At 40.5% G+C, this 121896-nt stretch overlaps 2 protein-coding genes across 2 annotated transcripts; both read right to left on the reverse strand.

The window, feature by feature from the left end:
* Positions 1-14541: 14541 nt before the first annotated feature.
* LOC126336060 (uncharacterized) lies at positions 14542-15069 on the reverse strand. Its single transcript, XM_049999539.1, has one exon. The coding sequence runs from the start codon at positions 15067-15069 to the stop codon at positions 14542-14544; it is 528 nt and encodes a 175-aa protein (XP_049855496.1).
* Positions 15070-18251: 3182 nt separating this feature from the next.
* LOC126335365 (oxidized low-density lipoprotein receptor 1-like) lies at positions 18252-118067 on the reverse strand. Its single transcript, XM_049998569.1, has 5 exons — positions 118004-118067; positions 70056-70140; positions 41033-41305; positions 24157-24345; positions 18252-21354 (listed from the first exon to the last, which is right to left on the reverse strand). The coding sequence occupies exons 2-5, from the start codon at positions 70123-70125 to the stop codon at positions 21050-21052; spliced, it is 837 nt and encodes a 278-aa protein (XP_049854526.1). The 5' UTR covers positions 70126-70140; positions 118004-118067; the 3' UTR covers positions 18252-21049.
* Between the last annotated feature and the right edge of the window lie 3829 nt (positions 118068-121896).

The following is a 121896-nucleotide window of genomic DNA, read 5'->3' on the forward strand; positions in this document are numbered from 1 at the left end:
GCAGCATCTGATTCTAGAGTAAGCAGATTCAAATGGATGTACATTGCAGCATGTAATCTTACCCTCCCTCTTTAAATAAGCTATAAGAGGAGTAATATTTACAAATAACTTTTTTTACTTACCTTCTTTTCTTGTATCGGCTCCAGTTTGTCACACCTAGGGGTTGATTCTTGATACTAAAATTTTTGACTTTGTTGGTTCCAGATGACATGATAAAACTGAAGAACTACCTGACTTTATCTCAATTTTTATTTTTTCTCATTCTTCTATATCACATCATCTTCACAGTCTTCACTTTTAAATTGAAAATTACATTGTTATTGCCAAAATTAAAAACATGTCTGATTCCATCAGGTGCATGCCCACTACTACTTCATTCTGCATTACTCACAATATTCCCAAGAGCTTAAAACTTTCTTGACAAAAGAAGAATCTTCACCAAGTTATATCATTATTTTATAAATGAATCCAGAAATAAATTTAATAAATATCATCATATTGTGCACTTAATAATACGAATTTTAAGTGTGTGTAATTTCAAATATTTCTTGTTTGGTTTTGTTGTGGTCTTCAGTCCTGAGACAGGTTTGATGCAACTCTCCATGCTACTCTATCCTGTGCAAGCTTCTTCATCTCCCAGTAGTTACTGCAACCTACATCTTTCTGATTCTGCTTAATGTATTCATCTCTTGGTTTCCCTCTACGATTTTTACCCTCCACGCTGCCCTCTAATACTAAATTGGTGATCCCTTGATGCCTCAGAACATGTCCTACCAACCGATCCCTTCTTCTGGTCAAGTTGTGCCACAAACTCCTCTTCTCCCCAATTCTATTCAATACTTCCTCATTAGTTATGTGATCTACCCATCTAATCTTAAGCATTCTTCTGTACCACCACATTTCGAAAGCTTCTATTCTCTTCTTGTCCAAACTCTTTATCCTCCATGTTTCTCTTCTGTACATGGCTACACTCCATACAAATACTTTCAGAAATGACTTTTTGACACTTAAATCTATACTCGATGTTAACAAATTTCTCTTCTTCAGAAACGCTTTCCTTGCCATTGCCAGTCTACATTTTATATCCTCTCTACTTCGACCATCATCAGTTATTTTACTTCCTAAATAGCAAAACTCCTTTACTACTTTAAGTGTCTCATTTCCTAATCTAATTCCCTCAGCATTACCCGATTTAATTGGACTACATTCCATTATCCTCGTTTTGCTTTTGTTGATGTTCATCTTATATCCTCCTTTCAAGACACTGTCCATTCCATTCAACTGCTCTTCCAAGTCCTTTGCCGTCTCTGACAGAATTACAATGTCATCGGCGAACCTCAAAGTTTTTACTTCGTCTCCATGAATTTTAATACCTACTCGAAATTTTTCTTTTGTTTCCTTTACTGCTTGCTCAATATACAGATTGAATAACATCGGGGAGAGGCTACAACCCTGTCTCACTCCCTTCCCAACCACTGCTTCCCTTTCATGCCCCTCAACTCTTATTACTGCCATCTGGTTTCTGTACAAATTTTAAATAGCCTTTCGCTCTCTGTATTTTATCCCTGCCACCTTCAGAATTTGAAAGAGAGTATTCCAGTTAACATTGTCAAAAGCTTTCTCTAAGTCTACAAATGCTAGAAATGTAGGTTTGCCCTTTCTTAATCTTTCATCTAAGATAAGTCGTAAGGTTAGTATTGGCTCACGTGTTCCAACATTTCTATGGAATCCAAATTGATCTTCCCCAAGGTCCACTTCTACCAGTTTTTCCATTCTTCTGTAAAGAATTCACATTAGTATTTTGCAGCTGTGACTTATTAAACTGATAGTTCTTTGGGATTGGAATTATTATATTCTTCTTGAAGTCTGAGGGTATTTCGTCTGTCTCATACATCTTGCTCACCAGATGGTAGAGTTTTGTCATGACTGGCTCTCCCAAGGCCATCAGTAGTTCTAATGGAATGTTGTCTACTCCCGGGGCCTTATTTCAACTCAGGTCTTTCAGTGCTCTGTCAAACTCTTCATGCAGTATCTTATCTCCCAATTTTGTCTTCATCTACATCCTCTTCCATTTCCATAATATTGTCCTCAAGTACAACGCCCTTGTAGAAACCCTCTATATACTCCTTCCACCTTTCTACCTTCCCTTCTTTGCTGAGAACTAGGTTTCCATCTGAGCTCTTGATATTCGTACAAGTGGTTCTCTTCTCTCCAAAAGTCTCTTTTATTTTCCTGTAGGCAGTATCTATCTTACCCCTAGTGAGATAAGCCTCTACATCCTTACATTTGTCCTCTAGCCATCCCTGCTTAGCCATTTTGCACTTCCTGTCGATCTAATTTTTGAGACGTTTGTATTCGTTTTTGCCTGCTTCATTTACTGCATTTTCTCCTTTCATGAATTAAATTCAATATTTCTTCTGTCACCCAAGGAATTCTATTAGCCTTCATCTTTTTACCTACTTTATCCTCTGCTGCCTTCACTACTTCATCCCTCAGAGCTACCCATTCTTCTTCTACTGTATTTTTTTCCCCTACTCCTGTCAACTGTTCCCTTATGCTCTCCCTGAAACTCTCTACAACCTCTGGTTTAGTCAGTTTATCCAGGTCCCATCTCCTTAAATTAGCACCTTTTTGTAGTTTCTTTAGTTTTAATCTACAGCTCATAACCAATAGATTGTGGTCAGAGTCCACGTCATATTTCTTAGCAAAAAAAAAGTAATTCTAACTGTTCATATAGAGCTAGTACATATCGACTGTAACAGCAAAAACAAATTAATTTCTTTTTACACCTTTTAGCCTTAAATATATCACATCATGTACAAAATCATATGACATTCTTTTAGAAAACAGCTGAGATAATATTAATGTGTATAAAAGGTAGAAAGTATTTTTGGTAATGATAACTTCTGTTGAAGAAAGGTAATTTAGGAGTGTGTCCCTTTACAAGTAATTAGACAGATATGAACTGACATACACAGGTCATACTCAGACACAGGCAGCATCAAACCAGTCACAGGACTGAGGCCCACAAAATGAGATATTATCAATATCTTGAGGGTTTTTAACTGTCCATGCCAATCTTATGAGCTACTTCCAGAAAGTGGTAATTGGCTACCTGAGAGCTGTCATTTATTATTTGGCTGTTTTCTTTAAGATGTCCTCATATTCCTTAACTGATTTCCCAGTTTCTCTTTAACTGTTGCCCATATAGATTCAATTTTACTATCTAAATTATTAATTTCAGGCATTGTATAGAGATTTTTAATACATGCTCATACAAGATAATGCACAGCACACTAGCTTGGGAGACATGAAAGTGAGCCTGATCTGCATCAAATCCGTGCGGTGGATTAATGAATGTGGATAGCACACTGGCCAACCTGAGTGTGCTTTTTAGAGTTTCCCATGCTTGTTTAGGCAAATGCTAGGCTTGTCACTACTTTCTGCATCAGAAAATATGATATACAATCACTTAAAATATGATCACATATGCATCAGACTTTATACAATTCACACACAGGTGGTGCTCATGTTTTCCCTTCTTTAAGTAACTGGTGGCTGCAGTAACAGCAAGGGTACATGGTGCAAACTTACATAAACAAATACAAATGCTGAAACTTGAGTAAAGTGGAGCTGACAACTATATGAGGTAAATAGTAATTGAAAGAAGAAGAATACATGGTTTTTAACCGTGTTCCTCGAAATGACAGAATACTTCTTTTAATATGAAATCAGCCCTATTCCTTTTTCTTCCACATGACATTTTGGTTCATTTTCTAATTCCAGGTTTTTTGTCTTATTAGTTTCATACTATATTGTTTCCTTGGGAAAGTAACTATTAAATATTGATATAAATCCATCTATAGATACAACAGTAATGGACATTTAATTGGTATGTGTGTTTTGGTCCATACTTAGAGTGCAGGTCTTGTAAGAGTATTGCAAGAGTATCATCCTCAGAAGATACAGTGCCAGAGTCACCAAATTTCTTATCTTACATGTAGTTTGTGTAATGTTTTCTTTGTCACAGTTTTAACGGTGTTACCTACCACACATATGTGTTGCTCAAAGATATGGTCTAATTTATACATGCCAGTTATGTTCACAGTCAGTCACACCTGAGGCTGTAAGGACCTCACATAATCACTGTTATGTCTCACTAACAAAGATTTTCCATGTACATTTGGGTTAAAAGGCTGGCATTCATCTTCTATGCCCTGCAATTGTACCAGTACAACTACATGTCCCCAGCAGTAGTATGCAACCTGTGATTTAGCCTCTATTGGGAAGGATCTTGGAAAATATCATATAATACTGTAATAGTAAGTGGTGTAGATATTAATTACACAAAGGATGACATCTAGCACATCATGAAATAGTTCACAAGTGAACAGCTGGATGTTCAGATCCAATGGGCACAATATGTTGGCAAATGACCACATTGTCATCATCAGGTGTGCTGACAAAAAGCATGCCTAGGGGCTAGCACTGGGCTTCTATCTTCTCCCCTACCTCCACTCCCTCCTACTTGCCATACTGTACGAGGTCCGTGACCAGGTATGGGTGTGTGCATCCAGCATGTCCTCCCCCTCCCCCTCCACCAAGTCATACTGTCCAAGTTTTGAATCCAGAGATGCTTATTGATGTCATCTCTGCTGTTGCTCTGCTTGTCCTTGAAGTCAGCTCAATATATTCTTCCTCTTCATAATCAACTCACTGCAGTTTCACAGGCTTTGCTAAGTATGTAGTCACTATCACAATTGATCAGCAGCTCCCTTACTTGAATCACAATAGATTCTTAGTTACATTATACTAGAAGTTATATGTCTCTGTCAGAACATTAATATGGCCATAATCCTTTCCATGTAATTCTGGTAATCTATGTTCCTCAGTAGTGATACTTGACAATATGTACCATTTGGCCTATATGAGTCATGCCATACTGGCAGAGATCCTGGATTTCTATAGTCCTTTACACTATCAAGCACAGCCAGTGTTTTAACTGTTGGGCAGAAGAGAGTTTTCGCTTTACATTTGTGAAGAATTTGTCTAATTTTCACAGACAATGTACCACAAAATGGAATAAATGCAATGGCCATATCCTCCTGAAGTTTCCGCCAGTTGTGGAGTCAGTGTAGGATGCCATTCTGTGTAACAGTTTCTCAGGAACACTGTCCTCGTATGTTTCAGTTATTGATTGAGACTCTCATTGTTGGAGGAAGTGTGAGCCCTATGTACCATGTTTTGAGCACACCACTCTGCTGCACCACATGATGGCAGCTATCCACATATAAGTATAGGACAGTGTCTGTCTTCTTATGGTATATGCTGTGGCCCCAATGTGCTATCCTCTCTTTCTTTTACCAGGAAATCCAGAAAGAGGAGGATCCATCCCATTCAATGTCCATGGTATAATTGATTTTCTGGTGTATAGAACTGAGAAATCTGAGGAAATCATTCAGCTTGTCTCTTCGATGTGGCCCTATGACAACGGTGCTGTTGACACACCAGAAGAGACAGGTTGTTTCCCACTGAGCTGATTCAAGGGCTTCCTCCTCGAAGAGTTCCCTATATATATTCGCACAATTTGTGAAAATGGGCTTCTCATGGTTACTCCTTCCATCTTCTCACTGTCACCACCATTGAAAAGAAAGTATGTCAACGTCAAGATATGCCTAATAAGGTTTATCATCTTGATGTCAAATTTATGGCCAGTAAAGTCCAAAGATACTTACAAAGGCACTCTGGTGAAAACAAGACAATGTAAAAGCTCACATGTCCCGGCGGAGGTTCGAGTCCTCCCTCGGGCATGGGTGTGTGTGTTTGTCTTCACGATAATTTAGATTAAGTAGTGTGTAAGCTTAGGGACTGATGACCTTATCAGTTAAGTCCCATAAGATTTCACACACATTTGAATGTTTTCAAAGCTCACAATGAAAATTTTTTTAAGCAGTCAACAAAGGTTGCAGACCTATGAATATGTGGACATTTTCTGGCATAAGGGCTAAGCATATCCTTCAGGTATCTGGTAAGTGACTAAGTCAGGGCACCATGTTGCTAACAATAGGGCATACAGTCACTCCATCATTGTGAAAATTTGGAAGGCCATAGTCTCTGTGGAACAAGTGCTCTCTCTCATAGCTTCTTAACAACTTCATCTGTCAAGCCAGAGTCTTTGAAAAGCACCATGGCCTTCCTCTCATCTATCTTGATAAGATTTGAATCAATCTTGCAATATGCACTGTCTTATGGCAGACCTCACATCTTCTCGATTTAATCCTGGTGACACAGGATCACAGCTGTGTTGCTTTTGTCATCTTGTAAAACCACAATATCTGGCTCTTCTCTTAGTGACTGTATGGCAGCCATCTCCCTGCTGGAGATGTCTGGTTTCGTAAGACTAGCTTGCATCAGTGCACAACAGGTTTTGCAGTATGCTTCTTCAGCTGCTTCAGTTAATAGTTGTATAGCTGCCTATTCCACTGTGCTGATGACATCAGTGGTAGGTGTGGATTTAGGAGTTGGTGTGAATTCTAGTCCTATCTAAAGAACTGAAGCCACATCCTCATCTGGTTTTTGGTCATGAGATTGATGATGATCTTGCAGGGAACATCAGAAAATATCTCTCTCATATACAATCAAATTTCAATGGTTGACATGAATTGGCCTTGGTTTGTGCAGAGAATGCTGTGACCCAAGTCAATCTATTCCCATGTCTAGAAACTGAACTGGTTGGCTAGATGTAGATGTAATTTCAGTAGTTCTTTCTTGGTTGAATCCAGGCACAAGTGAGTAAAGTGTACTCTCTCTTGTACCACGTCTAGGCTGACAAGTTTCTCAACTCTTATGGCTGCCATCAGGTCTATGTGATGCATTACCTTGGCAAATTTCGGCACCACACATCCTTTAGAGTTTCTCATACAGAATAAAATGACACTCAGCAAATGGCTCCTCTGATGGTGCAGCTTGTCAACTCATTTCATACTGTGATACATATCCTCTTTGTAGAGGTATGTGATGTAATTCTTCAGCTTCTCAAAGCATAATTCATGACTAAATAGTTCATGGGTGAATGGTTGGATGTTAGTCTCCAACAGACACAGTATTTCAACAAATGACCCCATGGCCATCAGCTGCTCTGATGAACTGAATGCTTAGGATCTGGCAGGGGGCCTATACCACCTCCCTCCTCCCTCCTACATGGTGTTCTGTGTGAGGTACATGTCCAGACATGGGCATGTGTCCAGATATATGTCTAGCACCAGCTCCTAGGCACTCAGTTCGCCAGCACACATGATGAAAGCAATGTGGTCATTTGTTGAAACACCATGTCTATTGGATACTGACATCTGGCTGTTCATGGATGAACTATTTCATCATGCATTATGGTGGGAGAAGCTGAAGAATAATATTAAGCACGGAGAATGCTCCTCAGTGTGAAGATCATCACTTCGAGTCGTATGATAAGTGCTGGATGCCACACTCTGTGAAACATGTTAATGGCGAGCTCAGTAGATCACTCACAAGAGAAGGACATTCACATGTGATATGCATCAGATACTCCAAGAATGGCACTGAATACTTCTGGTAAGAGACTGCCTGCACATCTAGCTGCTAGATGCATCTGGTCCAACAGAAATTGTATACATCCTACTTCAGGATTTTCCGATGTGTTCTCTAGGTAAATTCATATGAGAGACAGGGCTGCAGGATAAATTAGCTGAAACAGTTACTTTCACACTAAAACACTGCAACTTGAACAAAACCAAAACTATTATAGTAAATGTATTTAGTTTCTTCCATCACAACATCAGAATCCTTGTTAACAAAGAGAATGAACTTCTCATATCCATAGATGAAAACGAAAGGATAGATGAAGTTTCAGTAGACTTTTTTGTGCATTGCACATCACATGGAAATGACAGAAATTGAACAGCTTCATCCTGATGGATCCAAGGTAATCAACTGTGAAGTAGTAAGATAAAATGGGATGTGGTTATATATGCTCAAAAAGGAGTTAAGTTCCATGACCTTCAGATTAAAGAATGCTGTGTTGCAAAGCTTTTGGAATTCTGTGCCACAATGATGGATCAGGAAACACACAAGCTTGTAGTACTGACAGTTCATAGGCCACCATCACCTTCACAAGACAGAAACAGGTTATGTAAATTTAACTGTAGAGTCATCATTTATGAAGACTTCAGTATTGCTTTTCTGTCACATAGCACTTAGTGAGAACATCTAGAGTGGTTGAGGCCCAGTCTTTGATTATTTTCAAGAATGAAATTCCCTATGAAGAAGATTCATAAATATTGACAGTTTGTTTTTTGACCTAAAAATCTCCAGTGATTTAGCTTTAAAAACAGTAGTCAGTGGATTATCTGAGCTTGATGGTCAAATGTCAACAATAAAATGTACTAGTCAGTTAGGTGGTTAGCATAGAAGAACATTACCACAATGTGGAATCATAATCATGACTCAGTCATAGTAATTAAATGAAATTGGAGAGAAATTTATAACGCAAATATTGATGATGGAAAGTTTAATTCTTCCTTAAACAATTACTTACAGCACTTTGAATCTTGCTACCCCAAAAAATAATAATGGCAAAATTGAAAAGAAAGATGAATAAGCAATGACTACTTCCTGGGATTAAAGTATCTTGTGCTAAGGGGAGAGAGCTGTCTGAAACAGAGAGCAAGGTATAGTCAAGATCTGAAACTCAATTGCCACCAGTATTACAAAACCCTCCAGTCCTTAATCAAAAAAGCAGAATCATGTACACTCCCAGCATAAGACAAAAACTATTTGAAACAGTATTAAATAAGAAAAAAAATGAGACCCAAATGAAACAGAGCCCCTAGAAAAAAAGTACCATCAGGAATAGTGACACTTGCAAATCATTAGCTACCAAATTCAATGATTACTTCCTCACAGTGGCAACAAACACTGCATCCAATAACAAACAACAAAATGCATATGCATTAGGTGTTCTTGTACAGACACAGCATGAACCACCCACCTTTTCTAAAATACAGTGCCTAAGGAGGTTACTAAATTCAACAGGACTATAAAAAGTAATAATTCTTCTGGCTGTGACAATGTTTCCAGTAGAATATTAAAACCTTATGCTCACTTGGTAGGATTCCCTTAAGCTAACTTTGTGACTAACCCAGAACTTGAGGCACCCTTCCTGACAGACTTAAACATAAAACTGGTGATAAGAAAACTATCCCTTTATTTACAGATGTATTTCAATCTTTTCTGTACTTGAGAAAGTGACTTATGATAGAATACTGACTCATTTAATTGATCAGAACTTGTTAACTGTCTCTCAGTTTGGTTTTCATGAAAGATTCCCCACTTATCAACGTGAGACATCAGAACTCAGATGCTAGCAGAACTTAACACGAAAATTATACTTACATTCTTCTTACATGGATGGGGTCTAACCTTCATAATAGAAAGCAGAGAGTCTCTTTAACAGAATGTGTCGCAGGAATAAAATTAACCTCAGAATGGAGGCACATAACATGTAGAGTGCCACAAGGATTGGTACTGGGCCTATTCTTGTTTCTGTACCACATGAATGCTCTTCCACTGACTCTGAAACACAGCTCAAAAACTGTAATGTTTGTTAATGACACTAGCTTAATAATCAAGGGTCCAGAATCAGTCTTGGCAGACATAGCTCAGATGACTGCTGAACATGTGTAAAAATGATTCACAGTTTATAGTAACGAAGACATGTTAAACTGCAGACAGGCACAATTAAAAGACACTTACATAGAGCTTTTGGCCACAGCCTTCATCATCAAAAGAGGAACACACACCATTCATATGCACAAGCAAGCACACCTCATGGACACATGGCTGCCACCTCCAGAATTTCTGGCCCAAGATGCTGCAGGTGGCTGTCATGTGTGCATGAGGTGTGCTTGTTCATGTGTGTGAATGGTATGTATTTTCCTTTTGCTGATGAAGGCTGTGGCTGAGAGCTCTATGTAAGCGTCTTTTAATTATGCCTGTCTTCAACTTAAGGTGTCTCCTTTCCCACCTGGAGTTTCCACAGCTAATAGTTTTAGTCTTACTCTCACCAAGATGCATATTACACAATTCCAAGATGGAAATAATAACCTGTTAACATCAGAATAAGAGACTAATATCCATACACTAAATGAAACACATTTCCTAAAATTCCTTAGGATGCAGTTGGACAATGAGTCAAAATGGAAACTAATCAAGAAGTTCAGTTTGCTGTGTTTTGGCAAATTTTGTATATTTTCACACTCTGTTGTCTTATGGAATAAAGTTCTGGAATAGTGCACCTAAAATAAGGAAAGTGTTTATTCAGCAAAGCAAACAGTAAGAAGTAAAATAGATAACCATATATCTTGCAAAAGCCTTTGTAAGATTATTGGAATTCTTACACTCATTCCCTGACAGATTTACTCTTTAATGGTTTTTATTGCTAATAATAAGTGACAGCTGAACTGTGGTTTACACAGTCACAATACAAGATGCAAAAATAATTTTCATGTAGACTTCACTTCCTTGTCTATGGTTCATAGTGAAATTATGTGCTTTGATGGGAAGATATTGAAGAAACTCCCATCCAACATAAAGCAAGAAATTAAGAATCTTTGGCAATTCAAAAAAAATATCAAAACATATATCATCAGCCATTCTTTCTACAAATAATTGAGTATCTAGATTCAAATCTGAAAAATCTGTAGGAGTAATTTCACTACATAAAGGAAAACACTTGCGTTGATTTTATACTGTGAATAATGATTTTTATTGTACCGCACAAACACAATACATACATCGTTAACGTGGAAAACGAACACTGGCTGTTTCGTCCAAAGAACCTCACTCGCAAAGAGAATGTTTCAGTGTCCTGTCGACTATCGACTTGTCACTCCCACACAGCCTTCCCCCCCCCCCTACCCCAACCCCCTACCCCCCTCCCCGGAAGTGCGGAGCACCCAGTATGGTGGGGTACTTAAACTTCACCTCTTGGCCTGCCCGAGAGCGAATAGTGCAGGTGTGGGTGCTGCTTGATGATTCCGCTGCTGTCTGGCTCTGCGGAAGGTGTGGGTTCATTGAGAGTTGTGTCTGAAGTTGTCCGTGAGTTTGCAGTCGGTGTTGTCATTGTCCAAGCGGGTTTTACCCGCTCAATGGAAACCTTGGTCGACTTTCCCTGGAGGAGGATATCCATTGTGTGTGTGCCCCGTCCTAGCACTTGGTATGGTCCAGTGTATGCTGGCTGTAATGAATGACATACCAGGTCTGTGTGGAGCATGATGTGGGAACAAGTATCGAGGGACTTGTGTATGAACACTGGGTGCGTGCCATGCTGAGATGTCGAGGCTGCACGTACCATCTCTGCCTGCTTCCTCATTTGTTGCAACAGGTGGGGTAGTTGTGTCTCATCTGGGAGAGGAACTGGTGCAATGAATTCTGGTGGAACGCAGAGTGGTTCCCCATATACCAACTCTGCAGAGGAACTACTGATGTCTGTTTTTAATGTGGTCCATAACCCCAGCAAAACCAATGGCAACGCTTGTGTCCATGAGTCCTCATGCCACATCAGGGCAGCCTTTAAGATCCGGTGCCACCTTTCCACCAAACTGTTGCTGGCCGGGTGGTAGCTAGTTGTCTGGTATCGTTGGAAGCTGCAGAGTTTCAACAGTTGTTGGAACAGTGTCGACTCAAATTGGCGCCCTTGGTCAGATGTAATGAAAAATGGGCAACCAAAACAGGCTACCCAAGTTTCCAAGAATGCCCATCCAGGAGTCTCTGCAGAAATGTCCCTCATCGGTGTAGCCTCTGCCCACCGTGTGCAACGATCCACTGCCATAAACAAGTACCTGTAACCTTCTGAAGGGGGAGGGGTCCAACCAAGTCAATGTGTACATGCCCAAAACGTGCTGTTGGGGTTGTGAATTGTCCTACTGGAGTGTGAACATGGCATCTCACTTTGGTACGTTGACACTGATAGCAGCTGCGTGCCCACTCCCCTGTATCTTTTTTGATTGAAGGTCACACAAAACAGTCTGTAACTAACTTCACTGAGGCATTGGTTCCTGGGTGTGCCAGGTTGTTAATGCCATCGAATACCTTTCGTCAGAACTGGGGGGTGATGTGTGGGTGTGGTCTAACTGTGTAGATGTTGCACCATTCCTTAACTGGACTGCAGGGCGTGTCCACAAGTTGTAAACATAGGCCAGTGGACGGATCCACCAACAAGGACTGCAGCTGTGCATCTGAAGCTTGCGTCCTTGCCAATTCAGAATAATCCAACATTGGACTTATCTCATTAATGAGCGAGAAATAGTCTGCCACAGTGTTGTCGGCACCATGGGTGTGATGCACGTAGGTCAAAAACTGGCATATAAACTCGGTATGGCAGGCCTGGAGGGGGGAACTTGAATTGCTGATTTTGTAGAAAGCTGCCATGAGAGGTTTTTTGGTTAGTGTATATGGTGAATTGCCTGCCCTCAACCAAAGGCCAGAAGTGCCAGACACTTTCATACATTGCGAGGAGTTCCCTCTCGTATGCATTCCAATGAGTTTGACTCATTTTGTGGGAAAAAACTTAGTGGCTGCCAATGACCCTTCACTCTCTGGTGCAGTGTTGCACCTATTGCAACTTGGCTTGCGTCCACTACTAGGGCTAGCTTTTCTCCTGGTGCAGGATGTGCAAGCCCCACTGCGTTGTGAAGGCTGTTTTGCAGTACCTTGAAAGCAGAGTCCCTCTCGGGTGTCCATGGGAATGGGTACTTGCCAATTTTGTTGTGTACGGCCAAGGCATTGTTCAGTGGCGTCTGGATTGCTGCTGTCCTGGGGAGGTGGCGATGATAGAAATTTATCATTCCTTGGAATTGTCAGAGATCATGGTAGTTTTGAGGCTGTGGTATGGTACGCAACAACTCCAGCTTCTCTAGCAGTGGGAAAATGCCCTTGGCTTACACTTTATAACCTAGGAAGGTCACCACGGGTTTCCCAAACATGCACTTGTCCTTGTTAAGTGTTATTCCATGAGCACTAAGCCTGCTTTGCACTTCGTTTACTTGTTTCTGATGGTCATAAACATTCCCCAAAAACGCCATAATATAGTCTAAATAGGCGAAATAATATGGTAGCTCTCTTAGTCTGCTGTCTAGAAACCATTGCCATGTTGGGGCAGCATTTTTCAGCCCAAGTAACATCACCAAAAATTCAAACAGCCCAAATGGGGTTGTCACTGCAGTCTTTGATATGTCTTGCTCTCCCATTGGTATCTGATTATAAGCCTTGCGGCAATCTAAGACACTGAATATGGTGAATGGGTGGAATCCTGCATATGTGGCACAGGATATCTGTCCAGAACAATTCAGGCATTCAAAGCTCGATAAAGCTCGATAATCACCACACGGGCACCATGACCCATTCTTTTTACATGTGAGGTGCAGAGGAGAGGACCACGGACTGTTGGATGGCTTTATAGTTCCTTCTTGTAGCATCTCGTTGAAAATGGTCTTGGTTTCCCACAAGTGATCAGGTGCAAGCCTGCAAACGCATGAGGAGACTGGTGGACCTGGAGTTGTACGGATGTGGTGCACCATCTCATGCTTTGCCCTGTTCTTTTCTCGTTCCATGTTGTGGCTTGGGTGCTGGCTTTACAGTTGAAACAGCAGGAGCCTTTTGTTGTGCTGTCAACTGTTTTGATGTCATTTGAGCCATCTGCAGGTCAGATTCCTTCATCGTTATAGTGTCCTCCCAGGTGGGTGCGCTGAGGTTATCTACCCTTGGGCATGCATGAGAGGTCAGATGTCCTTCTATTCCCGGGATAACCCATCCATTGGCAGAATGGACTGAGTTGTGACTTGCATAAATCCAAGGACAATGCATGTTTTGCCAGGAAATCAGCACCTAGTATAGGTTGGTCGATTTCGGCCATAACGAAGGTCCAGTTGCATTTTTCAGGTAGCCCAATGTCCACTGCCATTGTTTGGATGACTGAATCATTGACTGAATCATTGACTGCTTTCAAAGTGGTCTCTTCAGCACGTTTGTCTGAAGGGAAGAAATTTACAGGCAGAGTGCTGACATCTGAGCCGGTGTCAACCAAAAACATCCATCCTGTAGATCAATCAGGAACGACAAGTCATTGTGAAGTTGCGTACCTTACAGCTGTGGAAGAAGTCGATCCGCATAACGTAGGCTCGTGCTGAAATGGAGGTGTTCTTCTCCGATGCGTCTGTGAGTTTAGGCACAGTTGCTTCTTGTCATGGTCGGCTGCACCTAAAGCAGGCCATGGGATGCATTTGGGTGCGAGCATGGCGCCTTACACTTTGTAGCTTGCACGCCGAAACACTGGTGGAACCAGCAATAACCGGTGCCGTTGTTTGCGTGACGCGGCTGGCGCGTCAGCTGGCGACGACGTGTGTGTGTGTCAGCCACCGCAACATTGCATGGCCCTAGCCACTGCAGCTGGGCAGTCAGCTGATTGATGGCAGCATGGAGAGATCGGAGATCTTCGGTCACATCCGGCACTCATCGTGTGATTGTAGCAGCACAAGCTGGAGGCGCCACCTCAATCGGCTCCGGCCGTGCTCGGCTGGTGTCGTTGGTCAAGGTGGTTGTGGCGTTGGCCACTGTGGAGCGCGAGTTGAACATGGAGTGTGGTATATCAGCCACTTGCAGCAACTCATTTAATGGCCGGCCCTCGTAAGCAATTAAGGTTAAGCACAACTGCGGAGGTAACTGCTGTTGCCAGATGTGCACAAGTAATGTGTCTGAGAACACAGAAGGGTCCACCATAGCACATAAATGGCAGTAAAAGTATGAAGGTGACCTGTCACCATTTTTCTCGTGGCACAGGAGCTGTGTTATCTGCTGGTGCACAGGTTTTGTGTAACGCGAAATTAACACTGTCTTGAGGGTAGCATAGGCTTGTTGTGGTGGGTGTTGCATAATTATATCCGATATCACTGATGACGCACATTGGTCCAGGTTGCATATCACTAGCGTTAACTGTTCAAAATCATCGACTATTTGTTGCTGTGCGAAAATGTTCTCCATAATAGTGAAACAAATTTCAGGACGTTCGGGAATGACACGGGTGGTCCACGATAACCAGTGCACGGAAAGTGTGAAACTCATGGGAGTGGCACTGATGTGGGTGATGAAAACATGAGCACATTTGGTCTGATATCGGAGTGTCCTGCGGGCTGATTGTGGGAGGCAATGTCCTGTGGCGCCGGCACGGGATCCACTGGCACACACAGAGCAGTTGGAAACATAATGTCATGGACGAAGTTGGTATGAGATGTAAGAATCCATGGCACTGTGAACTGAGGGGTTTGCTGCATCATGTTGAGCTCCTTCTTGATATTCTGGATGACACCGTCGATGTTGAGGAACAGGTTCTGTGCAGACGACATGTTGACACAAAATGTCGCGGAAATTATTTAAAGAAACTTGTCTACTGTCACACCGCTTAGTTACAGGGTCACCACTTATGTAGGAGTAATTTCACTACATAAAGGAAAACGATTGCATGGATCTTATACTGTGTATAATCACTTTTATTGTACCGCACAAACACAATACATACATCATTAATGTGGGAAACGAACACTGGCTGTTTCCTCCAAAGAAGCTCACTCGCAAAGAGAATGTTTCAGTGTCCTGTCAACTATCGACTTGTCACTCCCACAAATCTCTGTTAGCTGTGAGGCAAGTAGCAGTGTTCATTGTAAAACTACATAATAAAACTCAGTATTTACAGATTAGGATCATATTCTTTTGAAATATAGCATTGCAGTCAAGTTAATATTAAGCTATTAATAACAGATTTAGTTTCTCTATAGTTTAACAGAGAAGGCAGCAGGTTTTTCCAAAGTAGCAGCTTTCTTTCTAATTTACTGAAATAAGCAGTGTAGACAATGTTGATTTTTAATACAGTATACTTATTAAGTTTCTATAGTTTCCTTGTGTTTTGTTCCACATCCCTGGAATTTCTCCTTGTAGATGGGATCAATGGAACACAATGAATGAATGAACAAATCCTGGACACTGTACCACTTGATGCATATGGCAGCCTTTGGTTCCAGCTTGATTGAGTGCTAGCATATTTCAGTGTTGATCTACAAACTACTGCCTTGTGGAAAATTGGATAGGTCAGACAGGGAGTGTTGTGTTATTGGAACATTTGCCTAGTTTCCTGTTCTTATCAGATGGCCTGATATGATATCCACAGCTAGTAATAAAATGGGGGCAAGATTCAGTCCTTACCTCAGGTATCAATACAAGACCATTGACATTTGTCCTGCCCGAGTGGTTTATCATGAGGTATTATGGTTGCCCACAGGGTCAGTGGTGTTTCTGTGTCAGACTTTGAGGTCAGTTTGTTAGTGGTCTTTCATGTGCTACTGTTGACATCCATCCATGCCATTTCCAAGAGTCACGGAAGAGTCTATCAGCCTTTTCCAAGTGAAGCACCACTAGTTCTCTCAATGTGTCTACTTTCCTCTTCTACAAGTTTCTGGTTCATTTGTCCCACAATGCAGCTAGTTTGTGTGGCTTTACTTGGTGGACAGTGCGGTAAATGGCAGTATGATGTAACTGTTGTGGCATTTGAGCAATTACAAGCGACATTAAACCAGTTGTTCTTTCCTTTTCTAAAACTTATCCAGTTTCCTCACTTGGAAATGCATTTATCCCTTATTCAGGAAATGGATTGTGCCAATACCACATGTGATATTCACAACACTTTACACAATTCATAAACTCCACCTTGCATAGGGTGATAAAATGGTGAACCTTGACATGGTACCTGAGTCTGACCAAGTGCAGATTGTGATGGTCCAGAAGCTTGGAACGAACATTTTGGAAATGGAATGAGTTGTCAGGTGTTTGACGGGTGCTGTGGCGAGTGCCTTTAACAAGTGGCAAAACCACATCCAGATGTTGTGGGATTGGGCGGTCACTCCTCATTACACATGTTGGTTGCCATAGGATGAGCAGACTGGTAAAACAGGACGGCAGTGAACTGCGAAAGTAACAACAGAATTTAATTCCGGGCAGAGTACAAGTGTGTATGAACAAACAGAGCACCAAATACTCATAATGATGGGCCTCCACAGCCAGTGATTCATCTTTGTGTCAATCTTAACACCATGGCATTGGCGACTATGACTCAGGTGGGCATGTGAGCATTGGCACTGGACATTGGCACAGTGGAAGTGTGTTGCATGGTCTGATGAATCCCAATACCTTCTTCATCATGCTAATAGGAGGGTGCGAATCCATCATCTTCCAGGAGAATAGATCTTTAACATCTTTACTGCAAGATGGAGACAAGCTGGAGGTGGCTCCATTGTGCTCTGGGGAACATTCAATAGGGCATCCATGGGTCCAGTGGACATCGTGCAAGGCACCATGATGGCCAAGGGGTATCGTACACTAGTTGCAGAACATGTACACCCCTTCATGACAATCACATTTCCAGATGGTAGTGGCGTTTTTCATCAAGATAATGTGGTATGTAACAAGGCCAGGTATGTGATGGAGTGGTTCAAGGAATACAGTGGTGAGTTCCAGTTGTGTGTTGGCCCCCAACTCACCAGATCTGAACCCAATCGAACACATCTGGGATGTGATTGAGTGTGTCGTCAGAGTTCACTGCACCCTCCCTGGAATTTACTTGAGTTAGGGGGCTTGTGTGTGCAGATATGATGTCAACTCCCTCCAGCAACTTACAAAGGCTTCATTGCTACCACACAACAATCCATCACCAAGTGAGGTGGCGCAGCAGTTGGCACACTGGACTTGCATTCGAGAGGACGACAGTTCAATCCCGCATCCAGCCATCCTGATTTAGGTTTTCTGAGATTTTCCTAAATCTCTTCAGGCAAATGCCAGGATGGTTCCTTTGAAAAGGGCACGGCTGACTTCCTTACCCATTCTTCCATAAACCGTTGAGACAGATGACCTCACAGTTTGGTCTCCTCCCCCAAAACAACCCAGCCCAACCCACAATGCATCACTATTGTTCTCTGTGCCAAAGGTGAACATACTGACTATTAGGTAGGTGGTCATAATGTTCTTGTTGATCAGTATAAATGTCACATACAACTCTGATAACCAACCACAGAGGACATTACCAAGAATACTGACTGGAAAGTGGCCATGTCATTCAGTAATGAAGAGGGGCGGGGGGGGGGGGGGGGGGGGGGTGAGGTTATCATCAATCCTCTTGCTTTTAGACAGTGTTAATAGCAGTAATTGTCTTGAATTGTAGTACCAGTAAGGGTACAAAATGATGCCCTGGTGGAATAGGTCGACTCTCATTCACTCTCGCCTCAAGATGACATCATGTCTTGATTACCAAATGTCTGTGTAGAACTGATAAGTCTGTGTAGCAGAATGTCTAAGAAGAATGTAAGTTTTAGTGGGAAAACCTACACTTGCCTCTTCTGGTTCCCTTCTCTACACATCTTCATTTGGACCACTGTATTTTACAGTTTCCAGTATTTATATGTTTGATTTTAAAATTTATATAAATTGTTCGTTGAATGATTGGGCAGGCCAAGGTATTGTTAGTTAAAAATATGAGCTGTTTTTAAACTTTAATTATGTGTTGGTCTGGGACTCATATCAGGAACCTTCACCTTTCACAGACACGTGCTGTACTGAGTGAACTATCAAAGCAGCTCTTCCAGTGGAAGAAGGTGGCTTGTGAGTCATGTTTCGATAGCTCAGTCAGTAGAGCACTTGCCAACAAAAGAGAAAGATCCTCCATTCAGGTCTTGGTCCAGCATACAATTTCCATTTGCCACGTAGTTTCAGACCAGCGCACACTCCACTTCAGAGTGAAAATTCATTTCAGAATGTGAGCTATTGTTTGAAAACCTCACAGGACTTAACAGTAGTATTTCATGCGATAGTTGATAGAGGTTGATGTTATAATTTTGATATCAGAAATAACTTTTTACACAGTTAAAATCAAACTGAAACTCCAGGTAGGAATATCAACAATGTAGGAAAAAATAGATTTCTACTTACTATAAAGAAGACATGTTAAGTTGCAGACAGGTACAATTGAAAGATACTTACATAAAACTTTCGGCTACATCCTTTGCCAGCAAAAGAGAAACGTGCTCATTGATAGATACATTTGTGGCAGAGCTGTCACAGTTGGTAGTCATGTGTGCGTGAGGTGTACTTGCTTATGTGTAGAATGGTGTGTGTTTCTCTTTTCCTGATGAAAACTATGGCCAAAATCTTTAATGAAGTGTCTATTAATTGTGCCTGTCTGCAACTTAACCTGTCATCATCACAGTAAGTAGCAATGTTATCTTTTCCTACATTGTTGATATTTTTACACAGTTAAAATTTCACGTCGCCCTGAACAAAGTTTACAACCTAGCCTCTTTAGATGTGGAGTAACTTCATTTGGCACACAAAGTCCTACTAATTCAGAACTGTCAGCTTTGTATAAATGGAAATGCAAGAGGTCTTGCTCTTCCATAAACAAAATTTCATTCAGAAGCAACAAGCAGTGGATAAAGGAAACCGTTTCAAAGGTATCAAGGACATGGGAGAAGGAGGTTCCACAAAGAAATCAGAGTTGGGAGAGAGGATAAATGCAACAAGGAAACTAAATAATAACAAATACTGGTCAACTAGATCCATCCAGAGACTGTAGGTTAGTATCAAGAAAGAAAGGCCAAGCATATGTTTTTGTACTCTCCACAATTTTAGAACCTTCTTTATAATAGATTGCTCTCTCTCAGTTTTATCTGAAGTCTGGCTTTGAAACAAATTTTTACTGTTAATTACTTTTTGTGTTTATTTTTATTTCACAAATGTACATAGAAACAGTATGTGTTCAGTTTTCATTGCCACTTTACAGTCTGCTGTTTATCAAGTTGGACTAATATAAATCTTATAGTCAAATTTAATGAGCTCATTATCACTTTCTGCCAACTATGTGGTGGATATAAACTGTCTGCTGAACTGACAAATGTGACATGTAACAAATATATTTCATACAGCTGGTACTATATTTAATCATAAAACATGAAGAAAAACAAAATGTTTGCAGCCTTCAGATTTCTCTTCAACTTTCAGTGATGTATTTGCTATTTGCTTCTCTAACATTAAATCTCTTTCAGTCAGTATTCATCACCTTTTATCATTAAATTCTTACAGTGCTTACCGCTGCATGCACCTAGTTTAATTTACTTCCAACAACATATTTTATTCTCTCTGTCTCTGTCGGTCCATTATGACCAGGGGACATCAGCTGGTACATACTTTTCAATTCAATAAACTTTACCAACAGCCGTATACTTTAGGTTACTTTATTTCGAACACAATCAGTTTCAGCAATTCATTTTGCCATTTTCAGGCCCCAGACGCTTTTTTCGAATCAATGAGCTTATCGTATAGTGTAGTGTTGATTAAAAAAAGTGTATGGGGCCTGAAGATGGCAAAATGAATTGCCAAAACTGGTTGCATTCGAAATAAAATAAAATAACCTGAAGTATATGGCTGTTGGTAAAGTTTATTGAGTTGAAAAACAGATTTTATTGGTTACAGAATAAGTTTTAGCTGCAAAATATAATTATATTGTGATGTGATCTATATTATGACTCTTTATACTTGATTTCTCATTTTTAAAATAATATGCATGTAATATAATGAGACAGAACAATAATCTTAAAACATCATTTCACTACACTCATTAAACAAAGAAAACATATATGATACTGGAATTTAAAATTTTCAGATTTGCAGAAAGAATTTATTTCCAGTGGATATGGATCAAGTGAAACCAATATACAGGATGCCATAAAATCCATGCTGAAGGATCTTGAGAAAATATGTTTAATGTGTAAATATTTATGAATAATGTAGTTCAGTATTTCCTATTCACATATTTAATATTAGTAACCCAATCTGTTGTAAGCTCAAATTGCAGCAGTGTTGGACTACTGAGTGAAAAAAATAAATAAAAAAATTACACCAACTTTTCATTACTACAATGAGTCCATCAGCTGTTGTGCCTTATGTCTGAATTTCCATGATGTTTCAATGATTTTGCTATTCTTTCTAAAGCTCTACTAGTAGAATTTTCTTCATGCTCACATATGAAGTGTGATTTTACACCACAGTCCATTCCCCGATAATTGTATGATCTCAAAGGAGGAGTGTATGCCAGCTTAAGGCAGCGACCAGTTCCTTGTATATAGGATGCAGTTGTATTGCTCGATGATGAATTGGGAGACAGAGGACGTGCTGAATTAGCCCATATCCACAGCAATCCGGGATTGAGACCACCTGTCCAGTAATCCTTTCCTGCATGAAAAAAGTCAATCCAATAATATGTGGATTTAATTCATGTTAAAACTGACAAAAATAAATAATAAACTAGCAAAAGAAATGTAATCATAAAGTAGCATAAGGATCTGTTTTACAGCACATTGCACTCCATAACAGCTCTTTTGACATTGTTTGTAGGTTTACAGTGTGCTCCTGATACTTTGTATGTTTCAGTTTGCTATTTTTAAACAGAATATCAAAATAAATAAATGATAAACCACTCAGCAATTGAAATGGAGTACCACAATACCAAATTGAAAAAAGATAAAATAGTATGTTGTACTTTAGTTATTGTAAGAGCTCAGAGTGTTTCAGCTTGGTTAACAAGACAGTTAAGTAAGATTGAGACAGTACAAAGTACCTGACTGTCTACAATAAAGAAACGGAAACTACTGATGCAAGTGTATCTGTGTTCATATTCTGGAACATCACCTACCAAAGATTTAACTGTCTTTCATCATACACTGAAATGAAGATCATCCTTCATACAAACCTTCTCACTTCTGCCGAAGTGATATTCCCTCACTCACCCTATCTTCAAAATCTCCTGATCCATTATTACACCAAGCACACTCCCAAACCCTTGACACATGGATCATAACCCGGCAAAAGGCCCACATGTATGATCTGTCCTATTAACTCACTCAGCACATTCTATTCCAGTCCTATTACAGGAATATCGGACCCTATCAAACATGGGACCATCTATGAAAGCAGACTAAAAACCAACTATTCACTCAAATGAATAACCATTGCCAAACTGTGGGTAAGAATAAAGTTTATTATCCAGTAGCATAACATGCCACAAAGGAAAATGTACTAAAATTCAATAGCTGCTTCATAAAGCATGTCACCTGGGTTCACTTCAATACCAGCTTCCTTCAGTTATATACATTGCAATTTTCCTTACAACATACTCTTCAGTCCCACAATCCCCCTCGTCTCAATATCCCTCACAATCAGTCACTATCCCAAATGCACCTCCTCCTGAAATTTCCTGGCAGATTAAAACTGTACCGGGCCGAACCCCGAACTAGGGACCTCTGACTTTCATGGACAAATGCTCTACCAACTGAGCTATCCAAGTGTGACTCACTACCCATCCTCACAGCTGTTCTGCCAGTATCTCATCTCCTACCTTCCAAACTTCATAGAAGCTCTTCTGTGAAACTTGCACAACTATCACTCCTGGAAGAAAGGATATTGCAGAGACATGGCTTAGCCACAGCCTGGGGGTGTCTCCAGAATGTGATTTTCACTTTCCAGAAAAGAGTGTGCAGATATGAAACTTCCTGGCAGACTAAAACTATGTTGGGAGAGCACTTGTCTGTGAAAGGCAAAAGTTCCGAGTTTGAGTCTCAGTCCGGCACACAGTTTTAATCTGTCAGGAAGTTTCATATCAGCACACACTCTGCTGCAGAGTGAAAATCACATTCTGGAAACATCTCCCAGGCTGTTGCTATGTCATGTCTCCACGATATCCAGGAGTGCTAGTTCTGCAAGTTTCACAGAATAGCTTCTGTGTATTTTCGAAGGTAAGAGACAAGGCATGGCAGAATTGAAGCTGTGAGGATGGGTTGTGAGACATGCTTGGGTAGCTCAGTTGGCAGAGCACTTGTCTGCGAAAGGAAAAGGTCCCGATTTCAAGTCTCGGTCCAACACACAGTTTTAATCCGCCAGGATGTTTTGTACCAGCAACACTCTGCTGCAAAGTGAAAATCTCATGCTGGTACCTCCACCTCTTTCCTCACATATACCATTTCACTACAGTAATCTACACTTGCAATTTTTGCTCATTGGTCTCCTTCTTCCGGTGTCCACTGTTCCTTTGTTTCCTAATTTACTACTGAACTTCATTGTGTACTACACACCAACTACCTGTGTTACAGCAAGATCATCATTCCATTCCAGAATGAATTTTCTCTCTGTAGCAGAGTGTGTACTGGTACGAAATTTCCTGTCAGATTAAATCAGTCTGCTGGATCAGAACACAAACCTAGGGCCTTTGCCTGTCGTGGGCAAGTGCACTACCAACTGAGCTACCCAATCAGCAGGACATGACACATCCTCACAGATTTTCTTGGAAAGTAGGAGCTGAGGTACTGGTAGAAGTAAAGCTGTTATGATGGGTTATGCATTGTGCTTCGGTAGCTCAGCTGGCAGAGCACATCCATGCAAAGGCAACCGTCCCAAGATCAAGTTCTGGTCCAACACACATTTTTAATATGCCAGGAAGTTTCATGATTCCATTCCCTTGGTGACTCTCATTCCTAACTGTCACTATCTCTGTCTCCTTCCCTTCCTAACACCTGACATCATCTCTCACTCCACTTAGGTTGCAGTGTCATCACAGTGTAGCTAGCAAGGACAATCTTGTTCTATATGTGTGCGCAGGTACGTGCACGCCCGCGAGCGCGCGTGTGTGTGTGTGTGTGTGTGTGTGTGTGTGTGTGTGTGTGTGTGTGTGTGTGTGTGTGTGTGTGTGTTTTAGCTGCCCCTGAAGAATGATATTGTCTGAAGGCTCAGCAACAAGTTATTCTTGTTTATGTGTCTGTAAACTGCTCTATGTTTGAACTACACAGTGAGGGGTTACCTTTATTCCTTTTATTATTTGCTATCATCATATACAAACACTCTTTAAATGATTCACTTCCTTAGTACCACAGGCACTTTCCATATTTCTGGGAGGCAAAGGTTCACCAAATAAAATGTAGCATGATCTAACAGATTTTGTTTCTTATAGACATTTATGTTCTACGACAGAAACAGAATACTTACCTTTGTATTCTTTGTGTGCCAGTATAGAAGTGACAATATCTTGATTCTCCTCAATAGTCTCAAATTCTGCTAAATTGGAATCCAATCCTTTGCAAGCTGAATTTGCAGCCTTCCAATTAAGTTGATTATTGCTGAAGTGATAACAGTTGTTTTTAATGCGTGTGAAATTTCTGGGGCAAGGATCTTTACCTGAAAATGTATAACAATTGTATCCGTTAAAAATACTGCATGAGGAAAGTCATGTTGAATTAATTTTTAGAGTTTGACCAGCTATTTTTTTGTTTCAAATAAATCCTCCTTCTTCTGTTTAACTTCTTCCCTCTCTTACTCTTAGCAAACACACTCTTCATTTTTAGGCACCCCTTGGAAAAACTTTATATCTTCATTCCATTCAGTCTGTGATTTTTGTTCATGTATTGTGCCTTCACACTTTTCAGACCTACACCTTCAAAGACCAGGGATATTGTCTTAGGCATCCAGAGTGACTGTCTTGCAAAAAAATTTTATTGTATATTTCAGCTTCAGTCCACACAAATATATAATTTTAAAAAACATGCTATCCAACCAATTAAAATTCTAATTTATTTTGCAAATGTTGTAACTTACATTTCAGTCCCCTTTCCATGTGTGTATTACTTGCATTCCTTGAGATGTTCAGTTCTTATAAAAATGAAAACACTGTGCAACATCACAAAATAAATAAAAATCTGTAAGAGTTTTGTATAAGTGGTTTTTTATTGATCCACAAAAGGTGCAATGATCAGGCAGCATTTAAAGAACTATTGACAGTGGTGACTTGACATAAATAGAATTATATATTTGATAATATGGCAATAAGAAACTCTTTGTATATGGAAATAAGTGGGCAAAGAGAAACATTCACAAGTAGATACCATATCTGAAGCGCAATTTTGAAAGGCCTAAAAATATCTATCTGAAGAGATGCTGAGTCGCAATAGGCACAACAAAGAGACTGTCAAACAAGTAAGCTTTCAGCCAAAAGGTCTTCTCCTGAATTTGACAGCAGATGCACACACACACACAAACACAACTCACACACACATGACCACTGTCTCTGGCAGCCGAGGTCAGACTGTGAGCAGCTGTGCATGGTGGGAGAAGTAATCTGGGTAGTGAGGGTAAGGAGGAGGCTGCAAGGGAGGGGGAGGGGAAGGGTAGCAGGGTAGGGGTGCAGGACAGTAAAGTGCTGCTTATGGGATCATACAGGGATGAGGTGGAGAGAGAGTATGGCAGCTAACTGCAGGCAGAAGGTTAGAAAGAGAGCCGGGAAGAGGGGGAGGGGGGGGGGGGTGAGGGGAACCAGAAAAGGACAGAAGTAAAAAAGACTGTGTATGCATTTATGGAACAGAGGGCTGTGTAGTGCTGGAGTGAGAACAGGGAAAGAGATAGGTGGGTGAAGAACAATGACTAATAAAGGATGAGGCCAGGAGGGTTACAGGAATGTAGGATGTAGTGCAGAGAGAGTTCCCACCTCCACAACTCAGAAAAGCTGATGTCAGCAAGAAGGATCCAGATGGGACAGGCTGTAAAGTAGTCATTAAAATGAATGTAGTGTTGGCCAGCATGCTCAGCAACTGGGTAGTCCAACTGTTTAATGAAGACTGACAGTTTGCTGGTTGTCATGACCATATTCTTCATTTTAATGACTGCTTCAAAGCCTTTGCCACCTGTATCCTTCCTACCAAATTTGACATAGCAGTATCAACGTTTTATGATGCTTCAGTAGACTATTTATCCTCATGGTTACAGGGAATAGCTGGATTTTCTGTATTCTCATGGATGATGCTCACAGAACTACCAGAATGGTCAGTAGTTGAAAATACTTTAATGTAGCTAAATGAAAAGGGCATTCTAGTAAATGACAGCCTCTTGTTTGATGAAATAGTTCATATACAGTCATTTGTAAAACAACAAGAAGAAACAGACAGTGAACAATGGAATCAGTTGATGGCACATGAAAAATGGTGAAGGTTTTTCAGATCTTGCCAGTGTAATGAATAGTTCAGAGAATCACTTAATAGAGCACAGTACTTCTTTTCACTCCCTGCCCACAATGCAAATGTTGAAAGAGTTTTCAGCTTACTATCATCACAGTGGACAGATGAAAGGAATAGATTTACGGTGAGGAGCGTTAAGTGTATTTTGCTGACCTGTTTAAACTTCAGTAAATACAGTTGCACTGACTTCTATTCATACCTGTTAAGCAAACCTGAGTTGCTGAATGAAATTTCATCTTCGAAGAAATATGATTGTAGTGTGGAATCCACAAAACCATAAATTCCTTGTGTTCACTAAGAACTTTTTTGTAGTGATTGTTACTGTATGTATTTCTACATTCTGTGTTATAAATGTTACATTTCTTAATAAGCAAATTTCTGAAAATTTGAAATGTACTCCTTGACAGTCTTTCCATTCTTTGTTTGGTTTTGTACACACACACACACACACACACACACACACACACACACACACACACACACACACACACAAATATCAGTGAAGGCTAAATTTGCAGAGAAGAAGAAATTTTAGCATTAAAAGTGATATTTAAGGAGAAATAAAAATTGTCCCACTTTTTGGCCAAGAAAATGTATGAAGGTCCCACTTTAGTCCAAAGAAAATATGGTCACCCTATGTTCAATCATATCCCAGATGTGTTCAATCAGATTCAAATCTGGTGAGTTGGGGGGCCAACATATCAACTAAAACTTGCTACTGTGTTCCTTGAATCATGCCATCACACTCCTGGCCTTGTGACATGGTGTGTTCATTATCTTGTTGAAAAATGCCACTGCCATCGGAAAACATGATCATCATTAAGGGGGTGTATATGATCAGCAAACAGCGTACAATACTCCTTGGCCATCATCGTGCCTCACACAAGCTCCTCTGTACCCATTGATGCCCACTTGAATGTTTCCCAGAGCATAATGGAGCTGCCATCAGCCTGGCTCTGTCCTACAGTACAGGTGTCAAGGGACTGTTCCTCTGGAAGACAATGTATTCACACTCCCACCAGCATGATGAAGAAGGTATTGGGGTTCATCAGACCATGCAACACTTTGACACTAAGCCAATATCCATTGCCATTGGTCACATGCCCCTTGCAGTCATAGTTGCCGAAGTCGTAGTGTTGACATTGGCACACGCATGGGCCATCGGCTGCAGCGGCCCATTGTTAGGAGTGTTTGATGCACTCTTTGTTCAGGCACACTTGTACTCTACACAGCATTAAAGTCTGATGTTAGTTCCACCCCAGTCCATTGCCTGTCCTGTTTTACCAGTCTCCCCAGGCTATGACTTATAACATCTATAATGAGGGGTGGCCACCCAACCCCAAGATGTTTGGATATGGTTTCACCTCAGTTTCACCAGGTTGAAGACACTCACAACAGCACTCCTTAAGCACCTGACAAGTCACTGAGTTTCCAAAATGCTCATGCCAAGCCTCCGGGCCATCACAATCTGCCCTTGGTCAAACTCAGACACATCATGCACCTTCCCCATTCTGCACACAGACAGCATCCTCACTGACACTACATGCACCATGTGTATGTCTAACTAACAGTCATTCCTCATCAGGTGACTCTGCTATCACCTGTATGGGTTCATATTGATAGTAGGTCAAAATAATGTTCTGGCTACTCAGTGTACACAGTATTTGTTAAAAGTGTTTGCTATTTCTAGAGGATCTACATCATTTTTACCTTCCATCTTTCAGTGTGCAGGAGTCCTCTGTCAGTTTTATTACTTTTCCTCCCTCTTCATTTACAAAGCACTGTATTTCTTGGGTCCTTTTTTTAGAGAGAGAAAGAGAGAGGGAGAGAGAGAGAGAGAGAAAGAGAGGGAGAGAGAGAGATAAACTTCCAGTTTATTTTTTGCATGGAGCACCTCTCTTAGATGTAATGAAATATTTCCTCTGATATGCATCTTTAATCAATGATCATCCAGTATCACATCATGGAGTTTTTCCCATCTTTTATTTGCAATTGCAGTTTGGAACATCATTCATGTAGATCATCTCCAGGAGAAGTAGAACCATGATTAATTCAGCTTTATGTTTAAAAATTTCTGCTAAGATGAAATTACTTGGCTATGCACTGTCCAGACCAAAGAATTTTATAATGACACAGCATTCCAATTTATCCAATTGAACAAATAACATACAACTAATAGAATTCAGTGTGTTAGAAAGCAAATGTTCAACAGAAACCAAAATAATATTTAGTGTGTCAGAAAGAAGGGAAAAAAGATCATTAATGTTCTCAATATATATCAACAAATCACCAAATAGGGGCATCATCACTCTTAAATTATTTGTAATATTGACTATATGGTAGTTTTACCACTCAGTAGTCATGCAAAAAGGCAAAACAATTGAATGTTTGCTGAATGACAGTCTTATGTAAATTTTAATAAATAGAAGATAACACACATAAGAAAGAGGAAGAGCCTAATAGCATCCAATTAAAATCCATTTCATACTTATACTAGCTTTTTACAGGTGGCTTCACCCCCAATGTATACGAGACATAAATTGCACTAATCTCCTCTTCCCTTCTCTGTCCATTGCCTCCTACCTCCACTCTATGTCTATTGACTCTTCTCTCTGTATGTCATCCCTTCCCTGCTTTCTTTGTCCATCACCTCCACCAACTCTCTCTGTCCATCCCCCATGCTTCCTCTCTCTGTCCTCCTCCTCCTCCTCCTCCTCCTCTCCCTCTTCCTCCTCTCTATGTTCATCTCCTCCTCCTCCCCTTTCTCTCTATGTCCATCTCTTTATCTCTCTCTATGTTCATCTCCTCCTACACCTCTTTCTGTCTGTGACCTATGTCACACTGTTTTCATGCCACTCCCACCCCATTGGAAATTAGGTTATTCTTACCACCACTGTATCTCTTTCCTGACAATCATCATCATCATCATCATCATTTAAGAGTGATTATGCCTTTCAGCATTCAGTCTGGAGCCTAGCCCCCTTATAAAATTCCTCCATGTTCCCCTATTCAGTGCTAACATTGGTGCCTCTTCTGATGTTAAACCTATTACTTCAAAATCATTCTTAACCGAATCCAGGTACCTTCTCCTTGGTGTGCCCGGACTCCTCCTACTGCTGAACCCATGAGTAACCTTGCTTCTCCCAGGCGTGTCACATGACCCCACCATCTAAGCCATCTAAGCCTGTCCGCCCTGCCTACTACATCCATAGAGTTCATTCCCAGTTTTTCTTTGATTTCCTCATTGTGGACACCCTCCTGCCATTGCTCCCATCTACTAGTACCTGCAATCATCCCAGCTACTTTCATATCCGTAACCTCAACCTTGTTGATAAGGTAACCTGAATCCACCCAGCTTTTGCTCCCATACAACAAAGTTGGTAGAAAGATTGAACGGTACACAGATAACTTAGTCTTCGTACTTACTTCCTTCTTGCAAAAGAGAGTAGATCGTAGCTGAGTGCTCACTGCATTGGCTTTGCTACACCCTGCTTCCAGTTCTTTCACTATGTTGCCATACTGTGAGAATATGCATCCTAAGTACTTGAAACCGTCCACCTGTTCTAACTTTGTTCCTCCTAATTGGCGCTCAATCTGTTTATATTTCTTTCCCGCTGACATTACTTTCGTTTTGGAGATGCTAATCTTCATACCATAGTCCTTACATTTCTGATCTAGCTCTGAAATATTATTTTGCAAACTTACAATCGAATCTGCCATCACAACTAAGTCATTCGCATATGCAAGACTGCTTATTTTGTGTTCACATATCTTAATCTCACCCAGCCAGTCTATTGTTTTCAACATATGATCCATAAATAATATGAACAATAGTGGAGACAAATTGCAGCCTTGTCTTACCCCTGAAACTACTCTGAACCATGAACTCAATTTACTGTCAACTCTGACTGCTGCCTGACTATCCATGTTTAATTGCTTGCAAAAGTTTGCCTCTTATTCCATTATCTCGTAGAACAGACAATAACTTCCTCCTAGGAACCCGGTCATATGCCTTTTCTAGATCTATAAAGCATAGATACAATTCCCTGTTCCACTCATAACACTTCTTCATTATTTGCCTTAAGCTAAAGATCTGGTTCTGACAACCTCTAAGAGTCCTAAACCCACACTGATTTTCATCCAATTGGTCCTCAACTAATACTCGCACTTTCCTTTCAACAATACCTGAGAAGATTTTACCCACAACGCTGATTAAAGAGATACCTCTGTAGTTGTTACAATCTTTTCTGTTTCCATGTTTAAAGATTGGTGTGATTACTGCTTTTGTACAGTCTGATGGAACCTGTCCTGACTCCCAGGCCATTTCAATTATCCTGTGTAGCCATTTAAGACCTGCTGTTCCACTGTATTTGATGAGTTCTGACTTAATTTAATCCACCCCAGCTGCTTTATTGCACTGCCATCTATTGACCATTATCTCCACTTCATCAAATGTGATCCTATTTCCATCATCATTCCTATCCCATTCTACCTCAAAATCTGAAACATTACTGATTGTATTTTCACCTACATTGAGCAACTCTTCAAAATATTCCCTCCATCTGCCCTAGGCATCCACAGGATTCACCAGCAGTTTTCTTGACCTGTCCAAAATATTGTCATTTCCTTCTTACCTCCCTTTCGAAGACTGCTAATTAAACTCCAAAATGGTTTTCCAGCAGCTTGACCCATATTCTCCAACCTGTTTCCAAAGTCTTCCCAAGATTTCTTCTTGGATGCTGCAATTATCTGTTTGGCTTTGTTTCTTTCTTCAACATAACTTTCTCTGTCTACCTGAGTTCTAGTATGTAGCCACTTTTGATATGCCTTCTTTTTCCTTTTACAGGCTTCCTTGACTGTGTCATTCCACCAAGCTGTTTGCTTCATCCTACTTTTACACACTACTGTTCCAAGACATTCTTTAGCCACTTCTAGTACTGTGTCCCTGTACCTTGTCCATTCCTTTTCCAATGACTGTAATTTACTACATTCAACTAACTGGTACCTTTCTGAGATCGCTCTTATGTACTTGTGCCTAATTTCCTTTTCCTGAAGTTTCTCCACTCTTATACTCCTACATATGGACCTGACCTCCTGCTCTTTCAGTCTCACATTCCCAATTTCACTGCAGATTAAATAATGATCAGTTTCATCAAAGAATCCCCTGAATACACGTGTGTCCCTCACAGCCTTCCTGAATTCTTGATCTGTTATTATATAGTCAATGACAGATCTGGTTCCCCTGCCTTCCAAAGTATATTGATGAATGTTCTTATGTTTAAAAAAGGAGTTTGTGATTACTAAGCCCATACTGGCACAGAAATCAAGGAGTTGTTTCCCGTTCCTGTTGGCCTCCATATCCTCTCCAAATTTACCCATAACCTTTTCATACCCTTCTGTTCGATTTCCAATCCTGGCATTAAAATCCCCCATGAGCAGAACACTGTCCTTGTCCTTTAGTCTAACAACTACATCACTGAGTGCCTCATAAAAACTATCCATCTTATCTTTATCTGTCCCTTCACAATGCGAATATACTGACACAATCCTAATTTTCTTGCTAGACACTGTCAAATCTATCCACATCAGTCATTCATTTACATACCTTATTGCAACTACGCTGGGTTCCATTTATTTCCTGATGTAAAGCCCTACACCCCATTGTGCTATTCCTGCTTTGACTCCTGACAGGTAGACCTTGTATTCTCCCACTTCCTCTTCTTTCTCACCCCTTACCCAAATGTCACTAACAGCTAAAACGTCCAGCCCCATCTTACTTGCAACCTCTGCCAGCTCTACCTTCTTCCCTGAGTAGCCCCCATTGATATTAATAGCTCCCCATCTCACTACCATTTGTTTGCCAAGTTGTATCCTAGCAGTCCCTGGTTTGTCAGTTAGAGGTGGGACTCTGTCACCTCCAAAGGTCAGAGGCATTTTGCTCTGATCGTTGCCAGCATCATATTTAAAGTACCAGGGAAGCAGGTTGCTAGCCTTACTTGCCCCGAGTCCCATTGGGTTTTACCCCTAACGGTTGAGGGTCTAACCAGTGGATTTGGTAGTCTTTGCCGTATGAGCACAAAGGTGACCACGACTCAGAATATGTCCGAGATGCCCAGCCTTCTTCCAAAGTAACTGGTATCCTGACTGTCAGGACCACTTACTTGGCCACTCATATGTTGCCCGTGGTTTATGAACTAGGACATGACTACAGGAACCCACACCATGAACAATAAGTAATACATATACTAGTTTCACTGAAATCAGTCCAGTGGCATGTGAGATGTGGAACATACATACTCACACACATCCATTTTATATGTGTACTAGTTTTTTACTGGGGGCTTAACTCAATATGTATATATCCCTCTCTCTGTCCATCACCTCCTTTCCCCTATCTATGTCCATCTCCTCTTTCCCCCTCTCATTCTGTCCATCTCATCCTGCCCTCCCCTCTGTAGATTTCCTCCTCCCTCTTCTCTCTATCCATCTTCTCCTTCCTCTTCTCTTTGTCTGCCTCCTCCTGTCCCCTTTCTCCATCCATCTCCTTTTTCCCCTCTCTCTAACAGTCTCCACCCCTTTCTCTACCCATCTACTTCTTCTCTCTCTCCCTGTCCATACCACCCTCACATCCTGTCCATCTCATCTGGGCATCCCATCTTCCCACCTCTATCTGTCCATCTCCTCCTCCCTCTCTCTGTCCATCTCCTCCTACTCTATCACTATCTCATGCTAGCCCCTCTCTCTGTCCATCTCCTCATCCCTCCTGTCTCTGTCCACCAACTAGTCCCCTCTTTTACTATCCATCTCCTCCTGCTCTCACCCCCCACCCTGCCCCTCTCTGCTCAGCCTTGCCCGCCCACACATATACCACCTGGAAAGCAGTCTGATACTTTCTGCACCAATCCTTTAGGCCAGCTAGATGTCAGGCATTACCTACTGTTTTCACTCCCATTCCCACCCTAATGGTGGTAGGTGCCTGTTACCAACACAGTACTTCTTTCAAGACAGTAAGAGTTAAGTGAACCAATTTTGGTTGAAATCAATCCAGTGGGTTGGGAGGAGTTGTGTAAAATATATACAGGGTGTTTCAGGTATACGTGCAGATATCTGTTCTGATGACTCACAACAGTGTAGTGAACAACATTATATCATTTTCAGACCTATAATTGTAGCTATTATGAGTGGTATATTTTTAGGTTAGTTAATATCTCTAAGTATGCATAGCACAAGCAAGCCATTAATGTTTTTCCCCCTGGGTAGCAGGTGAGGTATTCAAGTTTGGACAGATGGACACAGAATGGATAGTGTATACTCACCGTTGTAGTCAACTTTGTCATGTAGTTACAACCATGCAGGAAACATCAGACTGTAAATTATGTGATGTCTCTGTAGGGACACCATTAGGTGCAGAGAGGGGGGGGGGGGGGGGGGGGAAGAAAAAAAAAGAAAAAGAAAAAAAGACAGAGTCATGATTGTAAATGTTGTAAAACAGTTTGCAGGATCTGGGGAAAACTGTGGTGCAATTGTAATGGAAACAGTGTGCAATCAGTGAGTGAAACCAACTTTAAAATGTTGTTCCAACATTTGGTGCCCTTATTAAGTTTAAATGGTACCACATGTCAAACAAATTCAAGACATGCTGTCAGGTAATCTTAGTTCGTTTTATAATGTAACTGAACAGATAAGAACTCTGCTCACAAAACAGTGGCAGAACACACACATAAAATAAGCTTATAATTAGGCAAGTTTTCAGAGCCAGTGGCTTCTCCTTCAGGCACAAGGGCTAGAGGGGAAGCAAGAGGGGTGAAGGAAAAGGACTGGAGAGGTCTAGGAAAAGGGGTAGATTTTGGGAAAGTCACCCAGAACCACTGGTCAGGGCAGACTTAACAGACAGGATGAGAAGGAAAGACTGATTATTGGGGACTGTACTGGATGAGATTTAAAAACCTGAGAGTTAAAAGGTGGAAGAGCAGTAGTTACTGTGAAGAAATGCTGGAGCAGAAGAAAGGAATGTAAATTAAGGCCAGATGTGTGGCAAGAACCAAGAACACATTGTAGCAGTAGTTCCTGCCTGTGTAGTTCTGAGAAACCAGTATCTTGGGGAAGAATCCAGATGGCATATGTGGTGAAACAAGCACTAAGGTCATGATGTCAGGTTGCAGGGTATGCTCTGCAACAGGATATTGCATGTTGCCAGTATACACCCACTGTCTATGGCCGTTCATGCTAATAGATAATTTGGTGGTAGTCAAGCTGATGTAAAAGGTCAAACAGTGTTTACATAACAGCTGGTATATGATGTGTTGATCACCCTTTGGTAGTACATGTTTTTCCAGTTACATGGCCGATTTTTTTCATCATTATTTAGTATTCTGCAATTTCTATTGTTGATTCATTCCATCATACTGTCTATCTTTTCCTGTGATCATAGAACATTTAAAGAATGATGCATTCTGTAAATGGGACAAGGAACACCAAGAAATGTTTGAAAAAATAGAAAAGTAAATAAAATATAAAACTGTGTGAGGTGCCAATAGTTCATAGTCTGGACTGAAGTGAAAATGTTCATCTTGCTGTGGATAGCACGATTATGCTCTTGGTTCAGGAGTGTACCAATTGACTGAAGCCAATGGAGTCATTAAACACCATACTAGCACTTTTGTGAGAATGCACTTACTGACTGGGAGAGAAATGCACAAGTATGGAGTTTTGAAAATTTTTGCTTCTACTTCCTAGGAAGACATTTTATCATCATTGCAGATCATAAGGCACTTTCATTCTTGTCAATTGAAAATTAATGTGTAACAGGTTAGTATGGTGGGCATTAGCACTTCAGGAATATGATTTTGAGATTCCGTATAAATCTGGATAGCAAAATACTGTACCAGATGTTCTTTCAAGACTTCTTCATCTTTCATAAGAGTAAACCTTATCCTGCAACCAAAGTTTCTTCTCTTCAGCAGCCCTCTTTCTTCTCCATGTACAAAGAACATCCCATCTCATTCATGTATTTGTGGGAATATTGTTAGATTCAAAGAAAAAACAACAAACACAATGAAGTGGGTGCATATTAAGGGCCAATGATCAAAATATCTTTTGCCATTCTCCTAACTCCCTGTGTACAAAATAGAATTATGATTGTAAATGTTGTACAAAAGTTTGCAGGGACCTGGAAAAATTGCGGTATATTTTAAAGGAAACAGTGTGCAAGACATAAGCACAGCCAATTTTATCAAGTAAATATGGTACCATATATCAGATGATTATATTATATTGATGAAAGGAGAAAATACAAACATGCAGTAAACGAAGCAGGCAAAAAGGAATACAAACGTCTCAAAAATGAGATCGACAGGAAGTGCAAAATGGCTAAGCAGCGTTGCTAGAGGACAAATGTAAGGATGTAGAAGCATGTATCACTAGGGGTAAGATAGATACTGCCTACAGGAAAATTAAAGAGACCTTTGGGGAAAAGAGAGCCACTTGTATGAATATCAAGAGCTCAGATGGAAACCCAGTTGTAAGCAAAGAAGGGAAAGCAGAAAGCTGAAAGGAGTATATAGGGGATCTATACAAGGGCGATGTTCTTGAGGACAATATTATCGAAATGGAAGAGGAGGTAGAAGAAGATGAAATGGGAGATATGATACTGCGTGAAGAGTTTGACAGAGCACTGAAAGACCTGAGTCGAAACAAGTCCTCGGGAGTAGACAAAATTCCATTGGAACTACTGATAGCCTTGGGAGAGCCAGCCCTGACAAAACTCTACCATCTGGTGAGCAAGATATATGACATAGGTAAAATAACCTCAGACTTGAAGGAGAATTTAATAATTCCAATCCCAAAGGAACCAGGTGTGCCAGATGTGAAAATTACTGAACTATCAGTTTAATAAGCCATGACTGCAAAATACTGACATGAATTCTTTACAGATGAATGGAAAAAATGGTAGAAGTCCGCCTCAGGGAAGATCAGTTTGGATTCCACAGAAATGTTGGAACACGTGAGGCAATACTGACCCTACGACTTATCTTAGAGAATAGATTAAGGAAAGGCAAGCCTACATTTCTAGCATTTGTAGACTTAGAGAAAGCTTTTGACAATGTTAACTGGAATACTCTCTTTCATATTCTGAAGGTGGCAGGGGTAAAATACAGGGAGCAAAAGGTTATTTACAATTCGTACAGAAACCAGATGGCAGTTATAAGAGTTGAGGGGCATGAAAGGGAAGCAGTGGTTGGGAAGGGAGTGAGACAGGGCTGTAGCCTATCCCCAATGTTATTCAATCTGTATATTGAGCAATCAGTAAAGGAAACAAAAGAAAAATTCGGAGTGGGTATTAAAGTCCAGGGAGAATAAATAAAAACTTTGAGGTTCGCCGATGACATTGTAATTCTGTCAGAGACAGCGAATGACCTGGAAGAGCAGTTGAATGGAATGGACAGTATTTGGAAAGGAGGATACAAATGAACATCAACAAAAGCAGAACAAGGATAATGGAATGTAGTTGAATTTTATATACTCTCTACTTCGACCATCATCAGTTATTTTGCTCCCCAAATAGCAAAACTCATTTACTACTTTAAGTGTCTCATTTCCTAATCTAATTCCCTCAGCATCACCTGAATTAATTCAACTACATTCCATTATCCTCATTTTGCTTTTGTTGATGTTCATCTTATATCCACCTATCAAGACACTGTCCATTCTGTTCAACTGCTCTTCCAAGTACTCTGACAGAATTACAATGTCATCGGCGAACCTCAAAGTTTTTACTTCGTCTCCATGAATTTTAATACCTACTCCAAATTTTTCTTTTGTTTCCTTTACTGCTTGCTCAATATACAGATTGAATAACATCGGGGAGAGGCTACAACCCTGTCTCACTCCTTTCCCAACCACTGCTTCCCTTTCATGCCCCTCGACTTTTATGACTGCCATCTGGTTTCTGTACAAATTGTAAATAGCCTTTCGCTCCCTGTATTTTACTCCTGCCACCTTCAGAATTTGAAAGAGAGTATTCCAGTCAACATTGTCAAAAGCTATCTCTAAGTCTACAAATGCTAGGAATGTAGGTTTGCCTTTCCGTAATCTATTTTCTAGGATAAGTCGTAGGGTCAGTATTGCCTCAAGTGTTCCAACATTTCTGTGGAATCCAAACTGATCTTCCCCAAGGTCGGCTTCTACCATTTTTTCCATTCGTCTGTAAAGAATGTGTGTTAGTATTTTGCAGCTGTGACTTATTAAACTGATAGTTCGGTGAATTTCACATCTGCCAACACTTGCTTTCTTTGGGATTGGAATTATTATGTTCTTCTTGATGTCTGAGGGTATTTCGCCTGTCTCATACATCTTGCTCACCAGATGGTAGAGTTTTGTCAGGACTGGCTCCCCCAAGGCCGTCAGTAGTTCCAATTGAATGTTGTCTACTCCTGGGGCCTTGTTTCGACTCAGGTCTTTCAGTGCTCTGTCAAACTCTTCATGCAGTATTGTATCTCCCATTTCATCTTCTTCTACATCCTCTTCCATTTCCATAATATTGTCCTCAAATACATCTCCCTTGTATAAACCCTTTATATACTCCTTCCATCTTTCTGCTTTCCCTTCTTTGCTTACAACTGGGTTTCCATCTGAGCTCTTGATATTCATACAAGTGGCTCTCTTTTCCCCAAAGGTCTCTTTAATTTTCCTGTAGGCAGTATCTTTCTTACCCCTCATGAGATAAGTCTCTACATCCTTACATTTGTCCTCTAGCCATCCCTGCTTAGCCATTTTGCACTTCCTGTTGATCTCATTTTTAAGACATTTGTATTCCATTTGGCCTGCTTCATTTACTGCATTTTTATATTTTCTCCTTTCATCAATTAAATTCAATATTTCTTCTGTTACCCAAGGATTTCTAGTAGCCCTCGTCTTTTTACCTACTTGATCCTCTGCTGCCTTCACTATTTCATTCCTCAAAGCTACCCACTCTTCTTCTACTGTATTTCTTTCCCCCATTCCTGTCAGTTGTTCCCTTATGCTCTCCCTGAAAATCTGTACAACCTCTGGTTCTTTCAGTTTATCCAGGTCCCATCTCCTTAAATTCCCACCTTTTTGCAGTTTCTTCAGTTTTAATCTACAGTTCATAACCAATAGATTGTGGTCAGAGTCCACATCTGCTCTGGAAATGTCTTACAATTTAAAGCCTGGTTCCTAAATCTCTGTCTTACTATTATATAATCTGTCTGATACCTTCCAGTATCTCCAGGATTCTTCCACGTATACAACCTTCTTTTATGATTCTTGAACCAAGTGTTAGCTATAATTAAGTTGTGCTCTGTGCAAAATTCTACCAGACTCCTTCCGCTTTCATTTCTCTCCCCCAATCCATATTCACCCACTATGCTTCCTTCTCTACTTTTTCCTACTTTCGAATTCCAGTCACCCATGACTATTAGATTTTCGCCTCTCTTGACTACCTGAATAATTTCTTTTATCTCATCATACATTTCATCAATTTCTTCATCATCTGCAGAGCTAGTTGGCATATAAACTTGTACTATTGTAGTAGGCATGGGCTTCGTGTCTATCTTGGCCACAATAATGCATTGTGTTAATGCAATTTGTACAGCAGTTAACTTCAACTCTGATGGATGATTTGTATTTTGCCTCACTAAGGTAACAGATCTTTCTTGTAAGTGTTATAGTGGTGTCTGTGCCAATAGTTAATATTTCTATATTGTATTTTTTGTATAGTTAGTGTTTACTCAATCTCACACACACCATTATGCCAGTTGATATAATGCTGGCATAATCAATAATTAATTAAGAGTGATTAATTAATAGTCACTGACTAATTACTACACTTTATATTTATTTTAATTTCATATAATGTTTAATCCAAATTTTATTTTTCAAATAAATTTGTATAAAAAGATTTAATTTTGGTGGGTATATGTTAGGGTAAAGTACCACAGTATGTAATGAATGCAGTATAACTGCTGATGCCAACAATGCTGTGAAGTAGGTTCAGCAAACAAAGGGTAGCATGCCAGAGACTTTGGTTAATTATGGGCAAGTTAGGATGCAAAGACTGCTTCACACATTTAAAAAGTTAATATATGGCACACAGTGTTAACAAGATGGATATTTTGAAGTGTTTGTATTCTGGAGAGTTGAATTCTGTTAATCAATAGAGTTCAACATTCATTCAAGTTGACTTTTGTAATTTAATGGTGGAAAAACCTCATTCACAATACACACAAGTACCAAAGAAATTGGAATAGGCATGTGTATTCAAACACAGAGATATGTACACAGGCTGCGTTCAGCAAAGCCTATATAAGACAAGTTTCTGGTGCAGTTGTCAGATGTGTTACTGCTGCTACAATGGCAGGTTATCAAGATTTAAGTGAGTTTGAGTGTGGTGTTATAGTTGGTACGTGAGTAATGAGACACAGCATCTCCGAGGTAGCAACGAAGTGGAGATTTTCCCATACGACCATTTCACGAATGAATATCAGGAATCCTTTAAAACATAAGATCTCTGAGATCGCTGCAGTTGGAAAAAAAATGCAAGAGCGGGACCAATGATGACTGAAGACAATCATCCAACGCGACAGAAGTGCAACCCTTCGGCAAATTTCTGGGGATTTCAATGCTGGGCCATTAACAACTGCCAGTACCCTTGATGACTGCACAACAAAGTTTTATGCCTCACCTAGGCCCATCAACCCAGCATTGGACTGTTGATGACTGTAAATGTGTTGCCTGGTCGGATGAGTCTCATTTCAAATTGTATCAAGTGGATGGACATGTACAGGTATGGAGACAATCTCATTAATCCATGGACCCTGTATGTCAACAGGGGACTGTTCAAGCTGGTGGAGGCTCTGTAATGGTGTGGGGCATGTGCAGTTTTAGTGATATGGAACCCCTGATACATCTAGATATGAGCCTGACAGGTGACACATACATAAGCATCCTGTCTGATCACCTGCATCCATTCATGTCCACTATGCATTCCAATGGAGTTGGAAAATTCCAGCAGAACAATGTGACACCGCACACATCTAGAATTGCTACAGAGTGGCTCCAGGAACACTCTTCTTAGTTTAAACAGTTCCACTGGCCACCAAACTCCACAGATATGAACATTATAGAGCATATTTGGGATGCCTTGCAATGTGCTGTTCAGAAGAGATCTCCACCCCATCATACTCTTATGGATTTATGAACAGCTATGCAGGATTCAAGTTGTCAATTCCCTCCAGCACTATTTGAGATGTTAGTCAAGTCCGTGCCACATCATGTTGCAGCACTTCTGCATGTTCATGGGAACCTTACACAATATTAGACAGGTGTATCAGTTTCTTTGGCTCTTCAGCGTAAGAGTAAATACATTATTTGGAATGAGTGGGTCTTATCTAAGAAGATACAGAGAATATGAACTTCATCAGATAGGACACAATCCTTAGCAAAATTGCAGGGTATACTTTAAAAAGCACAAATAATTTCAAGCTCTAAGAATAGGGATCTTTTTTAATAGCAGAAGAGAATATGAGATAGGAAGAAACAGCAGAAAATGCTGGCTACATTACCTAGGGAAATATTGAAAGAAAGACAAAAATACTGAAAGTGGAAAGGAGAGTCCAAGGTGAAATGCATAGCCAAGGGAAAAGCTCATGTGATTGTGTACAGCAGGTGTTATTAATTTCAGTTAACTTTAATAATAGTGTACAAAACTGTATTTGATGATTCTAGTTTTGAATTACAAAATATTATGAAAGGTCTATCTATACACAACTAATTTTTCACTTAAATTTTTATTTATGAACTGCTAATGAAAAATAATGACTCGTGTTTGGAGGGCTTACCTTGATTTGCATGTTGTCCTGCACTGTCCATAACATAGTAAATAAGTTCCTCTACTCTGCGTATCCTCTTATCCATGAAATCCAAGCGGTATGCCAGCTTTTCTATAGCCCCAAGTAAATAGAGATCTGTTTCTGATACATCCCTTGTTGGTGGTACACGCATAACCCTTTGGCCACGGTGGGTTCCAGTTACAGCAACTAAACTTTTTAATAATGGCGTGATGAGTCCTTGCAGCTCTGGATCCCAATCTTGTAATGAAGCAGTTTCTTCATCTGCATATAAGTGAAATGCATTATTTCTTTTTCATTTGTATGAAAAACTTTATTTTATTTATTTGTCTGTCTATTGAATATGTGTTTCTTAGATCTACAGCAGTGATAGACCAAATCATTTGTGGTCTTCTGGCTAGTGACACATAGAGAGTAGGCATACATGATAAAGTCTGCATGCCAGATTATCCACAACAGGTAAGATACAATCAACAGTTTGAATGTGTTTTTAGATGGTTTCTACACTTTACAGGCAAATGACGGGCTGATTTTCCACCTCCACCTAAGAAACACAACACACAGAAAGTTAAAATACACAGTTCTTTATTTAAAAAAACTTCCTTGCAGACTATACAGACCTGTCTAGGTTTCACAGGACAGTTTTATGTTCTGAGACAAAAATCTAATAGATTGCCAGTGTGGCAGAACTGCCAGAAACTATTAATATCTTTGCATTTATGTACTTCATTTTACTTACTTTGGTTGTTGACTAGTTGGTGTGAGACATTCGTCATGACTGTTACCGTGATTGTCGAAAGCTATTTCTTTGTGTTTTGATTTATCTTGTGCCAATAAAATATTACATAGTGAAAGTAAATGGTGTTTTCTGTGTTATAACACTCGCCATACCAGTAAACATCAGGCAAGAATTTGAAAATTCCCAAGTATTCAAATACAAAGTAAAAGAATACTTCATTAGCCACCCCTGTGATTAATCAGAATATTTAAACTCAGGTGTAAATTTCTCATGATTCAATGTTTGCCTTAAACAGATTTTGACTTTACCAGTACACATGCAGTTGATAGTGGTCTGTGCAAAATGATATAAATGCTTTGTTTCAAGTATTAGATAAAATATTGTGTACAATACAAAAGGAGGAGCAGTGGGATTTTTCAGAGTACCTTTTTTCCATTTGTCTCTGTCACCTCCCTGCTTCCAATTCAGTCTCTCACATGCCTCCTGCTCCTCCTTCTCCCCGTCTCCAAAGCAAACGTTTGTAGTCCTTTCCATTTCATTACTTCTCTTCCCCTTGCCCCTCCTTCCTCAGCACAGCTATTCTGATGCGGCACCTAGCAGCCCACCATTCTGCCACTGCCACATCTCTACACGTTCCTGCAGGCATCACTACACCATCTTCCTCTTTGTACGTGATGCTGGAGCAGATAGGCTGCACGCATTACATCTGTGCTTGAAGATGTGGTGGTGGAAACAGTCGAACACTCTCCAGGGATCTCAACAGGGAGACTTATCACACAAATTCCTGGAATGAGCCACAGTAGTGTTTGGAGAATAATGCATCACAATGCAATGTAGCCATACCACCTCCAATGAGTTGAGTGTTTTAATGAAACAGACTTTGGTTGTAGACTTATATTCTGTCAGTGGATGCAACAACAAACTGTAGGCAACCCTACATTCAACGATGGCATTTTATTTACAGATGAAGCAGAGTTCACTCATGTGCTATGCATGAGTTTCCAATTCAGTGTCATTTCTCATTGCATAAGTGGTTAGGAGTACTAGATGACTTCTTACTGGGCCATACATGTTACCAGACAAACTCAATGTACAGAATTACCTGCAGTTTCTGCAGCATCATCTCGCTGGGTCACTTGAGGATGTTCTCTTTGAGCAACGGCAGAGTATGTGCTGCATGCATGGCACATTTTGCTACTATGGTTAGACAAAACCTAACACATCAATATGGCCAAAGATGGGTGGGGTAAAGAGGACCTGTACCACGGTGTCCAAGATCACCTAATCTGAGCCTCATGGATTTCTGTGTTTGGAGCCACCTTAGAAGTGTAGTGTATGCCACTCTCATTCACACGGTTGGAGAACTTAGGTGGACTTGCCAATGTTTGTCAAGGATTTTGAAATGATCCAGGAGGGTTTGAAAGTACTTGAAACTCATTGTGGCAAAGGGTATAGGCCATCGTTCAGAAACAAGGATAACACTTTGAACATCTCCATTAACTATGAGTACAGTCATGTACCTATTGTCATGTTCCATATACTTCCAGTGAAAATATCAGAAAACTCTTACATATCATTCTAAGCTAAAGCTGTGCATCTAAGAATAAAGACATTACAAGATTCCAGTGAAAATAGACAACTATTTAACACAATGAAAACATACAGCTTAAGCAACATAATATCAAATCCAACATGTACAACTGCAAACTCCTGTACACAATGTATGTGCCTTTCTCAGTACAAAAGTGAAGTTATAGAAATAGCTCTGTCAGACCATGAGGCAACTAAAATATATTTAAACTTGGAACATCTCCATTAACTATGAGTACAGTCATATAACTGTTGTCATGTTCCAGGCACTCTCAGTGAAAATACCAGAGAACTTCTACACATCATTTAAGTAAAAGTTTTGCTCTTATACTACTAGTTGATCTAAGAATAAAGACATTACAAGATTCCACTGACAACAAACTACTACTTAGCACAATGAAAACATATGATTTAAACAATACAGTATCAAATCCAACATGTACAACTGCAAATTTCTGTACACAGATATGTCACATATTCTCAAATCTATGTCCCTTTCTCAGTACAAAAGTGAAGTTACAGAAGTAGCTCTGTCAGACCACTATCCAAGAAAATTATTTTTAAATCACACCACCACAAGATAAAAGGTTAAAAAATAGAAAATGAAGCCTAAATTAGCAAAACCTAGCAACCATCAGGCATAAACATAAGATATAAAGATGGGAAATCCTGGATAATGACTCTTTGCTGTGTCATAAATGACATTTTATAAATATCTTCTGCCTCAATCAAAAAGTCTAGTAAAAATACCGATGCCAAAATCACACATAAGAACAAAAAGTATATAAGAAGAGGTATTTTGATCTCCAGGAACAAGATAAGATTGTATTATATTGAAAGTCAGAAACAACAGCACAGCCACAATGAACCAAAGTTTGTTCTTCTTCCACATACAAGCAAACAGTTGAGAACAGAAAGACAAACACAGTAACAATCCACTTACTAATACAAACAGTTCTTGAAAATAATTGTGAACACAATATGAGGACTGCTGCACTAGTTGGTTCTATCTATTTACAAATGTGAGCAATTCCTATCCACTATCTTTTACACATTACAGCAACAAAAATTCTTCTATGGACTAGAGGGAGTTGTGAAAGAGAAACTTCCTCAGTTTATTTTCAAACTTTACTTTGCTATCTGTCAGACTTTTGTATCACTGAGTAAATGATCAAAAATTTTTGTCGCAGCTTTGTGTACCACTTTCTGTGATAAAGGCAACATTAATGTGGAGTAGTGTAATTAAGTACAACATTGCTCATTTTTAACTGTAGCAGATTGTTAACAACAAACTTCAAGAAAGAATAAATATGCTGTGCAAGATGATCTTGGGTGAGCGCTACATATTGTTCTTACATTTTTGCACAATGAAAATTTTCTTTCTTGAAAATGAGTTACCCCAGGACATTATTCCATAAGACATTATTGAATGAAAACATGCAAAATATGTCAACTTACTGATTTGCTTTTCCCAAATATTTGCAATGATTCTGTATCTACACAGACAACTGTGAGGTTAATAGCAGACAGTAAGTCTCATTGTACCATTATTAGGGTTTCTTCCATTCAAATATGGAGCTTGGGAAGAATCATTGTTCGAATGCCTCTGTGCATGCAGAAATTATTCTAATTTTATCCTCATGACCCCATGTGAGCGATACATGGAGGATTGTAGTATATTCTGAGAGTCATTATTTAAGGCCAGTTCTTGGAACTTTGTTAATAGACTTCCTGGGGACACTTTACATCTACCTTCAAGAGTCTTCCAGTTCAGTTCCTTCAGTATTTCTGTGACACTCTCCCAAGGATCAAACAAATCTGTGACCATTCCTACTGCCATTCTCTGTATACATGCAATATCCCCTGTTAGTCAGTATCACCTATTTTGTAGAGTCCCACATACTTGAGCAATATTCTAGAGCCAGTTCCATGAGTGTTCTGTAAACATGAGTGTTCTGTAGATTGATTGCACTTCTCCACTATTCTACCAGTAAACTGAAGTCTACCACCTGTTTTACTCATGACTGAGTCCATGTGATTAATCCATTTCGTATCTCTCCTACGTGTTACATACAGGTATTTTTGTGAGTTGGGTGATTCCAGCAGTGACTTACTAATATTATAGTTACAGGAAACTATGTTTTTTTTTCCTTTTGTGAAGTGTACACATTAGATTTCTAGGCATTTAAAGCAAGTTACCAATCTTTGCAACTTTGAAATTTTATCAAGATTTGACTGAACCTTTATGGAGCTTCTTTCAGATAATACTTCATTACAGATAACTGCCTCACCTGCAAACAGTCTGAGGTTACTATTAATATTATCTACTGCCTCATCTGCAAAAAGTCTGAGTTTACTATTAATATTATCTGCAAGGCCATTAAATTAAAACATGAACAGCAAAAGTACCAAAACACTTCCTTGGGACCCACTTGGAGTAACTTCTACATCTGACGATGACTCTCCATCCGAGACAATAAGCTGTGTCCTCTCTACCAAAAAGACTTTAAACCAGTCATTAATTTCACTTCACACCTCATATGGTCATACTTTGGCAATAGGCATAGTTGTGGCACTGAGTCAAATGCATTTTGGAAATCAAGAAATACTGCATCTACCTGACTACCTTGATCCAGACTTGAGTGTGAGAAAAGTGTGAGTTGGGTTTCACATGATCAATGTTTTCAAAATCCATGCTGGTTAGTATTGAGGAGGTCATTCTGTTCAAAATTCTAAGGGGAAATGTGGCTGAACTAAATTGTTTTAAGAGTTCCAAAATGTGTTTTTTTCCAACTTAAGTTATCAGCAATATGGACACCTAACAATTTAAAGTTTCCACCCTAGTTATTATTTCCTCACTATGTGTTACACATACCATTGATTTTGTACCCCTAGATGTCCAGAACTAAATTTGTTGTGTCTTTTTAAACTGAAAGTGAAACCATTCAGTGAAAACCAGTCAATGTTGGGACTTTTAAGAACTTCATTTACCATTGTTTCTGTAAGTATGTGAGAATTGATTACAATACTAGTGTCATTTGCAAAAGAACTATTTCTGTTTCTTGTATATTAGACAGAAGACTGTTTACATTTATGAGGAACAACAGTCGACCTAAGATTATGCCTTGGGGAACACCATGCATGATTTCTCGCCAGTCAGACGTATGTCACCGGACAACATTCATTGAATTATAAGTACAACTTACAAAGGGGAGGGCTCAAATAGGTGGTGCAGCAGATGCAGTGTCATGTGCACAAGTCATGTGGCCCACCGCAGCAGCCTCTGTTGGCCGGCTCCAGGAGATGTCATTGGTAGAACATTTGAAGTGCAATATGCTGGTGGCCTGGTGCCATGGCATGTATCCCAGTATTACATGCAGGCTTGAAGCACCTCTCCCTGCCCCCTTGGGGAAAGTACACTCCACTGATGTGGGTGTCGACATGACAATTGTAACAGCCATATCCTCTACAGTTGATACCACAGGCGATAATGGTGACAGTGGATGAGATTCTGGGCTAGAACCAGTGAGCAGGGGTGGAAGTGGCACAGCCATAGACACTTGAAGTGGGCATTCCCCTGCAAAGTACCATAAAAGGGGACCAATGACAAGGGAGCTGCAAGTGTCCAACCTCCAGTCCTTCGGCGTGATGCAACTGCACTGACAGTGACAGTGCTGGCTGCTTGGCCAGGGTGCCAGGGGTGCCAATGTTGAAAGACTTGAAGATGCTAGCCCAGGGGGCAGCGGAATCACCGGTGGCAGTGAAGCATCATGGGAAGATCCGGCAGCAGGTGCCGGGAGGGCTGGATCCCAGAGGAGAGGCAGGATGTGGCGACATCCACAAGGAGGGTAGATACCCCTGCAGCTGGGATGCCCCATAAAGTCAACACAGCTGCTGAGGGAAGAGGCAGATGTACCAGTAACTTGATATGTGAAACCCCCAATGTCCCATATGTAGGAGCCAAATCCTAGGTGACAGCCCATCCACAGTAAGAGAACAACACCATTAAAAACAGAAAGTGGGTGATGGAGGGCAAAAAAGTTATGCAAAGGATCATAAGTCCTGCCCAGCAGCTTTACCTAAAAATACTTGGAATTCTTTGACATGTGTAGGGTGAGAGAGAACTGTGACCATGGCAGTGTGATGAAGTAAAGACTTAACACCATCCTGAGAATCCTCAAACACCAAATACATAATGGATGGCTGACAAAAAGAGTTTCCCTACAGTATGTAAGACCGTGAACAAGGTGCATAAGTTATGTAAATGGTCTCCCATGGATGCACCTGTATCAACAAAGTCATCGAGATAGTTGATGCACCATGCAACAGACATGTTCAATTGCTCCAAAAAGCACTGAAATATTGCCACACCAAATGGGATGTGCTAATACACAACCCAAAGGGCATATTAATCACAAGAATCTCTTCAGAATCCTCATCCAACAGAACCTGTAAAGGGACTTCAGGTAAATTAGTTTTGGTGTAAAACTGGCCTCTGGGTGCTTTAGCCAATAACTCATCCAGAAGGGATGAGCCACTGCAGAGACAAAGCTGACCATTCAGTTTTATAACAGTCAGGAGAGGGCTAGACTAGTCACTCAATGTAATAGGCTATATGATGCCCAATGGCATCAGGATGTCCAATTCTAATATCATTTGATCATGCAAAGCCACTGGAATAAGGCACACATAGGAAAAGCACAGCAGAAATGAGGCAGACTGTATCCAAAATGGAAAAACCAAAAGCACTGAAATCATCCAGACCAAATGAATTCATTGTTCCAGCATCATCCACTACCAAACAAATCAATGAAAAAACCACAGACCTATACATAGTGGGTGCCATAAACTGCACCAAAATTGCAATATGTTGCTGGTTGTAACTCACCAATGTCAAGTAACTGGAGGCAGTACCTGAGATCCCAAATCCCAATAAGTTTGTGACTTCAGTAAAGTAATGGCTGCATCAGTGTCCACTTATAGTCTGAGCACTTTGTCCATCACTCACACAATGATAAACAGTTTGCTATGATTTGTAAGCACTGAGGACACACAATTAAAATCAATGTCCACATCTGCATGAGGGGGCTCGGAACGACGCACAGATGTTATATGTCCTTTATTCCTACAGTTCTTGCACGTCACCCAGCCCTTAGGGCACACGACTCTGTCATGCTGCACAAAACTGTATGGGCAAGATGGGACCATGGAATGCTGCTGTTAATGATGACTAATGACCAGGAATAGGAGCCACTGCTCCGATGTCACACCAAGAGTCAATCGGATCACCAGCAGCAAGTGCTACCTTGAAAGATTAAGAAATATTTAACACCTCTGCCAAAGATGGATTCTTGCACTGTAGTGCACACTGATGCATGAGCTGACCAAATGATGGTGTCAAGGACCTTAGAATCAGCATAGGAATCACGATGAGCATTGGTAACAAACTGAAATTTGCGACTGACGTCACGGAGTTCAGTTGCCCAAGCTCGGCAGGTCTGGTGGGGCTGTTTATGACAACAATAGAATTCTACATGCAGTGCAGTGACATGTGTGATGTATGGTGAGAATTTGACAACAACTTGCACATTTTGCCAAATAATCTGCCACAACAGCTGGTAGATCCAAGAAGAAATCCAAGAAAGCCTTGCACATGTTTGCATCAGTGACATCAACAGCAAGACAGTTTTGCCAAAGCTGCTTCTCATAGGCTTCCCAGTTTTTGGCTGCATCGTCATAAGGGTAAAAGGGCAGCAGGTACTTCAATGTAGTGGAAGCCTACATACCAATGTGGCCAACAAGCTCATGGTGCAACTGTAAGAGCCTGTTGCTGCTCAAGGAAAGATTGGAGCACTGCCTCTATGGACAGAAGGACCTAATGAACAGCCAAACACATTAAGCATGCAGAAGAGAAGACCACACTCATTGCCAGTTGTATCATACTGTATGACAGAAATAAGAGAATGGGCACAATGAACCAAAGTTTATTCTTTTTTTACATACAAGAAAACAACATTTGACAACATAGACACAAACATAGAAACAATGCAAGTATTGATACGACCAGTTGCCAACAATAAGTATGAACACAATATGAGATCAAGTGCCTGCTGCACTGCGCTTATAAAGAGGAGAGCTCTGGTAGACGGTGTGGCGAATGCCATGCCTTGTGCACCAGTCATGTGGCCCATCAAAGTTGGCTACTGATGGCCAGCATTTGCAGATGGCATTGGTGATATGTGTGACAGCCTGGTGCCACAGCATATTTCCAAGTATTACATACAGCATTATAGCAGAAACATTAAACAGAATATATCAAACTAGAAAGGATAAAAACTTTAAAGTGTATTACTGAAAATATATAGATCCATTACGAAAATATATTCCAAAGTATTACAAGCAGCCAAACAACTAGATGAAAAAAATCTGCATAAGTAGTATTGACAATAAAGACAAGGCTTGCTGGTCTATTATAAACACAAATTGTGCACCATCAAACACAGAGGGACATAGCAAAATACAGTTTACGATCATAAAATAAAAACTACAACACAACAGAATAATGTCATCTATCTCTTCAATGACTCTCATTTCATGACTCTTGTCACAGTGGGACAAAAGCTAAGACAAGAAACAAATACAATAACACTTGGAAAACATATATTAGTACCCACAAAAAAAACTGGTATCTTTCCAGTGACAGAGGAACAAATGCTACAGATAATTAAATACCTAAAACAAACAAGATCACATGTAATTGATGGAAATTAATTAATAGAAATAAATACTGTTTACAGGAACTGAGGAAATCTTAAGTCAGTAAATCATTACTGGAAGGAACTGTTCCTAACTGCTTACAGGCAGCATTAACAAAATCACTTCATGTAGTGATTTCATGTAAAGTGAAATGTATACACCCATACATTGTCTACCAGTCACATAAAAAATACTTGAGTGTGCTTGTGAATAGAGACTAATTGTATTTCTGATAAAATATGAATTAATCAAAAACAACTACTTTGGATCCAGAACAAGAAACACACCATGGAGGCAGTCACATATCTCATTGAGAATGTCAGAAGCAACTTAGACTCTAAAAATAAGCGTGTAGGAATAATGACAATATCTTTCAAATTTCTTATTAAGAATAGAATATTGGTTAATGCGCAAAATGGTTTCCGTAAAAATATCTTCAACTTTTTACAACTTGTTTTATTTTCCATAAATAGAAAGGAATTAAATTGTGGATTGTTTTTAGACTTATCAAAGGCCTTTGATGTCATCGACCATAAGTTACTTCATAGGAAGTTATATGCCTGTGGGATACGTGGAGTTGCCCACAAATGGTTTGAATCATATCTGTCAGACAGGTATAAGAAGGTGCAGATAAGAAATGCAGATAGAACATATTCATCAAGATTTGAGAGAGTTTTGTACGGAGTACACCAGGGATGTGTATTAGGGCCATTACTGTTTTTAATATTTATCAATGACCTATCAAGTCAACTATCTGAAGCAGAGGCAGTACTGTTTGTACTGTTTGCTGACGATACAAGTTTGTTTGTTAAAGCAAATACTGAAGCTGACTTACAGGAAAAAGTCACATTAGTAACAGACGAAGCAAACAGATGGTTTAATGAAAACAGACTCATTGTGAATGCCAAAAAGACAACGTGGATCAACTTCAGACATATTACAAATAAAATAAAAACTAACCTTACAGTAGAACTGGGTAAGTGTAAGATTGAACAAGCATCATACACTAAATTCTTGGGAGTATGGTTTGATGAACACTTAAGATGGGAAAAGCATGTAATATCATTGAACAAAAATTAAGTCAAACATGTTATATACTTAGAATGCTTAAAAGCTCATGTAATATTAAAATAGTGTTATGTGTTTATTTCTCATTCATGCACAGTTTATTAAGATATGGCGTACAGTTTTGGGGGAACAACAGTATAACAAAACATTCATTTAGACTACAAAAGAAGGCAGTCAGAATAATAAAAGGTATAGGATATAGAGACTCTTGTAGGCATGCTTTCAAAGAATTAAATATCATGACACTATCATCCTTATACATATATGAAAGCATATGTTTCTCAAAGGAACACGAGGAATTTTCTATATTAAACAGAGAATTTCACAACTACGAAACAAGGAATAGGAATGATTTCCACAGAGAAATTCATAAAACAGCTATGTATCACAAAAGTGTACTATGCCAACCCAAAATCATCTACAGTGCTCTCCCCAAAGAACTAAAAATAATACCAAAACTGCACATATTTAAAAGAGAATTAAAAACCATGTTACTGCGAAATAGTTTTTATAGTATTGAAGAGTTTATGAATCATTGACAATAAAAGCACAGTTAATATTTCCCTGACATAATAAATATGTGTAATTACTCACATTTATATACTTGCTGTTCCTATGAAAGTGTGAAACACTGTTAATGGAAGAATGGAAATAATCTTTGATGTGATAATCACAAGCTTTTTTTTTTGTGCGTTATTATCCTACTTTTATATTTTTATGTTAATGTTCTTATAGTTCTATTGAAATTGTAATGTCTAAGAGACAAGTAAATTAAATTATAAATTTTCATGTACATGTATTTTAAATTGTAATGTTTATTGACAAGTCCTATGTCATTTTGATGATGTACTACAAGGACGATAATAAATTGAATTGAATTGAATACTGTCATTATTCCATCTTAGATTTCCCATTGTGTAGGGGCATTTATGGATCTAACAAAGGTTTTTGACTGTATAGACCACAACACTTTAGTAGAGATATGTATGTGTGTGTGTGTGTGCGAGTGTACACCTGTCCTTTTTTTCCCCCTAAGGGAAGTCTTTCCGCTCCCGGGATTGGAATGACTGCTTGACTCCTTACCCTCTCCCTTAAAACCCACTTCCTTTCATCTTTCCCTCTCCTTCCTGAAGAAGCAACCATCGGTTGTGAAAGCTATTAATTCTGTGTGTGTGTTTGTGTGTTTTGTTCATTGTGCCTGTCTGCCGGCGCTTTCCCGCTTGGTAAGTCTTGGAATCTTTGTTTTTAATATATTTTTCACATGTGGAAGTTTTTTTCTATTTTATATATAGGAGACTGGATCCTATCATACATGACAAACAGAAGCCTATGTACAGCAGTTACACAAGGAGAGCAAAGGAGATGTGAAGTGAAGATTCTACACTTCTCTGTCCCTCAAGGATCTGTTCTTGGTCCATTGCTTTTCATTTTATACATGAATCACATCTCAAACATTAATAGTTACTTATGCAGGTGACACAACTCCATGGTTCATGCACGAAGACACAGAATATGTATAAATTATACCCAACTTACAAGTAAATAATGCTATCCAATTAATTAAATGTATGTAATAACATTACTCAAAAGCATATACACTCCTGGAAATGGAAAAAAGAACACATTGACACCGGTGTGTCAGACCCACCATACTTGCTCCGGACACTGCGTGAGGGCTGTACAAGCAATGATCACACGCACGGCACAACGGACACACCAGGAACCGCGGTGTTGGCCGTCGAATGGCGCTAGCTGTGCAGCATTTGTGCACCGCCGTCGTCAGTGACAGCCAGTTTGCCGTGGCATACGGAGCTCCATCGCAGTCTTTAACACTGGTAGCATGCCACAACAGCGTGGACGTGAACCGTATGTGCAGTTGATGGACTCTGAGCGAGGGCGTATAGTGGGCATGCGGGAGGCCGGGTGGAAGTACCGCCGAATTGCTCAACACGTGGGGCGTGAGGTCTCCACAGTACATCGATGTTGTCGCCAGTGGTCGGCGGAAGGCGCACGTGCCCGTCGATCTGGGACCAGACCGCAGCGACGCACGGATGCACGCCAAGACCGTAGGATCCTACGCAGTGCCGTAGGGGACCGCACCGCCACTTCCCAGCAAATTAGGGACACTGTTGCTCCTGGGGTATCGGCGAGGACTATTCGCAACCGTCTCCATGAAGCTGGGCTACGGTCCCGCACACCGTTAGGCCGTCTTCCGCTCACGCCCCAACATCGTGCAGCCCGCCTCCAGTGGTGTCGCGACAGGCGTGAATGGAGGGATGAATGGAGACGTGTCGTCTTCAGCGATGAGAGTCGCTTCTGCCTTGGTGCCAATGATGGTCGTATGCGTGTTTGGCGCCGTGCAGGTGAGCGCCACAATCAGGACTGCATACGACCGAGGCACACAGGGCCAACACCCGGCATCATGGTGTGGGGAGCGATCTCCTACACTGGCTGTACACCTCTGGTGATCGTCGAGGGGACACTGAATAGTGCACGGTACATCCAAACCGTCATCGAACCCATCGTTCTACCACTCCTAGACCGGCAAGGGAACTTGCTGTTCCAACAGGACAATGCACGTCCACATGTATCCCGTGCCACCCAACGGGCTCTAGAAGGTGTAAGTCAACTACCCTGGCCAGCAAGATCTCCGGATCTGTCCCCCATTGAGCATGTTTGGGACTGGATGAAGCGTTGTCTCACGCGGTCTGCACGTCCAGCACGAACGCTGGTCCAACTGAGGCGCCAGGTGGAAATGGCATGGCAAGCCGTTCCACAGGACTACATCCAGCATCTCTACGATCGTCTCCATGGGAGAATAGCAGCCTGCATTGCTGCAAAAGGTGGATAGACACTGTACTAGTGCCGACATTGTGCATGCTCTGTTGCCTGTGTCTATGTGCCTGTGGTTCTGTCAGTGTGATCATGTGATGTATGTGACCCCAGGAATGTGTCAATAAAGTTTCCCCTTCCTGGGACAATGAATTCACGGTGTTCTTATTTCAATTTCCAGGAGTGTACATTTCACACTGAAAAACCAAGACAATGAAGATATCAATGTTTGCATGGATGAATGCATAGCAGAAATCTCCAAACACACAAAATTCCTTGGAACAATGTAAACTGGAATAAGCACACAGAATGTAGGTTATAAGTTGGGAACTCAACTCAAATATGTACGTTCCGTACAATCATAGCTACCTGAAAAGCACAGTTATTATGAAACAGATATACTGTGTATTAATACATTTGACTTTAACTTGTGGCAAATTTTTGTGGAGAAGTGCCTCAAAAACAATCATTAATAGAATATTCAAATTACAAAAAAGCAATAAGAGTGTTAGCCTATATGAAATGGAGAGAAATATGTAGGTCAGCAAAGTAATTAAGACACTAGCACTACCCCATGTACATCCATACAAACTTCTAAGCTGGACAAAATTCAGATATCTTTCCAATACTCAATATAACATCACACAACACAATGACGACACCCTACTCTGGCATTACTTTCCCTCAACAGAAGCGGTCGATACCAGAACTAATTTTTGAATTTTGGACAGGTCAATATTATCTCAATTGTTTATCTAAAAATTTCATATAATTTTATACACAATAGTTATATTTCAAGCTAAAAGTATGAAATAGAATTGCTTTATTTTCATTGTTACAATCGATATGTACTAGCTCTGAACTTTTTTTTAAAAAAAAAAAGGGAAAATTGCATTTCTTCAAACTGACTTACACAAGGCAAGGGAGGATCTGGACAGGTTACAGAGGGACAAAGGTGATCAGAGATGGAAAGTGGCAAAAGGTAATAGAGAGAACAGGCAAAGGAGAGCATCAGACAGCTTTGTCATAAATCTTGAAAAATATTTGATCTGTTACCTCAGTCAGAATCGGATGAGCCTCATGTAGCTGAAGCTGCAGAAAGGGCACAACAAGCTTTGAAGGACTTGAAAAAGATAGGGAAATTTGCAAAGAGAAAGAAAGTTCTGTTGTTTGGTAGCTCCCAGGGTAGAGGTGTTGGCCAACTACTGCAGGAAAATATAGGTCCAGAGTACCAGGTCACAAACTTTTTGAAGCCTAGTGAAGATCTGGATCAGGTAACAGAGGATGTAGGTTCTTTATGCAAGGATTTCACAAAGGAGTATGCTGTGGTTATAGTGGGTGGTCTGGGAAATAGCTTTGACAGAGACTCTGAATATTCCATAGAGAGTGACCTGGTGAAGATAACATCAGCAACAAAGCATACAAGTGTGGGATTTGTGTCTGTGTTGAGATGCCATTATCAGCCTCATTTGACCTCTTCTGTCGAGAGGATGAACTTGGAGTTGGAGTGGCTGATTAGGACAGATATAGGGTCCCATATTGGTTTCATTCCTGTGGATGCTATCAATAGGTGAAACTACACTAGGCATGGCCTTCACCTCAATAGGAAAGGGAAGGGAAAATTGTCTGGGTTAATTGCAGAAAACTTAAGGGGGGACACTGTCACAAGTGGTAAAATACCAGTGGTCTCAGGTGTCAGAGGGATGCCTTTTTTAGAATAGGGAAGGGGGAAAAAACGAGTTTTAAGAGAGATTGGCAGACACACTCAGTTTAAGAAAACAGATGAACAGGAGTCAGAGTTTAGCATACAGCCTCCATTTAAACAATGTTTAACAGAAAGTAATCAGAAACTGCCAGTTCATCTTCGCCAAAGAAGTTACAATCCTATTAGTAAGCAGTATCAATTATCTTTATTACACCAGAATATTCCGGGACTCAGAAATAAAGTTCATGAACTTCTCATTTGTACTGATGAAATGAATTCATCTAACCAAATTGACATAACCTGCCTCTCTGAACATCAAGTGACCACTGGTTTAGATATGTTAGAAACTTCAGGATTTAAGCTAGCTTCCTATTTCTGCATAGTAGATATGGATGGAAGAGGAGTTGACACATTTATTAAAAACTGCCATAAATTCAAGAACATTTACATTAATCAATTCTGTTTAGAGCAGCATCTAGAAGCATGTGCAACAGAAGTAGAGTTCCATAACAGATCCTATATAATAATAACTATTTACCGAGCACCTGCAGGAAATTATAATCTATTCATAAATCATCTAGAAGCTCTTTTGCATTGTTTAACAAGAAGAAACAAAGAAATTTTGATTGCTGGTGACTTTAATACAGATTTTCTAATGCAATCTTCCAGTAAACATTTACTGCAGTTAGTAATGTTGTTTTTCAATCTAACTCACACTGTAAACTTTCCAACTAGGATCACTAAATCCTCAAGGAAAGCCATTGATAACATTTTTTACACAAATCAAAGGGACAAAATCAAATAATAAAATCTGTAATAAATGGGCTATCAGATCATGACATGCAGCTCCTTGTTTTAGATGTAAATTCTAAGAGAAATATCAAGACAGCTAAATCTGAGAACAGGAGAGCAGTCAATCAACCGAAAATTGAATGTTTTAGAAAATTGCTCAAAGAGATGAAGTGGAAAGATGTTTATAGTGCTCATAACACGAATGAAAACTATAACACATTCATGAACAATGTCAGTACAATGTTTGAAATCTGTTTCCCTCTAAAAGTTACTCAAATTAAACAGTAGTCTATAATAAAACCATGGATTACACAAGGAATAAAGATTTCCTGTAAGACAAAAAGGAAAATGTATCTGTTGACCAAGAATAGCTCCATTGCTGATTATTTAGCTAAATACAAGGAAAACTGTAAAATATTTAAAAAAGTAATTCAGACATCTAAACAAATGTACTATGAGAAGAAGATAGCAATGTCAGGGAACAAAATAAAAACAATATGGGATATAGTAAAAGAGGAGACTGGTAGAACCAGAAATGAACAGGAGCAAATAGCATTAAGGGTAGATGACACATTAGTAACCGATGGGCATAGTGTGGCAAATCTATTTAACAAGTACTTTATATCTGTTACTGATAGAATGGGATTGTCAGGATCAGTAAATAATGTCCTTGAATATCTGAAACTAGCCTTTACAAATAGCTTCAGGTACATGAATATAATGTCCTTGAATATCTGAAACTAGCCTTTACAAATAGCTTCAGGTACATGAATATGTCACTCACTTCGCCAAAGAAATAACTTCCATAATAAAATCATTAAAAACAAAGCATTCTAGTGGTTACGATGAAATATCAAAAAAGTTAATTAAGGCATGTTCTTGTGAGTTTAGTACACTTCTAAGTTACTAGTGTAACCAGTCAATTATAACTGGGACATTTCCTGACTGACTGATATATGCAGATATTAAGCCGCTGTTCAAGAAAGGGGATATAGCATCAAACTACAGACCGATGTCACTTTTGCTAGCATTCTCAAAAAGTTTAGAAAAAGTAATGTAAGGCAGCTTCTCAACAATCTGCCCACAAATAACATATTATTAAAAACACAGTTTGGATTTCGGAAGGGTTCTGATATCGAGAAGGCTATTTACACCTACATTGAAAATGTACTTAATTCATTAAATAGCAAATTGTAAGCAGCAGGTATTTTCTATGATTTGTCAAAGGCATTTGATTGTGTGAATCGCAACATCCTTTTAAATAAATTAGAATTCTATGGTGTCACAGGTAGTGCTGCAAAAAGGTTCAAGTCATACATCGCTAACAGGAAACAAAGGGTGTCAGTGCAAGGGACTAGTGAATTAAGTCATCAGTCATCATCAGAATGGGAAGAAATTACATGTGGTGTCCCACAAGGATCCATCTTAGGGTCATGACTTTTTGTTGTGTACATTAATGATCTCTCATCAGTTACACTACCAGAAGCAGAGTTCGTTTTGTTTGCAGATGAAACAGGTATTGCAATAAATACTATTGACATACTATTTATTAGTTCTATTTATTAGTTCTAGAAAGATCTGTTAATGATATTTTCATGGATATTAATAAATAGTTTAAAGCCAACTCACTGACATTAAACCTCAAATGACGCACTATATGCAATTCAGAACCTGTAAGAGGTTTCCACCCAGCATATGCATAAAGTATGAAGAAGAGCAGATAGAAGAGGTTGACAGTCTTAAATTCCTGGGATTACAACTTGATAATAAATTCAGTTGGGAGGAGCACACCACAGAACTGCAGAAACGCCTTAACAAATCTGTATTTGCAATTCGAGTGTTAGCAGACATAGGCGACATAAAAATGAAAAAGCTTGCATACTTTGCCTACTTTCATTCCATAATGTCACATGGTATAATACTTTGGGGTAATTCGTCAAGTCAAACAAAAGTTTTCAGAGTCCAAAAGCGTGTAATACGTATTATTTGTGGAATAAATTCACGGATGTCCTGTAGAAACCTCTTCAAAGAACTGGGTATACTAACTACTGCCTCTCAGTATATTTACTCCTTAATGAAATTTGTCCTAAATAATATATCTCGTTTTCCAACAAACAGCTCAGTTCATACATACAATACCAGGAACAAAAATGATCCGCACAATGACTTAAAAGCACTTACTTTAGTTCAAAAAGGGGTCCACTAATCAGGAACACTCATCTTCAATAATTTGCCAGCAAACATAAAAAATTTAGTTACAAATAGAGATCAGTTTAAAAGGAGCCTGAAAGACTTACTAGTGGCCAACTCCTTCTACTCCACTGACGAATTTTTTAATAGAAACAAATGATGTATTGTATATATTCATACTATTAGTATTGTTATTTCATCTTTAAAAAAATAAAAAGTAAAAATAAAAAAATTGACATGTTCCACTTCCACAAGGATCTCCTCAGCAAAGACCTATGAAACAAAAAATCTAATCTATTCTAATCAAAATTACGAAATATTTGGCACACTTAAAATTTCTGTTATTAATTACGCAATTTGGTACTGTTTATTATGTTTACTTCCTATCAAAAGTTTTCCACCAGACAATTTACATCCACTGGATTTTCTGTACCACTGTAGAGACAGTTTTGTGTCAGACATGAATGACAATCAAAAAATTAAATTTATTAAAAGACGTCTTGAAGACGAAGCTCTATCATTGGTAAATTTCAATTTAAGTCATTGGGAAACATATAAAACTTCTGAGAAAAATTTTTTAAATAAATTTTGGTCAGAAGCTGAACAGGGGAGAATCAAAAATGAATTTTTGAATGGTTCTAATCATAGGAATAGGGATGGTAATTTGAAGAGTTTTGTAACAACCAATTTAAAAAATTAACACACCTTGACAAACCATTTGATGAAATGCTCTTGATTCATGCACTTAAATGGAGATTATCAAAAAGGTTGCAGTGGAATTTAGTGCACGGACCCGATGATTGTCTTAAACAATTTTTACTTTATCTTGACAGACTGGATAGAGCAGTAGAAAGAAGTATGTACCATAATAATCATAATGATAGAAATCATGTTGGGAGTAATTACAGAAACAGAGATAATGGTAATTTCCATTAGGATCATAGTGTCAATAGAGAGAGAAATTTTGAACACTAGCAGAATTGGAACAACGGGGATAGCCATGGACATTTTAATAGAAGAAACAATTATAGAAGTACCTCAGGAAATGGCTGTTTGCCTTAATAAAGGTCCACAGTTTTGGGGCAAGGAAATACAACATGCACAGGACCCCTAAGTTACACTTGCAATTAGACAACAAAAACAGTGCTAATGATATTGTACATGTATCTGGAATTGAACAGAAGGAATACCAGATTTCTTGTTTATGTGTTAATCAAAAGTTCTGGGATACTATGTTTAAGTATGGTGATGTAGGTGCTAATCACAAACCAGAACGTGAGAGTAGTCAGAATTCTGATGTAGTATGTACTAACGATTTCTCCATCTGGTCAGAAAACAGTGTTCTTGATGTATTTAAGTCATGTGCTCACTATATTGGATCTGAAATAGGTGATATTTTTGATGTAGATGTGAATGAGAGCTGTGAAATAACTGAGGTTGGTAAATCTGAGACTGGTGGTTACTGCAGATGAATATAGGTGAAGTACGTGACTTTGATGGAGATGAGATTTGTGTTGTTAGTGATTTCATTTCATTTCATTTGATGATGTTGATGAGGTACTTTTGGAGGAATATGATGATGATGATGAGTATCATGTACTTGTGGAGTTTAAGAATAATGAAGTTTCAGAGTAATTTTTGATTGATGTTGACAATACAGGTACGGTAAGTGATGCATGTGGTATTATAAGTAAGAGTCATGGAATACCCATCCAGTCTAAAAAGTTTTTCATTAATGTCATGCAGAGTAAGGATCCAAACAGTAAACCAGAGGTATCTGTGATCCTAGAGAATGAAATTGAAAACTTTTTGAAGTTTGTTTGGGACCAGATTGATGATAACATAGATAAATGTGTATTCTGGAATAAGTTAGCTGGGGTTGCTCACAATCTGTATCCCAATTGGTAGAATGAAGTGAAAGAAGATCTGAGCAGGAAGTGTAATTTTGACAGTAATGTGTTTTGTGTTCCTTCTGTAACAAGCAATGTTAGTTGTGCCATGGATCCATCCATTGTGTTCAATCTTTACATGAGAACATGAATAAAAAAAAGTTAGTTAGTTAGTTATATTACTTGTTCCATGGATCATGAACACGATTCTTTCGTAATGATGTGGAACGTGTCAAAGTACACAAGATTCATTTATCCCAAATAATCATTGTTAGTCTTATATACGGTACAATTGTTAATGCTTACTGTATTTCTTTGGCCTATGTCTAAAAATTCATCTATGGAGTAGAAGGAGTTGTCATTCAGGAATTCCCTTAACTTACTTTTGAATGCCGATTGGTTGTCTGTCAGACTTTTGATATTGTTTGGCAATTGACCAGAAATCTTTGTGGCAGTATAATTCACCCCCTTTTGTGCCAATGTCAAATTCAATGAACGGTAGTGAAGGTCACCCTGTCTCCTAGTATTGTAGCTGTGGACTGTGCTATTAATTCTGAAGTGATCTGGGTTACTAACAACAAATTTCATTAGGCTATATATATATTGTGAAGCTACTGGCAATATCCCTAATTCTTTAAATAATTGTCTACAAGATGATCTTGGATGAGCCCCAGACATTATTCTGATAACACGTTTTTGTGCAATAAATACGTTCTTTCTTAGTGATGAATTGCCCCAAGAGATGATTCCGTAAGAAAGCAACGAATGAAAATATGCATGGTAAGCTAACTTACTGATGTGCTTGTCCCCAAAATTTGCAATGACACTAATAGCATAGGTAGCTGAGCTCAATCATTTCAGTAGATTGTCAATGTGTGTCTTCCAGTTTAAATTCTGATCAATACAGACACCCAGAAATTTTGAACAATCTGCTTTAGCTAAAGATTTTCCCCCACACTCTATATTTATTTCCGGTTTTATGCCTTTCCCTGTACTGAACTGTATGTACAGTGTTTTTTCAAAGTTCAATGAAAGTCCATTTGCGGAAAACCACCTAATAACTCTTTGAAAAACATTATTTGCATTTTCCTCAGCTGATTCTTGCTTTTTAGGCTTGATTACAATATTTGTGTCATCTGCAAAGAGAACCAAGTTTGCATCTTCATGAATATAATTAGGCAAGTCATTAACATATATTAAAAACAATAAATCCCCCAAGACAGAACCCTGTGGTACCCCATTCTTGATACATCCCCAGTCTGAATAATCTGCTGCCCTTTGTGTACTATGTGGGTTTACTGTTTCAACCTTCTGCATTCTACCAGTTAAATATGAAGTGAACCATCTGTGTACTGAACCATTCATTCCATAGTACTTCAGCTTATCTAAGAGGATTCCATGATCCACACAATCAAAAGCCTTAGAGAGATCACAGAAAATCCCAATTGGTGATGTTCTACTATCCAGAGTATTTAAAATTTGATCAGTGAAAGCGTGTATAACACTATCTGTTGAAACAGCTTTCTGAAAACCGAACTGACATTTTGTTAAAACGTTATTCCCACTAATGTGTAAAGTTACTCTTGAGTACATTACTTTTTCAAACACTTTTGAGAAGGATGTCAGAAGTGAAATAGGATGATAATTGTTGACGTCTGTCTTGTCACCTTTTTTATACAAGGGTTTAACTATGGCATATTTCAATCTGTCCGGAAATATTCCCTGATTCAATGAGCTATTACATATGTGGCTAAGAACTCGACTTATCAGGTGTGGACAAGATTTTAGTATTCTATTGGAGATACCACCAGTTCCATGTGAGTTTTTATTCTTAAGTGAATTTATTATTTTCTTAATTTCAGACGGTGAGGTGGGTAGGATTTCAATTTCATTTGTTTGCACCGGGAATGCCTCTTTCATATAGAGTTCTGCCCTATCTGGTGAGCAGCTGGTGCCTACATTTTCCACTACATTTATAAAATGATTATTAAAAATATTTTCAACCTGTGATTTTTCATTTATAAGCTTTTCATTGTGCTTAATAGTAATACTGTTGTCCTGTGACCTTGCTTGCCCTGTTTCCCTTTTAACTATATTCCATATTGTTTTAACTTTGTCATCAGAGGTGTTAATCTCAGACTTGATACACATACTTCTGGATTTTTTTATAACTTTCCTTAATATATTACAATATTTCTTATAATGGTTGAGCTTTTCTTCATCTCGACTTATTCTAGTGTCTTGGTATAGTTCCCATTTCCGGCTACAAGAAATTTTAATCCCTTTAGTCAGCCATGGTTTTTTATCAAGTTTATTTGAATTATGATTCACTAATTTCTTAGGAAAACTGTTTTCAAATATACCCACCAGTTTATCATGGAATAAGTTAAATTTAACATTTGCATCAGGTTCCCGATAAACCTCGTCCCAGTCTACCCTTTTCAAGCTTTCCTTAAATTGTTGAATTGTTATATGGTTAATTGGGCATATTATTTTGTTTGTTTTTTTCGCATTACTGTATAGAGCAAAGTCATAAATTGAAAGTAGCTGTGCATCGTGATCAGAAAGCCCGTTCTTAATAGGATAGGTGCTTACTTCTTTTAATTTATCTTGATCTATGAAAATGTTATCTATCAGGGTGCTACTGTCTTGTACAATAATAGTAGGAAAATCAATGACTGATGTCAGATTGTAAGAGCAAAGTAATAGTTCAAGGTCGTTCTTCTTGCTTGAGTGTTTAAGAAAATCTACGTTAAAATCTCCACAAATGATAATGTGTTTTCCCTTTTCTGACAGATAACACAGCAAGAGATCTAGGTTTTTAAGAAACATTTGAAAATTTCCAAGTGGGGACCTATACACAGTCACAATTATGAATTTACCACTGTCCAATTTAAGCTCACAAGCGCATACTTCAATGTGCTGTTCTACACAGAATTTTGCGGTTTCTATGTTTTTAAAACTATGTTCCCCCTTAACATAAATGGCAGCTCCTCCTTTCTCCATATTGTCTCTACAAAATTAAGTTGCTAGTTTATACCCATTAATATTTAGATTTTCCATTTGTGTAGTTATATGATGTTCAGACAGGCACAGTACATCAACTTCTGTTGTATTTTTAATATTCTCAAAACAAATTATTAGTTCGTCTATTTTGTTCCTTAATCCCCTGATATTTTGGTGAAATATATTAACACAATTGTTTCCTCTACCTTTATTCGAACCATTTATTTTTTTACCTTTAAGAGCTGCCTGTCTGGACATCTTGTTCAACCTAAAAAAGGTGCCCCTATGCCCTTTCGGGTCACAGGGGTTTTGCCTTGAGTGCTAGTGGCCCCCTTTAGACGACCTACAATTAAATCAGCTAATCTATCCTTCCCTAGACTATTTACGTGCAGGCCATGTCGAGTGTATCCCCATATCCCAATGCTACCAACAGGCACTGTATAAATGTGTGTTTTTGCACCATCCAGCAGCTGCTCGCTCAACTCTCTGTTAACTCGCCACACAAAAGGGTTAACCGAGGGCTGATCGTAACGCTGCAATACCTCAACAAAACCCACATTCGTACATCCTGTTGCAGCTCCTATTTTATCGAGGTCACTCTTAATATCATAATTCCTATCCTTAGCCAGGCTGTTTCCTGCCCCACCTATTACTATCACCTCATCATTCTTGTCAAAGTCCCTACAGAGTGGTCCTATGTCTTCTATCACCTGGCTAAGCCTAGCACTTGGCTTAAACAAACTCGTGACCTGGTATGATACCAGGAAAGTTGATACAGCTCTGTGAAGAGTGTGGATGTAGCACCTGATGAAAGTGAAAATGATCTTTTCATGAAGTGTCTGACAACAGAGAAGATGATTCATATTTTGTGTCTCCTTATATTAAAATTAAGATTGATCACCTGGAATGTAACTGTTTGATTCATACAGGTAGCCCAATCTGAGCTATATCTGAAAAATTTAGAGACAAGATCAAGTATAGTAAGAATTTTGTGGAACTGTCATTGCATGTGTAAAGATAAGAGGAGCTATTGGTAAGCAAAGCAAGTTTGTAAAATTTCAGGTACTGTTAACTTTTGGTATAAAAGACAAGCCATTTAAATATGGATGCATAATGGTCCCTAGTTTGGGAGAAAATATACTCTACATTTGCAGATTCACACAACTATATAATTGTGTTTTGTTTGTCAGGAATGTCATATGCAAGATGATGTGATTTCTAAAGTTCTGTATTATCTACTGACTGGGTTTAAATCAATGACACACTATATTCGCAGGGTCATACAACTATATAATTATGTTTTGTAATAGATTTCTGCTTTAGAGTTTGATAAATATATCCCATGATAATAAATGAGCACATTTTTGAGTATTGAAATGGGATAATGCCATTAAATATCTAGTAATAAATTTTTATATTTTGTACTGTAAAAATTAGAAATAGTATCTTAGGATCACCTTACTAGTTCATTTTTTATTTAGCCCTGTTTATTGAAGTTTCATTTGTGAAAACTTTTAAATCCAGTCAGACATAAAATATATATACATAGTGCTGGCAGGTCGATAGATACACAAACATACACACAAAATTCAAGCTTTTGCAACCAATGGTTGCTTCTTCAGGAAAGAGGGAAGAAGAGGGAAAGACGAAAGGATGTGGGTTTTAAGGGAGAGGGTAAAAAGTCATTCCAATCCCGGAAGTGGAAAGACTTACCTTAAGGGGAAAAAAGGACAAGTATACACTCGCACATATTCATTTGCACATACACAAACACAAGCAGACATTTGTAAAGCAAAGAGTTTGGGCAGAGATGTCAGTCGAGGCGAAAGTACACAGGCAAAGATGTTGTTGAAAGACAGGTGAGGTATGAGTGGCAGCAACTTGAAATTAGCGGAGGTTGAGGCCTGGCGGATAATGAGAAGAGAGGATATACTGAAGGGCAAGTTCCCATCTCCGGAGTTCTGACAGGTTGGTGTTAGTGGGAAGTATCCAGATAACCCGGACGGTGTAACACTGTGCCAAGATGTGCTGGCCGTGCACCAAGGCATGTTTAGCCACAAGGTGATCCTCATTACCAACAAACACTGTCTGCCTGTGTCCATTCATGCGAATGGACAGTTTGTTGCTGGCCATTCTCACTTAGAAAGCTTCACAGTGTAGGCAGGTCAGTTGGTAAATCACGTGGATGCTTTCATTTGTGGCTCTGCCTGTAATTGTGTACAGCTTCCGGGTTACAGGACTGGAGTAGGTGGTGGTGGGAGGGTGCATGGGACAGGTTTTACACTGGGGGCATTTACAAGGGTAGGAGCCAGAGGGTAGGGAAAGTGGTTTGGGAATTTCATAGGGATGAACTAAGAGGTTACGAAGGTTAGGTGGACGGCGGAAAGACACACTTGGTGGAGTGGGAAGGATTTCATGAAGGATGGATCTCATTTCAGGGAAGGATTTGAGGAAGTCGTATCCCTGCTGGAGAGCCACATTCAGAGTCTGATCCAGTCCCGGAAAGTATCCTGTCACAAGTGGGGCACTTTTGTGGTTCTTCTGTGGGAGGTTCTGGGTTTGAGGGGACGAGGAAGTGGCTCTGGTTATTTGCTGCTGTACCAGGTCGGGAGGGTAGTTGCGGGATGCGAAAGCTGTTTGCAGGTTGTTGGTGTAATGGTTCAGGGATTCCTGACTGGAGCAGATTCGTTTGCGACAAAGACCTAGGCTGTAGGGAAGGGACCGTTTGATGTGGAATGGGTGGCAGCTGTCATAATGGAGGTACTGTAGCTTGTTAGTGGGTTTGATGTGGACGGACGAGTGAAGCTGGCCACTGGACAGATGGAGGTCAACGTCAAGGAAAGTGGCATTGGATTTGGAGTAGGACCAGGTGAATCTGATGGAACCAAAGGAGTTGAGGTTGAAGAGGAAATTCTGGAGTTCTTCTTCACTGTGAGTCCAGATCATGAAGATATCATCAATAAATCTGTACCAAACTTTGGGTTGGCAGGCCTGGGTAACCAAGAAGGCTTCCTCTAAGCGACCCATGAATAGGTTGGCCTACAAGGGGGCCATCCTGGTACCTATATATATATATATATATATATATATATATATATATATATATATATATATATATATATATATAATAGAAAGAAACATATTAATATATGTTAATATGTAATTAATAATATATTAAAAACAAAGATTCCAAGACTTACCAAGCGGGAAAGTGCCAGTAGATAGGCACAATAAATAAAACGCACAAACACACACACAGAATTTCGAGCTTTCGCAACCGGCGGCTGCTTCGTCAGGAAAGAGGGAAGGAAAAGGAAAGATGAAAGGACGTGGGTTTTAAGGGAGAGGGTAGGGAGTCATTCCAATCCCAGGAGCGGAAAGACTTACCTTAGGGGGAAAAAAGGATAGGTATATACTCATGCACACACACACACACACACACACACACACACACACACACACACACACATATCCATCCATACAAACACAGACACCAGTGTATGTATGGATGGATATGTGTGTGTGTGTGTGTGTGTGTGTGTGTGTATGTGTGTGCGCGCGCGAGTATATACCTATCCTTCTTTCCCCCTAAGGTAAGTCTTTCCGCTCCCGGAATTGGAATGACTCCTTACCCTCTCCCTTAAAATCCACGTCCTTTCATCTTTCTTTTTCCTTCCCTCTTTCCTGACGAAGCAGCCGCCGGTTGCGAAAGCTCGAAATTCTGTGTGTGTGTTTGTGCGTTTTATTTATTGTGCCTATCTACCGGCGCTTTCCCGCTTGGTAATTCTTAGAATCTTTGGTTTTAATATATATAATAGAAAGAAACTTCCACATGAGAAAAATATATTAAAAACAAAGATTCCAAGACTTACCAAGCGGAAAAGCACTGGTAGACAGTAACAATAAATAAAACACACAAACACACACACAGAATTTCTAGCTTTCACAACCAACGGTTGCTTCTTCAGGAAAGAGGGAAGGAGAGGGAAAGACGAAAGGATGTGGGTTTTAAGGGAGAGGGTAAGGAGTCATTCCAATCCCAGGAGCAGAAAGACTTACCTTAGGGGGAAAAAAGGACAGGTGTACACTCGCACACACACACATATCCATCCGCTCATACACGGACACAAGCAGACATTTGTAAAGGCAAAGAGTTCGGGCAGAGAAGTCAGTCAAGGCGGAAGTACAGAGGCAAAGAAGTTGTTGAAAGACAGGTGAGGTATGAGCGGTGGCAACTTGAAATTAGCGGAGATTGAGGCCTGGCAGATATCGAGAAGAGAGGATATACTGAAGGGGAACTCGCCCTGCAGTATGTACTTTTTATCAATTGCAAATGATTCTTCTAGGCCTCTATGTATGTAGGTTAGTTTGTATGAACAGTTAGCAAATAGTGTGTAAGTATAGACAGTATAACAAGATGTATACATTTCTGATTTCACACATCGGTTTTAGTCCTCAAGCTACTCCATTATGTCATCATTCAAAGCTATTTATGACTCTGTTTACCTACATTTATCCTGAGTATTGCAATATTGTATCAGACTGGAACTTGAGTTGTGGACAGACTCATACAACTATTGACTTTGATTGAGGCTAGATGCTTCCTACAATTACTCTTGACATATGATTGAACTTATTGATATATTACTGTGAACTTTATTCATTTTGTTGTGAAAAAACATTTTTTGCTGGTGTGTGCCCATGTGGTTTGGATTCATGGGTCGGTCCCCACATTGTGAGCTTAGATGCTAACAATTTTTCATTATTTTCTTTGTTCATGAATCAACATATCCTTAAATACTCTGGTTTATAGGGCTGATTGATTTTGTGTTATATTCCTACTCATGATTGGGTATATTCTTCCGCTTTCTACCCTTCGTTGTGAGTTTTTTGAGTCAGTTCACTCGCTGTACACTTAGGCTCCACATTTTTTCTCTTCTCTTCTGAAGATTTTGAAAGTGTGACTTTATAGATGTAAACTTGCAATTTGTAACTCTAGTAATTTACATTTTCTCTGTATTTATTTCTGTAGTTTAGTGTTGTAAAGTTTCAATTTTGTATCATTTGTCTCGTGACAGAATGTTACACTGATCTGAAAATTGAAATTCCTTGTCTTGATATATGTATAAATTATGACTTATATAGTAGATATTTTTCTTGTGTTTTCTGCAGTATATAATGTGTCAGATACTTCTATACATCTCTAATCTATCTTTTGGCATGATTTTGTACACCATTTGGTACACCTAATAGTACATCACAAAATATTGCAAAGACATTGTCTCCAAATTTTGTGAGGGGGATATTGCAAAGGGACACTCTCTTCTAGCATCACTTTTCCTCAACAGAAGTGGTCGATACCAGAACTAATTTTTGAACTTTGGACAAGTCAGTATTATCTCAACTGTTTATTTCAAACATTTCATGTAATGTTTTAAACAATATGTTATATTTCAAGCTAAAAACTATGAATTCGATTTGCTTTATTTTCACTGTTACAATTGATAAGTACTAGCTCTGTATGTATAGTTTAGAAACATTTAAAATTATGAAACATTTGCCACACTTAAAATTTTTATTAGTAATTATGCAATCTGACACTTTTTAGTACATTTATTTCTGGATTCATTTATACATCAATAGAAATTATTTTGTCAAGAAAATTTGCAAAACCCTTGGAATATCATTATTACCACAGAGTGAGGAAGCTGTAGTGGGAATGCCTCTGATGTGATCAGACTTTTTGTATTTTGGAAGAACAATGTAATTTCAGCTTTGTTAAAGCGAAAATTCAAAAGACAGTGTGATATAGGCCTAGTAAAATGTGAAGCAAATAAACATCGAAAAATAAATATCTGCACAGGGATTTATCAAATTTATTTACATCAATTGAAACATGAGAACCTACTTTCTGAAAATTTCTGCTTCAAGAATCAGACGCACAGACATGAAGATCTGGAACCAGCTGGGAGAAAAGACAATAAGTTGTAAGTTTATTGTAAATCTTACTCCTCTCATATTTTTTTTAAAAGACTTTACCATTGATAACAGTAGTAACAACAAAAAAGGAGGGAGGGTAGATTACAACACCAGGAAATGGAACCTCATCCACAAGCCCATAAACAGTGCCATGAAATACATATCAAAGGCGTCATAAACAGGACCAAAAGTCCTAGAAAAAGTCCCTTCAAATTTGAGAGAGATAATTAATAAACATATTTTCCAAATATCTCTAAAAACTTTCCTGTCAGACTACTGCTACCATAGTATAAACATTATCAATGGAACAGAAACCTTCAACTACCCATTGCCTGTAGTGTTCATGAGTGGGTGAACATTTACAAAACAATTAATCCTGAAGCTCATTAAGGAACAACAGTTTCACTGTATATGTTACACATAGTCAACCACCAAATATATTTGTAATATAATCCATGGGTGACTTACCATTTGATTTTGTACTAGGTATGGCAACCAGTAGTGTAAGCCAGATATGAATTCTTGAAAAGAAGACCATTGTCGTTTTAGATGGCTGAAAGCAAAGAATTAACTATAAAAATAATGTACTTTACTGACTCATAACTTTAATAACATATTTCCAGAAAATATATTTAAACGTCAAAGCAAAAATGATACGCAGCATTATCAACCAGCAAAAAAGTAACAGAACTGATGAAATTAAGTTACCAAATAACAGCTGCTGTAAAAAATCATGAGATACTCAAATCAATGACCACCAGATTCAATGATTATTTGCTCACAGTAGCAGCAACCATGCCATAGCATTTTGGACGAAGTCCACACCCACCAGGTGTGTTACTAGCACTACTGACATGATGGCGCAGGCATTCCTTGTGCTATTGGAGACTGCTTTGGCTTTCTGTTGTGCCCTTGTCATTCTCTTGGCATTATAGGTTCAGTATGCACCTATGAGGTGCACTTTGTGTTGAATGAGGATGCTTTGGCAATTGCATATTCTTTCCATGCGTGCAACAGCAATCTCTGTAATTGTGTTCTGTGTCTGATCCGAGGTTTTGGAGCAGACATAGACATAGTACAGGATTCCAGATGGTGGCCACTGCCCCAAGAGATTGCTGTGGCATGCATGAACAGAATACATAATTCCCACAGCAGCCTGATTCACATGAAGTGCACCTTTTAGGTATGTACCACACCCACAACAACAGGAAAATGACAGAGGCATGACAGAAAGCTGAAGTGGTCACCAGCAGCATAAGGAATGTCTGCAGCATGTTGATAGTGGTAGTAATGCCCCTGGTGGGTGCAGACATAGTAGAGAACACCTTGATGTGGCCGCCACCGGGGAAAACCATGGAAACGGTCATGGATGGAAGACAGAATGCCTAGAGACAAATAGTGCCACCAGAAACAGCCGCAGAGGGCATGGATGGCATAGCGAACACTGGACACCACCCAGGCATAGGTATGGAACACAGTCAGCTTGTCGATCAGTCACAGGAAACACCTGACAAATACGTCAAGTTAATGCATCATAATATTATGTTGAGACAACTGAGACCACAGGCAATACACCTGATTCCACAAGATAACATCGAATCGCTGGGAAAGTCTAAGAAATTACATAGTCTAATCTTGTATCAGTAGTCCCTGTGGGAGTGACATGTAGGAGGCTGCAAACAGCTAAAGTGCATGGAAGAAGGTATTTCCAGTTGTACCCTCTATTAGGGTGTTTGTAATGCCATGTATTAACACTTTTCTCTAATCCATTGATGTATGGAATGCAGCAAGAATGACTCTGTGCGCACTAATTAGCGTTTCAGTGGTCCCTATGAGAGTGATGTGTGGGAGGCTATCTTCAGGAGTCAGCCAGTGTAGGTTTTCCATGGTTTCCATCAGTCAAACAAAGCTGTGAATATAATATATTGAAAGTTTTCATGACCAGTGTTTAATTTTGTTAAAACTTCTGGGCTGAGAGTCTTTAGTTGACAAATACACACATCAAAAAAAGTTTTGCATCACCTCGGTTATGAGAGTTCTGGAAAATGTTTAGAAAATTGGAATAGAGATCAACATAAACATCATATTTCCCTTTTTTTGCTCATGGAAACCACTCATTGCCTGTTGTACCATCATACAACGAGACCTTCAGATGTGGTGGTCCAGATTGCTGTACACACCGGTACCTTGACCTCTTGCATTTATGCATGCCTGTATTCATCATGGCATATTATCCACAAGTTCATCAAGGCACTGTTGGTCCAGATTGTCCCACTCCTCAATGGCAATTCGGCATGGATCCCTAAGAGTGGTTGGGGGGTAACATTATCCATAAACAGCCCTTTTCAATCTATCCCAGGTATGATCTATAGGGTCCATGTCTGGAGAGCATGCTGGCCACTCTAGTCAAACGATATCATTATAATGAAGGAAGTCATTCACAAGATGTGCATGGTGGGGGCATGAATTTTTGTCCATGAAGATGAATGCCTTGCCAATATGCTGGTTACACTATTGGTCAGAGGATGGTATTCAAGTCTAGTACAGCTGTTACAGCGCCTTCCATGGCCAACAGCCCCAAAACAGTAGGGGCCGTCCACCTGCTATATACCATTACAGTTGCCCAGCTCCTGGTGTCTGTTACGATTTCTATCGTGACCTGTTTGTTCTTCAGCCAATCGCTCCAATTAATGAGTTTAGCACCTTGATGAGGTCAATCTTACCCTTTCTTTACCTGCCTCAGCCTTAGGAAGGGGTTTAATTCATCAAGCTAGCTTTAGGTCAGCGCTGGTCCAGTAGGATTCCTTTGATCTTATGATAGTTTTATATAGCTCTGGAGAGTAACTTATTGTGGTCGAGTTTATTAAGTTGACTTTACATGGCCAATGTGATCCCAAAGTGATGGTTTTAAGAATAATTTGTAACCCCTTTTATATTCTGAATTGTTCAGGGTGAGTTAGAAGCCTGTTTATATATATTTGTGATATCTTTAAATTTATTATGCTATTTCCATGATTTAATATATATGCTCCTTTTAATGGGTGCTAGATTTATTCTGTCTTATTTAGTGTTTAAGTAAGCCCACTGAAATTTCACTCTCAAATTAAACTAACTGATCAGGAATTTGCTTAGTTCTCCGTGTTCTACGATTTATTTCATCAAAAGATGTTTCAGTGCTATAATGCATACCAGACAAATCTGAACCAAGTTGTTCTCCAGTTTAACTGTTTATTCCCTAATTTTTGTGGAATTTAAAATTTCTTAATTTGTAAGCCTTAATCTGTTTTGTGTAAATTGTTGTCAGTATAGCTGTGACCTATCTAGTCAATTGCAACACGTAATTTTTGGTGTTTTAACTGCCAGTGTTGCAATAAATGTAAACTTAAAGTGAAGCTCGTGGGTGATTCACATTCCATGGTTCCTCATCCTCAGTAATGCTAGAATTAAATTTTCTTATTAAAGCTTGTGTTAAGATTTTTCAGTGAGTTACTGGGGAAAAGAAAAGGAGGTGCTACACACTCCACAATTCCAACAGAGAGAGATGAAATCTGAATTTGTTACTGAATGATGTGGGCATAAGATGTAAATGCATGAAATTTTGAAAGGTTTCCTCTATCAGGCTTCACAAAATTTCTTTCCATTGTTATTTAAAAGTTTTAAGAGACTTTGGGTGACACTACAGTTTCGGTGCTAGAGAAGGGTCTGAGTTTACGAGCATTTCGCTCTCATTTAAGGATATGGCCAAAAGAGTCAGCCTTCAGGAACTGTGAAACAAACCCTGTTGTCCAGGACTGTTTGCCACCAAGGGCACAGATTCATCACGAGATGGGTAAACTCACAGGCTTCTATTGTCTATTGAGGCCTAAACACTGTAATGTGCAAGTGGGACAGAAGAGAACCTAAGTCTCAGGGAAACCTAGGGAGGCATAGCAGTGTTAAATATGGCAGACCTGAGACCAGACATAAAGGGAAACATTTATGAAAACTATTAAATTCTTGAGTAATTCAGGGAATCAAGCCACAGTAAATTTAATCTGCCATCCTCCATAAATTTTCATGGCAATCCCAATAAAACCTGAATATTGATCATATCTATAATAGTTTAGGATTTACTGTTAAAATGAAATTGACAAGTGTTGTAACAAAGACCTGAATGCTAAAATCTGCATGCTTTGGTCAATCTTAATGATCAATATTTCATATAGAACCGCAAAATTAAAATGAAAAACGTTGTAAATATCAACTCTGTAACTTCATTTGTTTAAAAGATATAGTAAACTTAAATTATCAGTATTTTCAGTTAAACATCAGGTCATCATTTCCTCCACAAAAAACACATTGAAAGATGACAGCATGACACCTTGTGGAATCATTAGGTAACAGAATATTTTTTGTCATGTTTAGTGCATAATAGTGACTTTTGTTCTTTATTTATCGGAAAGCACATTGGTGCAAGGCTACTGACCATGACGTTCAAAGCTAAGAAGGAAATTGTATTGGTTTTATGTAAAAGAATTTAACATTTATTATGTAATTGGAGTTGAAACAAGGCCCCGGGAGTGGACAACATTCCACCAGAACAACTGACGGCCTTGGGAGAGCCAGTCCTGACAAAACTCTACCATCTGGTGAGCAAGATGTACGAGACAGGCGAAATACCCTCAGACTTCAAGAAGAATTTAATAATTCCAATCCCAAAGAAAGCAGGTGTTGACAGATGTGAAAATTAACGAACTATCAGTTTAATAAGTCACAGCTGCAAAATACTAACACGGATTATTTACAGACAAATGGAGAAACTGGTAGAAGCCGATCTCGGGGAAGATCAGTTTGGATTCCGTAGAAATGTTGGAACACGTGAGGCAATACTGACCTTGCAACTTATCTTAGAAGAAAGATTAAGGAAGGGCAAAAGTACGTTTCTAGCATTTGTAGACTTAGAGAAAGCCTTTGACAATGTTGACTGGAATACTCTCTTTCAAATTCTAAAGGTGGCAGGGGTAAAATACAGGGAGCGAAAGGCTATTTACAAGCAGTACAGGAAACAAAAGAAAAATTTGGAGTAGGTATTAAAATCCAGGGAGAAGAAATAAAAACTTTGAGGTTCACCGATGACATTGTAATTCTGTCATAGACAGCAAAGGACTTGGAAGAGCAGTTGAATGGAATGGACAGTGTCTTGAAAGGAGGATATAAGTGAACATCAACAAAAGCAATACGAGGATAATGGAATGTAGTCAAATTAAGTCGGGTGATTCTAAGGAAATTAGATTAGGAAATGAGACAATTAAAGTAGTAAAGGAGTTCTGCTATTTGGGGAGCAAAATAACTGATGATGGTCAAAGTAGAGAGGATATAAAATGTAGACTCGCAATGGCAAGAAAAGCGTTTCTGAAGAAGAGAAATTTGTTAACATCGAGTATAGATTTAAGTGTCAGGAAGTCATTTCTGAAAGTATTTGTATGGAGTGTAGCCATGGATGGAAGTGAAACATGGACAATAAATAGTTTGGACAAGAAGAGAATAGAAGCTTTCGAAATGTGGTGCTACAGAAGAATGCTGAAGATTAGATGGGTAGATCATATAACCAATGAGGGGGTATTGAATAGAGTTGGGAAGAAGAGAATTGTGTGGCACAACTTGACGAGAAGAAGGGACTGGTTGGTAGGGCATGTTCTGAGGCATCAAGGGATCACAAATTTAGTTTTGGAGGGCAGCATGTAAAAATCGTAGAGGGAAACCAAGAGATGAATACACTAAGCAGATTCAGAAGGATGTAGGTTGCAGTAGGTACTGGGTGATGAAGGAGCTTGCACAGAATAGATTAGCATGGAGAGCTGTATCAAACCAGTCTCAGGACTGAAAACCACGACAATTATTGTTACATTATTTAGAACAGGAAAGTGGCCAAGCTTTGATTATTTAACTATGTTAAAATTTAGAGTAATGTAGAATAAGCTGTAGCCAATCAGATGGACAGCTTCAGGAAAGGGAACTTCACTAGTCAGTTGAGTGAAGATGTTCGGCATGCAGGAAATGTGGTCGGAGACAGGCAGAGGGCAGTTCTGATCGAGACACCAAAGGGTACAGTTCGGATGGAGACGCAAAAGTTGACAGTCGGTCTTTAGGCAGCTAGGAAGTGAAACGACTTAGAAAATTTTGCATTGTGTGGTATCGTTGGACAGTCTCTGAGCAGTGAGCAGCTGCATGCCTGGAGTGAACTCTAACTTTTCATCTAAATATCAAGGTGGAATATTGTGTTTTGCAATGAGATTGTGAGTGATCAAACTGTGTAAAATGGACATGCGCTCGAGTGTAATAGTAATTCTAAAATGGTCACGTTCGATATTAGTTTTCTTTCTGAATAAACATTATTCTAACCAAATCGCAACTGTGTGGCCTACATCATTTATGGGTCATTAATTTAGTTCCCGATGTTATTATTACTGTTATTATATGTTATATTAACTTTGTATTTTGCAAACTTTCCATCAGCCAGACAATTTAACCAAAGGGCCCAAGTGTCTAATTTAGGGTGTGTAAAGCGACACTCGCAGTCCAACCCCGAGATGAGTTTGATCTTACCTGCTGACAAAGGAAATGCTACTGTGCTTTTCTCACACACAGAATATAACAGCAAGATATACAAACTGCTCTGTGATCTCAAATACAGTAAATTAAGAACTGATCCTGTGGGTAGGATCCAGAGAAAGACTTTGGAACTCATCAGTAAGGGCTCAGTTCTAGTGCAAGTCACCAATGGTTTGAGTCAACAGACTGCAGTTCCTCCTAGACTCTATGGCCTCCCTAAGATCCATAAGAATGAAGTGCCCCTCCATCTCATTGTGAGTAACATAGGAGAACCTACTTATTTTGTTGCCAAATATTTGACATCATTATTGGAACCTCTCGTGGGCAAGTGCGAGCATCATATTCGAAACTCTGAAGATTTCGTAGGTCGTGTGTAAACTCTTAGATTGCAATCGGCTGACCTCTTAGTAAGTTTTGATGTTGTGCCTGTATTCACAAACTTGCCCTTTCAGGACTCTTTAGAGCTCATTAGCAACACATTTGAGGAGGACATTGTGGCATTATTTAAATGCCTGCTTACTTCAACATATTTCTTATTTCATGACCAATATTTTGAACAAGTAGACTGTGTCGCCATGGGAAGCCCTCTTTTTCCTATGGTGGCCAATTCTTTTATGGAGGACTTTGAAGAAAAAGCACTACAGTAAGCCACTGTAAAACCCTCTTGTTTTGTGTGGTATGTAGATGATACATTTGTGGTGTGGCCACATGGACTTGATACTCTACCTTCATTTCTTCAGCATTTAAATTCACTTCATCCAACTATAAACATCACAATGGATGTGGAAAAAGTTGGTACATCACCTTTTCAGATGGAACCTTGGGACACAGCTTCTATTGCAAGTCAACGCATACAGATTTTTTTCGCTGTTCTGTCAGGATGCATCAGTCACGTGACATAGTCTGCATTCAACTTGTATACAACCACGTGTTCCGTATGTCATTTAGAGCACTGTCTACTTGTCATCATTAACAGAAAACCTCTGAGTCATCAGAGGACTTACATCTCATGTGTGATGAAACTTGACCATCCTCTTTCGACACTTTCCTCTAAATGAACGAAGATTTATGCGATGTACTCCATCCCCCTGTCGCATCTTGGGTGTAAAATCGAGACTTCAGCTTCATAACTAAGATGATTCTATATTAGAATGGGTGTATGTAAGACACTGGAATCTCCGTGTATACATCTGCTTGACAGATGTACTGTTTACAGAGTTAGTGGTGGTATTACCTGTAATTGTACATGTCGGACGCTGCTTCTATGCGTTTATCTGTTTCCTTGAAAGAGATATTCTCTGTTACTAACAATCATTTTACATAGGACTGAAGTGGGCATAGTATAATTTCTGAACCATGATCGGATGTGAACAGTGGACGCTATACATCTCTGGAAAGGTACATTGCGCATGTATCACACAGAGCCAATGTTTTGAGAAAGTAGCTTTTTCGTTTTACAATTTATTACCATAGTTTATCATAGAGAAAGCTGCAAGAAGGATGCATGTCATGCAGTGGAAATGTTTCTTACATTGAAATATTAACAGTGCTGCATTCCCCACGAGTGATAGGTTGGAAACTCAAGCAATCTAACATTATAGCCTGTTTTAATTGCATAGCCATGTAGCCTTAAGAATGCATGTGTTTATGTTCTCTCTTACCAATTGATAGCATAGCTGATTTATGTAAAATTCTTTAAGCTCCATCCGTCTGGAGTTCCATCAGGCATAAAAATCACACATATCCTGTTCTTCTTAACCATCTCCTATTACATCACAACACTTTCAAATCTGTTACTATACACCAGTAACGAGTGCTAACCTCCTTGAAATGTGTGCATCTGGAGAAATCTTGTGCCCTTGGAAGAGGACTTGGCAAACACCATTCATTCACAAGACTTAGAATGTAGCAGTCTGCTTCTGGTCAGCTGCAGATTAAATCAGTAATGGTGCAACAGGGTGGATTGGTCAAAGACAGTGTGAGGGGGGTCTTTCAGTCTCTAGTTTTATCCTAAGACAGCGAAAATGCTCTGTGACTTCCATCCACACAGAAACAGATCGTAAATTAAGCACTATGCATGAAGCGCTAGAAATATGTAGAGCATGGTCTGGTATATTTTGATTATGTATATGTTCGAGAATTAACAATGAATGGACATACTGAACAGTCATTTATCTACATTCTCAATGATACTCACAAAACAGAGAAGGGGCAGTTTACCAATGATACTGAAATTGGGTAACATGCTGTCACATTATTGGTTGATATTGAAATTACTGTAAAATTACTAAATTCGTTTGCACTATCAACTGTGATGGTTATTATTACAGGACATCGACCGTGTCTTTTCCACTCCAACTATCCACTGGTACGCTGTTGGTTAGCACATAATGATTGACTGACATCATTTGTTTGAGACGTTTAAAGAGTTTTGGTGGAGGGGCAACACTTTCTGCGGATGGCTAGCACCTCAACAGTGATTATGCACATGACTGCAATATGATGAATCAGTGGAAACCAGATGCTGAGCCATCAGCTATTCTGTCACTGTGACAAAGCAGTTTAAATGTAAAGGTTGTCAATCACCTTTGGACTGCACTTTGGAAATGCTCCACAATGCTGCAAATTTTTCCTCAGTTTCCTTATGTTGAAATTGTTTTTATTTAAAATCATCCAGTGTGCGTGGTGTGCTATGGTAGAAGCCATGACAACATGTTTTACACCATGCAATGTCTAGTTTTATGTGAGAAGCAATGGATCAGAACTTGTTAATGTCAGTTTAGAACCTGACACAGACATCAAAGTCGTGGAGGGAAAAAACAAATATATATGGCAGTGTACAAAGCCTGTTACAGCAGAGAAAACAATGTTTCAAACAGTGACACAGGGTAACAGGGAACGTGTCTTGTGACTTACAGTACAGTTTTGGGATACGGTCATCCTCCTACAGTACAGGTGATGAAACTTCACAGTGGCCTGTGCTGTGGATCAATACCTGTATATTTAATAGGATCATCACATGTACTCGATGCCTGCAAGCAAATTGTATTTGTTTTCAGTATATGGGAGGAGAGAGATGCAGTAAAAATCTTATGGAATTCTCCATCGGATGAAGATAGTGGAGCTTTTATAGTTCGTAATTTTTCTCTGTTGGATGGTACAGAATAATGATGATAGCATGTTGGGGTGACAGACATGAATGGGACTTGAGTGATATGGATCTGCTTCGGACTGTAGTATCTGTATGTAGTTTGGGAACACACCTCAATGCAGTAGCAAAATTGTTGTCTTCCTCCCAGTTCCTGTACTGTCTTTTATACTACCTCATTTTGCAGGATCAGACTTGATTTAGCACTGACCTTATATGTTGTTCAGACTTGGCAGAGCTACAACAGCTTGTTCCCATTTCCACCAAATGGTCAAAACATGGTCCTGTCGCACTAATGCAGGTCACTCTGTTTCTATACAGGTTGCAGAATGTGGTGGATATAGCTCTCTCTGACATCTGTTGAATTCCATGTTAAATTGGATTGATCACATGTGCAAAGCTGCAGAAATGGTAGCATTTGCAAGAGGCATAGGGAATATCTGAAATTTTACTGTAACAGATAGGTTCAAAAAAGGTGACTCATTTCTAGATATGAGAGTTCCAGAAATGTTTCAATAGTGGCTGTAATCATTAAAGGACTTCTCCATCAGTTGCAACGCTGGTATGTGGTTGAATAGAAAGACTTGATTTCAAATCATAGACATCATTCCTAGTGGAAAGTGTAGCACTAGAGATCTGAATAGCTAGTGTACCTTTCTTACAACCTCAATCAGTACACCATCTACTGTTTGTGGTCCTTCTCAATCAACCATCGCCTACAATGCAGGTGATATATCACTGAAACACTGACGTGGCATCGAGGCAGAATGCATTACGAATACTGGAGAAATATGTAGTGATGGCATGAGGGAGTTACAAATACCAGTTTCATTCAACGTTCCTTAACCATATCACTTTCTAAATTTGGTGATTTTAACACAAGATTGCACCGTCAGCGACGTGTAACTGCACTGTTGGTCTGATAATACACATTGTGGTGATCACCGTCTATATTCAGTGTCATGGCATTTGTCTGGAAAAACCACTTCATTCGGAGGTAATACCATACCTCGATTTATAAAGGCAGCTTTTAACAAGGATAGTTGTGTGCACCTGTAGAACAAAGACCGATTGTGATAGTAATATAGTCACTGCAATCGTGTTGTTTTTTAACATCTGGCGGTTTGTAAGACGATTACACTTCTCTTTCTAAGATACAGTGGAACAACTAGCAAGAGAAACTTATGAGACATGTCCACCCATCACTGATTTTCTGTCAGTATTATTTCGTATCACAGTCAATCAGTTATTGGCGAAGTATTATACTTAGCAGTAGGGGATGCGAGATAGGATCACCCTGAGCATCAGGCTTATAAGGTACATGTGTATGTGTTCTGATATGTGCACAGTTAATGACTATGTCCAGTCATAAGGAAGGTATGGATTTGATGCGGAATACTGTGACAGCAAAGGGAAGACTATGTCAAGTTATAAGAATGGTACAGATATTTCTATTTCCTGAGCCACGGACATCAGCAGCATGTATTTCCGATACTTTACTCGTTGCCCAATGTCATCCAATTGAGACCGCGATCGTAATATTTAATTGTAAGTAATATATAATTTCCCAGGGTGATGCTTGGCGTCAGCGCCGGTGACCTTTGGTGGGAATGATTCACGTTTCCAGCTAACGGTAGGAGTTGATAGAATGGAGGGGCCTGTTGTGATGCGGGAATGTAGGTGACTTTACAATGTCGCCCTCTAGACGGCTGAATAGCGAACTAATACTTAGTATGTGTTGGACAGCTTTAGTGATCATGCGGAAATTTCAGAAGATTCAATATGGATGTGTGTTTGTGCTGGACCATTATTCCCTCCCATGTAAATTGTCTGATTGAGTGCTGCTGCACATTTCGCGCCTTTATCTAGCTGAGAGAAAATTGATTGTGGTGTGCACATCTAGCAGGTGAAAGACATGTGGAAGACACGTTTGCTGGTTCTCTAGACATGAGAAATACCTTAGTTCACTTTGTAAGTTGTAAGAACGATTTGGAGTTTGTTACATCACCGAAATCGGTATTCATGAGCGGAATCAGTTTCCTCTATTATTATTTTTTTTTCTTCGAGTTCTCGCGTAAAAGTCTTCGCAGATGGGATAAGTTTCTAGTTACTCAGTGGTTTACAGCATGCTACACCTCGCTAAAGTTTCAGGTTTCTAGAGAAATGATTTCCAGTCTATATTTTCAGAACTATACTGTGCAAGTGGTACTACTGCCATTCAAGCGATATTCTTGTGTGCTTGATATCGAGAACTATCGCGTAAATGGTATGATATTTCGGCAAACGGCAAACTATGTGAAATTATATAGTCTGGAGAGAGTGTAGAAAGTAAGCAAACATGCAGGTCGGGGCCAGAAACAGTAACGCCTTTGTGCCAAAGGGAAACGTGCCCTTCTTTGTGCAACAGTTCCCAGAGATACTTCGGTACACTGAGGGCGCTCTGGTGATGTGTCAGGAGTGGATGACTTGCAACCGCCCATGGGAAATATCTGGTGCTGCGAGGAGTATATACGGTGCCGTCTGTCTTCGCAGTATGTACAAGGGTCTGGTGGTCGATAGCCATATGAATTATGCAAAAGGGCAGATTTTGTATGGTGCAGGGTACGAATTGTATGTTTACTACATCAGCATGGTATGCAGTGATATATTGCTGGGTCGAAGTTTGGTGTCCCGCCCTAATATTCAAGCTTCCGTTCTCAATGGCAGAGCAGTGTAATTGAGTCCAACGGTGCATGTGCTTATGCTGTCTTTCTTTGTGGTGTATGTACAAGTGTCTGGCGGTTGATAGCTATATGAATGCTGCAAATGTGGTGATTTCGTATGGCGCAGGATACGAATTGTATGTTTACTACATCGACACACTATGTGGTGATATATTGTCGACACACTATGTGGTGATATATTGTCTGGTTGGAGATCGGTTTCACACTCTAATATTCAATCTTACATCCTCAGTGGCAGAGCAGTGTAATTGAGTTATATTCTCTGTATTTGACGATCTGTAAGCCACTTTTACATGGTTTAACAGTCAGTGCAATATGGTGATCTGTACAAAATAGTTTTGCTGCTGAAAGTCTCATCTACAGAAAGAAAATGCGCACAGTTCTTCCACACTGGCACCATCAGTAATTTGGGAGGCCAATTCAGTAAGATTCGATCATAATGCTCCACTCATTCACAATATATCCGTTGTGCTGGGGTGTAGGAAGCTCTGTATAGTGGTGAGGACGTTTGCAGCTTGGAGATGTTTGTTGAAAACAAGACATAATAATTTCTAGAAAGGGTAACATGTGACAGACAGGGAGCCACGTTAGGACCATCGGGAGGAATGGATTATGCGTTATTCTGGGCTAGGACAAGAATTTGCATGCAGACAAGCTGAGACATCTCGAAAGCTCCTGCAAAAGCGACCATTAACTATTTCTGTGACACTTTACAATTTCTGAGGGGTCAACTTGGTTCTTATTTACATAGCCAAGTGACGTCAGCAGATTAGAGATTAGATTAGATTAGACTAGTTTTGCGTTCCATAGATCCGTGTTGAGGAGATCCTCGTGGATGTGGAACATGTCACGTTTTTTTATTTTATTTTTTTAAGCTGAAATAACAATACTAATAGTATAAATATATACAACACATCATTTGTTTCTATTAAAAAATTCGTCAATGGAGTAGAAGGAGTTGGCCACTAGTAAGTCTTTCAGGCTCCTTTTAAACTGATCTCTATTTGTAACTAAATTTTTTATGTTTGCTGGAAAATTATTCAAGATGAGTGTTCCTTAGTAGTGGACCCCTTTTTGAACTAAAATAAGTGCTTTTAAGTCCTTGTGCAGATCATTTTTGTTCCTGGTATTGTATGTATGAACTGAGCTGTTTGTTGGAAAACGAGATATATTATTTAGGACAAATTTCATTAAGGAGTAAATATACTGAGAGGCAGTAGTTAGTATACCCAGTTCTTTGAAGAGGTTTCTACAAGACGTCCATGAGTTTACTCCACAAATAATACGTATTACATGCTTTTGTACTCTGAAAACTTTTGTTTGACTTGACGAGTTACCCCAAAATATTATACCATATGACATTATGGAATGAAAGTAGGCAAAGTATGCAAGCTTTTTCATTTTTATGTCGCCTATGTCTGCTAACACTCGAATTGCAAATACAGATTTGTTAAGGCGTTTCTGCAGTTTTGTGGTGTGCTCCTCCCAATTGAATTTATTATCAAGTTGTAATCCCAGGAATTTAAGACTGTCAACCTCTTCTATCTGCTCTTCTTCGTACTTTATGCATATGTTGGGTGGAAACCTCTTACAGGTTCTGAATTGCATATAGTGAGTCTTTTCGAAGTTTAATGTCAGTGTGTTGGCTTTAAACCATTTATTAATATCCATGAAAATATCATCAGTAGATCTTTCTAGAACTACACTCGACATACTATTTATTGCAATACTTGTGCCATCTACAAACAAAACGAACTCTGCTTCTGGCTGTGTAACTGATGAGAGATCATTAATGTACACAAGAAAAAGCAATGGCCCTAAGATGGATCCTTGTGGGGCACCACATGTAATTTCTTCCCATTCTGATGATGACTGATGACTTAATTCACTAGTTTCTTGCACTGGCACCCTTTGTTTCCTGTTAGTGAGGTATGACTTGAACTATTTTGCAGCACTGCCCATGACACCATAGAATTCTAATTTATTTAAAAGGATGTTGTGGTTTACACAATCGAAGGCCTTTGACAAATCACAGAAAATACCTGCTGCTTGTAACTTGTTATTTAATGAATTAAGTACATTTTCACTGTAGGTGTAAATAGCCTTTTCTATATCAGAATCCTTCAGAAATCCAAACTGTGTTCTTGATAATATGTTATTTGTGGTCAGATGGTTGAGAAGCTGCCTGTACATTACTTTTTCTAAAATTTTTGAGAATGCTGGCAAAAGTGACATCGGTCTGTAGTTTGATGGTATCTCTTTATCCCCTTTCTTGAATAGAGGCATAACATCTGCATATTTCAGCCAGTCAGGAAATGTCCTAGTTATAATTGACTGGTTACACTAGTAACTTAGAAGTGTACTAAACTCACAAGAACATGCCTTAATTAACTTTGTTGGTATTTCATCGTAACCACTAGAATGCTTTGTTTTTAATGATTTTATTATGGAAGTTATTTCTTTGGTGAAGTGAGTGACATATTCATGTACCTGAAGCTATTTGTAAAGGCTAGTTTCAGATATTCAAGGGCATTATTTACTGATCCTGACAATCCCATTCTATCAGTCCTTAGTGCTATTTGCTCCTGTTCCTTTCTGGTTCTACCAGTCTCCTCTTTCACTATATCCCATATTGTTTTTATTTTGTTCCCTGACATTGCTATCTTCTTCTCGTAGTGTATTTGTTTAGATGTCTGAATTACTTTTTTTTAATTTTTTACAGTATTCCTTGTATTTAGCTAAATCTTCGGCATTGGAGCTATTCTTGGTCAACAGATACATTTTCCTTTTTGTCTTACAGGAAATCTTTATTCATTGTGTGATCCAGGGTTTTATTATAGACTTCTGTTTAATTTGAGTAACTTTTAGAGGAAAACAGTTTCCAAACACTGAGAACCCATTAGATGTGCCTGCACGGGTGAGCCACTATGCAGAAATCTCCCGCTTGATGGTAGAATTGCAGGTAGCCATTAATCACAGTAAACACATGCATGGCAGGAGGCATCTCACGTCTCCCATTAGGATCGCTAGGAACAATGCACTCTGTGTTGTTCTGGGAAGCATTGGAACAGATTTCTATGGCACAATCTGTGATGTCAGTATAGTACTGAGAACCTTTTAGCTGCATCTGTGAGGTCGAATCACTCGGAAATTAGGTCTTCGCTGGATCACAGGTAAAGAGGCATCATGTCATGAACGGTAAATATGTGCGAGTCCAGAGGGTGACTTGGCTCTTATTTACGTAGACATATGACATCAGTATAACACTGGAAGAACTCTAATTGTAGCCATTACTTTCACATATTAGCCGCATGCAGTAGCAGCCTGAGAGCAATAGCTCATATCCCTGTATTCGTCTGCCCAGTGGTGGCTCGCGTCAGCACATGCATGCATTGGAGCCTCCGATATGTTGCAGTTGACGACAGTTCGAAAGCGTTACTTACATGGAATGAGTGTTTGTGCAGTGCATTATTTTCGGCTGTTTAAGGGCTGTGAGCGTGTTTGCAGACCTTTTTACATGCATTATTTTTTGACAATTTACAAGTTGGCAAAAAAATGGTTCAATGGCTCCGAGCACTATAGGACTTAACTTCTGAGGTCATCAGTCCCCTAGAACTTGGAACTACTTTAACCTAAGGACATCACACACATCCACGCCCGAGGCAGGATTCGAACCTGTTACCGTAGCGGTCATGCGGCTGCAGAGTGAAGCGCCTAGAATCGCATGGCCACCCCAGCTGGCAATTTACAAGTTGTTTGTGTGTCTATACTCCAGTGTACTGCTTATTTCGGTGATTTACGAGTAGTTTGCTGGTCTGCAGGCTATGTACTGCATTATTTCCTCAGTTTACAACTAACAAGCGTGTCCGCAGAGCGTTTTACATACATTATTTTGACAATTTTCGAGTTGTTTTCGTGTCTGTATGCTGTGTATTGTATTGTTTCGGTAAATTACGAGTTGTTTGCCTCTCTACACATCAGTGTACTGCATTATTTCGGTAATTTACGAGTAGTTTGTAGGTCTGTATGCTGTGTACAGCATTATTTCGACAGTTTACAAGTTGTTTGCGTGTCTGTACATCAGTGTACTGCATTATTTCGATTACTTACGAGTAGTTTGCATATCTTTAGGCTACGTAGCGTGACCCTAGCATGTCAGGGCGAGTGTTTTGTATGAGTGTAATAAATGAATTATGTGAAAGCTATCCATAAATAAACTGTTCCAAAAAGAAAAATAAAGTACACTCCTACCTCTCTCCATTAACCCAGCACAAGCTAAATCCTTTTCCTGCCACCCCCCCCCCCCCCCACAAGACTACCATCTTGCATTATCATGGAAGGGACGACAGTGCCCTCTGGTGGCAGTACTGTGTACTAGATCATTTGGACTCCAGACCTCATGGTTCCCACTGGATGGAGCTACTGCCTCAAAGTGTTTAAATAAAGACTGCCTGCAAAATAAAGGCATCCTATCCATGAGCCCAGCATAGGTTGAGTCCTTTTCCCACCAGTTCCAAGGAAGAGGTGACAGTCATACAACTTAGGTTAGTGGAGGTAGGCCAAGCGACCTTTTTCCCGACATTTTCTTAGGTTAGTGGAGGTACCCCAATTGACCTTTTTCCCCACTAAAATTTGAACTTCCCACCATTTTCTGTGGGAGGGATGGGGGATCGGAGGGGAGGGGGTTTACCAAATCGGGAGAGGTTAATTAATTGTTCAATTTAATTAAGTAGTCAATCAAAATTATGAGAGTGAGAGGGGCTATTCCACTAACTGAGAGCTGAAAGTGTACCGCTGGCAGCGAGGGGGAAGGGGTGGGTTGGCGGTTTCCTGACGGAGAGGGGGAGGGGGTGAGAAGGGGTGGGTTGGCGGTTTCCTGACGGAGAGGGGGAGGGGGTGAGGGAATACCCTCACAGACACCAGCCACATCACACAACATTTCAAGCCCTTTTTGGATGTTTGTGTGATTTTGGGTCCTTTCAGACAGAAGAAAGTGCAGGAAGGCGGTAGTCTGGGCGTACACCATATTTGGAGGACTGGGCTGTAAAGGATATTGAGATGAACCCTAGTACAAGCTCCTGACAAGTGGCCCGCCAACATGACGTAAACCAAAGTACGATGAGATGTGTCCTGCATGACAATCTCTACTGCCCCTATCACCTGCACACCTGCAATCATGTGGAGGCCACATTGAACATCTGTTGTGATGTGGATACAATGCAGCTCTGTTCTGTATCCCAGGATGATTTGTTGTCATTGCACGCACACCGTCCATTTTCAGACACATGTTCATCAGACTTTTTCTCCTCCATTTCCAGTCATGAATCCGTCCCTGCAGTTTGTCCGTTTTATCAGTGTTCACCTTTATATGTTGTTGTTGTTGTGATTGTCAGTTCGAAGATGGTTGGATACACTTTACCACACTACCCTATCCTGTGCAAATCTCTTCATCTTTCTGTAAACACTGCGATCTATGTCTATTTGAACATGTTTACTGGACTCATGTCGAGGCCTACCTCTGCAACCTCCCTCCCCCTCCCCTCCCCCCCCACACACAAACACACTTCCCACCACTACCAAACTGACTACTCCTTAATGCCTCAGAATGTGTCCTATCAACTGATCCCTCTATTCGGTCGAGTTGTGCCATAAATTTAATTTTCCCCCCGTTCTATTCAGTACCACCTTATTAGTTATTCGATCTACCCATCTATTACTCAGCATTCTTCTGTAGTACCACATTTCAAAAGCTTCTATTCCTTTTTTTTCTGAATTGCTTATTATACGCATTTCACTTCTGTATAAGTTTACACTCCAGGCAGACATCTTCAGAAAAGACTTTCTAAATGCACGACTTTATATTAGGTGTTAACAAATTCATGTGTATCAGAAATACTTTTGGCACTACAGCCAGTCTCCACAGTGCTAGGCACTAAAATAGCAACACCTTGAATGAATTGTCAGGAAGTCTACTACACTACTGGCCATTAAAATTGCTCCACCAAGAAGAAATGCAGATGATAAACGGCTATTCATTGGACAAACTGTTATATTAGAACTGACATGTGATTACATTTTCATGCAACTTGAGTGCATAGATTCTGAGAAATCAGTACCCAGAACAACCGCCACTGGCCATAATAACGGCCTTGATACGCGTTGGCATTGAGTCAAACAGAGCTTGGATGGCGTGTACAGGTACAGCTGCCCATGCAGCTTCAACATGATACCACAATTCATCAAGAGTAGTGACTGGTGTACTGTGACGAGCCAGTTGCTCGGCCACCTTTGACCTGACGTTTTCAGTTGGTGAGAGATCTGCAGAACGTGCTGGCCAGGGCAGCAGTCGATCGTTTTCTGTATCCAGAAAGGTCCGTGCAGGACCTGCAACAAGCAGTCGTGCATTATTGTGCTGAAATGTAGGGTTTCACAGGGATTGAATGAAGGGTAGAGCCACAGGTCATAGCACATCTAAAATGTAACGTCCATTGTTCAAAGCGCCGTCATTGCGAACAAGAGGTGACCGAGACATGTAACCAATGGCACTCCATACGATCACACTGGGTGATACGCCAGTATGGCGATGACGAATACAGGCTTCCAATGTGTGTTCACCGTGACGTCGCCAAACACGAATGCGACCATCATGATGCTGTAAACACAACGTGGATTCATCCGAAAAAATGACGTTTTGCCATTCGTGCACCCAGGTTCATCGTTGATTACACCATCGCAGGCGCTCTTGTCTGTTATGCAGCATCAAGGGTAACTACAGCCATGGTCTCCGAACTAATAGTACATGCTGCTGCAGACGTCGTCAACTGTTTGTGCAGATGGTTGTTGTCTTGCAAATGTCCCCATCTGTTGGCTCAGGGATCGAGACGTGGCTGCACGATCCGTTACAACCATGCGGATAAGATGCCTGTCATCTCGACAGCTAGTGATATGAGGCTGTTGGGATCCAGCACGGCGTTCCGTATTACCCTCCTGAACCCACCGATTCCATATTCTGCTAACAGTCATTGGATCTCGACCAACGCGAGCAGCAATGTCGTGATACGATAAACCGCAGTCGCGATAGGCTACAATCAGACCATTATTAAAGTCGGAAACATGATGGCAAGCATTTCTCCTCCTTACATGAGGCATCACAACAACGTTTCACCAGGCAGCGCCGATCAACTGCTCTTTGTGAATGAGAAATCGGTTGGAAACTTTCCTCATGTCAGCACGTTCTAGGTGTCGCCACCGGCGCGAGCCTTGTGTGAATGCTCTGAAAAGCTAATCATTTGCATATCACAGCATCTTCTTCCCGTCGGTTAAATTTCGCGTCTGCAGCACGTCATCTTCGTGGTGTAGCAATTTTAATGGCCAGTAGTGTATATACCCAAGGACCACTGTTGTTCTCTATACACGAGGGTTGGAACTTTAATAGTGGCAACTATTAATTTACAGCTCGTACAAAATAGATACGTGATTTAAAGTTTTACTGACCTTCCAAATAGTCACCAGCATTGAGTTCCACCCATTGCCAGCGATGTGGAAATCGTAGGATACTCTTCGCAGTGCCAGTTGTGTTGACAGTTCGAGCAGTGCGGTCTTTTGACCGACGAATTTGTAGCACCTCTGAAGCGAATGCCGTGAAGTGTTTCCTTCAGTTTAGAAATCGAATTGACCTCATGAGGGCTTAAGTCAGGGGATTGCAGTAGGTGGTATAGCACTTAGGATGCCCCATCAGTCAAACAAATCAGTAACAGCTTGCACTGTACGTGCTTGAGCATTCTACTTCAAAATGATGATCAGGTCCTGCAGAAAGTGTCAGAAGTCCAAAAATGAACAGTCTGTGGTTGTTTGCTGTTGCTGTTGTGATGTACAGGAAGGTATCGAAGATAAGTGACTGTAGGAAGACAAAAGACGACTTTCATAAAATTTCTAGTTGTTGTGATCAATGGCAGCTACTTCTACATGTGGGAAAATGTAAGGTAATGCGGATGACTAAGAAGAACGAACCTTTAATGTCCGGATACAGCTTTAATAATGTTCTGCTTAACACAGTCATGTCATTTAAATATTTTGGAGTAACGTTTCAGAGCGATATGAAATGTAACGAGAGTGTGTAGGGAAGGTGAATGGTTGACTTCGGTTTATGCGAGAATTTTAAGAAAATGCAGTTCATTTGTATAGGAGACAGCATGCAGGACGCTGGTGTGATCTATTCTTAAATACTTCTAGAGTGTTTGGAATCCATACCAGGCCGGTTTGAAGAAGTAGATAGAACCTGTTCAGAGGCGGGCTGCTAGATTTGTTACCAATAGGTTCGGACAATACGTAAGTGTTATGGAGATGCTTCGGGAAATAAATGGGAACCCCTGTATGGAAGGCGACGTTCTTTTCGAAGAACGCTATTCAGAAAATTTAGAGAACCGGCTGACTGCCGAATAATTCGATCGCCGTCAACATACATTGCGCATAAAGACCACGAAGATACGAGACATTAAATCTCGTGTGGAGGCATAGTGACAGTCATTTTTTTCTCGACCTATTCACGAGCGGAATGGGAAAAGAAATGACTAATAGTGGTACAGTGCCGGCCGATGTGGCCGATCAGTTCTAGGCGCTACAGTCTGGAACTGCGCAACCGCTACGGTCGCAGGTTCGAATCCTGCCTCGGGCATGGATGTGTGTGATGTCCTTAGGTTAGTTAGGTTTAAGTAGTTCTAAGTTCTAAGGAACTGATGACCTCAGAATTTAAGTCCCATAGTGCTCAGAGCCATTTGAAGCAGTGGTACAGGGTACGCTCTGTACGTTGTCTTGTGGAGTATCTATGTAGATGTAGATGTAGATGCTTGAGTATGCAAATGATCAGCGCTTCTGCGCAACCTCACAAATTCGATAGGAATAATGTCATCTATACTCTGTATATAAGGAAATATTTCGCAGCGGGTTTGTCATTCAGAAATCGCATTTGAATGTTGTTTGTTTGTGAGAAGGTCTTGTTATGCCTAGCCTAAGAACAATAAATGTCTACCAGCGTGTGCAGAATTCGCCAGCCATTGTATCGTGGCCTATTGAGATTGTGAATTATAGTTCTGCGATATTGCTGCTCATGTTGATTGGAATCATACGACTGCCAAGCGAATATTGAATCGATGGCTTCAAGAGGGCCACACTCATCTCAACTGTCCCAAGCGACTAGCGCCCAAGAGGACAAACATATCGTTCACTCAATTGCGCGCAATGTACAGCCACATCGAATACTCTGAGTCGCGAAATAGGTTTCTCTGCAGCAACGTTAACAGACTTTTTCAATTTGTAGGAAGTGCTGACAAGGGCAACAGTCAAACATCTGTATCGAGCTCAATCGGGACGATATAGCAACATATCGTCTTGTGTTATCTTGCTGAAATCTAACGGACAGTTCGACGTCGTTTGGAGCTCCACGGATTGACAAAATGGCGACCATTGCTGCAGCTTCTCTTGAAACGTCAGGAGAGAAAAGCATGTCGACAGTGGTTCACGCAGTGGCAAAAACTAGACGCAAGAATGCCACTTCGTCGTCTTTTTCAAACAAATTCGATTCTGTGTACAGCATCACAAAGGACGCATACGTCGGTTGAAGCTTCATGGAGAATGAAAGTTGCCAGATTGTATTCATCTTCATAGTATGGTCCAGCGCATAGCGTGATGGTATGGGGTGCCGTCGAGTGCACAATGCTGTCACCTGTCGTTCACATAACAGGTGATCTGGACAGTAACCGCTACGTTTATGGCGTGTTTCTGCAGGTGACTGCGCCCTACCTTAGGTGTCTCTGTGACGTTCTTTCAGCAAGATAACAAAATACTATGGTTGCTGTGCTGTCCTGACTGAGACCGATACAGAGGACGTTCGAGTATTGTCCTTGCCACAACTTTGTCCAGACATCGGGTCATGGGTTGCTGAGAGATTGATATGCCGCCACTCACCAGCTACTATAATTGTTAAACTCCAGCATAGAGCTTAAGTGTGGTGGTATGAAAAGGTCTAAAAAAATAATGTCTTCGTTAATGTTAGCACTAATCATATGTAATGTAAAGTGACTCATTATACATCATTTCGCTGGAAGTATCGAGCAAATGATGTATGGAAAACGTAACTGGCTAACTAACTAACATACATGGAATGACCTACCCGTAGTAGTCATTGAAGTCCAGTTTGACTCGATGGCCAATCGGGTTTGAGGTATTGTTGCTGCCAGAGGTGTACTAAATTCTATACTCCGAAATGACCTCCAGGTCTATTTATGTGTTCTTCTCGTTAGACATCTCAAGACAAATGTATGAAAACTGCAGGCATACAGAAAACAGACACACATCGCTGGATAGACCATCTCTCCATGTTCCTAACTCGTATTACAAGTACACCATATAGGCACTGCCTGTGATGCAGAACACATCAATACGCTAGCCAAGCTCTCGCCAAGCACGTCCCTACACGTCTTCGTCGACATCAGAGACTGCATTAATTATCGTTCCTTGTAATTCTTCCAAAATAAGTGGCAGCAGAGGCAAGAAACATGATCTTTGGCATAACCCTATAAGAAGAAATCACATGGAGTTAAGTCACGAGACCATGGAGGCCACTGAAGAAGAGAGTCATGATGCGAAGCACATCCAGTCCTACTCTCAGGCAGTTCAGCATCGAGGTAATGACGAATATCTGAAAGAAAGTACATTGTGCATCGTCTTGTTGCAAAATGCGGTCTCCACTGCCTTGCTCTACTTGTCACATAAGCCATTGCTGTTGCGTGTCCAGGTACACGAAATGATTCGCAGTTTTCTCTGAAAAGAAAAATAGTCAGAGAGCTTTTGAGGAGGACACAGGCCGAAGAAGTTAACTTCACATTGAGATAAAAAAAAAGTCATGTGCTAGCTATATGCACATATACACTACTGGCCATTAAAACTGCAAGACCACAAAGATGACGTGCTACAGACGCGAAATTTAACCAACAAGAAGAAGATGCTGTGATATGCAAATGATTAGCTTTTCAGAGCATTCACACAAGGTTGGCGCCGGTGGCGACACCCACGACGTGCTGACACGAGGAAAGTTTTCAACCGATTTCTCGTACACAAACAGCAGTTGACCGGCGTTGCCTGGTGAAACGTTGTTGTGATGCCTCGTGTAAGGAGGAGAAATATGTACCATCACGTTTCCGACTTTGATAAAGGTCGGATTGTAGCCTATCGCGATTGCGGTTTATCGTATCGCGACATTGATGCTCGCGTTGGTCGAGATCCAATGACTGTTAGCAGAATATGGGATCGGTGGGCTCTGGAGGGTAATATAGAACGCCGTGCTGGATCCCAACAGCCTCGTATCACTAGGAGTCGAGATAACAGGCATCTCATCCACATGGCTGTAACGGATCGTGCAGCCACGTCTCGATCCCTGAGTCAACAGTTGGGAACGTTTGCAGGACGACAACCATCTGCACGAACATTTCGACGACGTTTGCAGCAGCATGGACTATTAGCTCGGAGACCATGGCTGTAGTTACCCTTGACGCTGCATCACAGACAGGAGCGCCTGCGATGGTGTACTCAACGACGAACCTGGGTGCACGAATGGCAAAACGTAATTATTTCGGATGAGTCCAGGTTCTGTTTACAGCATCATGATGGTCGCACCGTGTTTGGCGACATCGCGGTGAACGCACATTGTAAGCCTGTATTCGTCATCGCCATACTGGCGTATCACCCGGCGTGAAGGTAGGGGGGCCATTGGTTACACGTCTCGGTCACCTCTTGTTCGCACTGACGGCACTTTGAACAATGGTCGTTACATTTCAGACGTGTTACGACCTGTGGCTCTACCCTTCATTCAATCTCTGTGAAACCCTGCACTTCAGCAGGATAATGCACGACCGCACGTTGCGGGTCCTGTACGGGCCTTTCTGGATACAGAAAATGATCAACTACAGCCCTGGCCAGCATAATCTCCAGATCTCTCACCAATTGAAAATGTCTGGTCAATGGTGGCCGAGTAACTGGCTCGTCACAATACGCCAGACGCTACTCTTGATGAACTGTGGTACCGTGTTGAAGCTGCATGGGCAGCTGTACCTGTACACGCCATCCAAGCTCTGTTTGACTCAATGCCCATGCGTATCAAGGCCATTACTACGGCCAGAGATGGTTGTTCTGGGTACTGATTTCTCAGGATCTATGCACTCAAGTTGCATGAAAATGTAATCACATGTCAGTTCTAATATAACAGTTTGCCCAATGAATAGCCGTTTATCATCTGCATTTCTTCTTGGTGTAGCCTTTTTAATGGCCAGTAGTGTACACATGTACACAAGATATATAAGGGCAGTGCCTTGGTGGAGCTGTCATTTGTACTAAGGTGATTAATGTGGAAAGGTTTCCGACATGATTATGGCCGCACGACTTTGGAGACGGAATGGTAGTTGGAGCTAAATGAATTTCGGAAATCTTTAGGGAAGTCAATATTCCTAGATGTACAGTGGTAAGAGTGTGCCGAGAATACCAAATGTCAGGCATTACTTCTCATCAGGGCCAACGCAGAGGCCGACGGCCTTCACTTAACGACCAAGAGCAGCGGCGCTTGTGTAGCCTTGTCAGAGATAAAATACAAGCGACAGTACGTGAAATAACCTCAGAAATCAGTGTTGGACGCACGACGAACGTATCCGTTAGGATAGTGCTGCGAAATTTGGCATTAATGGGCTGTAGCAACAGATGACGGACGCGAGTGCATTTGCTAAGAGCACGACTTCACTTGCAGCGGCTCTCCTGGGGTCGTGACCATATCGTTTGGACCCAAGACGATTGGAAAAACGTGGCCTGGTCAGATGAGACCCGATTTCAGTTTTTATGAGCTGGTGGTAGGCTCGAGTGTGTTGCAGACCCCACGAAGCCATGGATCCAAGTTGTCAACAAGGCACTGAGCAGGCTGGTAGTGGCTCCAAATAGTGTTCTCTGAGTTTACGTGGAGCGAACTGGGTCCTGGTCATGTTCGGCTACTTGGAGACCGTCTGCAGCCATTCATGGAGTTCATGTTCCCAAACAACGATGGAATTTTTGTGGATGAAAAATCGCCATATCACAGGGCCACAGTTGTTCTTGATTGCTTTGAAGAACATTCTAGAAGTTCGAGCGAATAATTTGGCCACCTGGATCGCCCAACATGAACCCCATCGAACATTTATGGGACATAATCGAGAGTTCAGTTCGTGCACAAATTCCTGCAATGGTAACACCATGCAACTATGGACAGTTGTAGAGGCAGCATGGCTCAGCATTTCGGCAAGGGACTTCCAACGACTTTTTGAGTCCATGACACTTCTAGTTGCTGGACTACGTCAGGCAAAAGGAGGACCGATACGGTATTAGGAGTTACCCATGACTTTTGTCACCCCAGTGTAGGTTAATCACGAGCGTGTTCCACAATCTCGAGCAGATATGCTGTGCTCCAAACACGCTTGTATTGACGGCCGCCTTTCCAGATACTTGAAATGTGCCTTCGTCACTAAAACTTCTGGGAAAAACTTTCTTCCTCCAAAAGCCCCTGCAAATCATTGCGAAATTCAGAATGAAGCTCATTATAATCCTTACTGCGGCTGGCATGATTTTACACGCAGACGTTTCCACCTGACAGTTGATTACGGTATCTGCAGTTACCTGTTCGCACGTATCGACTATGTCTTTGGGCTGCTGACGAATGATTTCCACACATGCTGTGCCAGTCGACCTGTTTCCTTTGCACCACGGAAGTAACCGTTTCACGAAATGTGTTGTATCATCCCTGGATTTTTCGTTTGTTGGGGTTTCAACCAAATATTTGGTTCGAAATCGTCGCTGAACTGTCACAAGTAAAACGCAAGCATAGTTCGCATACGGTGACCCAGAATTTAGTAGAGTGAAACGCCGTTGAATTCGTCTCTTTTAGAACCAGGACACCAGCAACAGAAATGTATAGAAGTTACACCATTTCTATTTTAAGAAATTGATACCGTTACCTCTGTAGTAGACTATATGTCATTAACGAGGACATTTTCACAATCAGTTGGGTGAAAGCAGTATTACCATATTTTAAAGGGCGCAGGAAATATCTGAGATGAACAGCTTAACTGAATCATCCTGTACACATCTAAGGTGGCGGATACTGTCTATAGCTTTATGAGGCTGGTCACAGACGATGCAGTTGCGATCAGAGCGGCTATGTTGTAAGTCAAATGTTTTTTTTTTTTTTCAAGTCTTTGATCACAATATAAATTCCTTCGACGATGACCGTTTTCAGTCAGTAATGACCATCTTCAGATCTACAATATAAAAAAAAATATACACCTAGTGGGCAGTCTATCTTTCAAAACAATACAGCATTTCATATCACAATATACTCTCATACAAACCGGGAAATGTACAGATAAAATAACGTAAAGCGTAACTATTCTACACCATGTCCTAACGTGATAAACCCGTAATAGGATCGTCAAAACATATAAATACACTCAGCAAAGCATTGTCATGTAGAACTAAAATATAGTGTAAAATAGACCACATCATCCACACAGTCATTTTGCAACTGGCGTTACTGTACGAAACCTACTAAAGTCCAGTATCTACCAGAAATCTGTCTGCCTATATGCTTCATAGACGTCGCTACTGTGGGCTTAGATGTATTCTTGATTTTGGTAAGAACCGTAATCTGATAAAAGCACATTAAATAAAGTACATGTAGCAAACTTTTAAATTTTGATAGCTATTAGACCTATAGAAACCAATTGTGATAAAATAAAAGAAGAATACAGTTAACCATATAAAATTATTTAAAGGAAATATATAAAGGTATTAGGTCTGGCACTTCAATGATGAATTTATGGTCAAAAATAAAATATACATAATATACTGCCTAAAGAAACCTATACTATAACAGATAGACTGTCTATATGACAAAATGACTGAAGAAAAGACAGATCACTGATCAGCACCCTCTGTTGGCTTGGCCGACAGGATGTTACTTTGGCGGGAAGTGATCATAAGAACTTAACCACTAGAGGACCTTTCGTACATCGTGATATGTCTCCCACTGAAAACGTTTATACAACATACTAACAGGCAACAAATAAAATTATATAGTCTGGCCATACAATCCATGAATAGGTAGGGCATAACCAGTTACAGGATTAGAGCGACGAATCTTTGGAAGTAAGGCAAATGCACACTGTTCTCGAAATGAATAAGTAAGAATGCTTGATATAAAAAAGCGAGGCATTAAATGGTTATCCTTAGATGGGTAGATCACATAACTAATGAGGAAGTATTGAATAGGATTGGGGAGAAGAGAAATTTGTGGCACAACTTGACCAGAAGAAGGGATTGGTTGGTAGGACATGTTCTGAGGCATCAAGGGATCAGCAATTTAGTATTGGAGGGCAGCGTGGAGGGTAAAAATCGTAGAGGGAGACCAAGAGATGAATACACTAAGCAGATTCAGAAGGATGTAGGTTGCAGTAGGTACTGGGAGATGAAGAAGCTTGCCCAGGATAGAGTAGCATGGAAAGCTTCATCAAACCAGTCTCAGGACTGAAGACAACAACAACAACAACAACAACATCTCCTGTACACTGCTGGTATGCCCAAACCTGCCCCGCCTGTTCATGTCCTCCAATTTGCTTATGACACGGCCTTCATAGCCCTTTATCCTACCCTTCAATAGTCCCTTACCAGATCATCACTTGGTGCAACCAATGGTTCCTTTGTATCAACCCCTCCAAGACCCATTCGATCATTATAGGCCACGCCACCTGCTCCTTCCTTTTCCATGATTTCTACCTAACCATTTATGGCCATCCTATCCACCTCACTCCTACTCTCAACTATCTTGGCCTCACCCTCGACCACCACCTCACCTGGACTCCACGTCTCCTTACAATTCAACACAAAGCCCACAACATACTCCGCCTCCTGAAACTCCTGTCCATTCAGACGTGGGGACTGCATCCTTCCACCATCCTTCACACCTACAAATGCTTGATCCGCCCCATACTTTGTTATGTAAGCGTTGCCTGGATTTCAGCCCCTCCCAGGTTCTATAATGCCCTCCAGATCCTCGAGCGCCATGCACTCCGCCTCGCCTGCCATATCTGCCTTCTGTCCCCCACACGCATCCTCTACGACCTCATCCCCTTCCTCCACCTTCTCCTTTTCCTAGAACACATCTGCACCCTGTATATTGCCCGCCGACTCGATCCCCCTCAGCTCCTTGGTGTCCCCCTTCCCCTCCACCCCCAGCCTGTTGCCGCACCTTTACCGTTGCGTCCTGCCCTCTCTTCATCTCCACACCCTCCACATCCTTTCCCAACCCAACTTCCAGCATCTACCCCTTCAAGGATGATGAACCTCGCCATCAGGGCTCCCTCTCCTCCCCCTCCCTTCTTCTGAGAGGCTTTAGCCTCCCTCTCCTGTGCTCTCCTTCAGTGTCTCTGCACTCCCTCCTGCCTTGTGTTCCCTCTTCATCTACTGCCCAGCCCATCTCCTGCCCTTTGGTGTGCCTCCTGCCCCCTTTTTTTTCCTCTTCTTCTGACAGACCCTCCCCCTCCCCCCCACACCCACCGCATCTGCCTCCCCTCTTTTTCCCTCCTCTCCAGTCTCCAGTCCCTCGGCATGTCCCTACCAGCGGTTTCTGATCTTCATGAGTGCTCTGGGCAGGGGAATGAAATTATAATAAAGAAAAAAAACGGTTATCAAACAAAGCAAAGTACGTGTTGGGCACAAAATCGTTTTGTTCACTGAGTACCCTTGTGGTCTCATACTTTTTGAAATTGTAAATCTGCAACTCCTCTACCAAGTCCAGGGCGCGACCCTTCTCTGCCTTGTTCTGGATCACTGTTTATATTCACAACCACATCGCAGATGCTATACATCGTTAGTAACTAATTACAAAGCTTGCAGATGATCTGCAGTTGGTGCTACGAGTCGCAACTGACGCTGAACTTAAATAAATATAATCAGTGCTGATTTAAGCCAGAGGAGCGTTCTTAACAAATGCTAAGAAGAGGGCCTTGGTTTGCTTTAGATCTCAAAGTTTAGGATATAAAACAGTACTTTATAAAAAAAATTCCTCGATTTAATGTGGGCGAATTTAGAGATAACGTTAGTCAAATAAATATCTCTAAACAAATCACACTCTTTGTTCATTATGATGAGGTCGTTTAGACGTTTTTGTCCCCTGGTGTTCCTTATTTTTAGTGAGCTTTCATGTTGAAAGAGAACATTCTCCACTGCAGCTGGTGACCACAAAAGACAAGTAAATGCGAAAGACTATTTCTACATTTGACAAATACAATTCCAATGAGTTTTTCATCAAAAGTTTATAAAACTAGAAATCCATGGGCTCGAGCTTTTTTCTGTCAATATCAGTAGCGACGTCTGTTTTGATCAGCTCAGCAAGTTGCACCAGTTCATCACCTGGGCTTCCCTGCAGATCGTAAGGTAAGCACTGACAATAACTGGAGCTCTTTTCAACACCTCTCCTGCTGTTAAAGGCTTATATTGTCGAAGTATTTCAGATACACTAGTCACTTGATGGCACGTCTCCATGCGTTTAGCCATTGTGTACAGCACATTATCAGTTATGACAATAAACATCTGAATTTCATAATGTTGGCAAGATGTTTGATTTTCTCCAACTTCATCGTGTGTAGTAAAGCCGCTGAAATGGTCGTACTTTGCATTTCGCTTGCGTCGTTTTCCAAGTCTGTTGCTTCTATTCTTCATAGTTGGTCAGCACTTTGGCTTTTGCTCCAGTATCTGAAAATGTGGACTGCACTGCTTGGACGAGCCCGTGCAACGATTTATAAGGGGTGTGTCCTGTGTTACGGTCCGATTAGACGACTGCTGCGACGTGCTAGTCGCTTGCAACCGTTCTACGATTTCGGACCAAGTGATAGTCATTATTCCTGCTTCCAATGTCCATTTTTGAAACTAGTCCATAAGCTCGATTACGACACTCTGCCTTTTGAGCCATGTTAATGTCATCCAAAACGTGCTTAATAATGGTAAAACAACATGCAAGTGCCTTCCTAGCGTCTACTCGGGCCAACAGCCTAGTGTCCGGCAACCTTTCGAAATAGAAATTTTTGATTGGTTTCTTTCAATGCTTTCAAAAGCAGACCCGTTGATAGACAGAAGCTTTCAACAAAATCGAAGAAAAATGATGTTTCTGTACAACATTCTGAAGGGCACTTGGAAAAATAGGAAATGTATTCTGTGCATTTGTTTGTCTTCTTAATTCGTGCTTCTAAGCCGCTATACGTCCCACTCATGTTGCTGGCGTTGTCATATCTTTCCCCAGCATAATCTTTAATACCAATGTCATTCTCAATTAAAAAACCTAGTGAGTTTGGGCGAGTTGCTCAGCATATAGCCTTCCATACCAAGAACCTTACAGACATAGAGCTGTATCAGAGTCAGCTGGTCTAAATGCAATACATCTAGTTTGGAATCCAATGAGACAAAATAATATTTGCGTCTCTAACTTTCCCTAATAATGTGATTTCGTATGCTCGATGCCATTAGATGGATAAATTCCCCCACGATGCTTTTGACAAATGTGGAGTATGTCCCTTTCCTTTACTTGCATGAATATGTATATGTTTGGCAAGAAAAATGTCAAATTTGGCTATTAATTCTAATAAACTTAAATAATTTCACATGCAAGGTGATCCAACAATTTCATCACTACTCCGAAACGCAAGACCTCGTTCTGCTAAAAAGGAATAGTTCGAGTCCGTCAAGACTTTTGCTTGGACCCAACTTCACAGACAAGTTGAGAATCGACAGGCGTATCCTTCTTTCTTGTTTTTCCCTACTAACAACAACGTTACCTGACGAAACTCCGAGAGCTCACTGTCCAAAATGATAACAGATAGTTACTTCATTTTGAAGATGAATTGCTCGGTCAGAGTTACGTCACCCGCATTCTGGTAACTTAGGAAAACATCGCCTTCCGCCGGCTAACATTGAAGGAAGCCTAAATTTTCCCCTTGCTGTACACGATTTAAACAACGAAGTAAGCAGTGCGTACACAATTCCCGAAATTACAGCTAGTTACACTGAAGCGCCAAAGAAACTGGTATTGGAACGCGTATTCAAACGAAAAGGATACTGTATGTACACACGCAGAATACGGCGCTGCGGTCGGCAACACCTGTGTAAGACAAAAAGCGTCTGGAACAGTTGTTAGATCGGTTACTGCTGATAAAATGGCAGCTTATCAAGATTTAAGTGAGTTCGAAGGCAGTGTTGTAGTCGGCGCACGAGCGCTGAGACTTAGTATCTTCGAGGTAGCGGGGAATTCGGGATTTACCCGTACGACCATTTCACGAGTGTACCGTGAATATCAGGAATCCGGTAAAACATCACCTCTCCGACACCGCTGCGGCCGGAAAAAGATCCTGCAAGAACGGGACCAAAGATGACTGAAGAAAATCGTTCAACTTGACAGAAATGCAACGTTTCCGCAAACTGCTGCAGGTTTCAATGCTGGGCCATCAACAATTGTTAGCGTGCGAACGATTCAACGAAACACCGTTCATGTAGCCCACTCGTGTGACTGAACGACACAAAGCTTTACACCCGTCACATCGACATTGGACCGTTGATGACTGGAAACATGTTGCGTGGTCAGACGAGTATCGTTTCAAATTGTATCGAGCGGATGGACGTGTACGGGTATGGAGACAACCTCATGAACCCATGGTCCCTGTACGTCAACAGAGGACTGTTCAAGCTGGTGGAGGCTCTGTAATGGTGTGGGGGCGTGCAGTTGGAGTGATACGGGACCCCCTATACGTCTAGATACGACTCTGATAGGTGCCATATACTAAAGCATCCTGTCTGATCAATGGCATCCGCTAACGTCCACTGTGCATTCCGACGGACTTGGGAAATTCCCGCAGGACAATGCGACTCCCTACACGTCCAGAATTGCTACATAGTGGCTCCAGGAACACTCTCCTGAGCTTAAATACTTCCGCTGGCCACCAAACTCGTAGACATGAACATTATTGAGCATATCTGGGATGCCTTGCAACGTGCTGATCAGAAGAGATCTCCACCCCCTCGTACTCTAACGGATTTATGGATATCCCTCCAGAATTCATGGTGTCAGTTCCCTCCAGCACTACTTCAGGCATTAGTCGAGTCCATGCCACGTCCTGTTACGACACTTCTGCGTGTTCGCGAGGACCCTACGCGATATTAGGCACGTGTGTTCTTTGGGTCTTCAGTGTATTTGCTTACTGCCAATGGATATGTAAACTTAGGTCCTATACAATAATCGTGTGGGGTAACCGTGCGGTCGATGGTGCCTTGCCACAGTTCGCGCGGCTCCCCCCGTCGGAGGTTCGAGTCCTCCCTTCGGCATGGGTGTGTGTTGTCCTTAGCGTAAGTTAGTTTAAGTTAGATTACGTAGTGTGTAAGCCTAGGGACCGATGACCTCAGCAGTTTGGTCCCATAGGAACATACCACCAATCTCCAATTTTTCGTATACAGTATCTGTGACGCTCACTCGTCAGTTGTAATCATGTGCCATGTACGCTGCGCCGGACATATTGTGCCTGGCATAAGCACCTGTTTTCGCATTCTGAAATGCCAAAGGTGAATGGATCATCTATGGAATGTCACTATTTACTACAACTAGCCGTCAAATGTGACCCACACAACGCTATTATGTGTCGAAACTCGCCCCACAGCAAATGTAGTTCCACGGATTTTACCATTCAGTCAGAACTTAATAACCTTCCAAAAAAGTACAAAGATGGGCAGAATGCTTAAATATTCAGTAATGTGACATTTTGAACTTCACAAAACGCAGAAGCTTAGTATCCTATGACTACAAAACCGGTATGTCGCAACTGGAATCAGTCAAATCACACAAACACCTTCGTGTAACAATTTGTAGGGATAAGAAATGAAATGATCACATAGGTTCAATCGTAGTTAAATCAGGTGGTAAATATGGGTTGTTGGGCAAGATACTGCAAAGGAAATTGCGTACAAAACACTTTTGGGACTTATCGTAGAATATTGCTAAGGGTATGGGACCCATACCAAATGGGACTTACAAGAAGTACTGAAAGTGTACAGAAAAATGCAGATCGAATTATCACAGATTTGTTTGACTCACAGGAGAGTATGACGGAGATGCTGAAAAACTTCAGTTGGCAGACACGTTAAGACAGATGTAAACCATCCCGAGAAGGCATACTTAGAAAGATACCAGAATCGGTGTTCACTGAAGAACCTAGGAGTATACTACAACAGCCTATGTAATACTTGCCCGCTACGTAATACAGCGCGGACGGATGCACTATCATTCTTCCCGTGCTCCATACGCGATTAGAACGGGAAGAACCCTAATACGTGCTCTGATGGTGAGTACTTTTTGTCGTGTTACGGGAAGCACTCTCTGCCACGCACTTCACAGTGGTTTGCAGAGTACAGATGTAGATGTAGACTGGAATGATTTTTCAAATGATCAGGTGATTTTTTTCTGCTTCTTCGTTTACACATGGGCACAAACTTCTCATTTTCGCTATCTCTGCATACCTCTCAGTAATGTGATTGTTAATTCGTAACTGACTAGTAAGTCAAAGATTTGCTTAGTTATTCTGTCATTATTTATCCTGTATTTGTCTCCGTGAGATTCTAATCTCCTTTTTCTCATTACATTTGTTAATTTTTCGTCTTTCAGATATATTTCTGTATTAAATCTTAATCTGTATACGGAATCACTGCCACTTTTGGTTCATAGTATTTTTCTTAGGATTCTTCTTTCAGTTTTTTCTTAGGATTCTTCTTCCAGTTCTTTTTTTTTTTTAATTTTTCGAGCTCTCTTTTGCAGTCAGTGAAAGAATTTCCGTTGCATAGATTATTTCTGGTGTTTTATTTTTTTCTATGCTACTTTCTCACATCTACCATTATTTAAAAGATGCTAAACGCACGCCGTCATTGACGTCAACTTTCTTATCTGTAAAGTACGCTAAATACACTAACTACTACCACTGATAAAGGACGAGTGTAACTTAATTATTGAATGAGTCTTGCATCACGATGAGAGCGACAAGAATTATACACGCTAGACCACAATGCGTTGTAGTCTATTTTCTTGCGAACTGGAGATGTTTAAAAGGATGAAACTCAGAAGAGTCTGTGTGCAAAGTTTGGTGCTGGAACTTCAAATCTCTGAAATCTACAAATGCAGTATTTTTTTGGTGGAGGGATGGCGTTTCTAACATGATTCGTTAGTTGTGACTATGAAGGGACCCTACCTCAGAAAAAGTTCACAAGCTCATTCGAAGAGGCGGGTGACCTACTTTTAACAGGAATATTAGCACCACTTGAAATTCGGAAAGACTGTTTAGCATATGTTTCAATCCTTTTGAATGTCCCTCAGAAGACCGAAAGTATTGAAAGTGCTAGTTCCTGGGGCCGCTAAATTTAAGGAACAGTTGCATTTTGGCCTTATATTCTTACTTTTGACGAATCATGCATACAAAACAAATGTGTCTCATACAAAATGGTAATCGAAAGAAAAAATGAATTCGACCAAGAGCGAAACACAGATTGCTTGCTAGCAGTTTTCTGCAGTGCAAAGGAACTTCAATTCATTCTAGAGAGGCGGTCCTGCAGCCGTAATTTTTTTCCGAGGGCATGGTTAAATGATAATGGGATCCTCTTGGGTAAAATGTTCCGGAGATAAATTGTCCCCCATTCGGATCTCCGGGCGGGGACTACTCAGGAGGATGTCGTTATCAGGAGAAACAAAACTGGCGTTCTACGGTTCGGAGCGTGGAATGTTTACGGATAATGGAATGTCAGCTCCCTTAATAATCGGGCAGGTAGGTTGAAAAATTTAAAGAGAGAAATGGATGGGTTAAAGTTAGATATAGTGAGAGTTAGTGAAGTTCGGTGGCAGGAGGAGCAGGACCTCTGCTCAGGTGAATTCAGAGTTAGAAATACAAAATCGAAAAGAGATAATGCATGAGTGGGTTTAATAATGAATAAAAAATACGAACACGGATAAGCTACTACGAACAGCATAGTAAACGCATTATTGTAACCAAGACAGACACGCAGCCCACGCCTACGACAGAAGTAGCTTACAAGTTTATGTGCCAACTAGCTCCGCAGATGATGAAGAGATTCAAGAAATGGGATGACGGGGTAAAAGAAATTTTTCACAACGTTAAGGAAGAAGAAAATTTAATAGTCGCGGGAGACTGGTATTCGAAAGTAGGAAAAGAAAGATAAGGAAAAATAGTAGGTGAATATGGACTGGGGGGGAAAGGAATGAAAGAGGAAGCCGTCTGGTAGAATTTTGCACAGAGAATAATTTAATCGTAGCTAACAATTGGTTTAAGAATCATGAAAGAAGGTTTGATACGTGGAAGAGACCGGGATACACCAGAAGGTTTCAGATTTATTATATAAAGGTAATACAGAGATTTCGGAACCAAATTTTAAATTGTAAGACATTTCATGGGGCAGATATGGACTCTGACCAAATTTTATTGGTTATGAAATGTAGATTAAAATTGAAGAAACTGCAAAAAGGTAGGAATTTAGAGAGATGGAACCCAGATAAACTGAAAGAACCACAGACCGTAGAGAGTTCCCGAGTGAGTATTAGGGAAAGATTGACAATTACAGGGGAAAGAAATACAGTAGAAGAAGAATGGATAGCTTTGAGAGATGAAATAGTGAAGGCAGCAGAGGATGAAGTAGGTAAAAAGACAAGGGCTAGTAGAAATCCTCGGGTAACATAAGAGATATTAAATTTAACTGATGAAAGGAGAAAATATAAAAACTGAGTAACTGAAGTAGGCGAAAGGGAATACAAACGTCTAAAAATGGGACTGACAGGAAGTGCAAAATGGCTAAGTAGGAATGGCTAGAGGGCAAAGAAGCATATATCACTAGAGAAAAGATATATATCGCATACAGGAAAATTAAAGAGACCTTTGGAGAGAAGAGAACCACCTGTATGAATATCAAGAGCGTAGATGGAAAACCAGTCCTAAGCAAAGAAGGGAAGGTGGAACGGTGGAAGAAGTATCTAGAGGGTCTATACAAGGGCGATGTAGTTGAGAACAATATTATGGAAATGGAAGAGGACATAGATGAAGATGAAATGGGAGATATGATACTGCGTTAAGAATTTTACAGAGGACTGAAAGACTAAGTCGAAACAAGGTCATGGAAGTAGACAACGTTCTGTTAGAACTACTGACAGCCTTGGGAGAGGCAGCCATGACAAAACTCTTCCATGTGGTGAGCAAGATGTATAAGACAGACGTAATACTCTCAGATTTCAAATAGAATGTAATAATTCCAATCCCAAGGAAAGCAGGTGCTGACTGGTGTGAAAATTAGCTACCCATCATTTTAATAAGTCACAATTGCAAAATGGTATAAGTAATACGAATTCTTTACAGAAGAATGGAAAAACTGGTAGCAGCCAACCACGGGGAAGATCGGTTTGGATTCCGGAGAAATGCAGGAACACGTGATGCCATACTGACCTTACGATTTTCGTAGAAGATAGGTTAAGGAAAGGAAAGCCTACATTTATAGAATTTGTAGACCTAGGAAAGCTTTTGATAACGGTGACTGGAATACTCTCTTTCAAACTCAAAAGACGGCAGGGGTAAAATACATAGAGTGAAAGGCTATTTACAATTTGTACAGAAACCAGAAGAGTCGAGGGGCATGAAAGGGAAGTAGTGGTTAAGAAGAGAGTGAGACAGGGTTGTAGATTATCTCCGATGCTATTCACTCTTTATATTGAGCACGCAGTAAAGGAAACAAAAGAAAAATTCGAAGTAGGAATTAAAGTCCTAGGATAAGAAATAAAAACTTAGAAGATTTCGGTGACACTGTAATTCTTTCAGAGACATCAAAGGACCTGGAAGAGCAGTTGAATGGAACGAATAGTGTCTTGAAAGAAGGATACAAGATGAACAAAAACGAAAGCAAAACGAGGATATGGAATGTAATCTAATTAAAATCAGGTGATGCTGAGGGTATTAGATTAGGAAATGAGACACTTAAAGTAGTAGATGAGTTTTGCTATTTTGGCAGCAAAATAACTGATAATCGTCGAAGTAGAGAGAACATAAAATATAGACTAGCAGTGGCAAGAAGAGCCTTTCTGACTAAGAGGAATTTGTTAACCTCCAGTATAGATTTAAGTGTCAGGGAGTCGTTTCTGAAAGTATTTGTATGGAGTGTAGCCATGTATGGAAGTGAAACATGGACAATAAACAGTTTAGACAAGAAGAGAGTAGGAGCTTTTGAAACGTGGTGCTACAGAAGAATGCCGAAGAATATATGAGTAGATCATGTAACTAATGAGGAGGTACTGAATAGAATTCGGAAGAGAAGAAATCTGTGGCACAACCTTACTAGAAGAAGGGATCGGTTGGTAGGAAACATTCTCAGTCATCCAGGGATCACCAGATTAGTGCTGGAGGGAAGTTTTGGGAGTAAAAATCGTAGAGGGAGACCAAGAGATGAATACACAAAGCATATTCGGAAGGATGTAAGTTGCGGTAGTTACTCGGTGATGGCGAGGCCTGCACAGGATAGAGTAGCATGGAGAGCTGCATCAAACCAGTCTTGGGACTGAAAGACCACAGCAGACAGAGAAGCGAACTCTGAAAATCGTGAAATAAGTTGAGTACACTGCTGCGGCGAAAAGAACCAAAGAAATCCGGATTCCGAACCGCTGCTTCACGGCAGCGAAGTGTGCCAGGTTGCTGCTGCCGAGCAAGAGAAAACATTCAACAGGACTCCACAGCAGTTCTACTTGTCGCTAGGCGACTACTGCCTTTTTAGCCCACATGGAAACAGCATAATTTGTGAACTTCCACCACTAATTTATGCCCACCTCGCTGAGTCCGCGTAAAATATTTACGAGAAAAATGGTAAATATGGATTAAGATTTATCGAGAGTAAGTATGAAGTTCTTGGCGCTTTTCTTACACAATGTGATCAGAAGTACATGGCCACCTGGCTGAAAATGACTTACAAGTTTGTGGCGCCCTCCACCGGTAATGCTGCAATTCAATATGGGATGGTTTATCATTGTGACACGCTGAATAATTAAGGAGCCAGTTACACAGGTCCCATAATCCGGTGGTGTCTCCCTATTGCGATAACTGGTACCGGTGCTCTAAGGTTCCTCCAGGCCTATCGGTTGACGCAGCAGATTACCCCGAGCATAGCAAGCGCCAGAAGAATAATACACTATGTGATCAAAAGTATCAGGACGCCCCCAAAAACATACGTATTTCATATTAGGTGCATTGTGCTGCCACCTACTGCCAGGTACTACATATCAGCGACCTCAGTAGTCATTAGACATCGTGAGAGAGTAGTATGGAGCGCTGCGAGGAACTCACGAACTTCTAACGTGGTCAGGTGACTGGGTGTCACTTGTTTCATACGTCTGTAAGCGAGATTTCAACACTCCTAAACATCCCTAGGTCCACTGTTTACGATGTGATAGTTAAGTGGAAACGTACAGCACAAAAGAGAACAGGCCGACCTCGTCTGTTGACTGACAGAGACTGCCGACAGTTGATGAGGGTCGTAATGTGTAATAGGCAGACATCTATCCAGACCATTACACAGGAATTCCAAACTGCATCAAGATCCACTGCAAGTACTATGAAAGTTTGGCGGGAGGTGAGGAAACTTGGATTTCAGCCGTAAATAGAAATATTAAAAAAGGTAGGAAGATTTTTCTGTTTAGCAAAAGTGACAAAAAGCAGATTACAAAGTACCTGACGGGTCAACACAAAAGTTTTGTCTCAAGTACAGATAGTGTTGAGGATCAGTGGACAAGGTTCAAAACCATCATACAATATGCGTTAGATGAGTATGTGCCAAGCAAGATCGTAAGAGATGGGAAAGAGCCACCGTGGTACAGCAACCGAGTTAGAAAACTGCTGCGGAAGCAAATGGAACTTCACAGCAAACATAAACATAGCCAAAGCCTTGCAGACAAACAAAAATTACGCGAAGCGAAATGTAGTGTGAGGAGGGCTATGCGAGAGGCTTTCAATGAATTCGAAAGTAAAGTTCTATGTACTGACTTGGCAGAAAATCCTAAGAAATTTTGGTCCTATGTCAAAGCGGTAGGTGGATCAAAACAAAATGTCCAGACACTCTGTGACCAAAATGGTACTGAAACAGAGGATGACAGACTAAAGGCCGAAATACTAAATGTCTTCTTCCAAAGCTGCTTCACAGAGGAAGACTGCACTGTGCTTCCTTCTCTAGATTGTCGCACAGTTGACAAAATGGTAGATATCGAAATAGACGACAGACGGATAGAGAAACAATTAAAATCACTCAAAAGAGGAAAGGCCGCTGGTCCTGATGGGATACCAGTTCGATTTTACACAGAGTACGCGAAGGAACTTGCCCCCCTTCTAGCAGCGGTGTACCGTAGGTCTCTAGAAGAGCGAAGCGTTCCAAAGGATTGGAAAAGGGCACAGGTCATCCCCGTTTTGAAGAAGGGACGTCGAACAGATGTGCAGAACTATAGACCTATATCTCTAACGTCGATCAGTTGTAGAATTTTGGAACACGTATTATATTCGAGTATAATGTCTTTTCTGGACACTAGAAACCTCCTCTGTAGGAATCAGCATGGGTTTCGAAAAAGACGGTCGTGTGAAACCCAGCTCGCGCTATTCGTCCACGAGACTCAGAGGGCCTTAGACACGGGTTCACAGGTAGATGCCGTGTTTCTTGACTTCCGCAAGGCGTTTGACACAGTTCCCCACAGTCGTTTAATGAACAAAGTAAGAGCGTACGGACTATCAGATCAATTGTGTGATTGGATTGAGGAGTTCCTAGATAACAGAACGCAACATGTCATTCTCAATGGAGAGAAGCCTTCCGAAGTAAGAGTGATTTCAGGTACGCCGCAGGGGAGTGTCATAGGACCGTTGCTATTCACAATATACATAAATGACCTGGTGTATGACATCGGAAGTTCACTGAGGCTTTTTGCAGATGATGCTGTGGTGTGTCGAGAGTTTGGAACAATGGAAAATTGTACTGAAATTCAGGAGGATCTGCAGCGAATTGACGCATGGTGCACGCAATGGCAATTGAATCTCAATGTAGACAAGTGTAATGTGATGCGAATACATAGAAAGATAGGCCCCTTATCATTTAGCTACAAAATAGCAGGTCAGCAACTGGAAGCAGTTAATTCCATAAATTATCTGGGAGTACGCATTAGGAGTGATTTAAAATGGAATGATCATATAAAGTTGGTCGTCGATAAAGCAGATGCCAGACTGAAATTCATTGGAAGAATCCTAAGGAAATGCAATCCGACAACAAAGGAAGTAGGTTACAGTAAGCTTGTTCGCCCACTGCTTGAATACTGCTCAGCAGTGTGGATCCGCACCAGATAGGGTTGATAGAAGAGATAGAGAAGATCCAACGGAGAGCAGCGCCCTTCGTTACAGGATCATTTAGTAATGGTGAAAGCGTTACGGAGATGATAGATAAACTCCAGTGGAAGACTCTGCAGGAGAGACGCTCAGTAGCTCGCTGCGGGCTTTTGTTAAAGTTTCGAGAACATACCTTCACCAAAGAGTCAAGCAGTATATTGCTCCCTCCTACGTATATCTCGCGAAGAGACCATGAGGATAAAATCAGAGAGATTAGAGCCCACACAGAAGCATACCGACAATCCTTCTTTCCACGTGGTCGTGTTTTTCATGGAGGGGGCTTGCACCCCTTGTTGTTTTGCGTTGCATTATCACAGCACAGGCTTACATTGATGTTTTAAGCACCTTCTCGCTTCCCACTGTTGAAGAGCAATTCGGGGATAGTGATTGCATCTTTCAACACGATCGAGCACCTTTTCATAATGAACGGTCTGTGGCGGAGTGGTTACACGACAATAACATCCCTGTAATGGACTGGCCTGCACAGAGTCCTGACCTGAATCCCATAGAAAACCTTTGGGATGTTTTCGAACGTAAACTTCGTGCCAGGCCTCACCGACCGACATCGATACCTGTCCTCAGTGTCGTACTCTGTGAAGAATGGGCTGCCATTCCCCAAGAAATCTTCAAGCACCTAATTGAATGTATGCCTGCGAGAATGAAAGCTGTCATCAGGGCTTAGGGTGGGCCAACACCATATTGAATTCCAGCATTACCAATGGAGGACGCCACGAACTTGTCAGTAATTTTCAGCCAGGTGTTCGGATACATTTGATCACATAGTGTAAATGATTAAAACTGGAATATCACAAGTGGGAGATGAGTTATAGGAAATGTGACATGCTGGTACATGCTGGAAATGGAAATGTCGTGTGGCTAGGGCCTCCCGTTGCGTAGACTGGTCACCTGGTGCAAGTCTTTTTAGCTGACGCCACTTTTTTTTTCGGTGACTTGCGTGTCGATGGGGATGATGATGGAGACAACACAACACCCAGTCCCTGAGTGGAATAAAATCTTCGACCCACCCGGGAATCGAACCCAGGCCCCATGGCATGGCATTCCGCCGCGCTAACCTCTTTTTTTTTTTTTTAATCTCATTTTGTTTGCTTTCGTTCGTTGTATCTGCTCGGGGCGGACGTCGTAAGACATCCGTTTAAGTTCGTTGTTGATCGATTAACTCAGTTTTTTATTACAGAGGGCTGTTAACCCTCTGACCGAACTCGCTGAGCTACCGCGCCGGCTATTCAGCTACCGAGACGGACGGTACAGTAATTGCAGTTGTAACCGCTAGAATGTTGCGTGCAGGCGTGCATGCATTGTGTTCCACAGGTGTTGGATGTCAATCTGTGGGATGGAATTCCGTGCTTGTTGCGTTTGGTCGGTCAAAAGGGAAAAGTGCTGCGGAGGATGCTTATCAATTCAGAGCATCTCGTCTTCGTAGTCCTAAGAACTCTTTTCAGAAAGTAAGTCTTAAACTTCAGTTGCCAAAGACGACAGTGTAGAATATTTTTAGAACATTTCACATGCATTCAAAGCAGTTACATTTAGTGTACGCTTTAAAGGCAGACGTTTGTGGTGTACATTATAACTCTGTAAGTGAAGTGTTGCAGTGGGAAAATGACATTCTTGATCATGTGGTGTTCAGTGTATGCATGTCTGAAGGACACTGCATAGTTCATCATTTAACACAGACACACTATTTCATGCCTAGACAAGGCCCCGATAATAATAATGGAATTTCTCCCTGTGCGCAAATCACAGTAACTGCTTAAGTAATTGAGGTAGACACACAATGATATATGGAAGTTTGGGGTCGTCCTGGAAGCATGAGCGAGGAGCGTAGGTGCCGGCACGGTAGCTCAGCGTGTTTGGTCAGAGAGTTGGGTGCTCTCTCTAACAAATAACCGAGTGAAAGGACCAACAATGGACTTCAGCAGATGTCATGTAACGTCCGCTACGACCAAATACGGCGAAATATAAAACGAAAAAGTGGTTGAGGTGGGTGCTCGTGATAAGCGGTTTCAAAATGGTTCAAATAGCTCTGAGCACTATGGTACTTAACATCTGAGGTCATCAGTCCCCTATAAAATACTGGTTTACGTTCAATGTGATGTGCGATCAGTTGTAAAAAAATTTGACTGTTATAATACGCCACTGAAACTGAGTCATTCTTTTATGGACACACTGTTGAAGCAGAAACGTTGTGGTAAACATAGAGCCGCAAATACGTCGTTAGCACTATAATCACAAACATGTGATTACAAGCTACCACTGAGTTCTACGAGCTACCACTGAGTTCAGTATGAAGTATTGTTATAGTTAGTAAACAGGTATTTAAAATATAAATATTTGGATTGAGTCCCCATCTAACTGGGGCCAAATTTCAGCCATGGCTTATGGTTGGGAAATGTGGTACACGTATGATGTTGCAGCGCCACATTTTGCTGCTGGTGTAAAATGATAAATTGACGCGCCAATGTGGTCAGACATAAATAGGTCCAAAAGTGCCTTTTACCTTCGGCTCCAAGATCATATGGCCTCAATGTTCTGCATTTTTTTGTCGGGGTTCATTTCAAAAGTAAAGTACAGCGTGGTTATAATTAAAATATCGCTACTTGATCGGGTCCCCAGGAGAAAAGAGTAATCGTAGGGCAATTAAGCTTTTGTAAACACTTGTAAGGGCATAAACCATTGAAAGAAACACGTTTTAATTTCCACATGAGAGGGTTCAAATCAGGAGATCTTGGTGGTTAAGCATTTAGGAACGATCAGGCAATGATTCGTTTTATCCTGGGAGAGGCTGATGGCCAATTGTGCCGCAAATTGTGGAAGTTACTATTGCCATGGCTCCGAATGCTGGACGCAATGTGCGATCTTCAAGCAATGCCCTGAGCTGCGTCACTACATCTGAACATTCCATGGCCCATCGTTCGAAAAGTGCTGCAAACAACTGTGAAATGGTACCTTTACAAACTTCACATTACCCACCAACTTTTGCCACGTGGCGCAGACGTTCGAGCAGTCTTTGCCCTTACGTTTTCTTGCAAGACTTGAAGTTGACGACTTTTGGACATTTTGTGGAGTGATCAAGCACACTTAACGTTCACTGGGGCAGAGAACGTACAATAGTCGCATTTGGGGATCGTCAGCGCCAACGAACGTTAGTGAAGTTCGTCTGCGTAGTGAACGCGATGTGCTTCACGGCACAAGGACCAAGGACTGCAGCGCGAACGGCGCACGTTTCGGTGATCTGGTTCGCTAACATGTAATTCCTCTTCTACGACACAGAGGTTCAACTCTTTTGATGCACGATGGAGCTCCTCCTCACACTGCCCGTGAGGTCACTCGGTTACTTACAAGGGAACCTCCCCATCGCACCCCCCTCAGATTTACTTACAAGTTGTGCAGTGGATAGGCTTTGAAAAGCTGAACACAGATCAATCGAGAAAACAGGAAGAAGTTGTGTTGAACTATGAAAAAAATAAGCAAAATATACAAACTGGGTAGTCCATGTGCAAGATAGGCAACATCAAGGAGACTGTCTGCTCAAGAGCGCCGTGGTCCCGTGTTTAGCGTGAGCAGCTGCGGACCGAGAGGTCCTTGGTTCAAGTCTTCCCTTGAGTGAAAAGTTTATTTTAGCAAAGTTATGATCTGTCCGTTCGTTCATTGACGTCTGTGTTCACTGTAATAAGTTTAGTGTCTGTGTTTTGCGACCGCACCGAAAAACCGTGCGATTAGTAGACGAAAGGACGTGCCTCTCCAATGGGAACCGAAAACATTTGATCGCAAGGTCATAGGTCAACCGATTCCTCCACAGGAAAACACGTACGATATATTCTCTACGACACTGGTGACGGCATGTGCGTCACATGACAGGAATATGTTGTTGACCCACCTAACTTGTACACTTGGCGAATGGGTAAAAAGATTCTTCTACCTTGCCCGATCCTTGGTTCAAGTCTTTCCTCGAGTGATAAATTAAATTTTTTATTTTCAGACAATTATTATCTGTCTGTCCGTCCGTCCGATGCGAGATAACTGCGCCGTAGTATGGGGACGCTACACCTAAACAAACATCGAAACACACTTTTTTTGGGAGTGATTATCACATCCACAAGAAAACCTAAATCAGGCAAGGTAGAAGAATCTTTATACCCATTCGCCAAGTGTACAAGTTAGGTGGGTCAACAACATATTCCTGTCATGTGACGCACATGCCGTCACCAGTGTCGTATAGAATATATGTTGTCACAAAGTTTCATTGGCCTACTATCACTATTTTTTCATTGGAGCCCTCTCCAGTAGCGAACCACCCAGTATACAGGACTCTCATTAATTACGTTCAAGTACCGGAGAAGCAAATTGTCAACGCCAGAATTTGGTCGGCAAGAGGAGGAAAGATAGTGGCATGAAGTTTCCGGTTACCAGATTTTGCGCCAATATCCAGCATTAAATTCGAAATCTCTGGGTAGTGTCTCCTGAAGTGAGGCCACGAGGCACTGTTTATGGTGTTCCGTCCGCCGGATGGAAACAGTAAGCCTGGTGGCCCCACGCTAGCTGAAAGGTCTATAATGGGCTACGAACCGGCACGGGGTTTTAACCTCTACATCTACACCCATACTCCACAAGGAAACTGACGGTGTGTGGCGGGGGGTACTTTCCCTTCTTTCGTCAGGACACATAACACGTACATGACAACAGACTGTGACAAAGCTGGACTAGCCCACACCATCCTATTTTATCTACACTCCTAATTTAAAAGTTAAAGCCTATATAAATTTTTTGCTAATATTCTTATTCAAATATTAATGGTAATTTTATGATAGTGAGCACATATTGTACAAAATGTGGGTTTTGCATAAACGGATACCCCCTTCAATATATAATGATTAGATGGGTAGATCACATAACTAATGAGGAGGTATTGAATAGAATTGGGGAGAAGAGGAGTTTGTGGCACAACTTAACAAGAAGAAGGGATCGCTTGGTAGGGCATATTCTGAGGCATCAAGGGATCACCAGTTTAGCATTGGAGGGCAGCGTGGAGTGTAAAAATCGTAGAGGGAGACCAAGAGATGAATACACTAAGCAGATTTAGAAAGATGTAGGTTGCAGTAAGTACTGGGAGATGAAGAAGCTTGCACAGTATAGAGTAGCATGGAGAGCTGCATCAAACCAGTCTCAGGACTGAGTACCACAACAACAACAACAATCTCATTATTGAGGTCATGCTACTTACTGTTCTAATGATGTTGTAATAATTAGTTTCACTAGAAACCAGTAGTTAAAAAATTGTTGTAATCATAAAAATTGGGACAGCCAGCTATCCTTAAAACCACTATGAGCTAATATGTTAAATCTAAAGGAAAGACTCCATTCGCTACAAAGAGCAATTGCCCCTGATTTCTGTAATGTAACTATATTTGTCCAAACTTAGTTTATCAGATATCGTTAAGCAAAGATTTCAACTAGCCCAAACGTTCGGAATAGATCATGACCAAAGTGCTGTAACATTCTAGGATTTATCACAGACTTTTGTTAATCTGAAATTTCTGCCTCCAGTGACACCCATTTAATGTGACAACAACGTTCACTAATTAAGAATTATGTGATTTTCAGTAAATTTCAACATTCAGTATGATTGCCTTACTTGTAATCCTGTGAATCCCAGTCTGTTCTATACATTTTAATAGCTACTGGCCATATCCAGTATTCGTTAAACCAAACTTACCATAGTTTCAGCTGCCAGTTAGGAATGACAATTTTAACTCACGGGATTTTCAGACTGTAACTTAATAGCCAAAATTGCTTAATACTCTAGTGGGATTCCTTATGAGGCCGACGCTCGCACCATTTCAAACAGTTGTCGTTCTTAGTTTTGACTTCATTTCGGTCAGTACGTGTTAAGTCTCAGCTTTGATTTCAGAAGTCTTAGCATTGCATTATCGTGGCATTGGGTTACTTTTGTTATTCCCTCGGCACCACGTTTCGGTTACAGAAAAGTATGCAGTAGTTCTCGTACCTGTGTTTGTTTACATCAGCCTCTGAAAACGTTAAATTACAATTTAAAGTTGAGTAAGCAATGTATGAACTCATTTGCAGGTTGTGAGTAGGGCCTGTTGGAATGCGTGTAAAATTCTTTGAGTATATGTACAATTATTGCCACTGTTCAAATGGTGCAAATGGCTCTGAGCACTATAGGACTTAACTTCTGAGGTCATCAGTCCCCTAGAACTTAGAACTACTTAAACCTAACTAACCTAAGGACATCACACACATCCATGCCCGAGGCAGGATTCGAACCTGTGACCGTAGCAGTCACGCGGTTCCGGACTGCAGCGCCTAGAACCGCGTGGCCACCACGGTCGGCAATACTTCAGAACTGTTGAGATTGTTGTTAATGAACTGCAAATTCCTATTATTAGTTAGGATTTTTAATAGTCACTTTGTAAACACCAGCAGACAACATGACGTTTAATGTTCTTTTGCGTGATTCGCAGTTGTCTGTTCCCCTTACACTTAGAAACAATTAAACTGCTTAAAACCTGGTCATCATCTATAAGAAATCAGTGACATAAATAAAAATAGGAAGAATTTTCTGTGTGTAACTATAATGCACCTGTCTGACTTTTCATTTAGTTGGTCACAGAACGCTCTCATGTAAGTTTTTAGTTGGTGAACCAGCGTGTGTGCGCAGCTACCGAGTGCAGATACTGCTACAAGTAGGTAGCGGAAAGTGACAATATTGCACACACCCACTATAATCGCCTACACTCAATAGGTACACTTAAGACACAATCCTTGCGAAGGAAAGGTGACATTGTGAGAGGGAAAGAAAAACGTTTCCAATTAGGAGGAATCATGCCATACAATAACTAGACTTTTTACGGTAGACCATCGGTGAATTTTAAGCCCAATTAGACGGGAATTTAACCGAACAGTTTAGATTTCAAATACATTAGGACAACACTTCATGATGAAGCCAGTGGTGGCTCATAACCACAAATTTGTAATAATCTCGGAACTGTTCATTTGCAGATACGCGGAACTGTTTGTATTACTGAATGCTTTCACCCGCGTTAAGTTTTCGCCGTCGACTGTGATACACCCTGTAAACGTAAAAATAAAACTGTCAACTACTGAGGAACATGGTCTGATATGAAAGGCGAAACGCATCAGGAAAATTAAATACCAATATTCTGGCAAGAAATGGGCGTTTTGTTTATAAAGAAGTATTTATGTAGCTACGGCGAAAAACGACCGCAGTCAATTAATTCCCACGTAATCTACTCGATTGTTAAACGCACGGTACTTCACGCTCGCTCACACTTTTTCTGATTCGAATTATCCGTGTACTAACGGTTCGGTACTCGAGTAAATGCAGGTCAGTGTCAGCCGAGAGCTTACCTGCGCTCGGTGGAGGAGACGTCCGTGCAGCAACTGTGGGGGCTGCTTATTGTGAGGCGCAAGCCTTTCCGTTGACCCACTGAGCCCCGGAAAGTCCGCCAGGTTGGTGGGGGAGGGGGGGAGGGGGGAGGGGTCGCCGGCCCTAGCCTCTGCAGGCTCCGGGAACGTGATTCCGGTACGCCGGTTTTGTGCAGCCCACGGTGACGCACGCACTTCGCACTTTCTCCGCCTTCTCAGGATGCGCCATGCGCCACTAGTGGAGCAGTGAGAACAGGAAGAACGCAGACGACCAGCACCTTCATCTGTATGGTTACTCTGCAATTCATACTTAAGTACTTGGCACACCTTTCCAAGAACCACTTCTCATTACACTTCTTATTACGTCCACCTCCATACTACCGAGCTTTCATTCATTTTTATTACGCCTTTATTTTCTGCAAGGCATCATCAGTGGCACGTTGCGGTGGCAATTTCTTACATATTACGCTCCTGTTGCATTTTTGGTGTTGTTCTTCTTCTTATGAATGCCAATTTGCGTTTTTTCCCCACATTCCACAGCACTATGGACTGAACGCTTGTTTCAATGAAATGTTTTGGTTTCTGAACAGACCAAGCGTTCAGTTCATAGTGCTGTGGAATGTGGGGAAAAAAACGCAAATTGGCATTCTTAAGAAGAAGAACAACACCAAAAATGCAACAGGAGCGTAATATGTACGAAATTGTCCACGCAACCTGCCACTCATGATGCCTTGCAGAAAATAAAGGCGAAACGCGTATGGAACTAAAATTGTGTTTTATTCAGTTGCTATCAGATAGTCCATAAGTAAAAATTATCAATATACCGTAATATTACACGCAACTGAGGAAGACAGGACTACAAAACTTGAAGATTTCATTTAATTATTTATTTATTTCTTGAGTCATCAGTCTTTTTTCTGACTTGGCGCGGCCACCCATACATTCCTCTCCTGTGCCAACCTTTACATCTCAGATTAGCACTTACAGCGTAAGCCCTCAATTATTTGCAACATTGTTTTCCAATCCCTGTTTCTGCCTCTACAGTCCTTACTCTCTACAGCTCCCTCCCGTACTATAGAGCATATTCCCTGACGTCTTAACAGATGTCCTAAGATCCTGTGTCTTCTTCTTGTGCCGGCCGAAGTGGCCGAGCGGTTCTAGGCGCTACAGTCCGGACGCAGGTTCGAATCCTGCCTCGGGCAAGGATGTGTGTGATGTCCTTAGGTTAGTTAGGTTTAAATTCTGGGGAACTGATGACCTCCGGTGTTAAGTCCCATAGTGTTCAGGGCCATTTTTTGATACTAGAGAGACTTTTCATGGCCAGGAATGCCCTCTTTGCCAGTGCTATTCTGCTTTCTGTGTCCTCCTTCCCGCTCCCATCATGGGTTCTTTTGCTGCATAGGCAGCAAAATTCCTTAACTTCGTCTAGTTCTTGATCCCCAGATATGATGTTAAGTTCCTCGCTGTTCTCATTTCTGCTACTTTTCATTACTTTCGTCTTCCTTCGATTTCATTTCAGTCCATATGTTGGACTCATTATACTGTTCATTCCATTCAACACGTCCTCTAATTCTTCTTCCCTGTCGCTTAGAATAGCAGTGTCGTCAGCGAATCTTATCACTGATATCCTTTCACCCTGAGTTTTAAATCCACTCTTGAAACTTCCTTTTATTTTCATCGTTGCTTTTTCGATGTATAGAATGAACAGTAGTGACGAAAAACTACCTCTCTGTCTTCAGGCCTTTTTAATCCCAGTACTACGTTCACTGTCTTTCAGTCTTATCTACCGAGCTGTTGAGAGTAACTTCCTCGTTAATTTACTACAGGGAGTGCTCCAGGAGTAGTGATTATTCAGGGATATGACAGGAACGCTCATTCACGCCAAAAAAGTCTAAAAACCGTGGGCTCTAAAGTGTACATGTTTAAGTGCTACGAACACTTTTTCAACTTTGATTCTGTGAAACGCATCTCTTCTATTGAATAATCGACATAGCTCTTAAGGTATGCATTTAGAGCTCATGTTTACCAGACATTTTTCTCGTGTTGGTCCGCGCACAACCTACTCTCAAAATATGGAATGTAAAGAGCTTGCAGTAGAAGTGATTTGTTTCACAGTATCGGAGATGAAGAAGTGCTCATAGCTCTTAAGCTATGCATTTTAGTGCCCGTGTTTACTCGAATTTTTTGCTTTGAATGATCGTTCCTGTCACCCCTGAATATTGACCATTCCTCTGAGGACACTCTGTATATTACTTTCTTAATGCCATTTCTTGTGGATTTGTCGTATCATATACCAGTTACTTGTTGTAAGACCTTCTGGGTCTGGTTCATTCTGTGTCTTGCATTTTTTCATCATCTATTTATTTTATTTTATTTTAACCTTTATTTTAACCTTTTCTCTCTTACATCAGATCAGAGTTTCACACATGCGGTACTTTTTTTTACATCATAGTTGCCTGACAAAAAAACCGTTTCAATATGACAGCTGGTATTACAATTATCTGAGTGTCTGTAGTGGCAGCGTGAGTAGCTTATACTGACAATGAACTAAAAATTAATGTTGGCAGTACTTGTGCTATAGCAGTAATAATTATAATAGTAATAACAACAATAATGACAATAATTATGACTTTAATAACAATAATGATAATGGAAAATATAATAAGAATTTACAGGTGTACGAAACATACGTTTTCTGATACAGCGAGTTCTAGGGAAAGGAAATTTAAGGTGACTGCATCGGCTAAGAACATTGGGAAATCAGGAGGCTCAGGTTGGAAAGAGGGGTTTAGAATGGCAAAGAGTGGGCACAGGGGCAACTGTAGTCATTATTGCTCCAATAGACAGGTCATTAACTGTCTTCTGAAGCTGCAGATGTCATTTAGTTCTCTAATTAATGCGGGAGGATGTTCCAGAGTCGGGTTTCTGATACTGAGAAAAACCAAGATAAGGTTTCTGAACGATGGAGTGGGGCAGAAAGGATTTTGATCTGCTGGAAGCGGGTGTTTCTGCCGTGTTGTTCAGACAAGAGCGTTAAGGTCGAGGAGAGATAAGAGGGACAGCGCTCATTGATACAGAGTATGGAAATTTCTGCGCTTGTCCGCACCAAGGATAGCGAATAATAGTAAATAAAACTGTACGCAGCCAGGATAGCTGTGCATATGATGGTGAAATGTGATGAAAGAGGAACATCACAGATATAACGAACACAGGCATTCATTACCAGTTCTACGCACTGAAAGCATTCCTGAAGGCCTCGTTGGATAACATCGCTTTAATTTAGTTTGATATCAAACGTAGATTCAAGACATCTCAGCCCTTCACAAGGTATAACACTATGCCCGTCAGTATCCAAATTTTTTCCTCTGGATCTTACAATCACAATTATTTATCCGAACAAAGCAAGTATTTTGTAGTAGTAAAACATTTTTTACTTAAAAGAAGCCTGCTGTATCTCAGTTAAAAAATGTGTCGAGGAAGATCGATTGACGTTCCACACCAGTGCTAAACACAACTTATTAATTCATAAATAAATTTTAAAATTTTTGATCGTAGAAGCATATTCTGAAGAAATGGTCGATAAAATTTATGATATTCTAACAGAAGATGTGACAGTATATTTCAGCCAATCATTGAGACAAAAAAATATTTTTTAAGCCAAAGGGACAATGTGTGCAATGTAAAGGATTGATTAATTTATAACGTCACGCATTATTAAGGTTTAAGAGCATTTTTTGTGTGGCAAAATCTGTTCCCTTGCCTTCTTGATATTATTCTAGGTTTAGTAGATTGATAAAAGCTATATATAAAATGCTTCAAGTGTTAATACAATTTTATAAAATATGGAATTTATCGTATGTGGTAAATTAATGATT

This window comes from Schistocerca gregaria, chromosome 2 (assembly GCF_023897955.1).
Source record: "Schistocerca gregaria isolate iqSchGreg1 chromosome 2, iqSchGreg1.2, whole genome shotgun sequence".
Classification (NCBI taxonomy): domain Eukaryota; kingdom Metazoa; phylum Arthropoda; class Insecta; order Orthoptera; family Acrididae; genus Schistocerca; species Schistocerca gregaria.

Coding starts and splice junctions, on each gene's coding strand:
- LOC126336060 (XM_049999539.1), bottom strand. CDS start 15,069: ATGGAGAACATTTTCGCACAGCAACAAATAGTCGATGATTTTGAACAG.
- LOC126335365 (XM_049998569.1), bottom strand. CDS start 70,125: ATGGTCTTCTTTTCAAGAATTCATATCTGGCTTACACTACTGGTTGCC. Junction 41,306..70,055: donor ACCTAGTACAAAATCAAATG/GTAAGTCACCCA, acceptor ACTTATATGCAG/ATGAAGAAACTGCTTCATTA. Junction 24,346..41,032: donor AGGACAACATGCAAATCAAG/GTAAGCCCTCCA, acceptor ATACATTTTCAG/GTAAAGATCCTTGCCCCAGA.